Consider the following 122,548-nt stretch of genomic DNA (forward strand, 5'->3'; position numbering starts at 1 on the left):
TGCTCACATAATCAATCCATTCGAGAGATGGGGGAGTTGTGGTGATTACTATTGACTTTGGTATGCATCAGCCTGCAAAATCTATAAAATGCTCCTGCAGGCTGGGCCAGCTGAGTAAACTGGTGTCCTGAGGTTGCAGGCAGCTATCTGGTGAATTCCCAGCCCCACAGGGACACCTGCAGGGTATGTCCAGCCATAAGACAGGGAACACTCACTTTTGGGTGGGTGAGTAAAGCTGCTAAGATCTGGTAAAACACAAAGATAAAATCCTCAAGTAGCTACATAGGTGCTTTGTAATTCTGAATTCTGCAAGGCCAAAGACTGTAAACCTGTTCATTTGTAGCCAAACCTGCTTATACTATAACCTTTTATACCTGCTTATATTATATACTGCATTGATAACATTTAAATGCTGTATTAGCAACAAATCTAATTATAATAATCTACATAATCACGGTCATATTTCTTGTGCCTGACCAAAAGTCTTCTCTCTATCACTCTGCTACACATACATATAAGAAGGTCATATACATTAACAGGAGGATAACTCCTTTATGAATTATATTGACCAAATACAGACATTCAAAACTGAAAAAAAAAACCAAACCCAAACAAACAAAAACAACAGCAAAAAAAAAAAAAAAAAAACCAAACACAAAAAACCCCCACAACAACAAAAAAATCCACAAAAAAACCCCAAAGCTAAAAAAATGTTTTCATTTAAGAATTTAAGTTAAAATTAAAATCTAGAAATTGGCATCATCATTGTATTGCTGCTAGGAAAACATCTGAGTGCTGTCAGGTATTTTTTTCTTACAAGATGGATCAGGGAATCTTATGTGATCCATATAGAAATCTTTCATTCTGATATGTATTTTTGTCAAAGAAAATAGATTAAACAGTATTGTTATTAAGAGTATTGCTGAAGTTATAACACCTGAGAATACACACTCTGTGCTCCTTACATGTTGGAAGAGGTTGTATATGCCTATGGTGTTTTTTTAATTTTTTCATATTATTTGTGAATTACCAGCAGCATGTTATGATCTGACAGCCCTCTGATTCTGGCTTCAGTGGACTGTGACAGAATTTGAATCTCCTAATCAGAACTTTGTGATTATCACACATGGTCTTGAGGCTTCATCTTTTGGCTTCATAGTCCACTAAAGTGCCACAATGAAAGTCACCAGGAATACATTCTCTGAACAGTGAATAAAGGAAACAGAAGATGTAGGAAGAATGTGAAGTTTCATTGTTAGAGAAAATGCTGTAGATGAAGAAGCCTTTGTCCTTTTCCACAGACAGACACAACTAAAAATTAGGTTTGATATTCAAAGCTGGTTCAGTGCCATTTTATATATTAATATTTTTCAATAATAAATTTAGTTCCAAATAAAAATAATACTAGGCCAAAACACCAGTTCTTCTTGTTTTGGAGAATATCTGATCTGTATTTCTTACCTTGTTAATCTGTTTCACTTTGCATATGCTGTCGAAAGCAGTTTAAATGTTTAACTTAAGTGAATTTAATGAGTGTTAGAGTTATTCAGCACTTTCTTACATTCTTGGGCAAGTGAACATTATTAGTCAATTCTGAGAATTAAGCAAACAAGATGAATGTCCTTCTGTAACTGAAAGTTTAATTGGCTAACCAAGTTGTGAATTCCAGACAGCTTGCCCTGCATGAAGTAAGAAATCATATCGTATGGATTTGGGTTTTTTTCCCTAGGAGAGAAAGCCCTGTTCTTCCAATGCTGAGAGGATATGGAAATATAATTCCTTGAGATATTCTATCTAGTAGTAGTTTCCACAGTATTCTATTTTAGTTTGTCAGTATGGTTATCATGACTTTCATAGTCATGAATTAGGCGTTAAGCTAAAATCCATTAGAATTACATGGATATAAGTCTGTAAGTAAAAGGAAAATTAGGCCCATCAATTCTTAACATTAACTCAATTATAGGATTTGGAAAGTTTGTAATTATGTTCTAAATGGGATATTTACTGATAAATTATTATGTAAATGTCATTTGTGTGTGAAATTTTACTGACATCTGATTGCTAGTTCTACTACAGGGGCCTCTAACAGTCAAGAGGAATGTCACTGACACAAAAATGGTGATTTATTTTTCCCTCAGGGGTCTCTGGGCCTTTGTAGTTGCTGGGGAAAAAAAATTCTATTTGTACAGGCTTTGAGGAGGTACTTCAATTTATTGACTTAAGAACATATTTTTAAGAAATGAACTCAAATTTATGTTCCTATAAAAATCTTTCCTCTTTAATTAATTCTTCTCATTTTCATTTGCTGCTTTCCTCATAACATGATTTTCCAGTAGTGAAATGGCAAAGTCTGAGAACTTTAACTGAAACAAATGTCTTGCTTCAAATATGAAACAACATATAATGCAGACATTTTTCATTCCATTCATATGATGGATGGTGTTTTCTTTTTACATAAATGGTACACATTCCTTTTTGACTAAAGGTTGAGAACATTGTTTTGTAAACACGGGAATGCACATGACCTGTACCTATTAACTAATTATTTCAGACTTTTCCATGAAATGTAATGGAGGAGGAAAGGAAAATCCTTTGAAATGTCAGATTGCAGGTTTAGTTTACTTTGGTAGTAATATGGGTGTTTTGTTGCTAGGACACCTAATTGACTTTTAAAAAAACCTTGTTCCTGGTCAGTAATACTGTGCAAATACTGTTTTCTTTTGTATTTTTGTTGGTTTTTTGGGCGTATCCTGTCTTTGCTGGAAAATTCAGGCAAGGAAAGAATGTATACTAAAGGAACCACACTCAAATGACCAGCAAAGCTGAGATCTAAGTTAATTCCGAAAGACTTTGAGCTTTGCATTTAGTAAAGCAGCATGATTCCAAATGCAGAATAAGGAATCCGTTCCCACTGCAGCTGGTACACGTTCCAGGGAAGCCTTTTTCCTTCCTTTGTGTGTAAGCCTGTGCCATCCATCGCACCATCACAATCGGAACCCACCTCAGGGGGAACTGAAAGAAAAAGCACAATAGGAGCACGTGATACAAAAGTGCTATTAGCCTTTCAAGGCGCACATTAAGTAGACTATTAAATTATCTCAGAATATTGCTCTGTATTTGCTGAGGTATAGAAATTGTATGAGCATTTAATTGCCACGTGCCATATTCCCCATTGTGCTTTTAACACACTTCTTCCACCCCGTCTGGCACGACGAGTGCATGGTAAGTAATTTGAACGGCGGGGGCGGGGGGGCTACCCATCCTTTGTTGTCATCCTTACACAGTCTGCGGCACACGCTCGGGAAGCTCGTTGTATTGCCATGCCTCAGATCGAGCTGTAGGATCCCTGCAATTGTGTGAGCCGCGCGCCGGAGCAGGACAGCACCTGGAAAACCAGAACTCTCAGAATTAGCCTTCAATCCCCTAACACGGGATTTGCGGGGCAGCATAACTCGGGTGCTGCCCGTTCAGAGCCCGTGTCGCAGTCCAGCGAGCGCCGGGCCCCTCAGCAGTGCTGTTCTTTTGTGGGCAGCAGGAGGCCCCGCCTCTGCCCGCAGGGCGCGGGGGTGTGGACGGGGGTGTGGAGGGGGGTGTGCCCACCGGTGCCGTCCGCGCCCGCTGCCCCGGGCGCCGCCACCGCCCTGCAGGCAGGGGTCAAACGCGCTCCTCCCGGGGCGGCTCCGGCGGGACTCGGCTGCTGCCGGGCGGGCGGGGGTCGCTGGCGGGCAGAGGCGTCGGGAGCGGCCAGGGCTCGGGAAGGAGGGGCCGGCGGCGGCGGGAGGAGGAGCGGGCGGCCACACGTCACTTTCCCCGGCCGCGTGTTTACGTGGAGCTGAAGATGGCGGCGCCGGTGGCCCCGCCACGGCAGCTGTTGTCTCTGTGAGGCGGGACCGGATCGGACCGGACCGGACAGCGAGCGTGTGCGCCCCGGCTGAGGGGAGGCCGCGGGGCGAGCCCCTCCTCCTGCTGCTGGTAACACCCTGCTCTCCCGCACAGACGCCATGGAGGACGAGGAGCGGCTGAAGAAGCTGGAGGCTGGGAAAGCCAAGGTAGGAGGAGGAGGCGGTGGCGTCGCGGGGAGACAGCGGGGTCAGGGCGGGGGAGGTTGTCAGTGGGGCCGGGCCGAGCCGCGCCGTGCGGCGGCGGAGCGGGGCTGCGGCAGGGGTTTGGCGCGAGGCCCCGCCGCGAACAAAGCCGCGGGCGGAGGAGGCGCTTTGTGCCGCCCGCCCCGCGCTCCCCCGCCCGCCGCGGGGCCGGGCTGCGCTCCCGGCCGGGCAGTGGGTGCTGGTGCCCGGCGACACCGGCCCCCGACACCTGGCATGCCACAGGTGCCAGTCACAGGGCCGGACGGTGACAGCCCGGACAGCCTCCGCTGCGGCGCCGGGCGGAGGAAGAGGAGAAGGAGCCTTATAAACCTCATTACCCTTCGCAGCCGGGGCGCGAATCCCGTTTACCTCATAAGCCTGGGAAACCCTGTGAACCTTTAAGGAAGTTTATGAAACCGACAGCTGTTCTCAGTGTGGACCTAATGCCGTGAGAGAGCCTTAGGATGCCGGGGATTAGCGGTGCCTCCAGCGGTGCGGCGCGGTGCCCGTGCCGGGGGCTGGGAACGCCGTGACTCAGCCGCGGGACCCCGCCGTGAGCGCCCGCAGCCCCGGTGCCCGCAGAGCTGCGCGCAGCCGTCACCGCTTCGGGCTCCCAGGCGGCTCAGACGCTGCTCTGCGGGCTCGGCCCAAGGGTTAGTCGGGGAGCTTAGCATTTTATTCTAAACATGGCTCAGTATACACCGGCTGCCAGCATTTCGCCTTCTGGGCAGCAGACTAGACTACACTTCAGGACGACCTCTTTTTAACTTCAAAGAAAGCTTTAGTGTGGTTAACGAGATAAGCTAATTAATGGCATTCTAGATAAAATTAGTGTTTTGACGTTAGGTATCATCTATTTCCTTCCTGTAGTCATAGCTAAATGATAAGAGTTCAGAAGTTGGTCAGTCATTTATGCTAAAGATATGCGTGTAATTTGGCGGGAGGTAATAGTAGAGGCAAAACGAAGACAAGCTAAAGATGAAGCTATGAAACATCATTTTCACATTTTATTTATGCGGACTATAGAAAAAATATCGTTCATCTGCGAAGTATTGAATAGGTATTTTGCTATACTAGTAAAAAAACATAGTGTGTTTCTGTTTGGGTTCAAAATGTCTGTTGGGAAAATCTCTGAGATGGAGTTGTATGCTTATATAGAAAAACTTGTTCCTTAAATGCTTAGTGCAAGAGTGGTGTTTGCACAATATTATATGGTACTCATAAAAGGCACTGGGACAAATTAGATCCTGGTGGCAGTACATTCTGTCACAGACTGGCTAATTCTTTTGCAGAAAATTAGAAAGTAGTTCATAAAGAAAATGGTTGAAGTAGATTTGCCAGTATTATAAAGCACAATGAAGAATTTAGTTTTTTCTGCCCATTTTGGCCTGGGGTTAACACAGAAAATTAATGACAGTTACTGAAAATTGAACCAAAAGACAGGACTCTAGCAGGAATTCAGTGGCTTCCTTAAAATTTTGAGAAAAGACATGTACAGTTTACTAATTTATTCTGTACTTTAAGAGTACTGTCATAACTTTCACTATTGTTCTAGTCTTTTCTGTCTAAAACCTAATGCTGTTCTTGTAAGTTTTTGCCTGAAGACTTTAGTATTCTATGCTTTTAAATGTCCCCTGTGATTTAAGTCATTATCACTCTTTAAAGTTATACATGGTTTATGTGAAAAGGGACTGTAAAAGCAGTGTGAGTTTTTTCAGATTTTTTGTTTGTGTTCTGTGTTACATTTACCCCCTTTTTAAATGTGAATGTAAAAATGTGTTGGATAGCAGAGATTAGGTCACAATCTTTCAGTGACAAATGCCAGTGATAAAAGCAGAAAAGAAGGAATTCTGTTAGTAGAGAATGAAAGCAGGAGTTGCTCCTGTAGTTGCTTTTCTCGTTTTCAAGCAGATTCACAGTAGTGTAATAAGTGCATCTCCTAAAATTGCTTGGCTCCAGTGGATATCTTCTGCAAACCACAGCAACCAAAAAAACATCCAGAAAACGTTTGAGCTTTATCACTTGAGAGTTATTTAAATAAAGTAACTGAGAAAATGTGTTTATGTTGTTATTATGCCAAAAAGTGCAGGTATTGCTATACTGCAGACACCTTAAACCATGCACCTGAAATGACAAACTTTAAATAAGATGTTCCATAAACTGCAGGATGAATGCAGGTAATTGGCAATCTGGTAAAAGAGCCTAGTGGATGCCATGAAGGTGGCTGGTGCATTGCTAACAGCAGAGTTACTATTCACAATTGAGACCTGGACTGTGGTTTTGTTTGGTTTTTTTCCTTGTAAAGTTGGCACTGCTAAATCTCAGTGTCTGCATGCATATTAAACCATATGAACTCTCTTGTAAAGCAACCACGTGGTTGTTTTTTAATATCAAGTGGTAAATGTGGTATTTGGTTTTGTGTGAATTTATCTGCAATGGAACTTCTTCTTGATGACTTCTATGACGCTGTCCCCCCACACAGATCTTTTACAGAGAAGTGTATTAAAAGTGGATTTTCTGCAAATTAATTTTCTTCTGAGTCCTCTTTTATTGTTACTGGAAATTGTGAATCTTACCTTGCTTGAATGGTGCTAAGTGTACTCAAGCCTGCAGAAAAGGTCTCAGTGTGAACACACGGCCTTTGCCAGTACATAATTTGAAAATTGGAATAAAAAGTCTTGATGGAGGCTCACCAATATTCATGTGTACGTGCTATCTTTGGAGACTACACCCAAGTCTGCATTATGAAGCAGTTTGCACAATATGTTGTTGTTCTGTCTGTTACAAGTCTGCAAAAGCAGGGGAGGCACACAGTTAAATCCAGTAAATTACATGCTCCTTTTCCCAGACCTGTAGTCATTCATTTTCTTTTGCCGTGAGTAAATCTGCTGAATATTAACCTAGCCTCTATAAATGTCTGTCTCCCTTCCATTGAAAATGATCTTTCATTTCCTCTAAAGAACTCCCTTCTCCCTCAAACAGGCTGGTTTTTTAATCTTATCTTGTGATGTCAATATGGGAGCAAGAACAGTGTGTGTTAGAAAGGCCAGTTAAGGCACACCATGTTGACTGTGATGGAAAGTGAAAGGGAGAAGATGTGTGCCAGCAACAGAAATATAGATGCATGCTGTAAGGTTGATCATTGCCCTAAAACACAGTGACATTAGAAATGCATCAGATGTGTTTTGTGCCTTGCTGAGGATATTTGGAATGTTGTTGGTGGCCTGAGATAGTGAATGTGTATCTGGTCTTAAAAAAAGACTATGGAGCGTGGTGGTTGAAGATCTTGACATGACATACTATATGTGGATTCCTGTGTGCATCAGTTTGCTTGGAAAGCTCATCTCACATTAAAGAGGGTACTATTTGTGGTAGTTGGGTTGGGTATTTCAATTTCATGTATGTATTTAGCAGCTTAGTAACTGGCTTTTCTTACTAGGGTGTGGGACTGTCTTGATCACCTTTCAGAACTACAAAGAGTAATTTGCTAGCTTCAGAATAAAACCACATTGATTGGATTCCCTTGTCAGAAAGTGGGTGAGGGTATTTTGGTGTAAAGCTTTTGAAATTTATAAAAATATTTTAATTTCTATGCACATGGACACACATGAAAGGCACAGCTATTATAACTGGCAAAATTGAGATGAAGCTATCAATAGCAAGTTTTATGGAATGATCCATTTTACAGTACTTAAGTTTAGTTAGCAAAGTATTTAAAAAGTGTTTAAATTTCTAGTGAGCAAAGGGCATTCCTTAGCTGTATGCTTGTTTTTCCTATGGGAGGGGCGAACAAGGGAATGACACTAATACACTTTGTAAGTTCTCTCGGGTTGGTCTAGGATTTCAGGTCTAATGTTGGAAATACATAATTTAGTGTTTTGTTTTTCAAAGCTTTTATGAATGTTTGAAATACATTGTGCAGTGTTCTAAGAAACTGTGTAATTGTTGGATAACCTGAAGAAATTAGTGAGTTGGTTTAAACACTTGAGAACAGAGGCTGTTACTGCTTTTCATCTGTCCCAGAAAATCACTGAGCAGATAGAGCAATGATGTCGGCTGGGGAAGCTCTAATGGCTCTCAGTGGACAAGTATTACAGGTTGTATAACTAATTTGGCAAGTTGTCTTCACAAATTGAATAGTCAAAAGAAATAATTGCATATTTTGTCATCTGGTCATGTATGTAAATATTTCAGATGACTGAAGATGAAAATGATATGTATTATTAAAATAGCATTGTCCAAGAGTCTGGGAATGTTTACTGTTTGCATTGCTATGTCTCTCTTTTTTGAGGGGAGAAAAATCTTCACTCATCTCTAACCTCTTTGGACTGAGTAGTTTCAGAAGTCTGAAGGAAAGGTGTTGATATATTGAGTTTTTTTAAATAAAACACTCAAGCAAACATTGAATAGTTATGTGACTCAGTGATTAAAGCTCTAATTTAAATCCCCCAGAAGAACTCAAAGTAGAGATTGAGTCTAAAACACAGTGTAAAACACAGTCTTTTTGAACTCCCTGTAATTTACCTGAAGAGGAAAAAAGGCAGTATCTCAGTAGTTATTAAAGAGTTTTTCATCACTGAAGTCACAGATCACAGAATATAGAATATTCTGGGTTGAAAGGGACCTACAAGGATCATCAAGTTCAACTCTTAAGTGATTTAGGACAGTTACATACGGGAATTGAACGCACAGCCTTGGTGCTGTCAGCACCATGCTCTAACCAATGGAGCTAATTTAAGGGTCAGTCAAATTAAATAGATTTAAAACTTACATGTCATTAAATAGTTGGTCTATTAACACATCATCTTTTCCTTTAAAGTGTAGCCTGTTCATTTTGTTTATCCTGTCAGCCTCAAATAACTTGAACAAAAATAAACGGAATTGTGGAAGGAAGAATTTACTTTTTAGTCTGCATTTTCCTACTCTGCTTTTCTCTTAAATGAAGTTGTATTTGCCATATCATGAAGTACTGATTTCATCATAAAACCCTAGACATTGTGGTCATTCTTCATAAATTACAGACAGAAGAAGCTTTTTGAGTTAAAAGTTCACAGCGTGGCAGTGGTGCTTTGCCTATATCTGAAGATACTGGTATGTATTAATGGACAAGACAAGAAGCAAGTAGATCTTTCAAGAGTTTCCTAGAAAGGTGTGGGAAGGCTTTGGCTTGAGAGTGCAGTGAAACTGAAAAATACTTTAATGAACAGTTTATTTTAAGGAACTTTTTTTTCTTGCACATGGAGATCCTCAGAAATCTGTATCAAATCTGTATCTAGTTCCTAGGCATTCTTTTGTTGTGCTGCAAAGCTTTTTTTCCCTAGGTCCTTATGAAATTGTGGGGATTGACTTCTTTTAATTTACAGGCTTCAATTTGCTCGCTCCAATCTGCATCTCTGTCAATTTTAAATGCAAATAATAGAAGGTATGTGGAACTGCATGTGTATAATTTGATTGTAAACATGATATTATATCTGTGATTTTCTCTGCAACACAGAGAAAATCACAAATATAAAGACTGAATATTGCCCTGGAGAGAGCACAGGTGGTTTTAAAACTTTTTTGAGTAAAAGAAGATAGGACAGAAATTGAGTAGAGGTGAGAAAAGAGCAAAATGTGAGGTGTTCAGCTTGTTGTGCATGCATTTATTTTTGTTCAAAACAGTGGATATCTATGTTGTATTGTAGAAAAAAAGATTTCATATACATTTGAGATATAAATATATTCAGTCTAGATAATTGATTGCTACTGGGGTGGTACATAAGCTTGGGTGAGAGATCAATGGAAATCTGTGGTAGCATTTTCAAGACACATTATATGCCTAATAGCTGAAAAATTGGTATGACTAGTTTAATTTTTCTTTTGAGGATAATAAGACTATAAGCTCATTACAGTTTACTCAGTGTTCTTTTTTTGCTTTGAAAAAATAAAAAGAAATTGTAATTTTTTTCTCACATGTTCAAATTTTTTATCAACTCTATTGGGTATTTGTTAAAAAATATATATTTCAACTGAAATATGAGATTTCAACTCTCTTTCAAATTGAAACTACTAGAAGTATTCCTGTTTCTGAGTGTGGGTTTTTTTCATATTGTTGTTTTCATGTTGTTGTTTTCTCTTTCCCTCATTCCAGAAATCTGTTCTTGGTTTTGATACAGGGCTTGATTATTGGTTTTAGATGTTGTTTATCAATGTACTTTTATTCAAGTCTTTAAAGTAGCTCTCTAGTTTCCAATGGTGGTGCAAGGTAGAACGAGCTGTAATTTATACTTGTTTTCTTCTGTGAATGCAGAGAAATATCACTTCAAAATAATCTTTGTTCTTTTGCCAGTGTAGAGGGAATTGTTCTTTAATCCAAAGTGCTAGTGAATTTCACAAAAATAGAGAAAATCAACACAGTATTGTTAGTAGCCCAGTGAAGGCAAGAAATGGTATTGTAAACCTGCAGTTTAAAATGTTTTCCTGTTCCTTGTGCAAGGAGAAGGAATTACAGAAAAGAAAGCACAAAGTTGCTCTTTGCCTACTTTCAAGACTTTCTTTGTTTTAGTGCGAGTCTCTCCCTCATTTCTGTGGTCTTCTTTCTCGCTGCTTATTTTCTTAGTATGTGTGTTGCAATAGGAAAACAGAGATGACTGCAACATTTGTTTCCCTGTTACAGCTAGACTCTAGAAAAGTTTGTTGTTTGGTACTTGGAAATAAGCTTGATCACCACCACAAATTCATTCTGAAGGACTTTCAGTAAAGTATATCTGATACTCCAAGAAAATTGGACTTTTTGGCATATGTAGGTGTTGCCAGAAAATCTTGTGGTTTTTTCCTGACAGGGTATAACCAAACAACTAGGTGCTTTTAAATACTGATATAGAAAGATATTAACTGTAGAATAATACATGGTTACTCTAGCATCTTAGAGTTTGGAATAGTGAAAAATCTGATGAAAATGAGGACAAAAGAAAGGTTGCTGAAGTAGGTCCAACTTTGTTGAACTACTGTATATTGCAACATAAGATTATATACTAGTAGCACAATTGTTGGAAATCCTAATTTAGGGTCTGAAAGCTCTGTCCTAAATATCTGCCCCACAGAGAGAGATTTCAAGGTATTTCTATGTATTTGTTTCAAAATAATTTTGTTGCAGATACATGCTAGCATGTCACTTTGAATTTGGAATGATAGATGTACCACAGTTCAACATAACATAATTGATAATTGCAGTCTTTTAACTGCTATGCTGAAACATAAATCGTTCTTGAAATTTATGTTGATGAGATGCTTGTCTGTTGACTGCAAAGAGTTGGCACACCCTATTGTGTTGATGGTTCTGATGTTCCTGTTTATTGAAGGAAATCTTTGAGAATCTTTATTTTCTCGTGATTTCTTGAGAAGCCAACATTTTATTACTACCTTTCCTACAACCAGTGGAGAAAAGATTGAACAATTAATAAAAATGTTCCAATTTCTTAGAATTCTTAGTTTCTTGGAAGTATGGATGAGTTCTCCTGCTTCTCTCCTCTTCTAAAAAGGAGCCCCAGCAAGCTTCCAGATGGAACAAATTCAACAGTTGTCAGCTGGGCAAAGGAATGTGAGACTCTAGATGCCATACACTACGTTGAAGGTAGTGAGGGAGTGATCAAATCCCAGTTACAACAACACTGAGTTGTAACATCATGGCAAAACGAAGAAGTGGTCTATTGGACTATGCTTCTAAATCTCAAAACATGAAGAAATTTTAAAATTCTTGACAATGTGACATAAAAATGGTAAAGAGAATATATATACCATTTTTGTGATATTTTTAGAGGAAAGCCTAGGTTTGATGAAAACTGTGCTGCCGTGGCAAAATTACAGGATATCACTAAAACTACAATAGCAAGCAAGACCCAAGAAGATTGGTGGAGTTAAAGAGATGGAGTAGATGGGATTGTTCTGGCACTGGACATGTTTCTGTGCAAATATTGATAAAACAGGTCCAGAGAATAAGCAGAGTAAGTTACATAACATTTTATTCAAATCTGAGTTCAGTGGTAGGCTGTGATTTGATAGAAGAGGTTATCCCTTAATCCTGGCTTTGTTTGCTGACCTTTTTACTTGTCATTAAACTCTTCTCTGTGAAGAAACCTCCAGTATCCAACCACAAAACAAGGGGAAAAATATTTAATTATTTCTAAATCCATTTTGATGCTCTAAGGGAGGTAACCGGTTTAACATAAAACCTATATATTTACATTCAGAATATGTATTTTCAATTAAAAGGTATATAGGAGAAATATCTTACTATAACAGGTAATGCTCAATAACAGTGATAAGAAATCCCTGTCTGGGTCTGTTCAGTTGTATGCTGTGTTAGCTAGCCTAATTTGCTGTGTTAAAAGAAATAAAGGATGTCCTGATGCAAGACTCCTTGAAAATGGTTGTGTGTTAGATTTTCTTCATTATTTGGAATATATTTTAGGAATTCAATTTAGCTTTCTTAAAAAGAAAAACAACCAAAAAAAAAAACCAAACAAAAAACAAGACTCCACAGCCAAGTGCAGTTTTGTGAGCAGTATCAATATCTTTGTGAGCTTGCTTTTCTCATAATTCAGCAGAGTGTAAAAAGTGATAAAAGCCTGTCAAAATAGTACATGCCTGTCAAGCCTTGCACACTGAGCATGAAATTCATGCAGTTGGTTCTTCCCTTATGTCTGCCCAGCTCCTTGCAGAGCTGTCTCTCTCTCACAAGCTGCAGTTTGTGGGCTTTATTCTCACTCTGTCCATTCAGTACCAGACGTGCCACATGGCGGGAATTAATGTAAAAGTGATATAAACTAGGTGGGAAAATGGTGAAGCACAACTGAGTTTCACTTGTTCTAAAATATTTGCAATTTACTACAAAAATAAAAGAATTGATACCATAAACATTTCTTAAAATGAAAATTTAAGTTAAGTTTCTACACAGAGTTGAAGCACAGAGGTGGCCAAAAATCCCTGTGAATAATTGCTTAAAAATGTATTGAAATTCTCCAGAATTTCTGCTTTTGACAACTGAACACAATGTTCCTGAAAAGATTGCATTGACAACTGGATGAAAGTCATCACATCACTTGTTTTTATTAACAAGGAATGGCTGTCAGTTCCTGCTTAGCATGAACTGAATTTAAACAATTGATCTGTACCTGAAAAGTTGACTGTCTTGTTGACAAAGCTGTAACCTCTCAGATTCTGTGCCAGTTGGCGTTTGTCAAGTTGAAAAAATTTATAATCTTCTGCTGGTTATTAATAAAGCCTTATTTAGACATAGTCTATTCATTCTAAACGTGCCTTCTTCTTTCAGACTTCTTGGTTAATAAGAAATTAGATGCAAACACAACTCTTGAGATCTTGCTGTGGCTTTACATCTTTTCTCTACCTGTTGGGTTTTATTTCTCTCAGTTTTTGATCTTTAAATATCTCTGTCGCAGGTACATTTTTACTAAAGAGGACACTGTGGAGAGGAAAAATGTAGATGTATTCTACATAAATGCAACTAAATTGTTTCCTCTTAGGATGAAAAAGTTAAATTTACATGAATCGGGATAATGTAAACAGTGCATAGAGACTTAAAGTAAATCAATACTTTATGCTTTTTCTAACATCCAAAAATACTTTCGTCGGCCCTTCTCAGCCAATATCTAATAAACTCTTCTTCCTAATTTAGTATAGTGACTAAATGTTACCATGCAGGAGGAAGGAAAAATATGCATTGTTGGGCAGTGCAGGACTTCTGCTGATCAGAAAAAACATGCAGTGGGCTGCAGCCCCTTTCTTGAAGCATCAGCACAAATGACAAATGCTTTTGTCATTGAAGTTTTCTTGCAGTAGCTACCTAAAGAAGTTTGGGCAAAGCTCTTCAGATACTGATTCTCTCCATGCAGTTCTTTACATGTTGCAGTACTTTTGCATCTTTAAAACCCTGTGCTCCAGAAATGGTAGTTTTTTAAAGTTAAGTGATTAGAATTTGCAGCTGAATAATTGTAGTGTGTTGCGGAAGGAGGAACTATGGGAGCTGGAATGGAGTATTGATTAGTGTCCCACAGGATGTAGTAGTTGCCTGACTACAATTTTCTGTAGATATTTCAAGATTTTTGTTGTGGGATTCTAATCAGTATTCATGATTTTTGAGAAACAGTTGATTATCCCCAACCTTGCACCCTGGAAGCCACATTGCTGCTTGATAATACACTGTAACCATGGCTGCAATCTCAAAAGATTGGCAAAGACTGCTCTTTAAATGAAACAGACTTCTCTGAATGAATTATCAACATTCAGGTCCTTGGATCTGCACAACTGTTAAGAGGAGACCCCTTTTAGGTAACTAGGGCTGATCTGACTGAACTTGCTGAAAACGTTAAAGATGTTTGACACTGTGTGACATCATCTTATAAGCAAACTAAAGACTTGGTTAGGGTGCAATCATCATTTCATGTTACAAATGAATAGAAAATTTGACTTAGCGTTATTTGTTTTAATGGCTTACTCTCAAAGTAGGTGGTCGTTCAGTCTTCCACAAAGCCTGTGTCACTCAGTATTTACATTATTAGCTGTGGAAAGAATGTGTGTTTGTATGTACACAGTACTAAACTGAAGTGGGTGGCAAACACGGTGAAGAGGCTTAGACTTCAAAATAATCTGGTGCAAAAGGATGTGGAAGCAACACTCAAGGCTTTTTTTGCTTCTTTGTGGTAAGGACTGTCCTTGGGCTTTCCAAGTCCCTGAGTTTAATGGCAGAAATGGAAGGCTAATGTTTTATCCTCTGTACAAACTGGGGACCACTTAAGCAATTTTGATGTAAAAACATTTATGGGACTGAGTACAGTGCGTCCCAGCATCCTGCATAAGCTGGGTGCTATTGTTACAAGGCTGTTTCTTTGCTCATCTTTGAAAGGTCATTGCCTTCAGAGATTTCAAATGAAGCAGGAGGAAAAAAGCAAACATCAGCTCCATATTCAAGGACAGAGAAAGAGTATCAGGATCTGTAGGAAGGTCAGCCTGGCTATGGTACCTGGGAAGATGATGGACCAGATCTTCCTGGAACCCATGTTCAGGCACAGAAAGGCCAAGAGCATGATTGGAATTTATCAAGGGCAAGTTAATTGTCCTCTGTGATAAACTGAATGTCTCTGTAGATGGGAAGAGAATGGTGGATGTTGCTTATCTTGACTTTAGGAAGGCATTTGATGTGATCTCTTAGAGGCTGTTTGTATAAACTGGAGATAGGTGGCTTGGATACATGCTCTGCAAGGTGGGCAAAAAATTACCTGGACTGCTCTGCTCAGATTGCTGCAGCAAAGTCCAGCTGGTGGTAAGTAGTGTCCTTCAGGTGTACAGTTGGATATTCTGTAAATGACCTGCACAGGAGGGAGTGTGCCTGCTGTGTGCTCATGCATGATACTGCCTTAGGGAGGTTAATGAATTGAGGTATAGGGCTTCTTATCAAAGACACTTTGACAGTCTGAAAGAACAGACTGGCAGAAAACTCAGGAAGTCTTAGCAGCATGAAAGATGGTAGACGAAAGTTCACACACTTTCCTATTGACAGAAAGGAGGAATTTTTGATTCCATTTCATTACAGGACTGTAAAAGTAGCCTACAGAATGTTCCAGTGACTAAAAAAAAGAGGTGATGCTGTGTGATCCACTTTGAAGTCAGGAAGGGATCCTGCATTTCTCAGTAGTGGCCAGCAGTGTTGTTTTCATATCTTGAAACAGGAGGAGGACCCCCAAAATTGATTTCTGCCTACAATCCCAATTTTGGAATATTTTTGTTTTCACGGGTTCTTTAGGCCAAGTTGTGCTTTTCTAATGTGGTCAGCTTGGGTATGTAATATTCTTGGGTTTTACCTGAAACAAGGTAAGAATTGAGGAACAGAATTATGTTATTTAATAGCATCATAGCTGTTATCTGGATGATAATGGGCTGGTGTGATCAAATACTGACTGAGAAATTATGGGGTTCTGTTTTATGTCTCTCCTGCTCCTCCCCATGTAATTTCATTGCAGCATATATTGGGGTGCTGGGAGAATGGAGGAAATAGATACATACAAATTTATTCTTCCCAAGCAACTGCAATAAGATAATCCTCTGTGTTGGGAGAATCACATTCAAATACTTGATTTCACAGTGCCAGATTAGACACAATATAAAGCTAATTTTAAAAAATACAAATAAATAGGCATATACTCAGTAGTTCAGTACTATACTGTATCCTGGGAGCTGGATTAATCTGTGCAACAAAAGGATTATATAAAAACTGCATTTTTGTGATGTAATGTGGTAAGATGACTTGCAATTATGATAATTTATGATACTGTTTCACTATTTCCATGCTCCCTAAAATAAGTCTGTATTTTTAGGTGTAATCTTCATCGATTTATGTTGGGGAAGAACACCTCTTTAACTTGGACCATAATGTCCGTGTAACTAGTTGTGTAAGGAAAAAATGCATTTCAAGAGTTTTACTAGAAACCCACTTGAAGTAATGTACAGAATGCTATAAAACAAGTGAAAGTGAATTTATTCTGGGGATTTTTCTTCAGTTGAAAACATATATATTATGCTTATAGTTATTTCTTACATAAATGCATGTAAGCAAAAACATAAATGAGTCTGGTAATGCTCAAAATCAGCTATAGTATAAGTAGTTTGTATTTAAGATACCATTATTATAAATATGAGAATCATTACTTGTCAAAGCTTTTTATTTTCTTGTTTTGTAGTTTTAGTGTTAATAGTTCAATCTTTATAAAAATGAAAAATGTCAACCTTAACTTTTAAACATGTAAGAATTAATAAGTAGAATGAAGTGTCTGTGTCACATACAAAGTTGCAGGTTGCCAGTAATTTGATTGACAAGCACTGTGTGGAGTTACTGGCAACTGATGCTTCTGCATACTTTTTGTATTTTTAGAGTTGCTTTCTAACTGGCATGCACAGATGGCCATAGGTTATGATTTTTGTGTATTTCTGAATTAAATATAACATTTATATGGTACTTTAAATTTCATTGTCTGAATATCCTGTGTTAATTACTCTATATGGGTTTTGATATTAATTGGGAAGTTAGATTGTGGGGTTTTTAGAGCTAATAAGAAGAGCACTTGTTCTCATTAAGCAGTCAGTGTTATTTTGTGGTAGTAGAAGTTGTTTAAAGTTTTCTTGAAAAAAATACTCTGATTTGACACCTTTATCGTGCTGATAATAAAGAATGTTCTGCCACAAAGTGAGTAAGTTGTTTCAGGGGTATTAAAGTTAAAGACCATAAAGTATTTATGACTGCTCTTACCTAGAGTTTAAAATGATTTTAGAGAAACCCTGTGAACTTCTGTTTGAAATACCAGGCTTGCTCTGCTTGTCTATGAAGTTCAGTGTGGTATATAACTTCTTTCCCCTCTCAGATTCGTGTTAAAAATGAGGGCTAAAGTCTGTGTTCTAGGACGTGATAAATTGCAGGTATGTGTTTTTAATACAAAGAAAATTATAATTGAGAAGAAAAATTAGCACATAGGATATATGAAAATAACTTCTCTTTTACCAGAATCAGACTCGCCTCTTTCCATCCATTATTACCAAAATTTAGATTGAATTTTAGCCTTGCTTTGGACTCAAGGAAAAGGTAGACTCACTTTTCCACTGCCTTACAGTCTCAGGAATGTTTTCCTTAAGGTTATTTTTTGGGGAAGAAGAGCAGCATAGGAAGAAAGTGACAGAACAAGGCAGAAATTTGCTAACCACCTGGCTGCTTCTAGTATTTAATTACATAGTTTCTTTGCTTTTTAGGCTGTACCTATTCTGTAAGACATTTCTTCTGAATTGAGTATTTTTTAAGACCTAAATATAGTGGAATTAATATGCTTATATGCTTAACTGTGTTACTGTATTGCAGTTGTTTTCTTAAAATTGTTACCCTGTAAGAACTCCAAGGGATTAATTAAAGGCGTCTCCAGCTGTTGATTTAACTATATTTAGTCACACAGCTGATACAACTATATAGTTATTAAAGAACAGGTGTTACACCAGTTGCTTTAAGAAGAAATAAATTGAAGCTACTACATAAGCAATGCTCAGATTGTTGGTAAATTTATTTTGGTGATACATATCGATATATGTCTGTTGACTCTGCTGCTTTCCAGAAATTGAAATTCTGAAGAGAATAATGTTTTAATGCTTATATTTGGCCTCTAAGTTGCTACTATGCTGTAAAATAAGTGTTTGCGGTTTATTTTTTTCATAAGCCTGACTGAAACTTGCTATCAGTGAAAATCCATTACTTCTTTTTGTATTTCTTATGGTCTGTGGTATATTCATCTCTATGGTTTATTTAAATATTTAATTGTGAGCAGTTCATGAAGTATGATTCTGCAGGTAAGAATGAGAGAAGTTGATCGTATTTGTAACTCACTGGACATTTCTGGATCTGTAGAAATCAACTACCATAAATGTAAAGCCTAACCATACAATTTTATTGAATCAAACACAATATTGAAAGAAATAGCAGATATAAAATTGCAGCCTAGTACATAATTTTAATGCTTAAGTGCTTTTTGCCTTCTGCTCAGGAGGAGAGTATCTGCCTTTTAATTACAGAAGATAACTGTTTTCACAAGGCTGAATTCTTCAAGAATGGAGTGGGAGAAAAGTACTTAAAATCTTAAACATATTTGTAATTGTACAACCTTAAGAAAAATGTCAATGCAGAAACTTGCTGAAGAGTTCACCTTTATGAAATATTGTACTAATTATGGCTGCTGTCAAATGATTTTTCTATCAAGTGTGTTTTGTAGGCAATTATTAATCTGCTCCAAAGGGTTTAGGATGTGATACCTTTTGCATGTTCCAGGCATTTTTGATTGTTTGTTAGTTGTTTGCTTTTGTTTTACCTGTGTCTTCATCTGATCAGATTAATTGCAAGCTTTGTCTTGATTGCTGTGTATGCCTTAAGGCAGTAGAAACACACAGCAATCTAACTTCCATTTGGTTGGTGTCATGTATCATGTGTACCCTACCTAATTTAGTCTAATACATGCCACCAGTGGCTTAGTTTTATTAGTTATTCTTAAGTTTTAACACAATATCTGACAACTTTGAATTTTGACAACTTTTCATTAAGATGAAGGGGTATCATGTTGTTACACATCAAGACCATAATGGGTAGGGTTGTGTCTCCTTTTGGAACTCAAAAATTTTATGTATTATTCTGCCTGTCACAGCCTCTACCACTTACTGTTCAGCTGTTAAGTGTTACTAAGATATGATCATTTGATAGCTTGACTTAAAACACCAGAGATCAAATTTGCTGTGCACTTCCTAAAGTCTGTCTTTTGTTTGTGTCAGCAAAACGTATTGCATCCTGTGCTTTCATTCATAGGAAACTGATACTAAAATCATAGTGTAGACTGATACTAAAATCATAGTGTAGACTTACATACACCTTTATAACAGCAGCTGTTTCAGTTAATAGAATCTCATCTACATTTACATTTTGTTTAGGGTCCTGCACTTCTTTGAGATTACTGTTCTTAAATGGATGCCGCAGCTGAAGTTACCCATAGCATTATGTGGATACCAAAACACCCCAGAAAAGTGCCTGAAGATAAATATTGATATACTTTTGTTTCAAAAGGATGGTAGGATAACCTGTTCATACAGTCCAATGAACAGTGTTGTAACTGTATGGAAAACAACTAATGCTTTCAGAGTATCTAAATCTCATATTAGGATGAGTTTTTAAGAATGAATTAATATATAAAGCCGTCTTCTGGGTATAAATTTTGAAAAGCTCTTGTGAGGTGTGAAGGATGACATGGCAAACCAGAGAAGTTTTCTAGTTTAAAAATTAGTGGAAAACATCACATAACTTATTATAAACTTGCAATTTAGCAAAGTAGTAAAACATTTCTTCCCTAATTCTTTTATAAAAGTTAAAATTAATTGTAACATTTGTATCACCATTATTAAAATTTATTTTGGCAAAACTTTAGCCGTCGCCTGGAATTTACTTACTATGGCAAGTTGGATTATTTTAGAAAAGCTTAGGGAGTACAGGAAGAAACATTTTTCTTTAACATGTTTGTAAATCCATTTGTTAACATTGTGATAAGTCCTCCTACTTCCCCACCTCCCCTCCAAAAGTTTTTTCAAAAGGTTTTAGGACATTGAAGACTTGACTTTGTGCCATTTGGGGTTTTTTCAGCCTAGCTGGAGAATATTTCAGGATCCAGTTTTTAAAAACAGAAACCTGGTGGAGCAAGAGTGTGTTTCTGTTGGTGCAAAACTCTTTTGCCTTCTTATTGTTACTGAGCCTCTGAAACCTGGCAAAAGTGTCTGATAGACAGTGCCTTTTGAGACAGCACCCAACTGGTGACCCTCATCCCTAATGTCGGTGCCTTTAGCCTGGATGACCAAAGATCCTAATGTTTCAGGCTTCAAGTATGGATGACCTGTGGTTTTTCTAGAAAGCAGCACAAAACAAGCTTCTGTTGGCTTCTCATTTTTGTCACTAACAGCTTGTCCAATCCAGTTATTCCCTCTTGGCTTTGGCGCATTCAGTACCAATGTGGGTCAGATGATTTTTTGACCCTCAATATCACCAGAGGGAGGCAGCATTTAATATGAGAAGAGTAAAATTACAAAGTAGTTAGGATCAGTCTATAAATCATTTAAGTAGAAGCAGTTTAGTTAAGACCAGTTGAGCAACTTTTTTAGAAGTTAGTTTGAGGCATTGCTTTTGTTGAAGCAGTCCAGCATTGAAATGTGCTTGGTATACTTGTGTCAGTCATTGTAAACTGATTTAGAGTGAATTTTCATACACTTAACTTCCATTCTGTGTCCAGAAAATAACCCAGCTGTAATGAACTTAGCTGGTCCTAGATCTGTTCCTATTTAAACTCTTGGGATGGGGAAGAGCAGACCAGATCAGAACTCCACTAATTCTGAGGCTTTCCAGCTCACAGTGCCATCTGGCGGGGTTCATTCCAGTTCAGCGCCCTGGGTAATTAGCACTGCCAGCAGTACTCTTAACTTGATAAAGACTGGCTAAAAAGAGTTGCCCGAGGTGCTGTTCCTCTCATTATCCTGTGTTGTCCTTCAAGATACCATAGCTATCTATAATTGTAAATTCTGGTGATCCCATTGGTTTTTTCAGAGGACTCCAAATGAATGGCTGTCTCTGAAGCAGAAAGACTCTCAGGCTTTTATTTAGGATTTCTTCTTTGGAAATTTTCTTATTCCTATTATCATCAACTAATACTCATGAGCCACTTAAGTTTCCATAAGGGGAGACATTCTAAGGTCTTGTTCAAGCTATTTGGGAAAACCTGACTGTGAGTGGAACATAAAAATCAGTAGATTGAAAATTCTTCATTTCTGGGTGATTATTTCATGTTCATTCAGCCTAATGTTTCCCGTTTACTAAATTCAGCATCTGTTGAATAGAACAAATAACCTAAAGCTCTGTTTGGTTCAACAGATAAGCAGATTGAAACTTGCAAAGAACATTAATTCTTTACTTACAGGTTGGCTTTTCAGCTATGTGACATAATATGTTTAAAGTATTTGCAGGTTGGTTGCTCATTTATCTTCTTTTAGTGGGTTTTTATCTCAGGATTTGAAAAGAGTTGTGATAACTCTCTTATTTGTTGATTAGCAGAATACAATCAGTAGACTTCACTAGGAAGACATCTCTTTATTCTCTGTGTTGGCAATTTTTCATCCACCTTACTTTCAGTTATCCTTTGCCTAGTATAGACATAGGAACCCAGAAGAAGCAGGCACTATGACCTTGCCTATACTTCAGGCATTAGTGCTTTGCCAAGACAACCCTTAGTGCTTAGACCTTCTGAGAATATTACAAAAGTGACAAAGTGACACTTCTCCAATACCAGTTAACTGTTCAACATCTCTTTGGGGGACAGACTAGCTTTTACAAAACTTGATAGCCTAACAGCAGATGAGTTTTAAACAGCTCAAGTGAGATTTACTGCCTAAATCTCAGTGTTGCTGTCTCCATGACTCTCTCGTGGGTGAGAGAGAGATTATGGCAGATATTTTTTCAGTTGTCCAGGTTAAGGTGGGATGGATAAGCTTAAACCACAGCAAATGTGCAACTTCTAAACGATGCCAAAATTTCAAATTCAGGTTGGTTTTTTTATTTGGTCACTATTGACTCGCCAGACACCCCAGTCAAGAATTCTTGGGACGTATATATGCTTAATAAATGATCAAAACAAATCCCACTTCAGGCCTCTCCTTTTTGTTCTTTTTGTGTTACTGAAATCTTCTGTAGGAATAATTACTTACCCGTGGTCAAAGGGAGTAGGCACTTGCTGTATCATTACTAGGGCAGATGATTCTTAAATTAGTCCCTCACCTTTTAAGACAGGTGGCAGTCTGTCTCAGTCTACATATTTTGGTTTCACTTTCACTCTCAGTAATCTTTCAGAGTTTATGTGTTATTATCATTCAGTGATGGGGGATTAGGAGCAATATCATTGGAAAAGCCTGAGCCTTTCTATCACAGGACTGGTTATGGTCTGTCATGATGAGTTTCATGATATATCCAAGTGTTACTAGGTACTTACAGCCAGAGTCTGTTTGGGTCTGGGATATATTGTAGTTACCACTTACACAATACAGTTTGCCACAATGCATGTTATACATTCAGGTGCAGCTCAAAGTGGATTTTGTAGCATTTGTTCTATGCAGAATAACTATACCTTTCTGAGGCAAATTTGTGGCTTTTATGTTGGTGGAAAGTTTCAGGCAACACCTGACAAAAAATTCTATTTCACTTTTTCTTACCTTCATTATGCTCAGTTGCAGATACTGTTCCTGTGGAGACTTTTAGTCTGCTAAATAGAAAATATAAAATATGCTTTCTACACTTAAATAAAGTGTTTGCATTGAAGCACTGAAGCCAGGATTTGTTCTTAGGCTTATTGGGCTTTTTCTGCTGTATTGTGAGGCAGTCATAACAAATGGTATTATTGTTATCAAATTCTGTTCTACAAAACGGGATTGCCTGGGGGGGTTTCAGCCATACCATAAGTATTTAATCACCAAACTGATGTTTTAGTCATTTACTGTGGTAGGCATTGAGAGTCATTTCAAAGTTTAATGGTTTCTCTTCATTGCTGCCAGGGCATGCTGCTTGCTCTGGGGTAGCTTGCTAGGTTAGCTCTCTGGTCCTCTTCAGCAGAGCTACACACCACCTCTCTCAGTCCCCAGCTGCTCTGTGATGTGGGATAATTCCATCCCTGGTGCAGGACATGAGGTTTATTTTTATTATCTCACATGCAGTTCTTGTTGGCTTCCAGCAAGTTGAGGTCTCACTATATGGTGGTTCTTCCTTCTGCTGTACCTGGCTTTCCACCATTTGTTGTGATCCATGAGCTTGCCTAAGATGTATTCAATGTTATCATCCAGATTATCTATAAAGAATATTACAGGGCTGTCAGTTTGTCTTTCAGGCATTAACTACTGTTTTTAGATAGAGATCAGAAGATTCAGAAGTCTTTGCCTTCTTACATTGGATGAGTGATCTAAATATGACCTGGGCCAGCACAGAACATTTCTCATTGGACACCAGACTGTTTGAGAACTTCTGACAAAGAATAAGTCTGAGAGGACATGTTAATCTGAAGTTTAAGTAGTGTCTGGAACATCTTTTGAAGTTATAGTAGTTGAGAAATGCAAAATCATGATGTGGATCTCCATTCATGCACTTTTTGTACTGTGTAAAAGTAAAAAAGTGTAATTACTTGCTTGTAGCAGCTTGTCTGAGGTTCCTTTTTGTTGTCAGTTTGTAAGTTTGTGACTCATCCTTTTATACTTTTTCCTTAAATGAATATAAAAAAAGAAATAGGGGTTTGTACTCAAGAAGCTGTGAGAGATGAACAGACCCTTCTCTTTCTGTAGCTGTGAATTGGAGATGAGTTTGATTTTAGAAGGTTGAAGTTGGAATATAATAATGTTTGTGTACAGGTACATGAAGTGTGACTGTACAGCTGTACTTGTACAGGATGCGCTATGCCTATGAATTTCTTCACAATTAGAAGGGGTTTTTTTGACAGTAACCACAGCAAACGTTTTATAGTATTTCCTAACATCCTTCCTTGGAAGCACTGAGCACTTTCAATTTCTGTTAACTGTAATACCTCTGAAAATGAGGCTGTCCAGATCTGTTACATTTTCTGAGAATGTTAAGGAATAACAAGCATTCATAAAACAACACCCAGTTTTAAATAGTGTAGAATGTATTTCTGTTCTAAAAAGTATTTTATGCATGTGAACTAAAAATATAGCTATTGATGCTTTACAAATGTAGCTTCATTGATTTTCAGGGATGTTTTTCAGTATTGTCCTCTACTGGTGTCCAGGCAGTGATTAAATGTTGCAGCTTTTGATCAGACTTTTTTTAAAGTGCTTAAGAGATAAAGTTTCACATTATGTTGGAGCCAAATTTTATTTTACCATGGAGTTTTACTCTAGAAATAGTTCAGTCAGACCATATTTGAAACTAATCAATGTACAGTGTTACCCAGCAGTCCAGATTACTGGCACAAGTGCCAAAGGTCAGAATCTGCTGAAGGTAGCTGAATAAATAAATAATGCTGCTGTTGTAATTATAGCAGTACATTAACTGTCATAACTTACATGATTTACACAAGTAATCCCCTCCACTCTGCAAGTTAGTTCTCTTCTGTCTCAAGAGTAAGTATTTAGTTCCTAACAGCGATTGATTCTTCTCTGCATTTCTGACTTTCTGCCAGTTGGAGCATACTGGCATTTAAAAGTGAAGATAATGTTGTACCAGGGTGTTGGTAATTTTGGTGCAGTCTGTGATGTGGGAATTGGTGCTAGTATATTGGTTTGGGATTAAGGAAGTTATAATTAGAACTAGGTAAATGCGTGTATCATCTGAATACCTAAGTTCTTCTATTCAATTGTTCTTTTGCTGTGGGAAATGATTTTGAAAAGTATACCTATTGTCAGTCTGCATGCTGCTCTCTTGTGACTACAAGAGAGTAAAAAAACACTGGTGACTCTCAGTGTTTTTCTGTTTATAAGAAACAACATCTTGTGACAGAATTTAGTCTTAATATCCATTTCCCATTTTTCAAACTGGTGGAAAGCTGAGTAGCTGCTGTAAATGACACTTCTGAAAATCTGGAAATAAATAATTTTTCCTGCACCATTTTATTGTCCCTTTTATGCATTAAAAAGAAAGAAGCATATTTTCATTCTCGTTTCATTGTAGACTGGAGATTTGATAGGATATTTCAGACAATAATTTTTTTTTTCTAAATGCTATGAAGTGAAGATGCCTGTTTCCAAGAGTATTGGGCTTTTGCCCAGAAGCAGGACTTGAAAAACCTGTGAGCTGCGAATTGCAAGTTGTTAGTTTATTTAGCTACTGAAGCTGAGAGTCAAGGAGCGAAATCGATTGTTCTTCACTACTGAAAAATACAGATGAAATGTTTAACAGAATTCAGTACTACTTGCAGGATCCAAGCAAGGTCTTATCAGCATGATGGGAGAAGCTGAAGGCAATGTCCTGACAGATAGGTGAATAGTGTTAAAAAATGCTCTGGATTGGCTTTCATATGTGCTAAAAACGTGTCAAGTGGATCATGGTTGACTGTGTTCCCGATGCTTTCCCAGGGTAAGATGCTCGTTCTCTGTTGATTCTCAGAGGTGTATCAATGCAGAGAGCCTGTTCTGAATGTCCTTCAGCTTCTGTTTCCTTGCATCCTTCCTCCTCCATGAGTACCTCCTGCATTTACGTACTTGGCTCGTGCTTGCAATTTTTGTAACTCAGCAGAGACTTGACATTGAATTGTTTCAAAACTGCAGATTCAGAACTGATGGAAGCAGCATTAAGTTCTCCACAGGCTTAGTTGTGGCATAATTAAGCTGGTGTGTCTGAAGACAGGATAAGACATTGTATCAGTGTGTATTTGTTTCACATTTTGTTCACACCAGCAAAATCTATTTTTCTAGAAATACAAAATCTGGAAGTATTTTTAATTGAAAATTTTAGTTCTAAAGAATTTGTTTTCCTTGGCTCCCATAACTGCTGGTGGACTTTTCCCTGCTTGTCACTGAAACGATAATAGATCCTCGACTGTAGTTCATGAGAAGGAATTTGGTATCTGAGGCTCCCTTGTGATATGAGCATCACAGAATGTGTTTGGTCAGCAGTAGCTTTTTGCTGTGCTGCTTCTCTAATTTCTAGCTTTTAAAATTTGATTAAAAATATGAATTTAAAGTTATGTTGCATTAGTAGCTGGACAGTTCTTTGTGTACCTGAATGTGTGGGGTTAAAAGTGCTATGATTTGTGCATGCATCCGTCACTACTAGTGAGGTTATTTCCAAAGTCTTAGATCCTCATATGGAATTTGTCAGTTAAGAACTTGTGTAATACAAGAATGTAACATTTTCATTTTCACATGTATTTAGCTTTCATATGTGCTCATCTTCATCAGTGTTTAAACAGAAAAAAAAATAGGATCTGCTTATAACTGCCATGGTAGGTTTTAATCTGTTAATTCTGAAGAAGTGAAAGTCGACAACTTTGAAAGGAGGGAAATCTGGCATGCCCAGATGCTTCAGTTAAAATATGTGAAATACTCGAGGAGAGACAAGGAGTAATTCATTTGTCCTTGAGCTACACATCTAATTTTGTAGACAAATAAAGACTGTAAAGCTGCTTTTAAAAAGCCAACTTAACTTTCCATTACAGAAGATTTCAATCAAGTTGGAGAAGAGAGTTCTTGACCAGTGGCACCACATGTCGTTTATTACTTAGAAATAAAACATTAAAAAAGCAAAATCTCTCTGTAGTTACTCTTGAAGTCAGGTTGTTTGCTTTATGTCATTGGAACATTTGAACAAATTCTGCTTTTCTTTTGGAAAAACTGAAAATATTTTATTGAGATAAACTTACAGTTTTAGGAGAATGTAGTAATATCCTAAGGGAACAACTGAAAACTTTATCCTTCCCATTTTTGAGAAACTAAATCATTTTGAGAAACTAAATGTCTCTTTAGTTGGGTTTAGGGATGGTTGACTGGCTGTTTTGGGGTTTTTTTTCTCTTAAACTTTGAAGTAGAAGGAGACCTTTCTTTTCTTGTTTAGAATTTTTTAATTTACTGGATTTTTTGTGAAATAACAAAAGATACATATTTTAAAAATAGAAAAAAAATCACAAATTTGAACTAATTAGAAAAGTAGTAGGGAGGAGGTAAGTATTAAGTACTTAGGTGAGCATATTTGGCTCAGCACATGTTCAGGTCCTCCTCCTCTAAACAGAGCAGGAGCCATATGCCAAGCTGTCATCCTAAGAAAGGAGAGGAGGCTGAAGAAACCCACAAAGAAATACAAATAAAAGGACAAAAGCATAAACCAGCCACAAGTCAGAGCTGATCTCTCAGTGATGCATTTAGACTGGGGCTTCTCAGCTCTCTTGGGGCCAGATGAGAACTAGAAAGCTCTTCAGGTGACATCTTGCACTGTAACCGAACGGTGACTGGGAAAGGGGATCTGTGTGTCCTGTTCTGTTTGGATGTTCCTGCAGAAGTTGGATGGAAGCCTGGCTTTCTCGACTGGTGAATATCACAAGCAAATACGCTGTCTTTTCTATATTTGTTTTCTTACAATTACAGCGTATTTATTAAAAAAACCCATGGTATTTGAGTATTTATTAGTCGATGTTGAAAGTTTAAAGTTTTAGGGTCTTTATTTGTATGCTGGAACTACATTTATGAAATGTATTGTAGTACATAATGTTGGATGCTTCAATTGGAAAGTAATGATTCTTGTTTTCAGATTTTATTGATAAGATCTTTTACATTTTGAATTTTAATTGGTAAACCCCTATGTGCTTGTTTTACTTATTTGAACAAAACTTCTGTTCTTGTTAAGAAAAAAAAAATTTAAATGGATTTTCTTGTGTAAACCACTGTAAAGTGATTAAAAGTGATAAGCTCTTCAAAAGGCAGTGTCTTACTGTATTTGAATAGCTTACATACTAATTGGTTTTTAAACTGTGTGCCTGGCTCACCTGTGACTTTTTGTTCATCAGCATGTTTTGCTACAAGGTAGTGTGTCTTGTAATCTGCTCACCTTCTGGTCTTAGAGTATTCTCTTAATAAGTATTTTGCTACTTTGATATTTCTTTGTGTTTTCAGTAACTTGATCAGCTTTTTGTGTTATAGCAAACTTTTTTAAAAGCTTCATATGATACTTGCTTGAAGAGAAGTTTGCTTTTATCTGTCTCTGAAATAAAAATTAAAAGGAATTTCTGTAAATTATTTTAAAGTTCCTATGAAATTGAAAAATGAGATCAGGTTATTTCATTGCATTTGTCCTTTATAATGACATTTGTACCTTTACCTTTGAATGTCTTGATTTTTAGGTATCAGTCTATGGAACAGTAACTTGGGGGTATGAAACTGAAAAGGAATTAATTAACTGGGTGTTGGTTTACATTTAAGATTTTGTTTAAGCAAAGTATGTAAATGGAAAAATAATCTGGGTCTGTCTCACATATGCAATATTAACTTCCACCTTGTTTTCACTAGTGATTAATTGGAAGCTTTCTGTAGAATAGTGGGTAAGGCTTTGTAGAGAATGTCATTAGTTAAAGAGGAAAACTTTCACCTTTAACAAGATTTTGTCTTCTCTACAGCTTGCCCAATTTAGGCAGCGGAAGGCACAAACTGATGGTCAAAATGGATCAAAGAAGCAGAAAAAGAAGAAGAAAACAGCAAACATCAAAGATGAAGAATCAATACAAGATGGGATTGAAAGTGATCGATCTCGAAGTGATGAAATATCCACATGCAGCAGTCGAAGGGGAGGAGCTGCTACTGCTGACTTTGCTATTATCAGGACTTTGCATAGTGGAGAAATTATCAAACACACCCCAGCTTACACCATTGAGGTAAGTTTGTCTCAGGCTAGAGTCACTTTTGGGGGTGAGTGGGCATAAAATAATCCATTCATTTTGAGAGTGGAAATAAAGGAATTGGATGAGATTTTGCACACTATTTCCTTTCTTCTTCTGTCTGACGTAGTATGTCCAGAGAAGACACTTTCTACTTGCCTGCTGGCATAATTTTTTTATTGTAGTCAGTTCCCTGTGGGGTATGGGAAGTGTGTTTGTATTGCTTATACTCCTTAAATGTGCATAAATTAATTTTGTTTTATTAGAAGTTGTGGATTGAAGTGGATTTTTGATTTCTGCACTTATGGCTACACCAAAATGTGAAACTAAACATCTTTCTTGTATTCATGATGTAATTTGAGTCGCTCTGGTTAATGAGGACAAGGAATGAATTTAGAAATCACTACTGAGACTTGAGTGGCTTAAGAGATTGGTGAACAGTTACTCTACTTTTACTACTTGAAGAAATATAATTCTAATTGCCATTGGCTGAAAGTACTTGCTCTGGGAAGTTTGGAAGATGCTGTGTGATATACACTGGCAGTCTAGTTTAGTTCTGAGTGGACATGAATTCATGTAATGAATTCAACATCCAACAGACAGAAGGGACAAGAAAGGCTAATATAATTTACAAAATAACTTATTCCATTTTTGAAACCACTGCTTCTGCAATGACATGAGTGGCATTCTGAGGAAGCATCTCAATGCAAATTCCCAGCTCTGTGCAGGTGAATATAGTAATTTTTGAGAGATGTGGTACAGATGAATGCTCTGCATTTTGACTTGCCAGTCCTGTGCTGGGATAGTCCATTTGTAACAATTTTGGCTCCATTATTGAATTTCCAGCAACTGAGGACTAACTGAGAAATTACACTTTTTGAAATGTTTTTGCATTTTTGTTAACAAAACCCCCAAACTTACCATGGTGGAGAGGCAGATGGACTAAATGATACATGCAAATGAAAACTTGTAAAGTAATGGATCCATTTATTTTACAGTTTTAAGCCTATAATACACTGGATTATATATATAAGTAATAGATATATCTATATATTAATACACTAGACATTTTTAACCTAGTACCTTGTAGGTATGTGCCTTTAAAATGTAGCTTTTAATTCTCAGAAAGCTCATGTTAAGACTTCAAAACTGTAGTAACTCAGTAAAACTGTCTGTTCAACTCAGATTTTCTTGGAGGAGGTAAGAAATTTGATAACAAAATAACTGTTTTCATAGATGAAGATATGACTTCTTTGCCTTCTAGGAAAAGAGAAAGATGTATTTTATTAAATGAATCAGATTATCTGCAGCTAATGAGAGAGGACTGCTAGGGAAGAGAGGTGTTTAGAGAGAATCATTTAAATTGTTGTTTTAATAATGCAACAGTCTGCATAAATATGACAACTGTATGAAGTAATTTCCTTGATCAAATATATTTTGAAGTTGCAGATGGACTCTGCTAATGTATTTCCTTTGTTAGGATGAATATTTCTAGTACAGTGGGAGGAACAGGGTAAAGTACAGAGTCACAGAATAACTTGGGTTAAAAGGGACTTTTGAGGTCGTCTGGTCCAATCCTGTGCTCAGAGCGGGTCTAATTAGATCAGGTTGGTCCTAGTGGCCTGTGTTGGCCTCTAAATGCATACAGTACAAGACAGAGATGATTTTAGAATTGGAAAAAATATCTGCGTTTCAGTTGCTAAAGACTGTATGTATGATACATCTTTAGATGGGGTATGATTTTTCTGAGGTCTGTCTTACTTCCAAAGCAACTTGTCTTTTGTTTAAATAAATAAATATGGAGATGCACTGGGGTTTCTGGTTTGCTGGTGGAGGTGGTTTGTTTCTTTTTTAAAATGTAGCTTTAAAAGAGTAAGCATTAGAATCATGTGAATTTGTAATTTGACTCTGTTGAGTAACTTAGTGACTTTTATACCAGTATTCATTTCCACAAAAAAGTAAAAACACCCTGCTCCCAATTAGGAGAGCATTTTTCTTTCTTAAATGTGGTCTGTAGCTTCCTTACTCATATTACTTAAATAAATAATTGGTATTTTGTAGTTGGAAGGTGATGGCTAAAGTCTTTGCAATATTAATAGAAGAGGAAAAACTCTGAAAGTGTTTCAGTGAATCTCATAATTTACCGGTTTTAGTTTTGCAAGTGCAATGATTTGGACCCAGAGCCTGTATTACAGTAATTGGATTGGAGCTTGCTGAGTTGAAGTGGCAGCCACTGTAATAGGCAGTTTCAGGCTAATCTCTGCCATGGAGAATTACAGCTTTGAGCTGTTTGCTTTTTCACCCAACATTAAGTTGTTGTAGGTTGCTGTGTCAGAAGAGTGAGACAGGATTACTGGAAGGATTATGCAGGATCATTTTCTAGCTAAACTTTGATTCTACTTATTTATTTCATCTTTTACTGGAACTGATATTTAGAATTGTTCTTTCTGTACCACAAAATACAGACTCAGAACATCTGACTATACTGCCTGTCTATCTAAAAATCTTGGCTGGGCTTCTCTGTGGTAGGTTTGTGGGTAGAAGTTTATTCTCCCTGCAGTTCTTCTAGTATGATTTTAAGTCCCCAGGGGAATTAGCATCTCCAAATACATCTCTTACTCAATATCAGAAAGTGAAAGAGAGATACTCCTCTGAGAGCTTATTTCCCTTGTGAAGGCAGAAGAGTTTCTTTTCAGAAAGGACAAAAGTGTTTAGAGTACAAAGTGGGTTTTTTTTCAGTCATCCAATTCCTTTTTTTTTTCTTTTGTATTCCTAAGGGTGGGTTCCTCTATCCCCCTGTGTTCTCTTCAGTTGCAGAAACTAATTGGAAGAACTCTGGAAGAACTATCATTGTTTAGCCATTACATTTTACATTCCATCTGAACTCATTTGTAATCTCTAAGGTTTCCATCCGCTGTTGGAGGAATAATTTACTAGATTTCTTAGAGAAGTGCTAGTTGGTATTTATTGGGTCTCTTGTTTCATGAATGCTTTTTGTCTTTTCTTCACAAAGACAATATTTTTGTCTTTATTCTGTTGCACCCCGATATCTTTAGATGTTGATATCCATAGTGTCCTTTAGGTATTGACATTCATAGTGTCCTTTTCCATATAGAAGTAAAAATAACCTAGACCACGTAATAAAATGAACTGGAATCAATTAAAATCTTGGGTTTAGGATTGCTTCTTTTTGTGACTTCTGCAGCTAAATATGGAAGAAAACAAAAGTTATTTCTAAGGTAGATAATTGCTGAGATCGCCTTTTCTGGGAAGTCTGGAAACGATGGATTGGAGCACGCTGCTTTGCAAGAATGTCCTAATGCCAAAAAAGCAAAAGAAATTAACCTGTGTCTCAGTAAAATTGTCCTTGAGTCACCTGGGTAGTAAAAGCTATTATACAAAGCTTCTTAGAAAAGAAAAGTTCAAAGTTCTGTGATGAAGAATACCTGCTAATTGACTAAGGTTGGATTAGTAACTCGTCTTTTGGTTTTTAAAGGTCCTTTTGGTAATAGTTTTAGAATAGCTTAACTGTTAGCAGTTAACAGTTAACAGTTGTAAAGTGGTAAAGTTAACAGTTTTAAAGTGGTAAAGCTCCATGTTCTTGTTTCATTTCTCTAAGGTATTCCAGTTGTTAGTGTCTGAGATTTTGACAGACAAGGATCAGCAAGTGATTAAGAAGAAGACTCTGGGTAGGATTCTTGAGAACTGATGAAGAAAAGTGAGAGAAATCAGAAAGTGTGTAAGCAGTATGGAGAAACAGTGAGGATGCCTCAGTGAGAAAAGGCATAAGTGGTGAATGTGGTAAGACATTCCTCTGATGGAAGCATGAAAGCAAAGAGCAGCTAAGGACTTTGACTAGAGAAGAGTTATTCTGGGATGTACAGCAAGGTGGAGGAATTGAAAAAAAATATGGATAAATAAAATGTAGCAAAATTAGCCCAGTCTCTTCAGATAATACAGCATCCATTGAAACATGTTTTGAAATTGAAGAATGAAGAAAAGCAAATGTTTGGAAATATTCTGTTCAGTAGTAAAGGCAGTGCCGCAAGAGAAGGTAGGAAATTCTCAGCAGCATATGGTTCTGTTTGAAGCCAGTCATTCTTTCTATTCACCATCTGGCCAGAAAATTGCCAGGATAACTTGTCATTTTTATTTGATTCATAAGACAACCTCTGGTATTACGCCTTCCTTTATCTCTGTAAATACTCATATATAATAGATTTACTGGCACAGAAATTACCTGTATTGGAGGATGGTCTCTGCAATTACAGGGTATCTCACTTTAGAGTAAACATTTATAAAGCCATGGTACCAAAGAATAGAAACCTAATTGAATGCATAGGTTACCACTGTTGATGGTGTTTTCTGATACCATCAGAGGTTTACACACTGCAGAGTTCAGTACCTCACTGCAGGTTATATTCAGCTTTGGCAGAGGTTTATCTCCACTAAAATGCACTCAGTTTCAATTTGATCATAGTAAATTGGTTTGGATCATAAATTACTAGAGAATTTGAGTTGAATGTTTTTTGATATTAGGAGCTAAGGAAGACATGATAAGGCAATATAAAAGAATAGCCCTTCATATTCAGAATGTTCTACAAGTATTAAAGACCCATAAGGTTCAGGATTACTAAAGAGAGGGTTTTATGTCTGGGATATTCTGTTTACATTCTCTTTGCCTCACTTCTAGTCCTTAGTTAGACATACTTGTGATCCTCTATGAGCTGCTAGAAACCCATCTGAAAATGGCCGAGTCAAAATAACTTGGTCTATAATTAATCCAGCCTTTTGTAGTTACATTTTAGTGACAGTTTTCACTGAGGTCGTAAAAAACTCAGTAGTTTCCTTCAGATAGAATTCTGTTCCATGAATATTCAGTCTATGCCTTCATCCATTGCAATTCAAGTAGTTGAGAACCAACTGTATGTTGGTTCTTGCAAAACGTTTTATTGTCACCTATGGGAGTTTTCCAAAGAAATATGAAAATCACTTTGCAGTTGTTGTGGCAGATTTTGTATATGAGTTCTTTTGTGAATCCTGGGATATAGTTGGGTGCCCAGTGTCCAAGAACATGACTTCTGAGCAGTGCTTAACTGCATACAGAAACAATACTCTAAAATGAGCCTGCTGTATTCCACAGGCTGATACTTTTTTTTTTTTGTATCATCTTGCAGTATTTCCTCTGAAGTATATAGAGAGAACTTTTAAAAATTTTCTGAATACTGTTATCATTAAAGGTACCATCTGCAGAATTGATGGAAGTAGTTGCCTGTAGTCTTTGAGATGTCTCTTCAATGTATTTTAGCAATCAATTACATTGTCAGTGAAAAAAATACTAAATAAGGTGTAAAGTATTTTGCCAGAAGAGAGTAACTGTTTGCAGCAAGAAAATACTGTGGGACACAGTTAATAGAATATGTGCAAAACAACTGTGAGGGTGTAGCAAACACCTGCTTCAAATTCCATGAAGCATTGAGTGACCTGATAAATAGCCTTCTTGGCATTATCCTGTCAAAGATTTTGTGTTGCTAAGAGTGTGTAGTAAGAATTTTTTGAAATTATTTCCATTGAGACTGGACCCCTGGGGCTTAAATGAGCTATGTAAAACCTAATTACTTTTGTTCACCAAAGAAGAATTGAAGCATACAGAACAGGTAGCTTGATACTGGAAGGAACTGTATTTGAAATAAATTTGGTCAGGTCTTAGGAGGTAACATAGATGCTTGGAGGTCAAGATGAATGCCTGTAAAATGTTGACTATTTGTAATGTTATAGATTCTGATAGCAAAAGAATATCATGAAGTCTTACAGTCTGGGGTGGAATGTGTGAGCTCATAGGATTTAATTCTCTTTAACTGGTTTTTAGCAGGGTTTGCATGATCCCCTTAGCACAGGAGACAGTGCATTTAACTGGAGCTCATTTGGCCATCTTTCTGTCCTTAAAATCATAGAATCCCTTGGCAAAATGAATTTGTTTTAGCATGCAAATAACTATCTAGATCCAGGACTGAAGTTGACAGTTTGAAAAGGTTACTTATGCTGCTAACAGATATTGTACACCTAAACTGATGGAGCACTATGTGGTTTTGATGATTTTGTAAAAAAATATTTTAGGCTTTTTTTTTTTAAATTATAGATTGGTATTCAGAAAGGACCAGCAATATATTAACTTTTTTAAAAATATCACTTCTGGCCAAATTGCCATAACAAAACAAGAGAATTATTTTCAATAATCAACTTCCTATGAGAATTAATATTTTCTCACTCCAGCCTAAGCTTCAACCTACAAATTATTTCCCTTTTTCTATAATTATCTACTGGGTTTATCTATCTATAGTTTATCTGAGGATGTACAAATTCATTTTTCATCTCCATTATAAACAAGAGACTGTTTTTATAATTTAAAAAGGAATTTTTACAAGGAAAAACTATTGAAGAAGTGGGACTACTTGTTCCTGTTTTTTGTATGTTGGAGAAGTGCCTATATTTCATGCTGTATATAAAGATTTCTTGAAGAGTTCTTAGATCTAGCTATATATATATATACATTTATAGTAACTCTTCTGATCTTCTATAGGAATGCTTCTAATTATTCTTTGTGAAGACTCCTGAATTGGAACAAACCATGAAAAATTGTAAGAAGATAACAACCATATTTGTTATCTCTGTTATGAAAAAAAATAACATGGTTTTCTCTGATTTCATATCTTCCAGAGGATTTTGTCCTAGACCAAGGACATAGTCTATAAACAAGATGTAATTTTTTTGAATGAATGTATATATACACAAATATTGATATAAATATAAATAATATTAATAAAATATATTTGTGTGAAAATGAAATATTTTAAAATACTAATTTTGTATTTTATAGCAGAAACACTTTTGTCACCCTAGAGTTTTCTTTCAAGTGCACTTATTCCGTGATCATGCACCTTATATACATAATTTGCATCTTTTCCCATGAACATTTTGATTCTCAAACTTCATACAGTTTATGTAGTTCATCAGGATACACTGTGTTTCATTCAGGCATCTGCCATGGCACATCTGTGCACAGTTTGTTAAGGCTTTGTTCCCTTCATTCCTCTACTACATTAGATCACAAGATTTGAGTCTTTGTCTTATTTTCCCTTGGTTTCCATGGAAGCTGAAGGATGAGTGTTTGTTTTAGAATTCTAGTTAGCATCAAAAGTCTTGCATATATGAAAATTATGTTCTAAACAAGATTGTGTTCTTAAGCCAGCGAAGTTTCTAATTAGGTAAAATTGGTATAGCAGAGACAATTTATTTACATTATACTTCTGAGTTCTTTTTAAAAAAAACAAAAATAAATCCCAGGAAAGTAAGTTTAATTTTCAAAATATTATTTTGTACCTGTAGTTGTGTGAAGATTTTATCAGGTAATTATAGTGTTTCTGTGATCATAGTTCAACAGCAAAATGTCTTTGTTAAAGCTGGTATTTCAAGGAAGTAAGTGAAGGTGACCCTTGCTGTACATATACTCTTATTAAATTCACATACACCTTTGTGTTTTCAAATACTGTAAAATGGAAAATGTCTTGTTTAGTATTTTTAGAGTGCCATCATTGTAAATATTTTAATATTTTATTTTAGCCGGAAAGTGAAATTTCCACCACAGTAGAAGATTACAGTTCTGAGGTAAGACTGAAGTAATGCTTTCCCAGCTTTTCTTTCAACCTTTTCTGTTACATGTTTACTGCAATGCTGTGCATAGTTTTTCAAAAGGAGAAGGAAAGAAAGAGCAGATGTGATATTATGGACAAATCTGTTGCATTTTATTACTGGTATGATCAATGTACCATTAAAGCAAGCATTATGTCAACTCCATAGTGGGATGGCTACTATAATAAATAATGCAGTAAATACATAAACTGTTGTAGCAGTGTCATCCTTAAGGTCGTATTAATGCTTTGTGTATAGCCATGGAACTATTGGCTGGGCATAATCTCTACTAATTTTCTGTGAGAGACCATTTAACAAGTCGATTACATTTTAATGAGTTTCAAAGCAGCCTCAGTGACTGGCTGAGTGTCAGTCTGCTGGTGGGAGATGATGAGTGATTGCCTGTGCATCATTTGTTGTTTGGCTGGTTTGTTTTCTTTCTTTTCTTTCTTTTCATGGGCTGAGATACAGCTGACTGTATCTCAGCCCATGAATTTCAGTTGCTTTTGCCCTTCAGTTCTTCTCTCTTCCACCCTGCTGGAACAGGGGCTTAGCTGCTAGCCAGAGTCATCCCACACATTGAGATCTACAAGTCATCTATGTCACATGGAAGGGTAGTTGTGTATGTAGAACTTGGGTCCTGTCAGATAAAACAGTTATGTTTGTAAGGAGTAAACTGCCTCATGCATAAATGCTGGTCAAGAACATGCCAGCAAGAAACAGCCATGGAACATCTGAATACAGTGGAAATTGGTTTTAGTTTGAAAATCCAATTTTTCATGTCTCAATCAATCACTTTGTGTGGGGACAGTCTGGGTTTTGTTTTGCAGTTCTCTGTGCTAAACAGTTTAGAGCAAACGCACCCAGAATCTTAAGCCTGGCAACAAGGAAGAGGGGATGAAGTAAATCAAATTAATCTCATTGCTGTTTGCCATCAAGAGTGTAGCACATACTTTTGAAGAACTGCCATGACCGTAGTGCAGCTTTTTAGAATATGCATCACCATGGTATATGATACTTTTAAATGGAATTTGCTGTATGTGAAGAATGAACCTTTGAAAGCAGTTGACAATGTCATTGATAGTCATGTATTTTGACAAGTGAGACATATTACATATATAATGAAGTATGGATGAAATTCTGATCACTTCTAAGGTGGTAGGAAGCAGTGCTGGAGACTGATTGCAAAAGCTGAAGAAAACATGTCATTGCACAGGGCAACAAGATACAGAAAACATGTGGTATAATGCCTCATGGTAATTGTGGATGTGTTCTGATTTTAGTGTTTGGGGCTTCAGTTTCAGTTGAATTTAAAGCTCTCATTTTAACATGAAGTTTCACATCTAAACACTTCATTCTTCAAAGATTTCCATAGATAACCCGCAGAGGATATTAGGGAGCAAATTTTCAGATACTGAAGACATAGAAGAGTAGAATTGCTGAATAGGAAGAATAGAAATAGGAAGAACAAAGATATCTGAATATTCCTTACAAAAATTACCAATTTCCTAAAAAATGTAGTGGCAGATGCATTACTAGGCAGTTCTTACTCCTGCAAAAAGACTTTTTACCTTGCTGGGAGTTATTTTCTGAGACATAAATAGGCAACACAAAACTTATGAATAGTAGCATGATACTGGCTCTCATAAAGAGCACGCTCAAGCTGTCAGATTTTCCATCTTTTCTAATAAACTCTTTTTAATTCCAGTTCATTACAATTAGTTGGTATCTGAAATGGGGAGACATCGCATTTAGGAATGCAAATATTTTAGGAGCTGATTTTTCAATACGTTTCACATCAGCTGTAATATTATTTTTATAATTAAAAGCTCTGCTTCCATTCATGGACACACTGTAAATAAAATGATCTGAAGCCTTTTCAGTTGAAGATGAGAATAAATTAAATTTTTTCTGTAGCAGCATAATTATGCAGATATATAAATTATTGAGCTTATGGTTTTTTTCAAATACATTATTTCCTTTTCATAATGCTAAGAAAACCCATATTTGAGGAGACATTGGCCTGTTGACCCTTCTTTTCCTTATAGATTAGAACATCTGTATTATTTTTAGTGGTTTTGCCAGAAATTAAGCTGAATTGAGGTTGTCATGCTTCAAATTCAAATAGGTTGTAAATAGTTTGTTTTCTGGTTGTTGTTGATAAATTAAATCAGATGGTGTTAATTCTTTAGCCCCTTATCCTAAGGAATTGATGAAACTAAGTGATAAGGTATTTCCCTCTTTAGGAGACTTACCAGACACAAAATTAAAAGGCAATACAGTTACCTAAGCAAAACTGAAGGTATGTTTATATAAGAATTCTTGTATTAAAGGAAATTTATTTTAAATACAGTGTTTTCTTCAATTTTGCTCAGCCACCTTTCTAATACCTACACTATCAAGGTGGTAGCTGACTGAAGACTGGTAAATCCTTCCTATGTCCAGCTTGTCTTTTGGGACAAGTTCCTCCATGTGAGCAGCAATGACACCTACCTGCATAGTCTTAAATGATAATGGTGGTTAGCTATTTAAGGTTATGGTCTAAACTCAGAATTAAGGGAAGTTAGGCTTTTCCTAACAGTTGAAATTTTGAGGGATTTTATAACTGTGTAAGGTAAAGTTGCCCCCATACATTTTCTATATGCCTCAGTTTTATGGTATAACTGAAAAGCTGTTCCATCTGATTTTTTTCTCTTCATGGTTCTCTTTTCAAAATGCAAAGTATTATCTCTGAAAAGATGGCTAATACAAAGTGTAGAAAGTTGTTTGTTTTTATAAATTTTGATGAAATTCTATACCTCAACCTTAACTACTCCATAAAGAAATCAGTTGCTATTCTGTTACTGTATAGAAAAATGTATTAAGCCATGATATTTTAAAAAGACATCAGTGGTTCTCCTTTAGAAGTTACTAACCTTAGTTACAGGATTGTAACTAATTTCGCTACAATCTAAAAATGACCTTTGTTTATGGAGTATAAACCCTCCCCACCAAAACCTCCAAAATATGCTGAAATTCATTTTCCCAAGGTAACCCAATTGCTAATTTTAGCTAAGTTTCATATAGTCAGTTGTGACATAACTAGAAAATTCAAGAGAGGCTAAGAACATTGACAAGCAGTGATCAAGGTCTAAATATTAATTTTTAGGAAGGAATCAGGAGTCCAAAATGTACAATAATGGGTGAGGGGGGAAAGAAAACATGAGGTAAAATTGTTAATATGTTCCAGATACTTCTGTATGTTTCTACTACCAAATCAAATAAATCTTTTAAGCAGAACAGTATATATTGATTTATGTTGAGCATGAGTTTATTATTTATAGAGGGAAATCTCTGTAGCAATGGTATTAATGTTGTAAGTAGTTACACATTATATATTATTACTGCTATTTTTGAGATACAATTTCAAGTCTTCCAAGGTCTAAGGAACATTAGATAGCATACAGTGATTTCATAAATGTAATCCTGACCTCTGGTGGCATTTGTCATGAATCACTACCTTAATCCAGCGGTGGAGGTTGGTTTTCCTTGTGTTTCTCAGAAAGATTATTTTTGTTTGCCTTAAGCATATGTATTAACTGATGCAGTAGAAATGAAACCTTTATTTTTAGCCATTAGACTACAGATTATATTTTACTTTATAATACTAAATAACATCTCTGTGAATTATTTTGAAAATGCAAGGAAGGAAGAACAATCGGATATAATGTCCTTTGAAACTTCCATAACCTCCACTTGTTTCGTATTGTTTGTTCACCAAAACTGTGACTGCTGAGTAATGTATTGTAAAATTTAATCTATTCTTATTTTGTGATTATTTGCTCATGCAATTTTATCCAGTAGCTCTTGTTACTTCTTGGTTCCATTATGTTAAAATGGTACGTGATTTGATTCTTTCAATGTTTAATTGTTTCCTGGGGTATGTAACTAAGCACATCATAAGCAATTAAGGTATAAGAATGTTTCAGTTTTAAAGGTGAACTGCAAAGCTTTTAAAGAAGAAATTATAAGAATCTACATGAAGAGCATTTATAGACTTGCAGAAGATCTTTAAATGGGTAAATCACTGGGACCATAAGTCAAAACACAAGAGTTCTGCAGGCCTTGTTTAGCCATCTACTGACACTCAAGTTGGCATTTGAACTACTGAATTCGTCTATTTCAGATGAGTGGAAAATTATTTTTTATTTAAGATATTTTGAAGCTAGTAACTCATTACCAACTGTTTATCTGCTCTTACACAGCAGAATTTGTCATACTAGAGGTTGCCAGGCTACTCCCAAGGTTTCCCTCAACACAGCACCCTGCTGTGGTTGTGGGGCTGGGGTATTTTTCACAGATTGCAGTGCAATTTGTTGCCTTGTCATGTTTCCACTTACGCTTTGCCGGGAGACATTTGAAAGAAGGTATCAGATGAGAAGAGCATGGACTACCATGTTACTGTGTGGATCACTTGTGTGATGTTGAAGAGTTACACTCCCATGAAATGGAGCAGGATTTCTGACGTTCCACACAGTTGATTTGAACGTGTGTAGCAAAATCTCTTCTCAAAGTTAAAGGTCTTTTGTAGAATTTTCAGCTGTTGAGCAGTCGGGAACAGCTAATGAAATAAGACTTTCGTGCCTTTCCTGTTAGCTGTTGTTATAAAGTGTCTTTGATAGTCTCACATAGCCATGATTCATAGGAAGAGAAGTGTATCCACTGTGGTAGATTACAGTGATTGTACACTGCATCTTTATCAATTAAGCCTAAGTAAAATGGGAGTTGCAAAGGAGAAAGGAAGGATTTCATAGTAGTTTATATTAAACTACTAGTGTTGTTAATCTGGGACATGTGCCAAAGTCTGAATAAAGAAAGATGTTGGTGCCAGGCGCTGCGAAGACATTTGTGTGTCTGAAAGTAGAGCAAACATCTGGCAATATACAAATGATACACAGTGCCTCTATGAGTTGTCTGGACTGCTGTTTGATGCAATTTTCTTTATTCCTTCCAAACTAAAGTAGTAATCTCTGTGGTGTCTTTTTTTTACTGGGAAAATCAGAAATTGAAAGGGCGCTGTATCAGCTCTGCAGATTCTCTAATGCAGATTTGTCCATTTGCCTAATACAAATTCAATGACTGTATTGATCCCATTTATAACACTGCACTTATTGATTTGCTCAGGCGTGGTAGTTATTTGTAAGTAAGTCCTGATCCAGGCTATGCAGACATCTGAGCAGTACAGCTTCTTTTTTGATTTAAACATAGTATTTGGATCTGAAATACTATGCTGCCTTTCCATTTCTAGTACCATTATTTTTGTTTCAGACTCTGATGCAATAATGAGCTCTGAGGAGAAATGCAGCTTTTCTTGCTTTCTCATTTTTGAACATTGGTCTGCTGCTTTAAGAGCCTGCCTGTCTGTTTGACCGCTACTCGTGTGTACCCAGCATGCTCTTTTCATTTGGATTTTTTTTTTACCTATAACTGCTACTTTGGCTTGTGCTTGCCTTTTGGAGGTTTGCTGGTTTTGGTTTGTACAGTCAGTAGAACCAAAATTCTCATAGAAGCTGAAAGGCCTTGCAGTGTTAGGTGAGTGAAAGAGGATTTATTTTCAAATGTCTTATGTCAAATGTATAATTTCTTTTTTTTTTTCAATTTCATTAAATTCCTTCAAATTGAGAATGAAAATCTATGATACTGCCTTTCATCCCCTATCAAGAGATAGGTGACTTTCAGAAAGACTAATCTTGTGGTGTATAGAAATCTTTCAGAAAGCATAACTATGTTTAATAATATGTAAAAATATAAACATGTAATTTAAAATGCAATAGTGCTGTATTTTAATCATTTAAAAGATAAAGCTTTGCATTGACCTTTAAATCTGAATTCCTTTGTTTTCTCTAGATGTTGATTGGTAATAACGTTTTTGTTTTTAGACAGTAGTATTTATTTTTGAAACTGTGGGTGTTTTACCTGTTATCTATGCTTACTTTGATGCAATTTGCTATATGGAAAGCTATTTTGTATTTCAAATGAAATAAATTTTTGTAGCATAACAATTCCCATGGGTCTGCAGAAATTGCCACGTAAGACTCAAGTAAGGGGAAATAAAAATCAAGCATTATTTCAAATAATGTATTTAGAAATTGTCTTTATACAGGTAAATGGTTGCAGTTTTGTGACAAGAACAGCTATACCTGCAGACTTAATCAGGGTACAGTATTGCAAATTGAATCGGAATACTAATGGAGAATACTAAACACCTCAATTTTGAACAAAAACTGTGTTGCTGACTAATACTTTGCATGCTGTGCTCTATATCTGCATTGTTTGCTGTATTAATATAGTGTATCCTTAAACTTGAAATGCAAACCAGTTTAGTCCATCTATTAAGGCTAAAGTTACAGAGCACAACTCACAGAAACGTTTTGTGTCAGTGCTTTTGAGGTGTGAATTATACTAACAAAGGAGGTTACCATGGCAATAAGATCTTTGATGCTCTATTGTATGTTAATGTTCTAAGGTGGTACAGAATTTGATGCTTGACTTTATTTACTGTGATAAAACATAAAAATTGGCATGTAAAGGAACTTGGATTGATTTAGGAAGAAGAATTTGGAGTTGGAGACATTCATTCAGAGCATGGAATGCAGGACTCACACACACAGCTAGAGGTGATGGAGAATCAATTGGCTGGGAAACAACAAGAGATTGAAGAACTAAGCAGAGAGATAGAAGAAATGAGGGCAGCCTATGGTACAGAAGGATTGCAACAGGTATAATTACCTTATGTTGCTTTCTACTTGCTATTTGGTTACATGCAAAAATGCAGAGCCTCGCTGGAAAGAGTTCACACTAATGGTAGCTGTTCAGAATGCACTCAGTGTGTGATATAGAATTAATTACATGTAATTTCTTTCAGTCATATGCCATGTGTTCTGTTGCTTTGAATGGCATTTCCATTGTGTGTCCTTTTTCTCTGTATTTTGTGACTAAAATTCGAATTGTGTTTACAGTAAGATTCTTCAAATTAGGAATGGGAAGACAGTTTTCTTCAAGAAAAGTCCTAATTCTTCTCTACTTATGCAAAGACTTTAATGTTTTCCTGCTCCTCCAAGACCAAAATAACCTTAGGTTTTACTCCCTAAGGAATAATATAACTGAACCAAAATGTATTTGTATGTCAGACTTCACAGTGTGAAATGCAAAAACAACAGTGTCAGAATGTTTTAATCTAAAACACCTAATAATTCGAGTTTACAGGAAAGCATTTCTTACTTTAAAAATACCATTGGAATATAAACTTAAGTTCTAAAGTAAAGAATATTCTTCCAGTTTAAGCCAGTGGTGCAGTGCACTCAAGTCAGTGCTTTGTTGTGCTTTATGTCTTACTTGTCTGTCTCCTATTTGGAGAAATCCTGAATTTGGATTCAGGTCATGTCATTGTATTTTGCTATTTTTTTGCAAAGTACTATAAAATTTTTAAAAATCTAATGTTCAGTTATTTTTGCTGTACTATTATTATTATTATTATTATTATTATTATTATTATTATTATTATTATTATTATTATTATTATTATTATAATATCTGTGATAATAGATGTCATTTTATCCACCATAGCACCAGTTAAGTGGCTGCCCCAGAAGAGGTGGTTTATTATTTCTTTGTCTGGTGTTGAATTTTAATTACTGTGTCTTGTATCTGTTGTGCTAAACATAATAGTCATAATCATAGCATAATAAAGAAAATAAGTATTTCTAATGATTGTAACTACTTGTTAATCTTTCCTGAAAGAGTAGAAAGTGAAAATGTTTTTTAAAACTGCATTTTTAAAATGGCTATAATTACAATTTTAAAAATAAAATAAAAATGTACTTAAACAAAATTGAGTGTTTTCGGGTTTGGGGCTGTGGTACAATAATATTTTAATTGTTGAAGTGTATTTTTGTTTATAGTGGTGCAGTGAGTAATATCTCAGTTGAGAAATACATATGGTTTATTTTTCAGAAGAAACAAAAGAATTGTAAAAGGGAGTGGAGAAGATAATTGTGTGCTTTAGTTCTGCCTTTGTCAAGAACAGAGATTGAATTTAAAAAGTTGAAAATTATATAACATGTTGTGCTTTGGAACTAACATATTTACATTTTCAATTTCATTGAACAGATACTAAAGCAAAGGTGTAGCACTCTTAAGTTCCTGATCTCTTCCTGATTTTCTCTACTATAACAAACATTTAGTATTTTCATTAGGCCTGTGCAGTTTTTTTGGAGTTAATTCCAGTGTTCTAAAAAGAATTTTATCTGGAATCATTACCATGTTAAAAACCAAGATTCAGCATATAACTTGGAGAAGGTTTTTTGGGGGAATATTGTAAACAAAGCACCTACAGAATATTACTAATGGTTTAAGAAATTTGCAACGTGTAGAGAGGAGGCTTCCATTAGCCTTAAGTGAGTTCAGATTGAGAAAGAAACTTAATACTGATACTTGATTATGTAAATGCACACAAAAATACTGCAAATCCATATTGTAGAATTTCTGACTGCTTGAATGTAATCCTACAAAAGATTAAAACAGTTGGCAAAGAATTTTTTTGTGCTCTTATATTTTTTTCATCATTACAAATTACAAAAGATTAATCTGTTAAATAGCCTGCATCCAATTTGCAGCTTGAACTGATTTTCTTGTGTAGTTATGAATGATTTCCCTGGGTTCACAGTGTAGGATACCCTTCTTTAGTAAAATGAATGCTGTTTGTTGCACTTCAAGTGAGAGATGATGTAACTTGCATTTATTGTGGGAAAAGTGTGTGAACATGAGTAGTTGTACAAACACCATTAGTAGATATTCTGACTTCCTTTATGATGGTTTGTTTATGTGGCCACACTTTTTATTTTAAAAGCAAGTTATATATTTAACTAATTAACCTTCTTAGAAGTTCAGATTTTGTTATTTGTTAACTATATTTTATGGAAAAATCATGCATTGTTCAATGAGGGTGAAAAAGCCCTCCTTCTGAAATTTTTACAAATAAAGCTTGTTAAAATATAAAAACTATACTAGTGAGACACCTTTTAAACAGAGAGGTTAGGGATGACTTATTCCTACCTAACTAAAATTTGCTAGTATTTTTGACTGTAGTTTTCATGTGCATTAATAGTTTAAATTTTATCTTTTACAGCTGCAAGAATTTGAAGCTGCTATCAAAAAAAGAGATGACATTATCACTCAGCTCACTACTAACCTGCAGCAGGCACGGAAAGAGAAGGATGAAACCATGAGGGAGTTCTTGGAGCTTACTGAGCAAAGTCAAAAACTGCAAATTCAGTTTCAGCATGTAAGTTATACAGCTGCCAACATTTATTTGGGTTTGACAATAGTTGTCACTTTGGAGGTTCCATAAATAGCTACTTCCTGCAGAAAATTTTTTGTGCATTTTTCAAGGATCAGCCTCTTAGCATAGATCAGCAGTCATTTTCCTGGTCCTACAGTTGTTGTCACAGTATAGAATAATTAACTGTAAAATTATAAATATTAGTCTGTTTTCTTTCCCATTATGTGGTAACAGCTTCTGATAAATACTTAATTGTGGCAGTTATCCTGTGGAAAAATACTTGGGTAGTTAGCTCTCAGAGCTTTGGGCAGAAATGTTCCCTTTGAAATCAAAATACCCAGCCATCAGCTTCCATGGGCCACAGCTTCACACTCCAGTCCTTATATTTTTGAATAAAAGCTTCCTTTGTGATGTTATTAAAAGATAGTTTAAATTACAAAGAGAAGCTTCAGAAAGACATTTCTTCTAAGAAGCATGGTGATTGAGGTGCCACATGCACACAGACTACACTTTACAGTGTTGCAGTTGAATATTGTAGTATTTCATGCTGTTTAAGCACATTATTTTGCTTATTTTGAGCTTCAAGTGGATTATATTCTGAAGCCTGGGATTTTATTATTAAAAATCTGATCATGGGCTCCATAACTGCAAGTAGTTAGTTTTACAACACAATGATGTATCTGAGACACTGCTGTCCTATGTTATTATTATCCACCATGAATATTTAATTACTATTAAATAATTATTGGCTGGCCATCCCAAATGAATAAGGATGTTTGACTTCCTTTAAAAGAACTTAGAAATCTTTGACTTATGATGTTGAAGAAGAAAGTAAAGATCTACTATTTCTGTATGTAGCACAAGCATTTTCTGAAAAACTGATGTATTTTAGGTTTTATGTCTTTAAAATTCAAGTTGCAGGCAAGTGAAGCCCTAAGGAACAGCAGCCATAGTTGCACAGCTGCTGATTTACTGCAAGCCAAGCAACAGATACTTTCACATCAGCAACAGCTAGAAGAACAAGAAAGTCTGCTTAAGAATTACCAAAAGAAGAATGAAGAATTTGAAGAGCAGATTACACATCTTCAAGAGAAAATAGTGACATATGAAGTGGTATGTTCCTTACTCTTAAGATCTCTTTTCCTAAACACTTTTTAGGATTTTGTAATTCCTTTGAAATAAAAAAGCCAAAGCACAGGTAATGAGTTTGCTGCACAGAATGCATACAACAATTTCAAATTTTTGACACTGTTTCTGTTAACTAACACATAATATGTATATAATTTTAAAGTGAAAAATTTATGTCAGTATTATGTATTATTTTGATTAAAGTTGTTGAAATATTTAGAGCAAATTATGAAACTATATTTCATGTGTTAAAACACCTTCAATAAATAACATTATTTTAGAAAAAAATTACTTTATCTGCTTGAACATTCTTCTCCGCATTAAGCAAAGAATGAATTTTTTCCTTTGTGTACTTTTTTATTATCCTTCATGGAAAACATTTTGAAACCACCTAAAAAAATCAAATATTACTAAAAGTGATAGAGACAATGGGGGTTGGAAAGAACAGGGGAGGGACATGATGACATGGGTAGGGTAGGGATTCTCAGTATTCCAAGGATACAGGATACCTCCAAATGAGGTCAACAGATTATTTATATTTATGTTTTATAACTAACATAGCCTCTCTAGCCTTCTAAGAAAGACTAAATAGCTAATCTGTAAATGTTCTTACATGTTCAGATAGTTAGCTAAAAATAAGTACATGGTTTTTGTCTTCTTTTTTAAGGAAAAACAGAGAAAAGAGGGGGAAGATTTGAGTAAATTAAAAGAAAAAGAAGCATTAGTTGAAGAGCTGGAAGCAAAACTTGGAGAAGAGGAAAAAAATTCATTTCAGCTAAAGGAAAAATTATCAGATGTCAGCAAATTACTTGAAGAATTGAAAGAAGAGGTTTCCCTAAGGAACCAGCAGATAAGTAATATGAAAGTTGAACTTAACACCTACAAACAGAAAGAAAGACAATGTTCTGATGAAATAAAACAATTAATGGGAACTGTGGAAGATCTGCAGAAACGATGTTATAAAGACAGCCAGTCTGAAGCTGACATTGTGCAAAGAATTGAATTAGAAACACAAAGGAGACTGGCACAACTTCAGGCTGAACTAGATGAAATGCACGGCCAGCAGATTGTACAGATGAAGCAAGAATTAATTAAACAGCATGCAGCAGAAATAGAGCAGCGTCTTTTGCAACAAAAAGTAGAATTGGAGCAAACTTCAAGTCTGTGTTTTAATGAGAATATTAATAAAGATCAAATGCATTTAATGAATATTAAAATTAATGAATTGAATGCAAAATTGCAGGATGCTGATAAGGAAAGGGAAAAGATAAAGCAAGAATTGTCACAACAGATGGAAGTTATTGCAACAGAGAAATCTCTTCAACAAACCAGAATTGAAGATCTTCTACAAGAACTGAATTTTTCAAGAGAGCAGGTTCAAAGAGCCAAGCAAACTATAGTGGATATGGAATGTAGATTAAATGAAGCTGAAAAATTCCGGTTTGTGATTGAAGATTTAAAAACTCAGCTGGCTTCTGCCTCTGAATTTAGGAAAGACTTGGAAGTAAAACATGAGGCAGAAATCACAAATTACAAAATAAAACTTGAAATGCTGGAAAGGGAGAAGGATGCAGTTTTGGACAGGATGGCAGAATCTCAAGAAGCAGAATTAGAGAGACTGAGGACAAATCTTCTGTTTAGTCATGAAGAGGAACTTTCCAGGCTTAAAGAAGACTTAGAAAAGGAGCACATGGTGAACATGGAAAGCCTTAAACACAACTTGAATATACACCATAAGCAGCAATTAGATGAAATGCAAAATGAAATGAGTCAAAAGATAGAAGCCATGCAATATGAAAAGGACAACTTAATCACAAAGCAAAATCAGTTGATTTTGGAGATTACAAACCTGAAAGATATACAGCAGTCTATTGTAAATTCTAAATCTGAAGAAATGACACTTCAGATCCATGAACTAGAGAAGGAGATTGAAGTGCTTAGGCAAGAGGAAAAAGAGAAGGGTACCCTTGAGCAAGAAATACAAGAGCTGCAGCTTAAAACTGAGTTGATGCAGGAACAAATGAGGGAGAGAGAAGCTACCCTTCAAAAAAAATGTTCAGAACTAGAAACACAAAATAATGTCCTTAAGGGGGAAAATGAAGCTCTGGAAGAGAAATTAAAAAATATGTTGGTATGCTCTGAAGAAAACTTACTTTGTAACAGTAGTGTTACCTCTAAGACAGAAATTTTGGACTTGCAAAAAAGAATAGAAAAGCTGATTACTGAAAATGAGCAACTTAAAAACCAAAACAGTATCCTCCAAGAGGATACTGAAAGGCAGAAGAGTGCCTTTTCATTGACTGAGAAAAAACTTGAAGCTAGCTATAAGGAACTACAGAAAGAATGTGCAAGTCTTCTGAAGGCAAAAACTGAGTTAGAAGAGAGCAAGAAAAAGCAGGAAGCTGAATATAAAAGCAAACTTAAAGCTTTGAATGAAAAGGTATGCCACTTACAAAGCAATAGACCAGTTTTATTTAAAACTAAACCCTCTGGTTTTGAAGGGAGTAAAGAAATAAAGGTGTCCAGGGAAGACATATTTGAGGCTGGAGAAGTTGTTGAGAAAGATGCAACAGAACTTATGGAAAAGCTCCAGGTTACTCAGCGTGAGAAAGTGGAATTATCTCTGAGACTTGCTGATCTCTCTGAACAGTTAAAGTCAAAGGATAGTGAAATCTGTCATTTAAATGAAAAAGTCAAATCCTTAAAAGATGAGAAAGAGCAAATTCTAGTAAAATGTAAAGAACTAGAAGTCACAGTTAGTCATGTTCAGAGAAGAAATAATAGTAGTAATGACTCTAAGAAAAAATGCTCCAAAGGAAAATCTCTAAAGACTGCTACTCCAGCATCTGAAAGTAGGAATAAACCCCCTGGTTCAAGGAGTAAAGCTGATAAAGGAATAAATTCAAGAGGTAATCTAAGTTCTGGTAAAGACTGCAGCCATGAGGTAACAAAAAGGAAGGAGGTCCAGCAAATGCTGAAACCAGAGCAGCAGTCTGTTGTGGAACATTTGCGTGGGATGCCAGACAGGCTGACAGAGGAAACATCATTACCAGCCATTACACAGAGTGAAAATAACCTTCAGCAGCAAGTGGATGCCTTAAAATCAGAACAGGTATGTGACATTAAACAGTATAAAAAATACTTTAACTAAGAAAATTGGTAGGAGCTTACACTTGAAAATTTGCATCATATTTTTTCCAGTTGGATGCTTTGAAGTATAGGTGTGTGTGTCAGTGGGGGAAAGGGTGTGGCCAGTGGTTGAAAGGGGTTACATGAATGACCAGAATTACAAGCACAGGCAGTGTGTATGAGGATGGGTTTTGAAAGAAAACAAAGAAAACCTCTTCCCTTGTGTTTAATTAAGTTAACAGCAACAACAAAACCGTAAGAAGACTACCAGAGCACTTCATATTTTGATGCAGCTTTTCACTTTCTTAAGGGAAAAACTTATTTTGGACATAAGTTTTTATTCTGTGATTAGTTTTTCAGTTCTCTTGAGTACCCATTCAAACAGGATAAAGAATAATAAAGCTTCATCAGTCATCATTGACCAAACTTTTGAAATATCAAACTTGTGAAATACCAAAATATCAAATATTTTGTTTTAAGAAATGTATCTGGATGTGATAATGAGAATGCATATCATGTGATTCTAACTATTGTCTTAAGTTTTGTTGGCACAATTTTGCTTTTATTTCTCGGAATTGTAAATTAATTGTAGGTAACATGGAAAGGATTCTTATTTGTCAATATAAATTGCTAAGTATTGAGTTACCAGTATTTAATTAGGTGGTGGAATCATAAATCTACATATAAATATAAATTTATATATAGAAGTTCAATACCATGCTGCAAGGTGTATGCAACTAAGTGTTCTGTGGAAATAGATGTTAAGCAGACTTCTACTATTTTTAAGCTTTTTTTTTTTTGTTTTATGGAAGTCAACCTAACAGTGAACTAATACCACCAACTGCCTAACATTGCATTCATTCATTTCCTAAGAAATAAAATCACAAGCAAAGCCACATTGGAAACAGTTGTGAGATTACAAAAAAGAGCTTTAGCTTTTTGATGGTTCGGTTGAGGCTTTTTTGTGTGCTTGATTGATTGGTTGATTTGTTTTTTATAAGGCTGTGATAAGGGTCTTACAATTTCCTGCCATACAACTAAAACTCGTTGTGGTCCAGAGGTGTCTAAAAACCTTTCAAACTTCATCTCTAAGTAGGTCCCTGCTGGCATATCCCAAACACCTTTTTTCTTCGGCAGTAACATCCCCAAAGTGCAGTCTGTAACTACAAGCCTTGAAAATCAATGTTTTTAACGCCTGCTAGTAATGCAATCTTTTCTCTGTGTTTAGAGTACACTTTCTTAACTACTCTTTAATAATGATATTGCTCTTGCTTCACTGGGTTAAAATTCATTGGGATTTTATTGCTGCAAAACAGGAATTGAAGCGTATTGAGTTTTGTTGATTTTAATTTGATTTTTATTCTAAGTTGAAGAAGTGTTTTACTATTTTGTTAAAACTCAATTTTCCAAACTATTTATGTTTAAATTTACTTTATGCATACCATATGTGCAGCATTGCATTCAGCACATTATTAATGTCAGAAATTTCCAAAGATGGGTCTTCCTATTTTCTTGTTTCTCACTCTTTTAATTGTCTTTATATCCAAAGACTGATTTACAGCTGCAAATGGAAGCACAGCGGATTTGTCTGTCCCTGGTTTATTCAGCTCATGTAGACCAGGTTTGTGAGTCCTTGAAGGCAGAAAAAGAGAGTGCACTTTGCAGTCTTAAAGAGGAACTTGTTCATAATCATATACAAGAGATGACTGATCTTAAAAGAATGCATCAGCTGGAGCTCCAGACCCTGAAATTTCAGCAAGCAGGTAACTTGACCAGAATTATGAGAGTGAAGCTCTTTATGAAAAGCTGTCTTAAAAAACCCCAACCAAAGAAGCACAAGAGTTTGTGCATCTAGCTGTCCAATAAATTGTTTATATAGCATATTTTGAAGGGGTTTTTTTCAACAAATTGTTTACTCAGTAGATGCAGTCTATTACTGAGGTAACTTGAAAAAAAAAGTATATAAAAAATAAGGAATCAAAAGTATTACAGCTCATTGTTTGCTGTTTATATTAGCTCAATTAATTGTAAAGAACAATATAGTAGATTCACCTATAAGGTAAAATAATAAGCAGATTCACCAGCAAAGTATTTTTGGACATGTTCTTTTCTCTTTTCTTTGCATTGCTGCACACTTTAAGTAAACTTTGGTACTAATTTTTTCCCCAGTGAGCTTTTATGTTATCATGATGGTTTTCTATCTCAGGTTTTCTGTTATACCACGTTTTGCCCTTGTTTAATTTTTTTGCACAAGTTCTTCTCCCTCCACTAGGTATCTGCATGCTTTTATCTTTCTGGAGGTCAGTAATACACAAAGCTTTCTTATCTCTTGCTCCCTTGGAACATGCAGCTCAACTGTGATAATTGAAACTGTCCATGTGTTGTAACAATAAAGGGGGGGACAAAAAAGTGTCCTTCCTCAAGCTGAAGAGGCAGCCTCACTGAGGCAGGAAATTAGACCTTTGAAAAGTTGTTGTGCATCTAGTTTTTAAAAATAATGTGAATGATTTGTATTCATAGATGATGAAGAGAACTCTACACAAAGACTCATAGAAAAGCTGAATGAGGCTGTCACTGAGGAATGTTCCAGGCTGGCTCAGGTAGGACTTAACAAAAAGCCTTTTTCAAAATGAAAATTTGGAAAACAAAAAATGATGGTTAGTGAGTCATCATATTTTTCTACATTATTTTTGCAGGTTGTCTTTGCAGCTTTTCTCTTTGCATTGTTCTCAAAACAGAGACTGCTAAACCTGAGCTTCCAAAATAGTACTGTGAATGGTTTTGGGTTTTTTTCTCCCCCCCTAAACTTATGTCCTTGTCCAGACAAGTCTTTTGTATTACACATAGTCCTAATCTTCTAGCTAATGTTGATCTCATCTCTCCTAGTTTGGAAGTACATTTTTTCTTTCTCTTTGTTTCTGGATGTACAGTTTTGATTCAAGAGTCTGATATCACAAGCATCTTGATGCACAGGACATCACCTCTCATAAGATAGTAATTTCTTTCTCAGCTGCAGCTTATCTTTCAAAGACAAAAGTGTCAAACAATCTAAAAAATTTACTGTCTGTATTTTTTTTTTTAGTAAATAAATATCATAGTCAAAAATTGAACCTTATATTTAGTCTTCATTCTAATATCAGCCACCTATAATAATATTTTGCCATATCTTTTTTCCTAGAGTAACAGTAATTGATGGCCCTTACGGGTACTTTTTGACCATCAATCGAGTTACTTATTAGACTTATTTCTAGATAAATTAAGCTGCTTTTGTCACTCATTGTAAGTTTTCAAGTCTAAAATACTTTGAATGGATGGGGTTTGTGGTTTGGGGGTTTTTTTCCTTCTTGGCTGGACTTTTTTCAATACCTTTTTGGGAAAGTGAGTAGCAGAATTTTAACTTGAGATCTACCATAGGAGAGATTAGGCAGGACTCTGTGATTGCTCACAGAAAGTGGCAGCTAAATGAGAGTGCTTGGCATAAGTTATTTCACAGTGTGAAAAATGCTGCCTGGTTGTATGATCCTTCTGTAGAGCTGTTGGAGAAATTATGGTTTTACTTTCTAAGTTGAATTTGGTTTTTGTTGAGTACAAATACTTTAAATAAAGAATCCCACTGTGATTTGAGCAAGCGGTTTCTTTTCCAGTATCAGAAATCATATGGATAAATCTTCTGTTTGCCTGCCCCTTGTGAATATTGCAGTGTTCTGCTGACCACATAGCACCAACAAACAATAGAGTATTCTGTTCATTGCTTGCTTTTTTATGCCATACTCTTTTGTCTGATTTGTTCAGCACTTCAAGAACAAGATGAGCTGTAATCCCTAAAAAGATACAAATTTCTGCTTTAAGGAATTCCTCTTTTAAGTAAAATTGCAGCTTTTGAGAATGAGACATGTAAAATGTAAAGTTGCTTTCCACATTACTAAAGAAGGCTTTTCTCTACAAGATTTTACTACTTGGCAGTTCCAAATTAAATACTGATTTGGAAACATATGCATTTATGCTTTAGCTGAAAAGTCTTCACATAACTTTTTCTTTTATCAGGAGTTTTAAAGACTGTCTACATTCTTAGGATTCAACAGAACATTTATGCCATCATTTTCACAGAAGTTAATGTTCACAAAATACTACTTTCCCTGTTTTTCTTGTTTTCTTTGTGAATTGTGACTGATAAAATAATAATAAATTGTTTACTTTTCACTTTGTTTGATTTGTTGTGCAGGTTTTGTGTGGCAGTCAGAATGAGCATTCTTCAGCTACTGTAGAAGCTGTTAATAGGGAACAGGAAATTTTCTGGAAACCTGCTGGGAAACAAAAACTGAGCGTAGAATTAGCAGTTCACAGAGATCAAGCTCAAGGTAATGACTTCGTACTATCATGCTGGTTAAAAGTACCTATTTAAAGTATTTCAGACTGGCAGTTATGCCGTTACTTTTTTCAAGTACTAATGCATGTGCTTAAATAGCTGTTTTAGACATTTCCTCATTATTCTGAAGCACTTTATTTTTGTTATGGATATTTTCTTATGCTATTTTCATTTTCATAGATATTGGTGGGAAAAAAAATTGGGGGGTTTTTCTCTTCCTCTTCCTCCTTTTGTAGAAGAAGGTAGCAATCCTACCAAAAAAAATGCATGTGTATCAATACATATAAAAATGCATTCAAAATCTGGAAGAACTTCACTTGTTTCAGTATTTTGTGATGTTTATCAGACAATTCTTCAGGGCAGAACTTGTGAACAAATCACTTGTGTTAAAATTTATGGTAAAATGTTCATTCTCTTTTTTAAAAGTCCCTGGTTCTTTGTGTAATTTAACTGTGCAAGAAGGTATGGATGCACTTCTCCAGAGGATAATGGAAGAGTACAGCAGGCTGAAAGCACTTCAAACACAGCTGATGGCAGAGTGTAAACAGGTAAACTTTTATAGCATAGAGTATATGAGCATTTGAATTTTCTCTCTTGAATGAATTCCTTCTGGATGACTGAGGAAGTGTTTGAAAATGTGTGTATCCTGGTTGAGTGGCAGAGCAAGGCAGTGATTTGAGAAAATGGAGAAAGCTGCTGTCCACGTCACAGAATTGTGGGCTGATTGAGGTTAGGAGGCACCTGTGGAGTTCATGTAACCCAGCCCCTCACCCAAAGCAGTGTCAGCTAGGAAGGATTGCCAAGGACTGTGTCCAGCTGAATTTTGATACTTTAGGAACCCAGTGGGCAGTTTTGCCTTCTTCAGGTTATACATGCCCAGCTCTTCACCTCTCCTAGTACAACAAATGCTCCAAGCCTCCCATCTCCTTTGTTACTCTCTGCTGGACTCCTGCCAGTATGTCCATTTCCCTTTCATACTGGGAGCACAGCACTGGATATAATACTTTTGTGCTACTACTAGACAAATTGTTGTTAATTGCATTTACTTGGTTATTATTTAGGTCAAGGAACCAAGGGTGTCTTCTTCAGAAAGGAGGAAAGAAGAGGAACCTATCCATACGGAAATAGGAAAGGAAAGTCTGCAGACTCCTTCACAGAATCTAATGGGTAAAAAGATGTATATGCTGTTTTTAATGTATGTATATTCAGAGAGAAAGAAAAGACAATGACTTCTAATTTTAACTGATTTATATCTTACTACAGCTAGAACATAAGAGATTTTTTCTGATTTTGCAGTACAATACTCTGATTTTCTTAATTCTGTAAATTTTTTCAGAAGTATATTCTGTGATACATTTTTTATTTAGTATTTTTTTAGTTTTCCACAGTAATAATTTGTTACCCATATCAAATATTATTTTGTAGAATAGAAAATTAGGTTATCATTCTTCATTACAGAAAAGTAGTTGACAGGATGTCAGAAATTGTTTTAACTACATTAATTGTTCAGTCCATCATTGCTAAATATTTGTGAAGAAGTTAATATAGTTTCTTTCTTTCATTCTTTCATTCTTTCGTACTTTTGTTTGTTCTTTCTTCCATTCTTTCTTTGTCTTCCTTCCTTCCTTCCTTCCGCCACTTCCGCCACTTCCTTCCGCCACTTCCTTCCTTCCGCCACTTCCTCCCTCCCTCCCCCCCTCCCCCCCTCCTCCCTCCCCCCCTCTCCCTTCCCTTCCCTTCCCTTCCCTTCCCTTCCCTTCCCTTCCCTTCCCTTCCCTTCCCTTCCCTTCCCTTCCCTTCCCTTCCCTTCCCTTCCCTTCCCTTCCCTTCCCTTCCCTTCCCTTCCCTTCCCTCCTTTCTTTCTTTTTCTTTTCTTTCTTTCTGTCCTTCTCACCCCCTGCTTCACACAACCTATGTACAGATCCTACAATTCAAGAATACTGTTCAAAGGAGATAGGGAATCTTAAAAAACAACTTGAGGAGCAGCATGCTCAAGAACTGGAACACCTCCGGTCCTATTTCCAGCAGCAGCTGAGAGAAAGTCAAGAGAGGTACACTACAGAGCTTGTCCATCTGCAGGGGAAGCTTCAGATGGCTGGGGTGTCCTCTGACCACACAAGGTATTCATCAGTTTTTCAATGCTTAAAACTTTGTGCTCGTTCAAGAAGTGTTTCAAATAACCATTTGTGTAAAGCTCTGTGTTCTGCTTCAGAACTGGAGCAATTCTTTATAAACATACTGCTCTGCTGTAGTTTTGTTCCTTCAAGAGCTGTTAAGAGTCTTATAAAGAAATGACATAAACATTGCAAATTAAGTAGCGCAGCATTTATAGTTACTAGAGGAAGATTTGATAAATGGAATAATGTATAAAAGTAATTTCATATATATGAGAATTATAGCAGCAATTTCAAAACTTCAACTCAGTGGACCACATTTAGTCTTCAAAACTCCAGGCACTATCCTTTACATCTAAAGACATCTTGTATGGATATAGTTGCCTCAAATTAATTATTTTCTAGAATGATAGATAATACTAAAGTTTGTGGTGAAGTTTAGGTCCAGTTAACACATTCTGGTTTTCACCAAGTCATGGGTAAAATACTGACTTTTTAAAAATTATTATTTCCCCTCTCTGCTTTTGTACTTTTTTAGTGTATCCACAGATTCAGAAAGAAAGTTAAAAGATGTCTTCAGGAAAGTAAAGTGCACAGAAAATCTTCATCAGAAAAAAACAGATAAAGCATTAGAGGTATGATGTAACTCAGTTGATAGCTAATATATATATATGAGTGACATAATTTATATCCTTTGGCTTCTTAGATTAAAGTGAAATATGGACTAATACTTAGTAGATTAAGGTAGTTATCGTCCTAGTACTGTACTATACTATTAGACAGTCCATGTTAGGGGCCAAATATTTAATTTTTTCTGAAAAACATATCTGGGAATTATGATCAAGAAAACTTTATTGATGCTAGGTTTAAATTTATTTTCTTTATTTTATCTCTGAAACAAGATGTTTCAGTTTGCTGCTTCTTGCTAAAGTGGGAGAGAATTAATGTTCAAATTCTGAGATTTCTTCAGGAGTCTTTAAAATATTGTGACTTCTCTTTAAACACGAGTTATGAGAGGAACAATTTAAGTTAAATACCAGGACTTCTGTCATACATGCTGCACAGTTTAGGAAAAAATTTGGAAAATGACCCCAAAGATTTTAAGAGACCAAGTGCAAATGGGAAAGACCCCATGGATTCCTCCCCTAGGAGTGCTGGCAACCTGGCTCAAAAATTCTGCATTTTTCAAAATAGTAACATTGTTTTGTACTGTGGATTCTGTTCTTATTGACCTGGTTTCACTGCATTTAACATCTCAAATAGTGCTGGAAGGAGAGTTGTTGCAAACTCAGCTTTTAAAATTCATTTTGAAGCAGAAACAAGGCAAAGTTTTCTATCTAGTTCTTCTGTGTTGTGGTACAAAATTACGTGATTTGTATGAGATGAAGAAAAGCTAATTGAGGGAAAAAAATCTCTTGCTGGATTTAAACTTGAAAATAATGAAGTAAAATCACAAATACATGATCTGAGATTTCATGTTTTTCTTACAGCTTGGTAGGGAGATGGAAATGCAGAATGATCTGGATGTTGTTCAGTTGCTCCAAAAGCAGTACCAAGAAAGATTAGAAGAAGAAGTAGCAAAGGTATTACTTTTATTTCATTACTTTAAAATATGTTTAAAAACTGTGCCATTTTTATTTGCCATTTTCAACTGTTTAGGCAATTTCTGTAGCATATGCTAACTTTTGTATGACTTATTTACAAGGAATAGTTTCATTTGACTTCTGAATGGAAAAGTCTTAAGAAATTCTGGAACATTTTGGGGTTTCTTAGCTATCTGTCCTATTCCTAACTCATAATTTCTTTTCATATGGGTTCATATGGGTAGTGGTAATGTTTAAAACTTTAAGGGAAATAGACAACATGCTACCATATTCTGCACTAGAATTTATTTTCAAAATCCAGAGACTTAGAGTGTATTTCTTGCCACCATAGACTTATCAGCGGGTCAGTTCAAAAGACTTTTGCACTTAATAGTTTAATATTATTTTCTCATTATATTTTATTGTACATTTTAATATGTTGTGTCAAATGAATTGTTTTTCTTTGGATCTGGTGACTAAAACATGAAAAGTAAAAGTAAGATTTTATAGACTATATATGTTTCTGGATTTACTTACTTTCTGATTTTCAAAAAAGTTTCCACTTTTTAAGAGTAAAAAAAAATTCTCTTATCTGCTACCAAGAAAACCCTTCTTTATGAGGAAACAAATGTTGCATTGGTTAAGATCAGTTTAAGTTCAAAAGACAAACATTTTCTGGAAAGGGAAAGTTTGTTGTTTTCAAGTGTAACAATTCTGTATTTATTATACTATTTTTTCACACTTTTTGTAGCTTATGCTCTAAATCATTGTATTTTAAATCTAGAATAGAATTACTCACACGAGTGGAAAAGAGATTTATTTGTATTAGAAGTACTTAGCAACACAGAAGTTATCAGCCTGTTGTAACTGCAACTGCAGCTAGTTAGTGCCAGTAATTTCTTTCTGGTTAAGTAAAAAACCTGTTCTAAGTGTCAAGCACATGGCACTGCTTTCTTTACACAGCCCAAAATTCCATGTCAGTCAAACTTTTGCATAGGATGCTTGGCTAGATAGAGAAAGCTTAGCATGGCTGCTCTTAAGCTTGTTTGCCAGGACTTTTTGAAATAATCTAATAGGATCTTCAAAAAAAAACCACAACTTGATATTTCCATGATAAATAATCTATTGTAATAGAAAACAGCCTTGCAGTTCATTAAACCTAGCTTAAATACAGCATATCTGCATTTTAGGATCTGACCATTTTCAAGATTAACAAGATATCTTTGTCCTTTTATCTTTTTTTGTTTCCCTCTGGGAACTTCTGGTACTTACATTTTTATTGTTGATGGTCATGTGTGAGATTTCTTCAATAATAGGAGATGGTGTGAAGCATAAACTAATGCACACTTCTCTTATTTTTTCAGGTTATTGTGTCAATGAGTGTAGCATTTGCCAAACAGACTGAATTGTCAGGAATTGCTAGGCAGAAGGAAGAAGAAGCACCAAGGCAGATTGTACATCCAGAGAGAATGCATTTTGGAATTAAGAAGCAGCCCAGTGAGGAAGAGATTGACAGCCTTCTTAGGAAATCAACTGGAAAAGGCAGCAAGAATGAAGAAGGATTGAAATCACTTTGTAAGGAGCTCAGTGAGGAGTCTGGAGAGATCAACTCACTTGGAGAACAGCTTCATTCTAATAGCTGCCCTGATTGCATATTAGGACAGACAACACATGAGTCAGCGATTTCTGAAGAACTTCTTTCCCATAACAAAGGTCTTACAGCAGAAGAAACACCAGTAAGTGTTAAAAAAAACAGCAAAGAAAAAATTAAGATGAAAATTCCATTGAAATATTTCCTTTTCCCTTTCAAAGAGTTGACAACTTCAGACCAGAATTATCTACCCTTCTTTCCCGTGTGCTATGCCTGAGGAAGGGATAACACATATAGTAAAGCTTAGAGTTAGCATTTCACAAACATGGGATGGGGCCAAGCCAAAATAAATACAAGTAAAAAGGAGTCGTAAAAAGCATGAAAGTTAATACTGTTGAAAGTTATTGGAAAAAAATGATCTTTTTAAATGGAGAATAGTTCTAAGCCTGGACTGTTCAAGAAGCAGGCAACACAATAATGCTTTCATTCCAGCTACTTTCATGTATGAAAGCATTTTCTGAAATGTATTTAAATATATCCTAGGAGCAGTTGTTGAGAATAAGGTGCTAAAGTAGTTGCACTGTTTCAGCACGCCGGGGAGGTGGTGGTCATGGACAGAGACACAGCCACGTGCAGCCAGCTGCTGCTGTACGAGGAGCGCTTGGAGGACATGCGGCAGGAGCTCGTGCGGCAGTACCAGGAGCACCAGCAGGCAACCGAGTTACTGAGGCAGGGCCACATGCAGCAAATGGAGCGCCAGAGGGAAAATCAGGATCAACTCCTCGCTGAGCTGGAGAGTCTTAAGGTGCAATTGGCTGAGGTAATACAGAATTCAACCAGTGAGTTAACAAAGAAACACCACCAGGCAGATTCATATTGCTGCATTTATATCTATTTAGAGGGAGAGAGAGGCATGCATGTATTTATCATGTGCATGCATACACACACATACCTTTTTGTGTGTGTGTGTGTGTACATACAAATGCATATATGCATATATTTATAGAAGACATATTTCTTTAATCAAAGCTCAGGCTGTGATGGATTGATTTAAACTTCTGTAAACATGGAGCAAACCTGCAGTGCTGCACAGCAGCCAGAAGAGAGTGATTGTGGATGCACTGCCATTCGTGCCACCTTCCAGATGCATGGATGGCCCTGTGTAGGATGCAGGCTAGCAGCCATTTGCATCAATGAAGCCACCAGCCATGACTAGAAATACTGTAAAATTCTTCATTTTTCATCATTCTTATTTTAACAGTATCAGTGGCTTTCTGCAACAATCTGTTTTGGCATTTTGGGATTTTTTTCCCTAGTTCTGGGAGATAGGTCCTTGCCAACTTTTAGAATGAAACAATATCTGTAGGGTTTGGTGGGAAACATCAATGTTTCTTTGCCTTTTCAAACTTAACTTGCTGTCACTCCATATCTATTCAAAGCCTACAGTAGGTGTGTTAATGAATCTCATTAGTTTATCTTAGTTAATAATTATTCAAAAATAATGTCATTTATAGACATGTCTTTCTAGGATTCCTTCCACTGAAAGAGAAAGTAAAAAGAATCCAAAACAATATATCTTGCTCTGATTTAATTTCAACAGTGTAGCATTACCAATAATCCGTGAATTCTAGAATTCTTTGCTGTCACTGTGGAATGGAGCTTCAGACCTTTTCCAAACCTAGTTGTGCTCTGTTTAAGTTTGTGCTCAAGGAGTTCTGGAATCTAGAAAGCCAGTCACTTGTACCTTAGGAATCCTTTCCAGCAGCATCAGCTGTCTCTCCTAGCTGCTTAGAAGGTGTCCTAGAATAATTTATCCTGATAATCTTTCCTTTTGATATATGCATACTTTCTCCTTTTATTTTTTTTTTTTCAGTTTGTAACTGCATCTTTGTCAGGGTTGCAAATTTCCTGTAACTAATAAAAATCACTAAGTAGAACTTAGGCTGCTGGGTTTTTGGTATGTAGATTCATAAGAACTAGATACTAATGTATGCACGGTGTTTAAGCCATGAACACTTCTAGCTCTTCTAAAAGAGAATGTGTGTAGGATTTTTATAAAAATAAGTTTTGTGCAAAACATGTTATAGCATGTAATATTCAGAAATTCCCTCCAGTTTGCATTGTGACCATTATATTTCCTAAAGTGCATAAAAATGGTATGAAAATCTTAAGGAGGGTTTAAATATTTTTAGTTGTATTCCATTCTAGAGAGCTTTCAGTGTTTTTGTAATGATTTAACGAGATGGACTGAAATTTCATTGTTCAGCGTCTGTAAAGAATTAGAAGTGACAGGACTCACTTGACTCAGAAGCTTAAAAAACTGTGTGAGCCTCTAACAACACTTCTTTCTTAGCGTGTCTCAATGGAGAATGAGAGCCTGGTTGCAGAGAGAGAGAGAATGCTTTTAGAAGAACTGGAATCATTAAAACAACATTCCGGACCCGGAAAAGAGAGGCTGTTTTGTGAGTTACAGAACAACAGCACACAGACAGAGGTAAATATGGACTTTGACTTTCTGGGCAACCGTGGCATGTAAAAGCAGTAAAAGATTCCTGTTCGCTGTTACTCGTTCTGTGTAATATATTTTCCTAAAAGATGTTGGGTGTTGCTGGAACAGAGCAGCTGTAAGATTCAAGAGGTGCTAGTGGCAAACATAGCTTTTTGACTTCAGGTAAGCAGAAGCTGGTTGAACAGCTCGAAGGTGGGGATTATTACTACAGCTATTTCCTTAAGTAAACTCACTTTTTCATATTGCTATAGCAATACAAACAGAAAGTACAACAGCTGCTTAATCAGTGTAACAAAGTTCCTTCTAATTGGTCCTGCCTTGGATTTCCGGGTTTGTTTTTGTTAATGTTTTTTTCCACATAGTAAGAGTATTACTTTATTTGTAATTTGGTGCAGAAGTATTAAAAAGGAAATGACAATTTCATATCCTGCCATATATAAGAAGAATATGTTGATTCTGACATGACAGGATTCCTGTCCTTTTTGTTTTCTCTCCCTCTGCCAAAACTTAATCAGAATGGAAATGAAAACCCAAATGATGTGAGAGAGCAGCTCTTTGAGCATGAAGATGGGGGAAGAAAGCCTGATGAAACACCTTCAGCTCTTCTTTCTAAAGAAAGGTGCTTAGAACTGTTAAGATAATATTTTTCTTAAATTTTGATAATCTTGTTCTTGCTGTTAGATTATTCTTATTCTGACTGATGATAATGTTTTGTTCTAGAAAACCATATTTGTAAGTTTATGTACTTTAGGTTAAATAGTATCATGTTTTTCTAAAGCCTAACAATGTAGTGTTATAGAGGATGAGACAAATCACAGCCTATTTTACTATATATTTTGCATTACACACGTTGAATCATAAGCATTATTTATATACATATATTTATATACATATTGTATGTACATATGGAAATTAAGTTTATATTAGTACAATTGTTTTATTTTATGATACCAGTTGACTATTCTGTAAAGTTTTTGATCTATGTAGAGGAGCAATTTTCTTAACTGTCATTTGAGAAAGGCTAATTTTATAATGAATACCAGGTGAAAGCAGACCACTGCTTTAAAAGAATAACTAGATAAAATGCCAAGATAAAAGTAGAAATAGTGATAAATACTTTGACTTTTTCCATATTTTGTAAAAATAACTGACGTTTAACAGAAATGTGTATTTAGTATTTATATGATGTAGGGTTTAGCCTTAAAAAAGAAATCTTAATTTTGTTATTTCAGTTGCAAACTTCTTTGGTTGCAAAAGTGTATAAAAGGTAAAACCCACTTGGAAACAAGGGAAAGATCAGAGGATTGATTAGTTTCTGTCCTGCAGGCATGTTTTTCAGAAGGCTAATGAAAAACTCATGAAGATTCTTTTAGAAGTTGTGAAGACAACTGTAGCAATGGAGGAGACAATTGGTCAGCATGTTCTTGGGTTACTGGACCGGTCTGGGAAAGTCCAGGCTTCCAAACAAGCTGCTTGGGACACTGAGACAGAGGAGTCAATAAAACCCTGCATCCGTGTGGGGTATGAAAAAGGTACTGATTGTATGGTTTTATATTTCATAAGTATCATTTCCATGCTTTAATGATATATTTAGGTACTCTTAGTTTTGATATTTTAAATTGAACTTTTTTAAGAAAAAAAACCCCACAACCTATTTTTCATTTGAATGCATATGACATCTCTGTTTAAGAGACAACATTTCAGGAGTTGTTTGAGTCATGCCCCACACCAGTTACAACTCACATCTAGGGTCCTGTTGCAAAGCCTGCAACAGAATGGGAAAGTGACTGAGAAGTCAAGAAGAATATGTTTCTGTTGATGGAGGCAAAAAGAGTGAAACATAGCTCCATAGCATATTGCACCACTTACACCATCCTGTGTATGTGTGGGGAATGGGAATTTGTGTCAAGGCCTGTATCTCCACCTCTGCACTAAAAGATCAGAGGTATGCTGCTGGTCACTGAGGCCAAGCTGGGAGGGGACAGCCTGTATATGTGTGCTTATGGACTTCATTAGCTTCCTAAAGAAGTGTTTGCATGCAAATCCAGTTCTGGACACAGTTCCAAGAACTTCTCAACTGCCAACACTTGCCCATCAGCTGTCTCCAGGAGTGCTAGCTGGCACAAGACTGAAGGAGCATTTTGACGTTATAGTTAGTTGCATACCAGTGTCAAAGAACTCTACTGGGCTCTGTTTATTTTCTTGTGACTGCACTAGGATAGTGTCTGTCCATTTCTCTTTTGGGCAGCAGTAGGTGCTTGATTGTGCTGCCATTTCCGTACATTAAGGTTGTGCACATGCGTCCTGAATCTTGTGGGGAGCTAATGAGCAACAGATCAGTTCAACCTCAGGTGCATTATACATCTGGATTTGGCTGGAATTTTAACTACTAGGAATGAGAAAAAGAACTGGAAATCAAATGCTATATTTCAGTATTAAGAAAGTATCTATTATAGGATAATAATACAACTGGTAAATGCAAGTGAACTTTACCTCTTTCTAAATGTAGATTATTGCATGTTATTGATTCCATCTGGCTTTAAATATAGGTCACATTAAGCCTTGGGGCAAGTTAAGAAAGGTTGCATGAATTTGTAGCACAGATACATCTTCAGTTGATCACTCAAAAGGTTATCTGCAATGACATGTATAAAGTTGTAGTCTAACAATTTCTGAAGTTTTCAAGTTAACAGCATTTTTTTTCTTGTACTTCTGTTTCATTTTTTAAAGAAAGTAACTTTTAGTTTCTATACATATTTCTGTATTTAGTTGTGGGAAAAATTATCCTTTCAAACTTCAGGGTTTTGAGGCTTTGCCTTTTTCCCTAAATAGCAGATTGGATAACTAAGCTTCTGATCTTATTTTTTGGTACATTCACTTTTTGCCTGCTCCTGCTTATCAGTGTGTATACTTGTTCGTGTCATTAATTATTGTCATTAACAATTTTTAATGCATTACATATATGTAGCAAAACACAGTTAAAAAATATCTTTTTTTGTCATTTTTACTTATTTGGCTTTCATAATGCTACTGTCTAAACACACAACATGCCCTGTGATTGGAATGATTTGCTAATTTCTTATGAAGTCTTCTGATGAAAGAGGAGTCTCTTCAGGTAGAAAAAAAGCTCAATTCCATTCTGTTAGTGGCAGAATGTGTTTGCTATTAGTGTATTTTGAAGAGGTATGTAAGGTTTCACTCTCCTATAAGAAAGCAGGTGTCCGTTCTTGCAATGCCCCTCCTTGGTACAGAGAAGCATTCGAGCTGCCCACCTACCAGTTTGTTTATTCCATTATCCTTTTTGCATGTTTCCTTACATTCAGAAATAACAATGAAGGAAGGAGTAACCAAAGTAAAAAGTGAAAATTAAAGAAGAGCTAAGCTTACAGTAGCTATAATGGCTGAATGTATGTTTGTAATGTATCTCTGGGGCTGTATTCCCAGTTCTCCTTTTTTGCTCTGACAATGATACTGGAGTGTCCTTTCTGCCACTGGGGTCATGCAGCCATAATAATAGTTGTACTGTTTCATCAGCTAAAGTATTTGGTCTTTCTTCTAATGGAATTAGATGACCAATTCTGTTGGTGTTTTCAGCCATAACAAGGGATTCTCGTTACTCATATTCTATACTAACAGTTAAATGGCTTGAGAGGACAATTTTTAAATTTTTTCCCCATTATTTTATGGAAGAAATATTTTATTTAGAAATATGTAGTCACTGTTGGGTTATTTTTAAACTGTGCATGTTATTGTTTTTTCTAGTACCCAGCCAAATAGATCTCCCTTTTTAATTAGTTAGGAAATCTGTTGGAATAAATTTATACCAATAAAAATCTAATCTAATAATAAAGTAGTAAAATAATGTGTTTCTTGAAGGGAATTCTGTCTGACCTTCTGAACATAATCCATATGTTTTGACAAGCAAAACTCAGCTTACTGTTTTTGCTGAGTTTCAGCATTTTTAAAAGCTGAATAGTTAAGATCATATGCTTATAACCACACCTGATTTATAGAGTGCATTTATGGAGGGACATTGACTAGGTTATCTGCAAGCACAGGATTTTATTTCTAGAAGAGTGAGTAAAGTTCAAATTTCAGTCATAAAACATATCATTGGAGTGGCATTTGTGCTCAGTAATCTGGTGAGTTTGCTTGGGTAGAGGGACTGCAGTAATGCAGGTTGCTCTGGAGAAGCCAGCACGGTTACAGCATTCCTTAACTATTAAACCCTCTTTCTTTCTGAGCTTCTGAGCTCCTTGTTTCTGAGCAGTGTACCAGGAAAAAAGGTAGTAAATAGCTAAACAGTGTGCTGCCACAAGACTGATTTATTGTTTTCAGCTTGTAACCCCTAAGCTCAATTCCTAAGTGGAATCCCAGGAGTAAACTGAGATACTGGCCCTACATGATGCAAAATATGTATTGCTTCATAAATGTCAGTTGGCAGCCCATAAACAACTTCTGTATCTGAAACTTCTGAGCAGGCACTCTATAATTGAGCACTTTTCTTAAGATTTAGTGGGCCATGACATCTGCTGTGCTGAACTGCATGCTCCATGGCAAAGGAAACAATATAAACCTTTGTTTCTTTGGTTCATTTTTTTTTCATTACCAGGAGAGAGTTTACACAGAGAGTTGATAGTTTTACTTAAGTCAGTTATATTATATTTGTTATTTTGTATTGACTGAAAAACAAAATTGCAGGACAGAGGAATTTGATTTAATTCTGTAAGGGTGGGAGGCTGAACAGCCATATAAGGATTAACAAAATGGGGATTAGACATTAAGCTGCCAGGGGTGATTAATGAGACTGGACAATGTTTCTGTTTCTTATTTCCACTACTGAAAATTGTGTGGAAAGATGCTGTATGGAGCTGCTGTGTAGGAAGACCATTTTGAGGGGAAGAAGATAGAGAGACTTTTACTATGCATTTACGGAGACATTTAATGTGAACTTGTGGTCTTAAGTTCCACTTTGTAGAAGTCATAATATGGTTGTCTACTGTTATCAGTTAGGCTGCCAACACCATTGTATAAACAGAATTATTACAAGTTTTTTGTGCATTTCGTACTTATTGGGGTTTTTTGATATCTTTGAGACTACTAAAGTTTCCATGTGCCAAATTATACTTTTGGTGAGAGCTCACTCTTTCTTTCCTCATTTTTTATAGTTATGTTTCAGGCAAATTATGATGTTTTGTTTTGAGATATTTCATACAACAAAATGATGTTTTAATGTGTTTTAATAATGATTTTTTTGGTATTTATCAAGAAGAAATGGAAGCGAATTACAAAATAATTGTCATAAACAAAACAGGAGTCTTAAGTCTTGTTACGAGTTTGTGCAGGCCCATTGGTACTGTTCTGGTCACTGGCAAGAAGAAATAATAATATTAGTGACATTATTAATGTAAAAGATATTCTGAACCTGGCTTTACATTTACATTCTGAGCTGCCATCAGTGTTTTTAACTTTTTCTTCAGAAGTTTCCAGACAGACAGTTCAGATGATTTTGCAAGCAACTGCACATTTCTGCAGTCATTTTGTATAATCTTTATTTTTGTATTTTACACACAATCATCATTGCACAATTCAGATGTACCTCTCAAGCAGATCATTTACTGAAATGAAAGGGTGACAGGACATGAATTATGGGTTACACCTGAGAAGGAAAACAGGAACATTGCCGAGATTATTTGTACTCCATCAGGAAAGAATTAGATTGTGCAATAACTAATATGTCATTGTTTTATCTTGTTTATAGCTGTGCTACTGTACTGTGGGCTTTTATTTTGTGAGATCTCTGAAGCTAAGCAGGGTCTTACCTGGTCAGTTCTTAAGATGGGTGGCCTCCAAAGAGCATCAGGTGCTGCAGTAAGTGTGTTGGTGGCTCAGTAGGGAGTATATTTTCCTTCAACTCAGTCTTTAACCAATACTTTGGCACAGCATTTGGAAATATTTATGCTGCTCGATATCCATCTCAAATGAAGGTCCTTTCTGCTCTGAGGATATTAAAGCTTCTGCATCTCTATTGATATATTTTGAAACACCCAAATGCAGCCCAAATTTGGGTGGTAAGATCTCAAAATGCTATCAAATATAAAAAGTGAAATTGTTAATTTTGCAGCATTCTTTATACTGCAGGGGGTTGGAATATTAGGGTGTTGTGGGAAAGCTTTTATGGTCTATAAACCCACTGCAAATATTTAGTGTGCTGGCAGAAAATGACTGCCAGCCACTGCTAGAGTGATTCCACTGCAGGGGTTTGACTGCCATTCCTAAGTGCAGTACTCAAAAGGGCTTTGAAATCCTGTGTAGATGAAAGGTGCCATGTGAATGTAGCTTCTGTTCATCTGGTTATTTGTTCTGTTCATGCATATAGTGTGCTTCTGTTTTTTCCCTTTGGAGTGTGAAAACAGTTTGTAACATTATATCCCTCATATCTAAAAGGAGATATGAAACAGTAATAATACAACTAGAAGAAAAAAAATACTAAATGCATCTGCATTTGAAAAATCTTAGCAATTTTAAGAGAAAAGTAAACCAAATGAAACCTTCCTCAATTAAAATCACTACAGATTAGTTTGTTGTGTATGGGTCATATATATGGCTGCAGATATTATTGTCAGAATACCTGAAGGTAGGAATGTATATTAAGTACACCAGGTGGTTAATCATGTTGCAGCTTGTTACAAAAAAGTTTAAAACAAACCTCAAGCTAGAATCTGACTCGTTTGATAGGTTCAAACAGCATCAACAAGAGTGCTCATATTATTATATGCCTGCCAAATATTATTATTTGCCTGCCTGGTTAAGAGGTAAAAACAACAAGACCTAACTACATTTTTAAAGGCAATTTGTGAGATTGACCTGTTGTAATTTTAATTCAATTTCTGTAGCTAAACAAACTGTTCTAGTTCAGCAGTCACAATTCGTGGAGTAACCAGGAACTTGAATTCAAAGATAACCCAGTATTGAAACTTCATTGCTAAACAGGCACTGAGTATTCTTAATTCATTTAGTTATAATGCTTTTCCTGAAAAATAAGATATTTTTGAGAAAATCCTAAGCAAAAACATCTAATTGTTAAAAAATGCACTATACCAAAATATTTACTTTAAGTATATTCCAGAAATATACTTCATTTAAATAAATTGCCATTTAAAAAACTCTCCACAGTAGCATTTATTTCTGACATTTCAGATCTGTCAGTCTAAGGTCATAACACTTCTTTATTTTTAAAAAGCTATCAACAATAGTTTCAACTGTCACGATATACCTACTGTATTGTTCTTTCATACCAAAAGTGTGATTTTGAAACATCTCAAGACTTTGCTTTCACTTGCATTGCTTAAATACAGCCTTGAATTCTAAATATGCAAATTTGCTGTTTTCTAGAGGACTTGCTGTCAGCCTAATACCATAGGCAAACCTTGTGTGTCTGGCTTTTCAGTAAGAAGGGATAATGTCCTTAAATGGCATCAGACCTCAGGAATATTGAGAATCAGGCAGGTGCCAGGTGGCGCAGCAGCAGGAACAGTTGCAGTCCTGCTGCACTGTACTTGATTTGTTCAGCTACCCATTTTAGTAAATTTTCAGTTCACTAAGAGCCATGCTGAATATTATTGTTCTGTATTCCAGTCTGTTTGTCCTAAGAAGGTGTCTGAATTGCATGCATGCCTTTCCTTTTACTCACTTGAGTTTGATTCACTGACTTGAACAGTTTTGTGTTAATGCATAGTAACATAATTGGATGTTGGTGAAACAGGGACTGACAGTCTGGTGTTGGTTTTGTTTGGAGTTTTTTATCTGATTTGTATTTTAAAGACAAGCTTGCCAGTATTATTGCAAGTTATTCTAAGTAGTAAGGGTTACTGATTTTAACAAAGGTTCAAAGATGAGCACCAGAACCCCTCAAGCATACTGAAAGTATGTCTAAAATATTGTCTGTTAATATCTCCTTTTCTCTTGCACTTCTGCTTCTTTTTAATTAACACATTGTTTATCTTGTTTGTGTGAATTTTAGTATGCAGTATTTCCCTTTCTGTTTTTGTGACTACGATGAATATTTTAATACTTTTTGGACTTGTCTTTCTTATTGTAACTGAGTTGCACAGCTTTTCATGTTTGCAATTGCTAAGAGTCTGTGTGAAAAGGTAACTTTTTTTTTTTTTCCTCAGAGTCCTGCTCCTTATGTCACGGTAGTAGTATGGGAGATGATATTAACATGTGGTCAGGAGCAGCAGGTGAAGGACTACTGAGCCAACATCTTGCAGAAAGTGGGATGGAAATAGATCCTGAAAATGAAGAGCTCATTCTGAATATTAGTTCTCGACTGCAGGCGGCTGTTGAAAAGCTTCTGGAAGCTATCAATGAAACTTCAGATCAGGTGGGGTGATTTAATAGAGATCCACTTTAAATTCTGTGTCTCGGTTGGGCTTTTTTCTTTATTTTTCTTGTGATTGTGTTTTCATAAGCCTAAAACCCATAAGTTCATTTTGACAGCTGTAACAATGCTTCAGGTACCTCCACCCAAAAAAAGGCTGCTCCAGTAGGACTTTACTGGTGAGTTTACTTTCCTGCTAGAAATCTGCTTTGGTCTGCAGAGGAAGCCTGAATTTGGAGCATTCTTACCCATGTAGGGCAATCTTTCATTGCTCATATGGATCATCTGCATTCTGCTACAGCTGAGAGATGAGACAGGAGGTGTCAGAGCACATAGAGCTTGTGAAGAGGAGTATTAAGGGGAACTGTGTCTGGTTCTCTTGACAAACATTTTAGTCAATTGACTAAAAAGGTGGAACTCTCCTGCTGTCTCTTCCAACTGTGATTTAAATATGACCAGTTAAGCACATATCCACCTTGCTATCAGAAAAGGAGTCTGCACTCCAGCATTTATGTGAGGTCTATGATTCAGGAATAGTATCCAGAAAAGAGGCAGTTTGCTATCGGAGTACTTTCTATGGTGGGATGCTAGTTGCTGTCTGGAGTACTTCCTTGTTAACTGAAATAGGAACTATATACCTTGGTCAGTTCAAATCACACTACTTTTATCATGTGCTTTACTTTTAGATTGTGTACACTGCAATTTGAAGGTGTCAAAGTATTTTCCTTCATAGCTTTGTAGCTGAGACTTTGCCAATGCCAGCAAGAGTTATGGCTCAAACATACAGACACATTTTCTTCATTAATACCTATTATACAAGGATGGATTTATCCCTGATGATCACATCTGTTTGGCTTTTTTTTTATTTTTCTTAAGTTAATAAAAAATCCTTCTGTTTACACATTTTCTCACAATATAAATATTGACACCTCTCTGGCTGTTCTGTAGACGATCTCCTCAAGTTTGTCTGCTTTGCAATGTCTGCTTATTGGATTATATACAGTTCTTGTATATGCCATGGATATAAAGGTGACTTGAAAATTATTTTTAAATATTCAGAAACTGAATCCTTTATTTTTTTCCATTCTGCAATATTTTATAATCTAAAACTGGTTACGGGCAGAAAAGATTTTAACCTTTCCTCTAACCAGTTGTGTTTTGCATACAGACATGTGCCCATTTCTTCAAATAAACTTTAAAGAGTCAGAGAAAACCTGGCAAAATCTTCAAAGTAACTGTATGAGACCTGTCTGAACACACACTTTCAGACCTGAAGTGGAGTTTGAAACTTGAGGCAAGGCATATAGTGGGTGTATTAATTCAAATTCCACCTGCTGGTGTTATGTATAGGTAAATAAACTGGGCCACTCCCCTGAACTCTTTCAGTTGGGAGATCCTAGCAGGAAGCCTTTAAACTAGCAGAGCTTGAGAAAGTTCTTCCTGTTGAATTAGCTCCAGCAGCAAGGATGACTGCAAATAATGACATAGTTGTATTTTTCTTTCATTTGCTGTAGTGGAGTTGGAAAATTTTTAGTTTCAGTTTTGTTAGCTTGCTTGTCTGCTGCAGCGTTCCTGTGCAGGTAGAAGAAAATTCTGCTTCCTTTCCTTGGGAATTACTTGCCAGTTGCTATTGGAAGATTTCTATTGCTTTTTGATGTGAAACTTCTCTAAGAAGGACTTTTTTAGGAGTGACCATATGAAGTTTTCCTGTACCTCTTTGTTTGGGATTAATCGACCCCTGATTTACTCAGCTTGAAAAGTGATCTGAGGCTTCCTACTGATTCTGAGCAGGTTTGTCACCGACCATGCTGGGATGTGTCTTCAGACTGTTAAACCTATGTGTTCTGTTACAAATTCCTGTCAGAAATTCCTAAAGCCAGCCTAGCTAGTGCAAGATACCCAGAAGAAAGCAAAAGCAATATTTTTTGGAATGGATTCTTACCGCACCTACTGGGCATCTAATCTGTTTAATGGTTTGTGGACTGAAGGCCAGGAAGAAGATACATATGAGGTTGAATCTCGTGTGCCTTTGCCATTTCCTTTTCCTTTCACCGAACACTTGGATGAGAATAATTCTGTAGTTGTAAATACTTCAATTTTTCACTTCAGCCACAAAAAAAATGGGCACATTTTGAAAGTTGTCTCTAAAATATCATTGCCTACACCTCCCTATTCAGTAAGTATACAAGTTTTTAAAAGAAATTAAGCTTAAATAGAAGAGAATGCAGTGAAAAATTATCTAAACTTGTCTCTATTGTTAAAATTGTACTGCTGAGAGGCCCTTTTCCTAAGAAGTTTTCACTGGGCACTGAAGTGGGCACTTAATTATACAATTCTCTGGTCATTTCTAACACATGAAATTTATTAGACACAGAAATATGTTAAATTCCAGATATTTGAGATCTCATTTTAAAGCACTTCAGTGTTACTTTTATTACATTTCATTTTTCTCACTGAGTAATTCAAAGTGGGAGAGAGGCTGCAGTCAAAGCTTTTCGGGTTAACTTCGGTGCACTGACTAGTAACAGTAACTAGCACAAGCTGGCAGCTTGCTTTCAGTGATCCCATGGAGAAATTGTTGATCTTAAAAAATCGTGTTTGTGTTTGTACTTCTTTTTGGTTTTGCCCTGTGATATTTTTAACAATACTTTGTGTTGTTATTACTGAAAAAAGCTGGAGAATAGTTTTTGTTGTGAGTTTTAACTGAAAAATTTCATGCATTTCAGGAAGCCACTTTTACAGTTGTCTATCTACAGTAAATCTTAAAAAATCCTTTTATCAAAGGTGGGTCTTTCATTAAGCACTTGAAAATACAAGGATAAAGGAAGGGTGTGCTGTGATTTTTAAAAATATCTCAAACAAATGCACATAGTTGCAGTATTTAGATCTTTCTTAAACTCTTGTCAGAATAAATAATTAACATGAACATGTTAATGATGCCCGTCTGAAAATGAAAGCTTTAGAAAAGAAATTGAGTATTTAAATTCAGTGCATTATAAAAGGGAATGTATTGATTATTCAGATTTTCTTTTCAAAGTGTAAGTGGATAATTTTGTATGCACGGTTCTGTTTAATGTTCCTTAACCCATTTTTCTGAGCTTTTAAAGCAAACTCCTTATATTCATGATCTTAGCGGGACTTAGTGAGACAGCTTTTATATTTTAAGAAATCAAGAGACAGAATAATTTATAGAAACTGTAGATATTACTATCTTTGAAATATCTGCCAATAACCAGAATATTAAAAAGTAAAGAAAAAAACCAAAACACTAAAAAACCAAAGGAACGGAAAATACGTTTTGTGTAATCAAAACTTCTAACAATGTTTAATCTTTATGCATTATTTTCCTTTTGTAATTCTAATTTTAATTAGTTTTGAAATTGTCATTTTGGATATGTCTTAACTTAAAATATGCAATTTCACATGACATGGTTTTCCAGTACTTCAGGATAGTGGTACAGTGAAACTGTGCTGTGTCCGTGTCAGTACATGTTAAATATTAACCCACCAGACAAGTGGAGACGAATTAAAAAAGATCATTAAAAATTCTGCTAGGTTGACACTGTCGGAAGAAGCATTGCTTTACTCCCTTGTTGGTTGAAATGTGCGATACTGTGAAAATTCACATTTTCCTGATGTTCTCATCGATCTTCATGTTAAAGAGAAAAAAAGGAGAAGCACCATTTCACTCACTTTATAATAAGTTTTCTGCCAGTTTTATACAATGTTTTTTGGCCATTCTAAGTGTATGGTGAGCGGTAGCTTCCTTGTATTTAGTGCAAAACTCGTGTAAACAAAGGTGAATCTAGTGTAAACTCATAAATCAGGAATTACCGGAACAAAGACACGGATTTAGCCAGGTGGCTCATGGAGTTCACTGTACTGACAAAACCTGTTTGCTTAGACTTTTATAAGTCAGTCTTCATCTTGTACTCTGCAAATGAGTGTTCAATAAAGATTTTATCTAATGTTTAGTGAAGTTATGCAAGGCTTCCCATCACACTGTAAAGAAACTGTGAATTAAATAGGAGTGATAGAGTAGGTGTTTATCTAATTTCTGTAATTTTTTTCCTGTGATAGCTTGAACATGCTAAAATTACTCAGACAGAACTCATGCGAGAGTCCTTCAAGAAGCAACAAGAGGCCACAGAATTTATCAGGTATCAGGAAGAGCTACAAGAACGTCTCAATGAGGAAACCAAAGCCAGAGAGCAGTTGGCTTTGGAGCTTAGTAAAGCTGAAGGTGAGTAGCTCTTTTTATGAGTTGTTGGACTTGCATCTACTTACTTATGAATTGGGTAAAGAAATTGCAAATTTGATCAATTTCTTTGTAAATTTTAGAATGTTTTCAGCCTTCTGGATAGTTATGGACGTGATGACCTCTGGAGGTCCCTACCAACATCAACCCACACTGTGATTCTGTTTTCCAATTTTGACTCACTTACTGTCTGAAAACATACATGACAATATTAAAATAATACGTTGTGTATGTGTTTGGATCCTCAAAATTAATTTATTTCATCATAACATGTTTGTGCAGACAAGCTTAAATGTTAACAGCTTAAAATCATAAATAGTTGTGGCTGGAAGGCACCTCTGGAGATCAACTCTTCCCACCCCTTGCTCAAAGCAAGATGAGGTAGAGCAGCTTGCCTAGGACCTTGTTCAGTTAGATTTTGAATATCCACAGCCTCTCTGAGTGGCTGTTCCAGTGTCCAGCTAACATCAGTGAGGGGAAAGGAAAAAATTCCAAACTTATTTTCATATGTTGAAGTGCACTTTCCCATATTTCAGTTTGTGTCTGCTGCCTTTTGACATTGGCACAGAATCTTTATTCTGGATGTGATTATATGATGGTAATATGTTTCAATTTGCACTGTTTGAAGTGATCTTTTAAAAAGTATATTTGCAACTGCATTAAGGAAGCAATTAAAAATTGTAGCGTCTTACAGCAGGGGAAATCTAATAATCTCTTCTGGCATCAGGAAAATATGTTGAAATCTGATGGACACCTAATTTGTTCTCTTGTTTTGATAGCTCAATGTTTTGTAGCCACTCAACATTTCTGTCATTATATCTGATTAGCATCTGGAAAATATGCAAAAAATACTTGTTCTATAGATAGGATCTCCGTAGTAGTAAGCAGAAAGATATTTTTGATAGTTTTGAAGCTCAGCAGACTTCTCTGTTTCAAAGTGGGAGCATAGAGTGAAGTTTGGTAGTCAAATGTTACTCCTGGAGAATGCTACCCTGCCAGGCTTCCTCTTCTTTTTACACAGACAGATAATCCATCATGATTTCACATGCTATTAATAGCTGGGACACACATAAGCGGAAAAGCAGTGCAGGTTTCTAAGCCATGTGTCTAAAATGTGGTGTGAGGGACAGTTGATGGCCTGTCAGTTCATACACCATAAATGTTGTGTATCAGCAACAGCAGTAGTGGCTGCAACAATTCAGTAGCTTTAGCAAAACCAGAAAGGATGAAAATTGATTTCAGAGGGAATGGATTGAAATCTGAAATAGGCATTACTATTTTTTTTTTCAAGATTAAATTAAGAGTAAGAAAAAATTGTTTAGAACGCGTCTTAACGTGCAAAAATATGAAGAACTCTTCCACAAGATATAAATAACCCAAGAATTTATATTCTGACACAGATGGAGTTACAAAATGTTTAATATTGAAGAATTTCAGAATGTAGGCAGCTATATGCTGCTGCTTTCTTTGGAGGATAATATTTTGTCTTGATAGAAATTTTATTCACAAATCTTCAGTAAAATAAAGTAAAAATGCCTAATATCTTAGGACAGAATGGCTTTGTTGATTTGGTTCATGAACAGTTCTAGAATATAAGAGAGAATTAGATGTTAGTGTTAGCCTTTGATAAATATATTGCACAGTTGTAAGTTAGGTGCATTTGAAATCAATGCACTTCTAAATGACTGGCAGCTTTTTCTGTTGATGTTGATATAACAAAACAAAGATGTCATAGAACTCTTTTTATTTGATTTGTGCCCATTGAACTGAGTTGTGAGCACACTCTGACAAACCACATTCTTTTATTGAGTTCCTTAGGTAGGTATGGAGAGCAATGTCTTAGTTCATTATACATCTGATGGTACTCTGTCTTCTCTTGAGATTAAATGTGTCATTTGTGATTATTTCTTTCTTATCACAAAAACTGCTGCAGCTGAGACATTTTCTAACCTCTTGTGTTTTAGTGGTGTCAGATATGACTTATCTGATGTGATGAAAAAGCTAATGCAAATTTGTTCACTGAACTCTGACAATTTTCATTACATCTCAAAAAAAAAAAAAAACAACACCCTGGCAGAAGTAAATACCACAACATGTGATTTTAGCAGACTTCATAATTTTTTATGGGAGTGTGGCTTCCATTTAACCTGGAAATACCCTCTCAACTTAAATCTGTTAGGTATTCATTGTGAACAGCATCTGATATGGTGGGAATAACCACTGGAGTTTGTATTGTCTCAATGTTTTGAAATGTTATAAGTGATGTTACTCATTCAGTATTTTCTGTTTCAATATTCAGTCCTATACGTCCAGTCCTGTGTGTTCTCTGTGAATTCAAATATGGAAAGAAAAGATGGGTCTACATGGTTAACAAATGTAAATACTTTTAGTTTTTCTACGTTCTCAAGACAGGGTAAAATCCATTTTAATACTGATTCAAGACTGGATTTATAGTGATTTATACTGAATTTATTTCAATTTCTTATTTCTCCTGTGTTTATTACATACATATTTTTCCCTGGCTTTGGAGTTCCTTTGCTCCAGAGGTTTTGTGTGAGTAAAAATTAAGAGCTCTGTTTGGTGTTCTGGTATCTTTCCTGTAATTTGTTCATGATGAAAGGATAGCAAGGATAGGAGTAGAAATTGTCAGGTGTTTGAGTATCTAACAGACATGTGCATGCATGTCAGAATACAATAGTGACTTCAACAAGAAAAAATTGGTTTTGATTGTCTATTACATCTGCCTCCAAACTGATGTTTTACAGGCCTCATTGATGGTTATGCAGATGAGAAAGCATTTCTGGAAAAACAACTCCAGGAAAAGATAGATGTAATTGACCATCTCGAGCAAGAGCTGCTGTGTACAGGTAACAAATTGCAGGAGTTAGAGGCTGAACAGCAGCAGGTCCAGGAAGAAAAGGAATTACTCTCCAGACAGAAGGATGCCATGAGAGCAGAGGCGGGGCCAGTAGAGCAGCGTATGTATTCATCACAATCTTTCTATGACATTTGCTTATACTTCCTAAAAAACAATAAGTGGTCTTGGCAAAGGCTTCTCCCCATTGCCTTTGTGATCATTAATAAAAATGTGATAGGGCCAACTGTGATATTTTCACACCTGTTGCCTAATGTTAGCATGATAGCTTGTCTTGATTTTTAAACCCAAAATGTCTGAGTTTCTAGGAGTGTTGAGAAATTACTCTTGTTCTTTAAGCCAGAAAAAGCTTTATCTCCAAAAATCTGCTTTCATTTAGATTACCACTGGAGATGGAATAGCAACAGTGGATAAAAATACTGTCTAAATACTTTCCAAACAGACTTAAAGACAGACTAGGAAGCATACCTACTTGAACGTGATTGCACTACATGTGACAGCTGTGTTTATTTTAGTCATGGAAGATACATTTTTCTAATACATTCCTCTTTCAGGGAAGAATAGCACAACAGTTCCATGATAAGGAAAGCCTTTTATCTACCAGTAATGAAAACTTTCAGCCCTGATGGTGAAAATTTCAGATATATACCATGTCAGTATAATCTAACTAACTGCTTACTCAAAAAAGCATTTACCCTCATGAAGTAAAAATGTCTTTTAATTCTTCCTTTAACTAATAACTGAAATTAATATTTCATGTTTGAGAGGGGAAGAAAATTAGAACTCTAGTGTTTTAAGAAGTACTGATTTTTCAAGGATTGCAGTGCTTATATTGTAAATTGCAGGATGAAGTAAGAATTTTATCTAATTTCTAGAAGTTTATTCCAGTTTATAATGTTGCCATTTTTGTAGATCGCACATCTTGTGTATTTGCAATTTCCTGCAATTTTCTGAAACAATGAAATTTTAAGAACAACCTGCTGCTTCCTACTCTGTAATAAGGAAGATCCTTGTCTATGATGCCACTTTAGTTATTTTTTGTATAGTTTAGGCTTCTAAATATATTAAAGCTATTTTCATGTTTAAGAGCTGTAAGGACAAACAATTCTATAAATATGTGTAGGTACTTATATCATGCATACCAGAATAACTTGTCACATTCCTTAAGTTATCTCAACAACTTTGTCATTAAATGCCACATCTATCTTTGGCTTCATTTTCTCTTACATTGTTGCACCACAAGAAAACTATAGCTGGCATGTGAATTACTTTGCTTCTTTTTTTTGTTTTCTCTCTCTCTATTCTCCTAGGCCTAGTAGATGCTGCAATCGATGCAGCTTCCCAAGCAGGTGTGTTTGTATGTTGCATGGCCAATCTGTAACTGGGTGGAAGACTGACACGTACTGACACTGTTAATCAGGATTATTGGGCTTTTGGCTTACTGACGTTACTTGTCATTCTTACTGGCCTGCAGCTTTGATGTTGTATTTCATACTCAGTTCTACATTTTGCTAACAACATTTCTTATAATTTCTAAACATAATAAGCAAATTCATCAATAACCATCATCTTATTCACCTATGAATTACAGTTACTTAGATGGTATTTCAGAGATATTTTTGTAGTATTTTATTTTTTTTTATTTCCAAATACAGCTGAGTCATTCACTGTGATAATTAAACATCTTATTATATTGATATATAATGGTTACCTAGAAATGAGAATTGGTTAAATATGATGTAAGATGATGGTGCCTGAAGGATCTTTCTTCTGTAGTGAAAGTGAAATTTATTGTTTCTGTCTAAATATCAATCCTGTTTTTAAGATTCTCCAAAAGTAAGTGCACTTTGTTTGGGTTTTACCTCAAGGGGTTCATGTGGTTATTTAATAGGCACTTCAGTGGGCTGTGGCTTAAGAGTCTTAGAATGGTTTGGGGCTTTCCTGTATATGTGCTTGCTGGCTTTTTCATGATGACTCAAAATTGGGCATTCATGCAGTCACTGATTTTGCAAGCTCCAGTTGCAGGTCAGTAATTTTCCTCTCTGTCTGCCCAGCAACCTCGCTAAGTCTTTCAGTATTTCCCTCAAATTATTTATATGTATCACATTAAATAATGAAATCTGGGAGTGGATTGATTGTACTGGCAATGGGGATGAGAAGAGGGTTGGGTTTTCTGTACATCACTGTTAACTCCTGTGCTGACTCTAGCTGTGGTTTGACCCCATACATTTTCTTTTCTTTCTAATTGTACAAAGGCCTTTTAATTGATATGAAATTTAAACAGGGGAGTGCTCTGGTACAACTTCAATAACAGTCCTTTGAACACTACCTAAAGGATAGTAATTTTAATATGAATTTGCTTCAGTCCATATCAGGATTATTTCTCAGAAGAAAATATATTTTAAAAAAAGAAAAATAGTAAAAACCCAAGCCAGTTCACATCCTTCTGCAGATTACAGCATGGATACCTTGGGGAGTGGTTTTGCTTCATAATATTGCTTACTATTTGTATCTAAAAGTAGTGATGCTTTTATTATACTCAGAATTACTGGAGGAAACAGAAAAGCTAATGAAGGAAAAAATTGAAGTACAACGTCAAGCTGAGAAAGAGTATGATGACCTTCAGAAGCAAGTGAAAGTCTTGGAAATAGACTTGGAAGAACAAGTCAGTCGTTTCATAGAGCTAGAACAAGAGAAAAATGCAGAACTAATGGACTTAAGGCAGCAAAACCAGGCCTTGGAGAAGCAGCTGGAGAAAACAAGAAAATTTCTAGATGTAAGTATGGTAAAAGGCAGATATCATGAAGATGTGGGGGGTGGGTAGCACTGCTACTGAAGTTTGGTTCAGGGAGAAATGCTAATTTTTTTCAGATTTTGAGCAAACATAGGTAGATGATAGCAAACATCAGCCGTGTTGTAGGTTCCAGCCCAATAATTTAATAACATTTTAAAAGTTGAAAATTAATTGGAAGTGCTTGCTTAGGACAGCTCTGTATTTCAAGCAATTTATAGGGGTTTTTTTCTAATGGCTTTTCATATATTAACCCATAGGTAAATTCTGGTTTTCATTTCTATTTATTATTTATCTATTTATTAAAGACAAATCATAGGGAAGAAATCATAAAATATTTGCTTGCTGTCATTTGTGTGGTGTACCTGGAACAGAAGAAACAAACCTTCCATTTTTGTGAAATGTTACTTGATGTGTCTGTGCTGTGCTAATTTTTTGATTAAAAATATGAAATTTACTGCCCCAAGTGATTATGTTAATGGTATCTGCAATAGGTTCTGCTACCTTATAAATTCTGATATTACTGTTACCAGCCTCACATGAATGCAAGTTAGAAGTGATGACACTTAACTTGGATAGTTTTTAAATCAAATGGTGTATCCACATAATATCTTAAATTTCAGGAGCAAGCAATTGACCGAGAGCACGAGAGAGATGTATTCCAGCAAGAGATACAGAAGCTGGAACAGCAGCTTAAGATTCCACAAAGGACTCAGCCTGTCAATGAACATCAAACCAGAGAGGTAACACATTTTGTTACTTGTACTCAGTGAATATAAATGACAAGTTGACAGCTTTTAAGATACTATAATGAAGCTATTTTATGGTGTACCTACTCTGCATCCATTTGCAAGGCAGGAAAGTAAATGCCCTGAGATTGAAGGTGTTGCAGGAAAGTGGTGGAATGGTGTTTTGGGGTTTTTTTAGGCTGTTTGGTTTTAGTAGCAGACATACAGAAACTTCTTGACTTTCAATAAGGCTTTCTCCTGTAACTTAACTTAGAAAAACCACTGTTCTCAAGAGTTTGTGGAAACATTCAAGCCTATTTTAGCAATTTTACATGTTCTTACAGGTTTTTTTGACATCCTGTTTTTATAGCACATGTACACCACTGAGGGAATCGAGTTACTGAGGTTTAACACCTGTTGGCAGTGAAACAAATGTAGCGACTGTAGAACAGCAGCTCAAGGGAATTACAGAAAGCTCTTAGACTCAGCAAAATTAAGAAGTGTCAGCAGTGTAAATGCTATCTATTATAATGCTTTTGCAGATTTTTTTTATGAACTTTTAGTCAATTAAATTACATTTTATTTTTTGTGAGTTTTCTTGTGTGCTGCCTTTTGATCAAGGCTGGTACTTCTGCATGATTTTCCTGCTTGATTTTCAGCATTGAAATGCCCTCTTTTAATTAGATTATCATTTTCAAATCAAAGGTCTTACTGGAGTAGTTCAGTTGCTGTCATTCAATTCTTAAATATTAGCAGTATTTACTACTCTGTATTATATGAAATAGTGGAAGGTGTCCCTGCCTGTGGCAGGTGTGTTGGAACTAGGTGACCTTTAAGGTCCCTTCCAACCAAAACTATTTTATGATTCTAGGCTATAGTTTAGGACCTCAGACAGTAATAGTACATACATTTCTATATGTGAGATGAGTGTGTCAAAATACTTACTTATTTGGAATTTGCACGTTTAGAACTGTGTTTCACTGGGTTTCTAAACATTTTTTAGTACAAAGGTTTGTATGAAATATGACAGTGTTAATTTAGTACTATGGGATATGATTGTCATCAACCTCTGTGAACAATGAATCATCTGGAATTAGCTGAGTATGTGTTAAACAGAATATACAGAGCAATTCTACATCTGTTTCCTTCTGCTGCCAAGAGTGTGCACATTTCTCTCCTGCTGACATTTTACACAGATGGAGGTGGCTCTAGCATAATTAATTTTCCTGAATCCAGGATGTTCATTTTCAGTTCATTTTGTTACATGTCGGTTTATTATTTTTGGTATGGTTAGCATAGCCATGGAATTCCTGGTTAAAATTCTCACATTAAAAAATTCTCACAAGAAGAGTTCAAATTTGATAGCATAATAAAAATTGTCCTATTTGTTCAGAATCTAGATATAAAAATCATCCTGATTTATATGTACATGTACACATACGTGTGCACTCTTAAGATGGCAGATATGCTACAGTGGAAATTGAAAACATGCTGTAAAGACAGGCTTTAACTGTGATTAAAATTTTGAGATTTTTACTTGATTTTTAAATTAGAATTTTTTTAGTAGGTAGAAAGACAGTAAGGTAATGTCTGCAAACACCACAGACGTAGGAGCTGGTTTAGATATAGGTGATGTTAAATGTGACATGCTAGAAATTATAGATGGGATTTTCAATACTGTATTAGATTTACATTTATCTTATCAAATGCAGTACATATTCTTACTATGTCGTGTATTTTGATGTCACAAGGTTCCTTGAAATATTTTGTAAATATACATATTTTCATTATTTATCATGCTTTTGAGAGAGCTGTTTTATTTTTCATATTTGCATATTTTTTTTAATCCTCTTCTGCTTTGAGGGAATGCCATGACCATTTTTGGTTGATAACTAAATTTGTTTCTTACTGTTGTTTCAGCTTTATCAACTTATTCCACAAAGGGTTGTCATAGAGTCTGCTCCAGACTTGATTTTTATTTTTCCATTTCTCTCTCAGGACTTTTCTGAGGTCACTTCAGACTGTGATGTTACTCATGGATGGATAACGTCAATAATACCATCCTGTCAGCTTTATGTTCTGGTCCTCTTCTCTCCTATCTCTTGAAATGCTTTGAGTCTTCTACCTTTTGGCTACATCGTAACTTCCTAATTGTAAATACTGAAATCAGTTTCTTGACTGGGACAAAGATTACTTTCCCTGTCTCTTGCTCAATTACTCAGGTCTTATCTCTATACATCATACTATGGATTTGTTATGCGTCTTTCTTATCTGTAATTTCAATTAATAATTTCTGAAATACAGCTAGAAGTGGATAGATATTACTGTCTCTGCTACTTTAGTTAATCTTTTAATATGTTGCTTCTGAGATACATACATCTGACCTACTGAGATTCAGAATGTTCAATCCCCCATAGAAAGTGAATTTATTACGTCCATGACATCTCTTTGGTCCCGTTTAAGGAACACAGCAAAAAACCAAAACTTCCTGTCTTTTCTGATTTAAGAATAGCTATTCTCTTCAGTGTTAAAGATCCTTTGAGTTCTAGGATATTCCTGTATGTCACTAATCAGCTCCTTCTTTTGAATAATTTTGTCACAGATTTTTAGAACTATGATTTTCCTCTGAGGCAAATAGCCTCTTGACCATAGGGTCAAGACATTCCATCCATAGATGTTAAAGGCATCATTTTAGTGGGCTGCATAGGGATGTTGTGCTGCTTGCTTTTAACTGACTGCAGAGTCTGAAGGCTTCAGAAGACCAAGAGCAGATCTAGAGAGTAGGCGGTGTGGCACAGAACATACCACTTCTTAAATAATGCTGTTTGTATTTGTTGGATGTGGTACCACAGTATTCTCACTGTATGTTCTGTTTCACCTAAGGAGTAGGAGTTTTGTTATGGTAGAAAAAGAGGAATATTTTCTTCCTGTCAGAAATGCATGGTGTTGCTATTGCTAGCTAACCCTTCCAGTGCAGTACAATATAATAATCTTGCCATCTTGTCATCAGGTTGAACAGTTAACAAATCACCTCAAAGAAAAAACAGACAAATGCAGTGAGCTTTTGCTCTCTAAGGAGCAGCTTCAAAGAGATGTACAAGAACGAAATGAAGAAATTGAGAAGCTAGAATGCAGGATAAGAGAACTGGAACAAGCCTTAATCATCAGTGCAGACCACTTGCAAAAGGTATTTCTTGTTTGAAATTTATCAAGGATTTGCTGCTTTCTTATTTTCTTGAGACCAAAATAGTATGATTTTTTAATCTGATAACTATTAGTATTATTTCTATTTATAGGTGGAGGAAAGGAAACAGTTTGGCACCATCATAGTAAAAGGAGAGTTACCTCTTGAAGTACAGCTGCAAGCTGAACGAGAAGCTGTGGACAGAAAGGAAAAGGAGGTAAAATGCCTGTGAAAATGTCTATCTTTCCACTTAGATCTTTGTTTGTCAGTTTTTGCCTTTTGTTGAGCTTAGTGAACTATGCAGATGAGATTTTTTACAGTTAGAGAGACAGCACTCCAAATCCCTTTGAAATTCTCTCATGATCCATGATAGTTGTTGTTCTGTGTTAATATTTATGACTTGCATGAGTGTTTCTGAAATAGAAATTCAGCCCAAGTAAGGAAAGCTGATTTTTTTAGTGGTGTTTAAAATTCCATTCAGTTTAAGGACTCAGAATATCACCAAGTACCCATTCTTTTGTTTGTACATAGCCAACCAGTTTACTGTAGAGAAATTTAAAGCATTTAATTTTTGGTATGGCTTCCTACTCCTTTTCCTGCTCCTTTTGTTGGAAACATAGGTCACGAACCTTGAGGAACAATTGGAGCAGTTTCGAGAGGAGCTGGAAAATAAGAATGAAGAAGTTCAGCAATTGCACATGCAGCTGGAAATTCAGCGGAAGGAGTCCACTACACACCTGCAGGAACTTGAACAAGAGAACAAATTATTTAAGGTAACTGTGCAACAGAGAAGCCTAAAGATTTAGTCTCCTTCCTTCACAGAAATAAGTTCTTTGAAAATGCCAAGACATCAAATTCTTTCTCAAGTATTCCACCATTCAACTTGCCAAAATACTAAAAGGCTCATATGATTACTTGTCATTACATGAAATTTGTGTATTTTAATTCCTACACTTGAAATACTCATACAAGAATATGCTGAAAATGCTATATACAACTGTAACATGTTTTTTGGGGGGGCTTTTGGGCAGGATGAAATGGAAATACTAGGACTAGCTATCCAGAAATCTGAAGATGCTGCCATAAAGGACCATCACTTAGTGGCTGGGAGGCTCGCTCACATCATGCAAGAAAAGGATCAGGAAATATATCATCTTCATGAACAAATAGCAAAACTGCAACAGCAACTTGAAGTCACAACTGACAACAAGGTACATACTTCTGAAATCCATTTCAGAGTCCTATTTTCGCAATGCTGCTAGTTTGAAGGAAAAAAAAACCTCTGTCCCCCACCAGTTGCATTGCCTTCTATTGCCACCTTAATTTAAAAATGCAAATGCTTCTATTTCAAGCAATGCTTTAAATCTAATCTCTTTTTCCTTTTAAGTCTCATTTATGACAACTGCTTTTTTGCTTGCTTTTCTTTTCATTTATTCTCTTTTATTTCTGCTTGAGTTCTTGTCTTAAATTATTCTTCATTCCATGTTCCAATACTTCTGAATATTTAATAGTATTTAGGTAGCTGAATTCAATCTCCACATTCATTTTAGCATCCTCCCTCACATGACTTACATTCAGTGTTGCACTCCAGTGACATCTGCTGGATCATGTGAGATTTTAATGCAGTTTTAGCAGTTAATTCTGAGCACCATGAGCTTGTGTGAATGCTTTGTTCTCATAGTGGTGTTGGCAACATTTTTTATCCAATTTCAAGCATGGACGTGCAAACAAAATGCTATGTTTTATTAGAAGTAGAGAGAAAGAAAAAAAGAAGCAGATTTATCTTTTATTTACTGAGCTTTAACACCTGTAGCTTTCTGTTATTTTTCAACTATGTGGTTTTTTGATTATCAGCTTCATCTTTTTATGGCTTGCTTTAATTTTATACAGATAAAACACACTGATTTTTTCAGTGGCTAAATTTTACATTCTGACTATTTTGAATCTTATTCATTACTCATAAGCTTTCACTCAAAAGCAAGTTAAGAACAGGATTTCTGTTATCCCTTCGTAGCTGACTGAATGTTTAGGCCAACATTCTACTACAACATATTGAATCCACTAAAATAGAGCTCTGAGTGAGCTGGATAATTTCACTGAGTCTTTAGTTCAAAATTCAGTTATAGTGAAACTCAGTGAATAATGATGAAACTTTGAATTGGATTTAGGAAATATCCAGAATCCAAGAATCTGGAACAGTTCTGCTCTATACAATGACCCCAGTAATAGATTTACAGTTCTCACCTTGAGAAAAATACCTTGGATTCAGTTATAATTCATTTTGATGAATTGGTTCTTCTCCTGTTACATGAAGCTTAATTTTCTTAATTTCATCCCCTGACTTGCTTTTATTTTCCAGGACATGAAATAATTACTCTGCTTGGTTATGAGAGCATTATTAAATATTAATAGATTATTCTTAGGGTAATCCCTTTTCTAAGTCCCTTAGACATCTTCATTCCACTAAGTGCTTTTCTTTTAATTACTGTATCTGCATTCTATGGGCCTTTATTCCATTATGTTATCAAGAACAGAAACCGTTATGCTGAGTTGATAACAATCACCAGGATCACTGTGCCTGTGGCAGTGGGGTTGAAGCTATGTGATGTTTAAGGTCCCTTCCAACCCAAGCCATTTTATGATTTTATGACTCATTCAGATTTTATTTAGTGTTTCTGAGCTTTTTCTAGTCTGAGGATTTTTAAAATTAAGTTCTTGGTTGGCAAACCAGCCTTTCTAAATGGTCACATTTATTTTTGTACATATTTTACTTATTACAGAGTCATCTTATTATTGTATTTAACTAACTAAGCATAGTGACGTATTAAGTCATAAAGGAAAAAGCATGGCTATTTGAGTAATGAATTTAGTCATCTTTCATTTTTTCTGCATGTTTTTTCATATTTGAAAAGACTCTAATAGAGTTCCTACCTATTTCAGATACCATAACTGATTTGATTTTATTTTATTATATGTTATATGTTTTCCGGATTATTTTTGACATATCTTTTTTATTATATGTTTTCCGGATTATTTTCGACATATCTTCTTCTGCCTTCTGCATTTCCACTGTAGAAGCACTGTTCACTTCAGATCTCCAAACATTCACTTTAAAAAAAATAATTTTTGTTTCTTAGCCTTACTACTTACAATCTTGTCTGCCTTTATTTTGTCTTCATAAACATAATTTTTTATCATTCTTCTACAATAAAATGAAATTTTCTTCCACTGCAATTTAAAAAGAAGGTTTTTTAACAAATTTTTATTCCTTTTGCTGACACATTTTTGTTTATTGAATTTAGACTTCATCAACACCAGTCATTCCATTTTTTGTTTCTACTCATTTATTAGGAACCAATATAAGATGTCTTCTGTTTTCTGCAACATAAAGTCATCACCTTCGTATTTGATCAGTTACATAATTTTATTAATTTCTTAGAATTTTGATCCCCTTACACAGCATCTAATTTCAAGTGTCTGTAGAATTAATCTAGGAAAGTATTATTCTTACTTTCTTCATGTTTTCATGAGTCTCTGATTTTTGTTTGTGTAGTCATATGCATTATCAAATAAATACTTCTGTAACTTTGTCTCTTTTTACTTTGATTTAAACTATGGCACAAAGAAATTATTTTGCTCTGGGTCTGTGTGTACTATCTGCCCTGCATGTTTGTGTGCACATTTGCATCCATGTGTGCATGCACACATAAACACACAAACACATATTTGGGATTGTGACAGAAAACGTCACAGTCAACTGATAGGTGTTTTCAATGCTCTAAGATTAAAAAGCACGTTACATTGGTATTTTTCAACACAATTAGTAAAAGGTCTATTTGTATTTAAAGTACATATTCATCTAAATTGGGTGTGTCTTATATAAGGAAGTATTTGCTTAAAATTCAGTGTTCCCTAGCTCTATGAATGTTACAAATGCTTTCAATTCATCTGATGCTTTAATACCTATTTTTCAGTTCTTTAAGGTCTTGGGCTACTTTCTCAATCCTATTTGAAGATGTCTCAATTCTCATTAAAGCTTTAGAAGAGACATCATGTTAAGAAATTCATTGAGAACTTTCTTTTACAAGATCTTTCAAAGTTTGATTAAACTGTTTCTGGGAAGTCCCGGACAAACATGATCTCGGTGGTTTTGTTTGGCGTTTTCCCCCAGGTTATTGAAGAGCAAAATGAGCATATACGGGAGCTTGAAGCCCAGGTTGAATGTCTGAAAAGTGATCAAGAACGTGTGAAGAAGAAAAACGATGAGGAAGTAGAGCAGTTGCATGATGTAATTGATAAGCTTCAGCAGGAGCTGGCAATTATTGAACAAAAGACACCAACAGATGTTGCTGGTTTTCAAGAAGATGCTGACAGTCCAAAACACACACTTGAAGCAGTTCTGGCAGAAAAGGAAGCTTTGGAAAAGCAAGTAGAAAACATAAATGCAGAGGCATCTCAAACAAAGAATGAGCTTGAGGAAACAAAGTTAAAAATGAGCCAGTTAAAGCAAGAAATAAGTATATTAAAAAAAGAGCATGCAAGTATAACAGAGAAATATAAGTCTGCACTGGTCCAAGGTGATAAGTCAAAACCAGAAGACAGGGGCAATGGAAAAACAGAACAAATGGAAGGAGACTTATGTCAGGAGATAGACTTGCCAGATCAGTCCCAGCTTAGGACTTCAGATGAGAATACAAAAGTCACCATTAGCAAGATGGAGATAAAACTGCAGCAACTTCAGGCATGCATTAAGCAAAAAGATTCAGAACTGTGCCAGTGCTACAATGAAATAAAAGACATGAAAGAGCAAAGCAAGGCTGAAAAAGAAACACTGAAAAAGAGGATATTAGAACTGGAAAAGACACTAATGGAGAAAGTTGCTGCTGCTCTTGTAAGTCAAGTTCAGCTAAATGCAGTTCAAGAGCAGAGAAGATTCATGCAGGACATTCAGGAAGCTTCAGAGTGTGTGGATGAAGCAAGCAAGAATACCCAAACAGAGGGTTTGAGTGATAGAACTGAAAACGAGACAGAATCAAAATTATCACTTTTAACACAGAGGCTTAATGAGATGGAAGACCAACTGGCAATGGTAAATCGTCGCTTGGAGCTAGAAAAAGAAAATGTAAAAGTTGCACAAAGGGAAGCTACAGTGAAAGAAGAGAGGTTCTTAGAGCTACAGCAATTGCTGGAAGAGGTTAAAGAAAAACATAAAGGAGAGATTCAGAAATTTATTAAGCAAGAAGAAATGCAGACCTATCTGGTAAATAGACGCCATTTTCTTTTCTCTTGTTTTCACTAAAACCGGTTCTTTTATGTAAGTATAATAAATGAAATGGTTCTTAAGGAGAATAACTACAGGCATATTCTGCTCTGTGTAGCACTTTCATTTCTATATAACTCCTACAGTTACAAAGAAGAGAAGGATGTAATTTTAGGGGAACCCCACTATCAGTTTCCATTGTTTAATAAAAATACCTTACTTTTTCATAATTGTGAAGTGGTTTTGAATTTTGGACATAAAATTTCTTATTCTTAATTTGACTTGACATAGAATGGAATGTAGTACACTTTTACATGGTGTGGAGGTAGAGACATAAAAATTAAAATTATGAAGTGTCTGAGACACACACAGGACTCAGAATGATAAGAGAAATTATACCGATTTTCTATACAGGTGTTTTTGGGATGGGAGTTGTTTATTTATATATGTTTTGATCTTGATTTGTTTTCTTGTTTTCCCACCACAATTCCAAAGATATTTCCCTTCAGTGGCTTTTCCAATATTCATTTGTCCAGATTTCCATGCACTGGTGGTTTATTGCCTCTCAATTTAGAACCATCAGTCAAAATTGACTATGTTTGATAGTCCAAAAATGGGCTTGATGTCTCTGAATGTGAGAGATTCTAAGATCTTTCATCCAAATACAAATTTAATGAATGTCATAAATGTCTTATAAGTTAAATAATATTATAATTTCCTACTCTCTGTTGACCTTCCTCCCTGTGCGGTGTGGTGTATCCAATTTATGCTTGAGTTCAGTGAACTGTAAGATAATCTTTCCTCCCATGGTCTTAGTCTTATTTTTTTGAAGCTGTGTTAACCCAAGTTACATACATTTGTTTTCCCCTTTGGTCTTTTCACTTTGTAAGTTGGTGTGAATGTGATCAGTGCTATTAAAACTTGAATTTTTACCATTTTCCATGTTTTGTGTTGCCATATAGGTAGAAGCGCAGCTCATGGAAAGTCAAAAAGAAAAAGTGCTTATTACTGAACTTGAACAAGTGAAAGAAGAGGCAGCTGCTGCTAAGGAAGAACTAAACAGTTACAGAGAAAAGGCAGAAAAACTTCAGCAAGAACTAACAGTAAGAACCAGAGTGTTCCATATTGTATTTAAATCAAATAGTTGTACAGGACTTACTGTTTGAATATGCATGCTATAGTTTGGGATTTTTTTATCTTTTACTGAGAATGCCACCAAGAAAAGCAGCCCCTCAGTGCCTACTGCAAGTGGAACAGAGCTGAGGCTGTAGATCAAATCTTCACTTATTGCCAAAGTACTTGGTTTTACTGCAGTGCAACAGTGGATCTAGAGCTGTATTTCTTAGGAGATAATATGTGCTACCATATGTCATAACTGCTTTAAAATAGAACTAAACTGAGCTGTAATTAGATTTTAGCTTTTTAAAGTATTTGGAAGGATTGCAGTTGAGATTCTCCATATTTACAGGTAAAAGAGGAAAGTCTGATACATCTTCAGGAAGACCTGTGCAAAGTCAAAGAGAACCTGGTTCAAGCAGAGGAGAAGCTTGCAAGTTACCTGAGAAAGAACAAAGAAATGGTGACAACTGAAGGCAAGAAGGATGCAGAAATATCGTGTGATTTGTCAGCCAGTGAGTCTACTCTAACTGGAAACAGCTCCTCATCAAAAACAGACAAGACTGTGGAAGTCTCACCAGTCCTTGTTAAAAATGCAGAAATCCAAATTGATTTGCAGAATGGATGCTCTTCAGAAGAGATTGCAGAGATTGTAAGAGAATTTACTGAAAAAATTGACCAAATGCAGGAACTCCATGCTGCTGAAATCATGGACATGGAGACAAGGCATATCTCTGAATCTGAAGCATTAAAGAGAGAGAAGTTTGTTGCAGTGCAAGTATTGACTGAAGAATGTAATACTTTAAAGGAAGTCATAGAAACTCTACAAGCCAAAGAAGTATGTATTTTATTTTGTAATTGCTGAAATATTTCAGTTCAAGCTTTTGCTCTTGCTACAGAAATTCCCATTTAAAATCTGCAAAATGTGAACCACCACATGCTCAGTAAAAAACTTTAAAGTGTTCTAATGTTTCCATGGCCCTGGGAGAGATTGTGAACCCCTTTCTCAGCACTGAAGTTTGCAAGTGTGCTCAGCTACCAGGTGTTTCCTTGTGCTTCTGCCTTAAACCTGCCCTGCTGTGGGCAATGTAGGTCACCCTGTGAAATGCTGTCTCTCTCATATTTAGTTTTATTACTCTGATTGCAGGGGAATTGGTTCACATTATTTCCTGCTCCTTAAAAGTTTCTCCCTTACTGAGAGTGGGTGAGGGGTTAAAGACTTGATTGTTTTCTTTTCTAAATACAGAGAATCCCAGTTTCTGGATTAGCACGTTCTCCACCACATCAAGCTAGAGATGGAGGTTCTAGTGGTAAGAAATTTGTTTGTACAGATTTCAAACAGTATTATGAATTAAATCTGCTTTTTTGATATTAAGTTTACCGTTTAAGAATTTGTGTTCTAAGAAATCAAAACAGCTACTGCCCAGATTGAAGCAGAAGCCTGCTGCACCAGCAAAAGGCTCTGGGCATGCCATGTTGTTAATTTGGTACCAAAGGGAAATGTCCGGAGCAGAGATGGGTTTTAGTTGAGGCATCAGATACTAATTATTTTCCTTTCCATAGGAGTTTCTGTATCCTTCTTAGCTATTACATGATCTCTTCAGCATAGCTTCATCATCTCCTGATAGTATTTAAAGCTACAGCTCTCTAGCAGTGGGAGATGATGACAGGGATTGACTTCTCCAAGTGTAATAAAATTATTCAAGTGATCCTGGACATAGGCAAGGCAAAGCATATTAAGAGGGGTCATTTGGCACAAGTGTTTATGCAAGTAGTTGTTTGTCTTGTAAAACTAAATAAGGATTTTTCAGTTTGGTTGTGGTTTTATTTTTTAGTTTTGTTTTGCTGTTACTTCTGTGAAACTGAAAAAGAAAAACTATAAAACAGGTACTCTCCAGGCTCAGAATGAACCCTTAGTGACATGCAGCTACCTGTTAAAACAACAGGTTTTTGATGCCTGTTCTTCAAAGCTTCCCAGTAATCCAGCTTTCATGTTTTTCTCTCCTTTTATTTTAGACTCCAGTTCAGACTGGAGTCAAGGAATGTATCTTGCTCAGACCCAGGGATCTGACACGATATCTGAAGGAATAGATGAAGGTGAAACTTCAACAGATTTACTCCCCAAAAAAATTAAGGTAAAATAGACTCAATCTTTTTTTAAGGAAAAAGAGTGATACTACTGAAAGTTGAGATTACCTTCTGCTTGATCATTGATAACAGAGCCATTTAGATAAGTTTTAGTGTTGACTCTTTTAATACATTTTCTCACAGTGATGTGCATTTTTGCATTTTAAATTAGGCTAAATATGAGTTTTATATCTGTAGGCTTGTTATCAGCTTTGATTATGAGAAATAAAAATAGTTATAATTTATTGCAATTTCATTGTATTAACAATAATATCATGATCACATATTACACAATTTTATGGATTCTATTTTTATAACTATGTTATGAAAGCAAATTGTTTATTATAAACAGTAAGGGTATCATGTTTTAATTACATTTTTTTAAAAGTATTTTGTGACAAAGCCCTAACTTCATAGTAATTTCAAAAAGTGAATGGCAAAGCTCACCTGGAAGCCTCCCCAGGACTGTTTTGATGATGTCAGCTTCCATTAGTAGCTATTTTAAAAATAAAAAATTGATTTAACAGATGTACACTGGAAAATTTTATTTGAAACTGAGGAAAACTACAACAATTTAATAAATTTCTGTGTGATATATATAAAGGACTGGGTGACTCTTCTGTCCTTGGTATGAGGAAGCATAGTTTCTTTATGCTGATCAAATTAGAAGTACCAGTTTTCCAATACATATTAAATAAGATTGCAGTTATTATTGCTGTTACTGTTATATGTTGGTATTACTGGCATTACTGATTTCTTTTTGCTTTTGTTGTAGGGTTTGCTGAGAGCAGTCCATCATGAAGGTATACAGGTGCTGTCTCTCACTGAATTTCCATATAGTGAAAAAGATCTGTCACCTCATAAGCAAGAGCCAGAATCTTGGCTAGAAGAAAGAAAAGCTTTCCTAAGCACCATCTCATCTTTGAAAGACCTAATTGCAAAAATGGAAGTTCATAGAGAAGCTGAGGTATAAAAAATATCGTTAAGATTCAATCTGAATAAAAAACAATTTATTGTAGCCTTCTAAGGCACATCCACTGTTCAGGTTTAAATGCTTAAATATCCTATTACAAGGTGAAATTTTTTTTAATGTGCCATAAAACTCCATATTGCACTTCATGGTATTACAGCTTATATTTGTTCTTCTGTGCATTGATAACTTTTGACTGTATAGGTCCACCTTCTAAGAAGAATTCTATTTTGAAACATGTTCCAGTAGCAGTTTAAATAGAATTTCTAATGCTGTTATTTATTGGCTCATTAATCAGTAATCTGTTAAAACTTTGCCTTCTTAAATTACCCCAGTTAGACTCTTGGATATATGCATGTACTTTCTATTACTTCAGCATTTTCTTTAGCATGCAAAGTGGGCAGATGAACTTCGTGTCATTTAAAATTAAATCTTTTTCATACACAGTGTCTGCACAATATCACATAGCTTTGTGAGAGCCTAGGGAGAGACATGTAATATAAGAAAAATTAAAGAGTAGTGTGATATAGTAACCTCAGTAGTAACTACACAGGGCTAGGTTTTCAGTTACAAAAAGCTACTCTGCCTCCATTGAAAGCAAAGCTAAAAGTTTATGATTTGTGAATGCAGAAAAATTTGTAATGTGTACAGTAAACACATCCATTTGGATGGATGAAATTTACCCAATTATTAAGAAAAGCTAAACATTCCACTGAAAACACACACTATACATAGAAATTATAATGATGTAATCCTTCCATTTGGGTCTTTAAATTGTTTTTATACCACTGCAGATCTATGCAAGTACTGAATCTCCTGAAGGTGTGTCAGACTGGCGAGGAGAACTTCTGCATGCCATTCAACAGCTTTTTGTGAGAGAACAAAATGTTCTCCTTGCTGCATTTCAAACTGAACTTGCAGAAATGGGCACAAGAGATGCAGTGATGTTGATGAATCAGTTAGAGCACAGACTACAAGAGCAGGTAATATAAACTGTACTGTAGTCAAAGTGTTTGTCTACATTATTTTAATTTTAAATTTATAAATCCATTATAAATATATGTATTAATGGTAGTTTTGACAGTCTAAGGATGAAAACAAAGTCAGACTTGCAGAAAAAACTGGTGTCTTTTAAAAGAAAAATAATGTGGCGTGGGAAAGAAACTTTTGGGTGCACAAGTTACATAATAAATACAGCCTGCAGAGATCAATTTGCATTGAAAACAGTTGTCCTGAGCTTGATGTCATTAAGTTGATTAGAATTCTGTTACACTGTCTAAGAGAAAAGGTAGCTTGTTTATACAAAATAATTTGCAAGAAGAGAAAGTGTTAAGGCTGCTATGGGACAGAGGGAAGTCAGTTATCTCCTCTGGAACATGGAGGGATTAATGAGAAAATTGCAGTTTTCCAGAAAAGTAATAGCAATTTTCAGTCTGTAATTTTGATGCCTAGAAGAGAGCTAAAAAATAACAAGTAGTTTTCCCAAATACTGTAATACTGACTTCATTGAAGATGTTTTGAATATATGTGGACTATAAATATATGAATAAATGTGATGTCAACATAGTTATTATCATAAAATCTGGGGGTTTACTTTGAAATGTTTCTAATGCTAATAGGCTACTATCCAGAGAGCAGCAATGGACAGTCTTCAGAATGCAGACAGAAGAAGTTTGCTGATGGAGATTCAAGTATTACATGCTCAGATGAACAGTAAGAAAAGTAACCCCAAGAGAGAACAAGAAATTGATTCAAAAAGCCAAGGTGACTTCTGTGGTAATATATGTCTTTTTCCAAATGCTTTCAGGGCAGTGATCATAATGTTGGAAGTGACAAAAATGGTGACTTTCTTCAGTCTCTGATTTTGATGTGCATGTTCTGAACATGCATACTTTTCATCTTCTTCAATCTTATTTAACTACTTTTGCAAAAATTAAGATAGTCTGTGTTCCTATGACTTGTATTAAACTGAAAGTGATACAAAGTTATGTTCAATTGCTATAAAAATGGAGCTTGAATTTTAAGGCCATTTTCCATGTATATGCTTCACTGTTTAGGTTCATCAGCTTTGAAATAATCTAAGTTGGATAGTCAGTCATAATGCAGAAACTAAGAAGGAATTAGAATGAAGAACAAAAGGTTCAGAGAACAGGTATAGTTTAAAACTAAGTAAAGCTCACTGTCAGTGTTTAGTTACAAATATTAGGTCACAAGTATACATATGTAATATAACTAACTTAAATTGTCTTAATCATTATCCAAATGATGCATATTGAGATAGTTGCACACATCTTAGAGCCTTTAAGAAATAAAGAAGTTGAAGTGATTTCTTCAAAGTATGAAAGATATTCAAGTATAAAAGTCATGGGTTTGCTTTTATTCGGCTACTGAAAGAAAATATTATTTTAAAATATCACTCTTAATAATAGCCTAATAGTGGTCATGCTCTGGCTAGGAGAAGCTGTACCCAAACAGTGTTTTTCATGAAGTAATTTCCATGTGAATGGTGCTCTCATTAGAAATGCTGGAGTATAATATGCAGCAGAAGCAGTTGCAGATTCTGGAGATGCAAGTGGAGCTCCGGAGTATGAAGGACCGAGCAGCAGAGCTTCAGGAGCAGCTGAATTCAGAGAGGATGATGAGCGCAGAGATGAAGAATGAACTTGCACAGGCCAAACTAGAGCTTGAAGCAACCCTTAAAGCACAGCACAAGCACTTCAAGGACCTAGAAACTATCAGGTGTGGCTTTCAGTGCCAAGCTGTCCGTGTTGGCTGTGAAGATTATCTTTCCTAATCTGAAACCATAATTCTGATTTTCTTAAGGGGCTGGATCTCATGTAGTACAATTGCTTCTCAGTATTTCTGTAAAACCTACCTGACAAAAATAGGCTTTTTACATTTGACAGAGAATATATTTCAATTAATAAGTAACTCTATTAGTTATCAAGTTCCTTTTTAAAATTTGTTGCATTAGGCTACTCTATACAAGCTAATAAATAGACCATATTTATTAAAGGTTTTTAATCTCTGTGAACATGGAGAAAAAAAATTGCAAAGTTAAGATGACTTTTCAAGTACTTCCATATGAAATAGTCTTAAATGTTGTTTGGACACGGTTGATAGCAAAACCCACAGATTTGGCGCTTAAGAAAGCCATTATTATTTATGCCTGAACCAAAGGGATGCACCCATGAACAGAATTTTAATGTTCAGCTCAGTGATAACAAATTAGGCTGGAACTTAAATTTGGATAACTTTAAAGATTACTTTATACCTTTTACAGACCATCAGGAGAAGTTTCTTTTTCAGAACAGATACAAAATTGATTTGCAAAAAAATGCAAATTTAGGTCATAGATTTTTCCTTTCCCCCAGTATATTTTTTCCCTTGAGAAACATGGCAGCAAGATGCACTTCCATGGCATTCTTTAAGATTTTGGCCTATGACTGGATAAGGTTGAACACTCACTGCCTCTGAGCCCCCACAAGAAGCAGCTACAAAGGTAGCAGGGTGGACACACTTGTTGTAGTTCTTGAACTGTGCAACTCTTTTGGGTTTGAGTTAGCCTTGTCTTTCTAAATAGGCTTTTCACTGTTACTCTACTAGACTAACAGTGTTTTCAGTGCACAGGATGGAATAAATACCAAGTAAGTGACTGCATCATGATAGGATTAGAGTCACTGCCTAATGTAAAGTTTGCTCCATTTTTCTTTTAGGACTGAAGTTAAAGAAAAAGCAGCTGAGCTAGATATTCTCAAGGATACAATGGCCAATGAACAGAAGAGATCAAGAGAGCTACAGTGGGCTTTGGAAAAAGAAAAAGCTAAAATGGAACGCAGTGAGGAAAGAGGAAGAGAAGAGCTTGAGGTATTCCATAATCCCAAGTGGCCTGGGACATCAAGGAGCATGAAAATATTCTTTTGGTTAACATTTCATCTCAGTCCACATTTTTTGTCCAATGCATGCTTCATTGTTCTGTCTTCAGCTGTTGTATTATATCATCTAGAGCTGAAGAAAAATTTATAGAAGCTGTGTGGCAAAGTATGAAAAAGGCCTGATGCACATTCCATTTAAATCAATAGGAATTTTACTGTGCTTTTCAGGCTTGAGATTAAAAAATTCTATAATGGCTCTCAGTTATTCAAGGGGACAGGACACTGCTGATGTGTCACACTCACACCCTCAGCCCCCACCACAGCCTGACTCATAAAATATAGTATTTAAGAATATGATTTAAGGAGACATATTGTTTGTCACAGTTTAAAAACTCTACAGTTTCACCTCATGAAAATCAAACTAGGGAGTTTACTTTAGGAGAAAATGCTTCATTGGTACCTCTGCAGATATAGTGGAGAGTAGGTATCCTGGTACAAGACAAAAGACAAAAAAGCAATAACTTCAACAGCATCAATTTACATCTTGAAATCCAAAGCTGAAAAATCATTTTCACAATTTTAGAAAGTAAAAGCAGCTGGCTGTCTTCAACTTCAGAACTACAGTTGTTTGTATCCCACTATAAAGCATGTGTTAAAAATACTCTTTTATGAAATAATCTGATTTTAGAATAAAGACATCTGTAATGTATTTTAGTATCAGATGTAACTGCAGCATTCAGAGTATTGTCACATTACTTGGGAATAGTAAAACCTGTCAAAAGCAGCATGTGTAGAGGCAGCATATTTGCAATTTGCAGAATTTAATGGAAAGTATGCACAAATGGCTTTGATCAATTCTTGTTTTCTTTTGAAAGGACTTAAAGTTTTCTCTTGAGGATCAAAAACAGAAGAACTTGGAGTTAAGTAAACTTCTGGAGCAAGAGAAACAGCTGTCAAGTGATCTGCAGCAGAGGATTGAATCCCAAGAAGCACTGAGTGCTGCCCAGCTGTCACGTGAGCGAGGCCGTAACTCTGAGTTGCAGGTGCTTCTTGAATCAGAGAAGGTTCGAGCTCTCGAAATAAGCAGTGCCCTAGAAAGGGAAAAAGAGCTGTGTGCTCAGCTTCAAAGTGCTGAAGATAAGGGGCAAGCTGGAGCACCTAATCCATCTGAGGAATTGCTTAAAGAGCTACAGAAGCAAATGGATGAAAAGCATGACCGTATAGTGGAGTTAGTAAGTGAGATGGAGAAGTACAAACTGGAATCTGTGCAAGTGAGACAGCAAATGGAGAAAGAAAGGCAGATTCAGAGACAAGCACTACAAGCAGAACAAGATGCTAACATAATAGTACAAAAGAAACTCCATGAACTAGAGTCCAAAGTAGAAGACCTTCAGTGGCAACTTGGAGAAAAGAAGCAAGAAGTTCATAAATTAGGGAATGAAACAAAGAAGTTGCAGGAAATAATCCAAGATCTACAGAAAAAAGAGCAGGAGGATGAAGGAAGAAAGGAAGCCAAAAGGACACCAAGCCACAACCCAAATGAGGTACAGTAGGATTGAAAGTAATGTGTAATATTGAAATATACAATTTAGCTTTAATTCTTTTGCTCAATTATGTGTCACTGTGCCTTGACTCAATCTATGAAATAGCCTGCAGATTACAGAATGTGGGCACCAGAGAATGGAAAAGGGAAAGCATTCCAGTTTGCTTCCTGAAACTATTCACATGCTTCCTCCTGAGAGTGAAGTTATAGGAGTACATAAGGAGGAGCACAGAAGTGTATAAGGAGGAGCACGAGCAGGAGAAATGCATCTGGGTCTATACACACACTTTGTGTCTCAGTACAGGAGAATGTTCCTTGCAACCAGTTGCAGGAATGAGCTATTCCTACTCAGGAATGCCCTGGGTCACTGCCCTTAATCTTTAGTTCATAAACTGCAAGGGATCTTTGAAACATCATAAGGGATCTTCCAACAGCTTCAGTAAAGAAATGAGTAAGCAATCAAACAAACATATGTATGAATATGTGTGTGTTAGCAAACAAAATAGAAGGAAGAAATCAAGGTAAAAAATCAATTTAAGAATTATCCTAATTTTTAGATGAGTGAAAGTGCTGTCTCTATTGCCTCTAAGTTTTTCACTGTCATAAAAAGTTAGGTGAGTTTCAAAATTATTTTTGAATTACTTTTAGAAACTTGCTTGTAAGAGATAAGTGTTGCTGGGTGAGTGATTTGTGGGTAATCGCAGAGAGGACTGACAGGAGACTTGCTTGCCTCTTTGCTCACCATGGTTTTGCCCATCCTATCATCATATGTTTTACCAGTTGTTTGTATGTGGAGCCAAGAAGGAAATTTTTCTTTTCTACTTTGGCTACTGGTTTTTATCTTCTGAAGCATTGGAAACTACCCACATCTAGAGGCAGGCAGTTGAGTGTATTGGTAACTGTGACAGCAGCAGCCTTCCTGCCATGCTCTTTTGTGCACCTTGTTCTTCTGCACACAGGGAACTGCCAGCACTGTGATCAGCAGAGTCTTCTCTTGGATCAGGTTAGCAGCAGCTGTTGGGGTTTTTTCCCTTCCTCATCAGCAGATAGTCTGATCTGCTTGCCAGGACTTTCCTGGAATTTCAAATAATTAATCTCCTGCTGTTTCCTGTGACATTTGAAACACTTTTGATTATCGTCTTTGGTACTATCCTGTAGAGGAAACAGCCAGAGGCAGAGCCACGGACTCAGGTTTCTTTGTGAGGGATAGCAGTTCTCCCATGGCAGTGTTGGGAGGCTGTTACCTAGGAACATCTCTTCAGTGCTTGTGGTAGCATCAGTGGTGTGGTTGCCTGGGACTGGACTGACCCCCATGACCATGATGGTCTCTTTCAGCCCCTGTTATTATGACTATAAATTTGTTACCAAAACACATAGGCCCAGTTGCCCAGATTCCTTGCACAACTGGTAAAGGAGCTGCTAATGGAAGAAACAGAAAGGCTTAGTGACATCCTGCTGAGTTTTTTGACTGGATTCACACTGTAGCTCTGTGATTGCTAGTTCTTAATCTTAAGAAAGACACTAGACCTAGACTAGAATGATACTTTAGTGCTTCATTACAGCGGTGTTGTAGTCACACTAAATTTCTTTCTCTGCCAGAATTATCTGTTCTTCAGTTTCTGAGTATGTTTCAGAGTCATATGTTTTTATTTTACAGCACTGGATCACATACATTTTATAGATATATATATTTAAAATACGTATTTTTTTCCAGACTACCTGGGATACACCCAATGACAGAACAAGAAATTGGGTTCTCCAGCAAAAAATGGAAGGAGCTGAGACAAATGAGTTGACTTATCGCACACTGACAGGAGATCTCTCTGCTGCTACTGAAATTCTGGAAAAAGTCAGACAAAAGCTGCAAAATGCATCTCCAAAGCTGAAGCAGTTGGCTCGGAAAGCTGCTAGCAGGTTAGACCAGTCTTCAGCAATTTGGTTTAGTAAATAGCAGCCAACAAGCTAATATATTGAATCCTGATTCACAGACTGCAGGATTTAACTGAGTTTGGGGTTGTTAGTTTTATTGTGTACAATACATACACAATTTTATTGTATATGCTGTTACTTGAGATATACTGGTGGAAGAACAGAGTATCAAGTGCTGCTGTAAATCCTATATTTTTTAATAGGGTCCTTTCTAAGGCACAGCAAAATAGTCTTTTTTTCTTCTGAAAAGCGATAAGGTTTATCTGGGTATGGTATAGGTAGATGAATTTTAAAAGTAATTAAATAATTCATCATGCATAAGGGAATGAATATAGGGATTATTGTTCTGCATCGTCTTCCTTGGGGAAAAATTATTATGGTCTAATGAAACTGATCTTGATTCTTATTTTTGGAAGGTTACTATCTCCATAAGATTTAAAAATACCATGGTACCAGGTCCATGGGAAGTTTGAATCTGTTTTTATTTTGCTGTTATGGTCGTTTAATATTAAACATTCCTTCTGAAACATTTGGGCAAAGCAGAATGCAGTATATCTGGGAAGTACCCTAGGATTTTGATCACACAGATTCAACAGATTTGTGGGAAGCAGAACCACTATTTTAAATATGCTTCATGTAGAATATCCCTGTCTGCAAGTGAGTGAAAACTGTTCTATATACTTACTTTTCAAATCAAGACAATTTTGTTCAGAGTCCCTTAGCAGTCTGGAAAATGTTGCCCTGTCTCCAGTACTGCTGAAGTGGCGTGCTATAGATCCAGTGCATAGGAATCCATGGAAAGTCCTTTTAGTCTGGCTGGTGATGTCAGAGTTGATCTGCTGTTGAAACCCCTTTTGTTTCAGATTGCAGTTTGAAACAGCAGATGATCAGGACTTCATTTTACTACAAAATGCTATTGAAGAAGTTATTTCAGAACTGAAAATACTGCCTGGATTGCCTGGTCTGGAAGAGGTGAGAGTCAATGCTGTAACTTTGATGGGAGAGTTAGGATAAAGAGCTGTGAGCAGAAACTGAAAGGAGTTTGTCAGCCTGTACTTATTCAGGTCTTTATAGGAGAAAATTCCAGCGAGTGTTCTGAATGGAATTTGTAAAGTGTAAAAACCCCTTTCCATTTTTATTTTTTTTTAATTTTTAATACTTTAAAAGTAATTTTTCAACTTTCAAATCAAAACTTTTTCAGTTTCATTTTAAATTTCTGCATCTCATGGCTTTTTCTTTAGAATATTTTCTTTTCAGCAGTAATCCTATAACTGAGGAAACTTTTCTCAGTACTTCCTGATGTTAAAATCAACATTTAGTATTTACTGTATTATGCTGACACAACACATTTACTTAAACTGCCCTATATTTACCAAATGAAAGGCCACTGAAGATTGAGTGGCATGCACTTATATAAAAAAAATGAAGTGAGGTAATCTGTTGCAAAGAATTCAGCAATATTTGATTTTTAAGTGAGCTTGATTTGGTCCCTATATTCGGTCCTATATTTTAAGCAAGGATTTTCAATGTAACTTGAAAAAAGCTTTGAGGCTTTTCTTTTCCTCTGGGTTAGATAAACATTAACATGGTAGAAAACTTTGCAAATTGTTATAGCTGGTACAATTGAGGTTGTATGAAAATACTCTGTTGTAATCTATAGGGTAAGTACGGACACCATGATTTGTAGTTTACATGTACACTGAAATTTTTTATATGAAGTTGATACAAAGCTATTATCATTATCTATAAATTATTTTTACTGTAAGCCAGTTATTTTCAAGCTGGCAATTTGGATCTAAGAGAAGTTGAGTTTGGTTTTCTTTCTTCCTCGTAGCTGAAGATGGTGCTGCCGCCAGGGACTCCATCCAGCTCTCTGACTGAGAGGCTGCTCAGGCAAAATGCTGAGCTGACAGGCTTTGTCAGCAGACTGAGTGAAGAGAAGAATAATTTGAGGAATGCTGTTATGAAACTGGAGGAAGAACTGAGAAGATACCAACACAGACAGCCTTCTGCAGACTATGTATGTCCTTGGTGGTGCTGATCTAATGAGTTATGTATACAGACATAAAAGCCTAATTTTTTGTCTTGGTCACCCAGTTGAGAGTGATCAAGCTATCTGTCTTTCTTGGCTTCCCTCTACAGAGGGAATTGATGTGATTTATTCTTGTTCAGTGGTCAGTATGCCTCAACTCTGCTGAGTGTAAAACTTTGTGATTTTACCCGCTTCTTTTTGTTAACTACTCCTTTATTTTAAACGCTTTGTGCCTTTCTTTTTTATCTCTATCTCATTGCCATGATAAGCAGATCCAGATAGACCCAGATAGCCTTCAAGATCAAGAAGCTAGTATGATCCAGTTGAGGGGACTTTTTTTTTTAGAGAAGCTGTATTTTTCTGGGACATTGATTGGGCTCCTAAAGTCACTGTTTTTGAGGTGTCAGAATGCAAGGGTGGCCTCAGATCCAAGCACTGAATAGTTTTTCTCATTAATTTTATGAGCTCTCCATCAAACCAATGACTAGAATGACATAGCTTAAGCTTCTCCAAATTATGTCATTCAAATTCAGTTTCCTTTGTCTTCAGTCTTCTAGGCACTCATCAGATGTTGGAGTTAATATTGATACTCTTGTTGCTTCTGAGAAGGAGATTTGGAACAGAGAAAGGCTGTCGCTGCAGAAATCTTTGAAACAAGCTGATGCAGAACTCTCCAAGCTGAGAGCAGAGCTCAGGAGTGAGGCTTTCCTCAGAGAACTGGGATCAGATACTGAAAATGCTGTTCTAAGGGTAAGAAGATACTTTTTTTCCCCCCCATACTAACTACAGCTGCTTTAAAAATTTTGATTAGGGCTTATTTTTCATTGTGTTCACTCTGCTTTATTCTGAGTAAAAAGACGCTAATTCAGTTTTAAAATTTTCATATTCAGGTACCTGACTATTATTTTTTCTCTCCAAGAATGACATGTAAACACCTATGTTGTCCTTTTGTGTGTGCTCTATTTCTTGCTGTTTAGGTGATCCTCAATATATGAAGTTGCATTTAACAAGTGTGAGCAGTAGCACAGTCTTCTCCATGGAACTGAAAAATGCATAATCACAGAAATGTTGTAGAAGTAACCATGTTAAAGGTCTTGGGACTGTTGGGATTCTTGGAGCTTATGGAGCTTTTTGTCTTTTTCTCTTGTTGCAGAGGATTTATGGCAAATACCTACGGGCAGAGAGCTTCCGGAAAGCTCTGATATATCAGAAAAAATATTTGCTGCTGTTACTTGGAGGATTCCAGGAGTGTGAAGAAGCCACACTGGCCCTCATAGCACGGATGGGGGGACAGCCTTCCTACACAGACCTTGAAATCATCATACAGCATTCAAAGGGTTTCACACGATTTCGCTCTGCAGTCAGAGTGTCCATTGCAATTTCAAGGTAACCTGCAGGAAGTTACAGATATGACTGTGCTGTTTCATATATACATTTCTAGCTCTCTGATGAGATCTAGAAATTTTCATATTCCATCCTGTTTAAATGGCATATTTTTAGTAGTCATGAATATAGTAGCTACTTCTAGGCTGACAAGGTGAGCAGAATGTAGGTAATTTTGTAATAGGAATAAGCAGTCTGATTGTAGCTGAAAAGGGCTCAGTATCTGATAATCTCAGATGGAGTGTACTGGGTAAAGTCATATTATTAAAAAACATTATTACAATTCTAAGGATTGCACTTATTTACAAGGGTTTTTTCTGCAACTAAATTGCCTTTAAAGATTCAAGTCTTACATGTAAGTATAATATAGATTTAGGAATTAATTTTCTTAATCTAGGTAGTCCTTTGAATTTCACAAGACTAAGGGTGAGCAGGAATTGGTGAGGAAGAAAAAGTAAAGTTTATTACTGCATAGTACTGCCATGTTGCTAACAAACCTTCTTCACAAAGGTGTGAACCCCCAGGCACTTGTGCTTGCTATTGTTCTGAGCCTTGTGTGTTGTATAAATTGAAGGAAGTGTTCACATACCTGTTGTGAGGATTTTACTCATAATGCTCTGCAGTTGCAGTTTTGGGGCTGCAACAGAGCAAAAAAGTATATTTAGTATGATTTTTAAATACTGGTGTGCTGTAGCTTTGGTGTTTGAGCCATTTACTGTCCACTTGGACCTATATAGCACCTCTGAAATTGTACAGGGGGAACTGAAAACAGGTTTGGACAAAAGATAGTCTTACTTAGGGATATGCAAAAGGATGTTTTGTACTTGATACTCAGGTTTTAGTTGTCCATCTGTTAAATTTGCTTGTTGGTCAAGAAATTCTTCTACTTTTTAGAATACAAGAAGCAGATTACTTTAATCAGAATATTTCTTTTATCCTGAAGCTGTTTGTTTTTTTGTTTTTTGAAAATTTGAAATGCAGAATGAAATTCCTGGTTCGTCGATGGCATAGAGTTACAGGTTCTGGAATTCTGACTATCAATAGGGATGTCTTTAGCCAGAACGCAGGTAAGTCACAGTCCAGTAATGACTGAAAAAGTGGTATTCACAAGTCACACCACTGCTTAATGGAGATGAGTTTTGATTTGTGTTGTCCTCATGTGGAATGAATGGGGGCTGTTCCCTCTTTCTTTTGCTATAATTGTTTGGATTAAGCTATTTCTCAGTTTTCATGCTCAGCACAGACACTAACCTATTTGCTTTCTCTTCAGTTTTGTTTTGCTCCATCGTGGGTGGGATTAAAAAAAATATGGAAGGTTTCTCTATGGAGCATGTTCATGAAAGCAGTTTTAGCTGAGTCATTGGAGTTTTTGTGGGAGATCTGCACCACGGGGTCCTTAGAACAAAAGCTTATCATTCTTTTGTTACAGCTTTAAGTCTGGGAAATAACAGTTTTCTGTTTGCTTTTTGGAAGAGTCTAAGGAGAATCAGAAGCTTTTTTATTATTTACTGTCTGTTTAGGTCTGCACTAAAATCTTTGCTCAGTCTGTGAGAGTTTTCTCATTGACGTTAGTGAGGCCAGGATTTCACCTCTGCTTTTGCTTGAGGGAGTCTGAAAGTGGCCTCCACCTGTTAAATGCCATTTCTGTGATATGCAAACAGAAAACTCATATCTGAGATTCCCAGTAAAGTGCAAAAGGTCATACTTTTTTATTTTTCAAGACATTGCTTTTTGTATTTCTAATATTCTGTATATTTTGTATTTCTAGGTAACGAATTACGGTCTGATTCATTTTCTGGTGGCATGGATCTTTATGGAGAACAGAGGCATTCTTCTAGATCCAGGTCAGGCATGGAATCTCCTAGATCTCCTACAAACGTTCAACATATTTGGGTTTTTTTTTTTTTATTATTCTCTTTCAGGCACTGTTTAAATAACTGAAAGCCTCAGTGTTTACTGCTAAGATTTGTAACCTTTGATGCTGCAAGATCTAACTTTTTCATAAGAATATGTCAAAAATGTCTGAGGCATTCAGTGTGTGATTACTCATCACATGATTTGAGGCTAAAGCTTGCACATCCCTACCAGTGAAACTGGGTATTTTTCATCAAGGGCAACATTTTTATGAGTTCCATCATACTTTGATGAGCTTATATGAAGTTGTGAGTTCAGGTCTTCACTGCATATCAAATTCTAGCCATTTTTGGGTTTCATTTTAATGTAAACCACCTCAATATTTGTATTTTCTTAGTTTGTCATAACCATAACAGTTTACGTGGTAAAAACCTTTAATCTGTGTTAGCCACTATTGACTTTTACTTACAGAGAGTAATGACAAGAGGCAGAATCCTGTAAAGATGGCCTTGTCCTTGTTGACACAAGCTTCTTAGTAGAAAACTAAACTTCAATCTACCATGGATTCTGCTGCAGTCTCATTAGGAATTTGCTGGTCAGTCTTTGTCTCAAAAAAATGCAGCAACAAATCCTGTGCAGCAGAAAGAAAATGCCAGAAACAAAGGAGTGGTTTCTCTGGCTTGGGCAGTAAGTGCCAGGGAGGTTAAATGGGTTTGATGTGCTGGCTGCTACATGGATATGCAGCCATAAGAGATCCCTGCCTACAGTATTTTGCTGTGTTGCTGATATCTTGACTCAAAATGTCCCTTTTTGAAACGGTGTGTGTTGTTGTGCCCCTAGGCTGCAGGGGATGCATGCTGATTTAAACCCAGTGTCCTTCGCCTGTCCCCAGCTGCAGAACTACGACCCCGAAAGGGCTCTGACAGATTACATCCATCGCCTGGAGGCGCTGCAGAAGCGGCTCGGCAGCGTGCAGTCAGGTGGGGCTCGGGCACCCTGCCAGCACCTCTGGGCACCACACGGCCCACTGCCACCTGGGTGCTGGTTCTCTGAGATACATAACAACTTCCAGTTCAATTTCCAGCCTTAAACAAGAGGCATTTCTGAGCTGGGGCAAAAAGCTCACTGAAAAGATTGTAAAATTCTTTGAAAAGTGATACAAACGTGCTTTCATTATAGATTTTGAGATTATTGGTAACACTTGACTTCCCTGGTCTCTAATAAATGCACAGCAAGGATTCAGTTGGCATCTTGCTAAGAGTTTCAGTTATATAGAGAAAAAGATTAAGACATGGAAGAGGAATTTTTTTCTCCTATCAGTTTGATTACAGAAGTTACAGTCAATTTGCCCCATAGATGATGACAATTTTTGTACTGAAAGAGGAATACATCAAGAAAATTGTCAGAACAATGGGATGAAATTTATCAAACTTGAGTTTTGAAGTTCTTGTGTTTGTCTTCCCCATCATTTGGGAAAGTTTTGTTCTTAAAAGATTTGATCTTTAAAAGTCCCAATTCTATGATTTCCTGTGTAAAATCTTTCATGATTATTCAGCTGAATGAATGTATGTACTTGTTCCAAGTAATCCTGATGACATTTTTTTCTCCATCTTACAGGTTCGACCTCATACACTCAGTTGCACATGGGTATAAGAAGATAATAATACCCTTCAACATCTCCATCACTGGCAGTGATGCTAACAGATTGCCTTCTGTAAATCTGTGCTCTTTCTGTGCTTTTGTATAATGTGTATATTGTGGGACCAATATGAACACAGCTATACGATTGTATACAGTTCCATCCTGGCACACCCACAGAGACTGGGATTTATGGATGTAGGCACTTTGTGTTCATGGGAAAAAAAAAATCTGAACAAAAAAAAATCCCCAAACAAACCCCCCAGCCATTAAATTACATGTATATTTGTGGAATGCTAATTTAAATGATTAACTTATGAAGTGTGTATTTATCAAAAGGGTGCGAAGATGAAACTTGTGTATTAATTAAATTGAGCTACATTCAGCAAAGTTTACTTGCACTTTTTCTGGCAAGGCTACTGAAGTTACATTGACTCTCGTAATATTTGCTACTGGCAGTGCAGACAGAATATCACTTGTAGAGACCTATTTTTGTAATGGTAGAAGTTTTGAATTTTATGGGTATTTTGTCAAAGTACTGAAATAAACATGACTTCATGCTTCTAAGTGTGTTGAAGAACCGCTCCCTTATTCACATGGAACAGGTCGCTCCTGCCCGAGTTCCTCCTGCTTGTAGTGACTGCAGCTAGACTTTCTACAGATTCCAAAGTGCTGCTGTCAGAGAGAGGGACAGGGACAAGCCTGGCTTCTGCAGACCCTGGTCACATCTGACAGGGCTGGGAGGGAAGAGCCTGTGCTCCCTCACCTGCCATGACTGATACAAACACAAGGTTTTAGAACAGTTACACTGAATTTAGACCAGGAATGACAAGACAAAACCCTGGATACATGGAGCACTGCTGAAGGGGGCGCTGCCCACTCCAAAAGAGAGTTACAAATTTACTGATGAAACCTTTTCAAAAAGAAGTAAAGAATTGAGCATGGAAAACTTCCCCAAGAGGTTTGTTTACAAATTTAATTCAAAATTCCCATGAGCCAGAGCTCATTACCATTTATCATAAGCATTCTTGAACCAAACACCATTTAGCAATCCTGCATGAGTCATTACAAACCCAGACAACATTCAGCTATTTCACCTTTTTACACACAAACATGTTATTTACAAAATTCATGTTGTTCATATCTTCATATTCTTACTCTTACACTTGACATCAAGCTTCCAGAGATCACCACTTTCAATTTTTTTTTTGAGAATTGTTTCTTTCTGAACATAAGCATTTTACAACTACTTCAAGTTAGACAGTTAAATGGCTCATTCTTGAAATGACTTACCTGTGAACACTTTGAACTCTGCCTACCACTTAGCTGCACAGTAATGTTTTCTTAAATCAGCCAAGACCATCATTCACTTGGAACAGGATCATAAATGTCAAAGGAAGGGCACCACCAAGTACAGTCCCCTATGGTGCCTGTTCCCAGATGGGTTTGCTGAAATTGGGTACAGAGGCAAGCCTTGCCCCTTGGTTGTCTGGGGAAAGTAATCTTCAATTATTTTTCAAAAGGAAGGAGTTCCAGTTGTAGAATTACTTTTTTCTTCATTAGGAGGATCTGGCATGCACCTTAAAAGTGTTACATCAATAGAAAAGACGCTTTTGCTTAAAAAATGCAATGAGAAAATTGTAGAACAAGCAATTATACACAGCAGCAGTAAACAGTGTGGGCAAACAAAACAAATGCAAAACTTCACTTGCAGAAGTTTTGCTACTGTTGCTTTCCTAACAGTAGATTCATCAGCTTTCATCTGCCACTTATCCTGTCACAATTTTATTCAGAAGTCTGTTAGTTCACACAACTTTAAAAAGTAAGGTTTTAGCGCCAGAGTTTACAGTGACCGCCTCTTGTATCTGATAACAGGGTTGTTAGGTGTGTGTATCATTGTTGTATAATTTATAGTTGGAAAATAGTCATTGATGAGATCAAATTCATACAAACGAAGCAAAGTAGACCAAATAGTCTTAATTTGAACATAAGCGAAGTTTTCTCCAATGCAGCGATGACGGCCTAAAAAGAGAGCCATAAAATGCAGTTAGAATATTTTATTGGATCGCCTTTGACAATCAGAAAACTTCAGAAGTTTTATGCAGACAGTAGTTGCCCCTTTCTCAACAATCTGAGGCTCTGATGTTTCACATACCCCATTCTATAATTCCACCCAGGTCTTATTTTTCCAAGTTGTCAATGCATTAAGCAGATGAGTAAGTGGAATGAGGGTGTGCTGTTCTGTCCCCACTAGACAGCATTAATTTATGTATCAGGAAAGAAGCATTTGCATACAGAAATGAGATCAGCTCTAACTCCATCACAGCAGTATTTGCAAACTGTTCTGAAAGTTGGGACTGCAGACTTTTTCTCTGCCTTCAACTGAACTTGTGTTACCAGGTTTGTCCTTGACTTGAAAAGATGTGAGTCAAGCATCACTCAGGCTAACCTGAAGGTGTTTTGATAACTGCTGTGAGAGATACATACACCTATGACTAATGCAGAACTATTACCTTTTTTCTTTTAATAGCACCTTCAGAGTAAGAAAACTTTCAGGCAAAAACAGGGAAAAAACCAAATCTATCCTCAGATGCTGCAGTGTGGAGAGGTGCTGTAGGAGATAGTTGGTGTGAGCCACCTCAGCACAACCTCACACAAGGTGCTGCATTCTCTTACTCACCAGCACCAAATGGAATGTATGTAAACTTCTCTCCAGCTGCTGGGTTATCTTGGAGGTATCTGTCAGGCTTGAAGTCCAGAGCATCATTCCAGGAGTCTCTGAGTCTGTGATTAACGGTGGGAGATACACACACTTGATGGCCAGGGGGAATATTGTATCCAGCAATAGTCTACAAGAGAAGAGACAAGACCCCACATGACAAAATGTCTCCATTTTTCTTTTTAAAATGTTACCTGAAGTGTTATATCATGACGCTTTTAATTTCAAGAGTTTTTGGCCAAGTGCATTTAAAATTACTGCAACCCAACACTTCCTCTCATACTTGAACAGGACACAGTGCTCAAGTAGTTGCAGGAACCTTCCAGCTGTTTTAGTAAGGCTGACAGTTCTGCAGAAGGAGGTTTTTAAAAAAAAAAAGAAAGAATGAAATTAAAATTTATTGAAAGCCTTTGACATTGAAGGGACATGGTTAAAAAAATATTTGAATTTTTGACATGGTATCATACTTGTACAAACAAACAGCAAGTTTTCCTTCAGATTTACCTAGCTTGTATTAAAAGCAAGCCAAATTTTTCTATTACAGCAATTAAAAGTACCTGGCAAACAAAAAAATGGTGGCACCAAACTAAGCTCAAGTAAGACTGGTAACTACAAAACTACTGGTTTTGCTGAAAGAAAACAGCACATGGCTGTTGCTAGATCCCAGAGCTGCTCTTCTTCAGGTGGAACAATCCCTGTTCCCTCAGCCTCTCACCACCAGTGCTGCAGCCCCCTCCCAGCCAGGTGGCCCTCTGCTTGTTTCACTTCATCAGTCTTTTGCTTGCTGGGGGCTGCAGGGGTCTGAAACTGGGCACAATTCCACATGAAGGTAAAAAAAATAGCAAGTTCAAGCTATTAATTGCTTTCCTAACTCGACATTGGCTTTGCTACCGCGGACAGAACCCCAGAATGCCATCAGCTTTCCTCCCTGCCAACAAACACAGCTCATTTCTGTTTCCTTCTGCCAGCTGAGACCTAGCCTGTGCTGCTGCAGTGAAATAAGCTCCAAGAAGTGTCCTCACCTGAGGAGTTCTGGCCATTCTCATCATGGTCATTATAGGAGGTCTAAGCCTTAAAGTTTCTTTTAGACAGCGATCCAACAAACTGAGATCCTTGAGCTGAAAATAGAGAGAAAATGATGTACCAAAATTTAGCCAAGTTTATTCAACACAAACAATGCTATTTTATACCATTCAAAAAACATAAAATAGTGAAGAGTAAGCAGTTTATATTTACATGTACTTCATTAGCTACACTGATTATTTCTTTTCCATTTGATTCAATTAAGAAGGAAAAAATCACTGACCAGTGCAATCAAATACAACTACTGTCTTAGTGATTTGTCTCTTTAGTATTTTCTGTTGCCTAATTAAAGAACAAAGTCACACTGCACTGCTTTCCTCAGTGAAAATATGAGGATCTTCTACAGAACTGTCATTTATTAAATAAACATAGGAATGACAATTTCCCTAATGAACACTGATTAAAAAAACAGTATCAAGCTGAAAATTTACTTGGACAGGAAGAGAAGAGGAAATGAACAGGCAAACAGCATTATCAGAGAATGACTGTGCCAATTATTATTTCAACACAAAAGCATATGACTGTATTTCAGGTCCAATGAGCTTTTAATTTTTTTTAAATAAGCATCCAGAAGTATGAAAATACCCCTCAGGACTCTACCTGATCATAAGTTAAGGGTGGCAAGTCCTCTCCACAGACTGCTTTCTGTTCTGCATAGCACTGCTCCTGCAGGGCTCTGTCCCTGGCGAGGAAGAAGCCGAGCCAGGCGCTGGTGGTGGAGGAGGTGTGCTGCCCTGCCAGCAGCAGCCCAATCAGCATCCCCGCGATCTCATCGTCCGTCAGCGCGCGCCCGTCCCTGCAGAGAACGGAACCACGCTGGAGCTTCATCTGGTCACATCCCACTATTTAGCATTGCTATTTATACAGTAGAAGTTACAATGTCTTCTAACTGACTCCTTACTCCTACTCTTTTATTGCCTACCCTAAACAAAGAGGCAAATGATCTAAGAGTAAGGAGAAGGGAGAACAAAGGGAGAGAGACTCTTTAGGAGCCTTGAAGAAAATCATTCACCTCAACAGCCAGCAAAGAGAAAGGAAGCAACCTCAGTCATCACCTCTTGACCATCAATGTAAATCTCAGAAATCTGAATAACCATTGACAACTGAAGTTTTAAACCTGTTTTTAAGAATACAGCTAGGACAAATTGCATGCAACAAAACCAATACAGAACACGTGGGAGTGTTTCTTGGGTTGTGGTAGATAGTTCTAACTAAAGAGCTCAAAGTTAAAGTAAATCTTCAAACAAGTCTTTAAACTCTTGGCTTACTTGTATGAAGCATCAAGTAGAGTTTGGAGCATGTCATCCTCCTTTCTCTCAGACTTTCGACGTTTCTGGATAACCTTGTAGAAAATATTCTTTATTTCTCTGTGTGCTCGATCTCGTCGTCTGCAATTCAAAACACTTCCATTAGCAACTCTACACAACATAACACAAAATGCTTATGAGCATTTATTGGGATGTCAAGAATAGCTTACAAAGAAGAATTGGTGGGGATGGGGGGCAATCCAAACAACAATGATGTTTAGATAAAATGCTTAAGTTGCTTCCTCTGTCAGCGCTGGTACCTGAAGCTCGGCAGAGGCAGCCAGCCTGGCAGGAGCCAGGCAGCGTGGGTGAAACCCCCGTCCAGGTCGGCGTACAGCTGAGCCACCTTCTCGTCCAGCAAGCCTCGGATCTCCTTCCCATGTAAGCAATGACTTGCTGTCAGAATGATCAGTTCTGAAAGGGCTTCAAACAGGTCTGAGGAAAGGTTTGAAAAACATTACTGAAATGTGGCTGATCAGATGTCTCTTTGAACAACTCTTTAATTAGATCATGGATACCTTTTTTCTAAGGTATGTCTTTCTAGAATTTTTTCTAGCAGAGTTAGTAATCTTCCAAAGCAAGCCATGCATCACAAGCTCAATCCTTAATAAATACAAGTGAAGTCATACAAAGATTTAACCTTGAACTCCAAATCCATAGGAAACCAGTTAATTTTGCTGCCCACTGAATTATTTTTATATAGTAGTCCTTAGACACTTAAATATCAATTTATATATTACCATATTATGAACTATGTTTACATATAAATCATATACATTCAAAATAATTCAATATATTAAAATGTGAAATTATTATATATTATTTATGCATTTAAATATAAGTATGGATGTTTAAAGAATATTTGACACTGTTATGCAACTGTGAGCTTGCAATGATAATGACGGGCAAATTGGGAATGAGGGAAAATAACAATTTCACTTCAGTCACTTAATGTAACCATATCAGCTTCTAAGATGCAGTTTTTCACTGCAGAAACTCCCAGAGCCAAGATCTTCAGCACAGGCTCTCTAGGAAGTCAGAGCTGCAGCTTTTCCCAGGGACTAGGAAGTGGTTACACTGAGCTGACTGATAGCATCCAAAACGAGCAAAACAGGTGCACTGTGAGCTGACTAGGAAAGCAAAAGTAACATAGTCCTTTCATCCCTTCAGTGATTTTCTGAGCAGCTTTATTCTCCAATAGTCTTACATTTGATTTTTAAAAATCTGTATTTTCTTTCTTCTGATATTCAGTATCCTTTTACCTTTGTAATATTTAATTTCTTTTATATTGCAGTACATCTTTTACAAAAATATACTGCATTGGCCTTAAGTACTTCCCAGAAAACTGGAGGAAAAATGCATTTGATCCTGCTTACTTTTCTCTCCACATTCTCCCCATGCTTTGAAGTACTCCTTTGTTTCTTCTTCAATCACAGATACATGCTGTCTAAACTGGGCAATGTTTAGCCCAGTTTTGAGCATCTTCTTCTGTTCCAAAAATATCTAAAAAAAACCAAGAAAGAATAAGCAATCAGTACAAGGATCATCATATTAATGTGATTAAAACTTATTAGAATTTCTACTTAAGAACATCCAAAAGTAAATAGGGATTATGATTAGGATTGCAGATACTCAGTTTTTACTAATAGGTAATACTCTGTTTTTCACTTCTTTTTCTTTGAAGCAATAGTTCAAAACATTCAAGTAAAGTAATAGCTCAAAGAAGCTATTCTTTTCTTCCTGCAAAAGAAGTTCTCTCTTTTGCAGTAGCCAAACAAAAAAATTATTTTAGTATCTTAATTAAGCTTTATCCCTGAAGATACTAAATGCATGCAAAGTTGAACTATGAAATGCCCTTTAGATATATAATCACAAATATAACCAGCCCCATCTTTGCAAAGTCTGGATTTAGCCTGTGTCCCCTGATATGTGGCCTCCTCACCTTCTCTCCCTCTCCTGTGTTCTCTCAGGCAGAAGGTCCCTGAACTAGAGATGACCCTTTCTTTTACAGAGCCCTCTCATCTCACTGCCCAGGAAGTCAGACAGGCAGGAGGCAAACTGCTTCCTAGGAAAACAGTGAGTTTCACACCCTTCTCACCTCTTCTTCTTTTTCTATGTATAGGTTCACAGCTAACAAACCTACCAGTGAAAAACCCTTTGTTACATGAGAACCATTCAATGTCATTGAGATGACATTGACTCAGAAAATTATTTATTTGATTTTTATGCCCTAATTATGAATGAGGCATCTGCCCTATAGCTCTGCACTGTACCATGAGTAATACACCAAAAACTGTCTTCCCACCAAAGGCTCTGCATGTATGATACAGAACAAAAGGCATTAAGAGAAAAGCTACTTCCCAGAAGCTTCTGTTTTGAGAATGCAGTGAGGACCCCAGCAGTGTGTCAGAGGGCACACATGCCACAGAGCAAAGAGACAAGCACATTTTCCCTTGCAGCATGCTAGCCACTCTCCAGCTTGATGGAGACAGGAATAGCACATAGGAGTGAACACATCCTGTGCAATTTCAGTGCCTCCCAACAAAAAACTATCTGCAAGAGGCTTGGAGGGAGGAGAGAGTGAATATGAGTTGATGTATTGACTATGGATATTAACAATTACCAGAATCACTGGTAAGTAAGCAAGTTGCTCATTCTGAAAAATAAGGGATGGTTCTTCCAAACACATGACTGAAAGTCACAGGATTAATAGATAGCAGCTTAAGCAGAGAAAAAGGGGTCTCTAAAGAAACTTCAGGATGACCCATCAATTGTAGAATGCCCACGAAATTACAAAATTTTCCATGGCTCTCTAAATGCCTTCCTATTAGATGTCTGAAATGAAATTGTGGTAACACTGTGCAAAAAAGACAAAACAGCTTACCTCTAGCAGAATGCATTCTGGCCACAACTGGCTGTGCTACCTCCAGCTTCATAGAGGGAAACTAGAGATAATCAGTGTAAGAGATAATTTAAAGGTCAATAGCAAACTCCCTGCATCTCTTCACTCTGGAAAAGGAGTAATTTTTGTGGGGAAAATGATTTTTTTGAGGAACCTGAATCTGCAGAGATAATAGGAAAGAAGTCCTTCTGGTAGAAAAGTATGGATTAAGGAGACCATATCCACAGATACCCAAGGCTTACTGAGTAATATGGTTCATCTCTTGACTAAAGCAGAACTCAAGTGCACTCTAGGGAAAAAGAAAGCCTAGGGTGACGTAGAAAAATACCTAATTTCAGAAAAAAACAACAAAAAGCTGTGTATGGTGGGCCAATGAGGTAGGCCTTAATCGTCCCTGGGTGCCTGAAGTACATGATGGTAGAGAAATGCCCATTTCCAAGGAGCTTACAGAAAATTCTATAAAACTGATGGATGAGATTAGATCACATCAAAGAGCTAGCCCTTGCATGAAGACAGACATTCAAATCCATCCACAAATGAAGAGCATGAAAGCAGAAGTCAAACCATCTGTAACAAGTGGGTAAACTTTCACAGAATTAAGGACAAACCATGACCTTTAAGTACATCCCATGACAGTCAGAATCCACAAAACAAGAACAACACAGTGAAAATCTGGCTAGCTTAGCAGCCTGATTCACAGATACTCTTCTGAAACAAGTATATACCAGAGAAGAACATGAGATGTACTGCAGAGAATTGTGCATCCTCCACACTCCAGCAGCTGCAAAAGTGATTCACAACTCCATCCCTGGCTTTTGAGGAAGACCTCTGACTATGTAAACTGGTAGAAACAAGTCTGTTAGAATGGCCCCACTCAAGGAAGAGATCTCCTAGGACACAAGAAATGATCTCCTTGTTATCCAGGCTGCAGTCCTGCTGGCTCTCATAGGGATGAGGAGCTATGCAAATCCATCAAGTGGCAAAGAACCTACCACCTAACCAACCAATTCCCTTCAAACTGCTATCCACAATTTAGTACTTCTGACAAAGGAGGAGACAACCAATTTCTCCTTTACCTACTTAGAAAGTAGCAAGTTGCAGGTAGTTAGCTGTGTATGAGATTTCCAAAAGAACAGGGCATGGACAACATGCTTATTCTGTGGATCATGGCAAAATGCCAGTGCAGAGGCACAGAGAGTAGTGATTACTGCCCCTAAGCCACATCATTAATAGGGCAACAATCACAGCACGTAGGCAGGGATGAATGAAGAGATATGCTAAGGAGGAAAATAAATTGATGGTCACAGAAACTAGTCAAATGACTGGCATTCATACTAACAAAATGAGGCCAGAATTGAAGATCCAAAAATAAAGTATATCACAGTGCTGTTTCTTCCACCCAACTACTGTGCTATACAACATGCACTGAACAGAGTGCCAGTGGAGCAAGTGTGGCCACAGAAAAGCTGGCTTCTGCAGTCTGAGAGTCTGACATGACAGGCCACCCTCACAAACAAGAAAGCAGCCAATGCTTAGCTCAGATACAATGCCACGTGATACAGCCCCTGTGCTCCCATGCAGACTGCATTCTGCAAACATACACAGAATGAGTTCTGTCTGAGCAAAACAAAGCTCATGGTTCAAACTGTTAAATTATTACTCCCATGTCTAGATGATTTGGCATGGCATAAATATAAAGTTATCACTCTTAGGGCTTTCTCAGAAGAAAGACCTGAAGTTGCTTGGAAGGAAAATGAGCTGCAGGCAGTGGCATGCTGCAAGGGAAGAAATAAGTGACTGACTGGTTTTTCCTCTGTGGTGAGATTAGATGGTGTCAAAAACAAAAGATAACATCCAGAGTGACAAACAGCCAGGTGGTAAACAAAGCAATCTGAACATACCAGATTATCCACACCAGATTATCCTGCTTACCTACTGCAATATGTACAGATCATACAAACAAACACAACCCCAGCACACAGAGCCAAGAGCTCAGGGCTGCCCACTCAGCACTGAAGCTGCCCTGCTTTTCTCCTGATGGAACTGAAAATACAAACCGCGTTGGGGACGTCGTAGGCGACGCCCCTGCCGAAGACGGGCGTGGTGAGCCGCGAGTACACATCCTCCGCGTTCAGATCCTCGTTCTTGCTGTTGAAGAGCAGCGCAGCAGCATCACTGCCCAGCAGGTATGTGAATGTCTTGCCAACCATAGTGAAACTGAACACGGGTCCATACTAAGAGAGAGAATAAACAAAAAAACTATTTATTTGAAATAAGAACAAAAATCATTAAATCCCTATCCGTATAATCTTTCATAAATTAATTTTTCTCCTAAGAAGTATCCAGACATTTAATAAAGATAAATATATTTTGAACCACATTTAAATTCATTCTCTATGTACACGCTAGTGATATCTAATGTTATAATGAACACATGCGAGCGTGCACATTTTAAAAACCATTTATTTTAGAAAACATTAATAAAAGATCAGTCACACAAAAAAAAAAAACCTAGCAGAGATATTGCAGCATATATTGACCCCAGTAATCTACAAACACTGTCTCAAAAAATTATGGATTTATGGATAGATAATTAGGGGCAAATATGATTTTGAAGTTTAAAAGTCATCTCTAGTCATCTCTAGCATCTTCATGCACCACATTCAGTTTTCTCTAAACTAACCAAGCTAAGGTTTAAGCTTATAACTCTAGTTTTAGACAATGTGAAACAGCTTGATAAAATTTAATTTAATTGAAATTAAGGCTCTACTGATTTAGTTAATTCCTTCTGGGCTGTTACAGTATAAAAACTACTGAGGTTTTATGCACCAGCTCTTTTAACATCAGAGAGGCCCACAGCGGTAGTCAGCTACATTCCAACTCGGTCACAGATTGGTAAAGAATATGAGTAAAGGTTACCAATTATAGTAAGAAATAATTTCATGCAAATGACTTTTTAATTAACTTGTGATTCAGCTATGAGTATTGCCCAAACGTACAAGCATATTTGTGATGTGAATCACGAGAGCTCAGAAAACACTACTGCTACATAAAGAGGTCTGAAGATCACAGAGCCTACCGTGCACACTCCATTCTATATTTGAGATGGTAAATGAGAATAAATTGATTTTAAACAGGCTCCAGACAGAGAACTTAATAGATACACAAAACTATGTTTGCGTATGCTCAGCCAATCCTGTGGGAAAACGTACCTTGTCATAAGCATTTTCCAAAAATTCAATGGGACTCTTTCCAAATGCAATTGCATGACCAAGGAAAGGGATGCCTGATGAAATATAAGGTGGGTAGTTCTGTAGAAGAAAGAGAAAAATAAGCACTGAATTTTCTTCAGAGATCCTCACAGAGTCATGAACTAACAGAATATCCTGAGCTGGAAGGGACTCACAAAGATCGAACTCCAAATCCTGGCACTGCACGGGACCATCCACAAGGGTGACAGCATGTCCGTGACAGAGTTGTCCAAACGCTTCTCGAACTCTGCCAGGCTTGGTGCTCTGACCACTTTTCTGGCATGTGCCAGTGCCCAAGAGTAATCAAATCACGTCCATTTACATAAAAACTAACCACAGAGGAAGTTTTACATATATTTGTTTAAACTCTTTTGTGAAAAGGGCAACTTTAAAAAAATATTCAGTTGTTTAGATAGAGCTATATTTTAAAGCAGCAAAGGTTAAAATAATGTTAATATGATTACGATTCTTCCTACATTGCCTCTGAATGAGAAGCACAAAGATACTGCAACAAAAAAGAAGGCAGCCAGAAACGAAACAGTGCTGGAGGATTTGCTAAACAGCCCCTCAAAAGCACCTTCATACATTAGCGCTGTGTTTCATGCTTCAGCGGGCACTTTCTCTTAAGCTCCATCGATGAAACAGCACCGGGAACGCCCCAGGGTTCCGCCAGCCGCGAGTGCCTCTGCCCCGCGCGGTACCGAGCAGCCCGGTGAGGGCGAAGCGGGCCGGCTGCCCCACGACGCGGCTGCTGGGAACGCCGCCCGCCCGCCGGACCCACTCCCTCAGGCCGGGCTTTCAGCGCCGCTTGTCCCGCGCTCCCGAGGGCTGTCCCGGGGCTGCTCCCGAGGGCTGTCCCGAGGCTGCAGCGGCCGCCCGGTTCCCCCAGCCCGCGGGCACCGTCCCCGCTGCGCCGCCGCTCGCCGCGCTCACCTTCTGGTCGGAGCTGAGGTGTCGCCGGTAGCCGAGCTGGAACAGGTAGCCGAGGCTGAGCGCGAAGGCGGAGGCAGCCAGCACCAGGGAGAGGGGGTTGCCGACGGCCACCCGCTCCAGCAGGGACCCGCCGACCTCCATGAGGTTCAGCATCTTCTCGGCGCCCGCCGCCATCGGCCGTGGCTCCGCGGGGCGGGGCAGGGCAGGGCAGGGCGGCGCGGTGGGCCGGGCTGGTGCGAGCCCGTGCGGCGGCTCCCGGCGCTGGGCTGATCTCTGCCCATGTGACGATTGCCGGCGCCGCAGCCAATCCGCGGCCGCGCCGCGCGGCGTGACGGCATCGCCCGGGCTGCGGCGCGCGCCATTGGCGGGCGGCGGGCGGGGACCGCACCGGGCCGGGCCGGGCCGGGCGCCTCAGGGCTCGGCCCCCTCAGGGCTTCGGCCCCGCGGCGCTTGGCGTCTGGGTGTTTGAAACGCTGGGTGTCTTCGAACACCCGGACAACGCGGTTCTCCTGTGGGAAATTATGCCTATGACGGTGAGCCGTGCCTCGGGCATCACTGCCGGCGTCCCGCTGACAGCCCAGGACGCTGGTTTGTAAGACTGCACAGCGCCCGGAGAACGAGGACCGCTAATTTGTGTTTAATTCCGGATGCGCCAAATGTTTGATGTCAGAAAACCCGCGTGTTGTTTTTGAAATGAGTTTCCACTGAGATGTGAGGGATTAAGATCAAAAACTGCACAAAGCTGCGTTTGGAAACAGAGACCTCATCACAGCTGAGGTCAGCTTGTTGTCCACGTACAGTTTTTGTATTAAACGGGAATGTATCTTAATGCATTTCCGGAAAATTCTGGTTTGCGTAGATCTTTTCGAGGCAGTATTTTTTCATCCACTGAGTCCAGTCAGTTTTCTAAAGTTTAAATGTGTACATCTGGGAAATCTAGCAGGAATTACATACAATGAGACATTTCAACAGGGTACAGTTGCAAAGATTATCTTTGCTTTTAAATAAATTTTTGCAAAGTTCAGAAACATAAATTCCCTACTAAATCTGAAAGAAACTATTTGTTGTCATCAGTTCTGAGTACTTTTATCGACTGGAAAAGGTGCACAGGCAGAAGCATAAGCTTGTTACTGAATGAATATTCTTGCAGGTTTTTAAAACGTAATATCCTGTGGTAAACCCTGTATCAACGTCTCACATGTGCTGAGTATTACTAGATGAATGGAGGTAGCAGTGAATGTTTGTGAATGCTGAGAAGTGCATGGAATCAATGTTGAGTATCTTCAAACTCTTTATGTCACCTATGGGATCTAGTAAAGTTTTCAGTTTATTGCCTGCAGTCTCTGAAGTTTCAACACTTTTCAGGGCCAAAGGAAATTCTTCAGTGCTGTAGTGATTGAGAGAGAGTTCCTTCATATTTACAAGCCTTGACAATTCTTCCAGGGAACATAAGAGCTATCACTGGTTGTTACTGACATTCTGCTCTGTCAATTTATGAAGTAAGGACATTTTTGGTGGAATAGTGTCAGTCTATTTCTTCCAAGGAAGAGGATTTCCAGAATAATTACCTATATATGAATATAGGTTTTACTTAATTTTTATGTAATTACTAATTCTATTTAAATTTATATAGAATAGTCATTTTGTACATTATTTTTATATCTTTACCCTATAGTAGTAACAATTAACGTAAAGCAGAGCTTTTGCAAACATTTTTGCAAACAAAAATGTACGTTGTTGCTGTTGAACCTGTATTTCTTTTTTCAGTCAACAGCCCAGCTTCAAACTGCATCCAGCTGTAAGCTGACAATGGTTGGGAAACTCCCACCTCCCTGGAGCAATTGTTCCCTGCCCCAAGCAGCAGCAGGACATCACCCCAGGACCAAAGGCTTCCCTCTTGAACAAGCTGCTCACTGGGGTCAGTTATTCCACTTG

The 122,548-nt window shown here is 36.7% G+C and overlaps 2 protein-coding genes and 1 long non-coding RNA gene across 8 annotated transcripts; 1 reads left to right on the forward strand and 2 right to left on the reverse strand.

Annotated features, from left to right (window-relative positions):
- Positions 1-2,830: 2,830 nt before the first annotated feature.
- On the reverse strand, positions 2,831-3,805 carry LOC139590968 (uncharacterized). Its single transcript, XR_011679474.1, has 3 exons — positions 3,601-3,805; positions 3,281-3,385; positions 2,831-3,012 (listed from the first exon to the last, which is right to left on the reverse strand). It is a non-coding gene; the product is annotated as an uncharacterized lncRNA (long non-coding RNA).
- On the forward strand, positions 3,769-108,985 carry AKAP9 (A-kinase anchoring protein 9). Of its 6 annotated transcripts, none has more exons than XM_071428977.1 (51): positions 3,769-4,049; positions 28,787-29,041; positions 36,665-36,709; positions 42,876-42,929; positions 43,321-43,491; positions 45,900-46,055; positions 46,968-47,165; positions 47,848-50,292; positions 51,859-52,072; positions 52,830-52,909; positions 54,532-54,667; positions 55,102-55,223; positions 55,737-55,842; positions 56,597-56,795; positions 57,328-57,424; positions 58,280-58,372; positions 59,737-60,108; positions 60,553-60,783; positions 62,317-62,457; positions 62,988-63,091; positions 63,799-64,004; positions 70,650-70,858; positions 74,936-75,098; positions 77,879-78,091; positions 79,299-79,337; positions 80,532-80,764; positions 81,403-81,522; positions 84,518-84,694; positions 84,804-84,908; positions 85,312-85,464; positions 85,723-85,902; positions 88,863-89,951; positions 90,914-91,054; positions 91,420-91,905; positions 92,314-92,377; positions 93,084-93,202; positions 93,970-94,161; positions 94,959-95,147; positions 95,784-95,940; positions 96,684-96,903; positions 97,881-98,031; positions 98,915-99,583; positions 101,297-101,496; positions 102,375-102,483; positions 103,346-103,531; positions 104,093-104,293; positions 104,697-104,929; positions 105,908-105,993; positions 106,695-106,770; positions 107,621-107,760; positions 108,398-108,985. In XM_071428977.1, the coding sequence occupies exons 1-51, from the start codon at positions 4,002-4,004 to the stop codon at positions 108,439-108,441; spliced, it is 11,817 nt and encodes a 3,938-aa protein (XP_071285078.1). In that variant the 5' UTR covers positions 3,769-4,001; the 3' UTR covers positions 108,442-108,985. The 6 variants fall into 6 exon arrangements, with proteins under 6 accessions (XP_071285078.1, XP_071285080.1, XP_071285079.1 ...); XM_071428978.1 differs by having other exon boundaries at positions 3,770-4,049; positions 95,784-95,928; XM_071428979.1 differs by lacking the exon at positions 79,299-79,337.
- A 395-nt stretch (positions 108,986-109,380) lies between these two features.
- On the reverse strand, positions 109,381-120,905 carry CYP51A1 (cytochrome P450 family 51 subfamily A member 1). The gene is made up of 10 exons (XM_071428992.1): positions 120,614-120,905; positions 119,642-119,740; positions 118,487-118,663; positions 114,904-115,030; positions 113,788-113,962; positions 113,489-113,608; positions 112,821-113,016; positions 112,160-112,255; positions 111,099-111,267; positions 109,381-110,440 (listed from the first exon to the last, which is right to left on the reverse strand). The coding sequence occupies exons 1-10, from the start codon at positions 120,785-120,787 to the stop codon at positions 110,262-110,264; spliced, it is 1,512 nt and encodes a 503-aa protein (XP_071285093.1). The 5' UTR covers positions 120,788-120,905; the 3' UTR covers positions 109,381-110,261.
- Positions 120,906-122,548: the final 1,643 nt, after the last annotated feature.

This window comes from Agelaius tricolor, unplaced genomic scaffold (assembly GCF_023055355.1).
Source record: "Agelaius tricolor isolate 1412-34295 unplaced genomic scaffold, bAgeTri1.0.p SCAF_6, whole genome shotgun sequence".
NCBI classification, from domain to species: domain Eukaryota; kingdom Metazoa; phylum Chordata; class Aves; order Passeriformes; family Icteridae; genus Agelaius; species Agelaius tricolor.

Coding starts and splice junctions, on each gene's coding strand:
- AKAP9 (XM_071428977.1), top strand. CDS start 4,002: ATGGAGGACGAGGAGCGGCTGAAGAAGCTGGAGGCTGGGAAAGCCAAG. Junction 85,903..88,862: donor AAGTCACAACTGACAACAAG/GTACATACTTCT, acceptor GTTTTCCCCCAG/GTTATTGAAGAGCAAAATGA. Junction 104,294..104,696: donor CTGAAAATGCTGTTCTAAGG/GTAAGAAGATAC, acceptor CTCTTGTTGCAG/AGGATTTATGGCAAATACCT.
- CYP51A1 (XM_071428992.1), bottom strand. CDS start 120,787: ATGGCGGCGGGCGCCGAGAAGATGCTGAACCTCATGGAGGTCGGCGGG. Junction 113,017..113,488: donor CTACTTGATGCTTCATACAA/GTAAGCCAAGAG, acceptor CGTTCTCTGCAG/GGACGGGCGCGCGCTGACGG. Junction 111,268..112,159: donor GAATGGCCAGAACTCCTCAG/GTGAGGACACTT, acceptor CTTCTCTTGTAG/ACTATTGCTGGATACAATAT.